Raw genomic sequence first — 132873 nt, 5'->3', positions numbered from 1 at the left:
CAAAGTAGATAGTCCCAAAGTACATCAACCGAAGATGTCAATATAAGACATATATACATCATGATCTATTTGGTCAACCTGCATACAATCGAAGAAAGATTGATGCAGGGAGTACCGAAAAAAAGAAAAGGCAGAAAAAACCGCATCACCAAAAAACTGCATGGTTGCGAACTTTCCATAGTGTCCATAAAGCCCAGTAGCGCACCCATGAGAAGAAAAGAGAGAACTCTGGTCTGGGCAAATGAAGACCAAATAGCCAGAAAAACTTCCCAAATATCATATTTGGAAATCTATCCCGCAGAAGCTGAATGAGAGGAAGAAAAAGCTGACGAGAAGAAGGACAGCTCCAAAAAATATGAATGACTGTCTCCCTGGAAGCAGAGCATCTACGGCAAGTGGATGAGGATATATGTTTGCGTGCCAGAAACTGTCCTGAGGGAATAACAGCCAAAAGAACGCGCCACAAAAAGAGCTGTTGTCGAAGAGGAAGCTTCGACTACCAAAGAGATCGCAATCGTCTTTTCCACCACCAAGATGACCAATGCATATGCCAGAAGAGATTTGCCCGTTCAGAAACCCAAGGCAATGGCAATATATGTTTATACAGACCAACAACTGTAATATCGGATAACCTCAAGGGATGGCATGAAGAATGAAAAGAGGAGATAGTCCAATCCTGCAAGCGATCTCGAATTTCCAACAGTGGAATCGGCCAAAAAGGCTGAAGCATCTGAATTATATCACGCCAAAGACGACGATAATGAGGTCCCAAGCCATAATGTGCAGCAGCCTGTGGAAAAGAAAGAGGGGAGCCATCAGGATGGATGACATCTGCCATAGAGGTAACACCCTTTGAGTGGAGAAAATATGAACGCCGGGGTTCTTGCACCGCTAGGGAAACTGAAAATGCTTTGGACCAGTGGATGCTCTCAGCGCGGAGAGAGTTGCCTTGTAAGGAGCCGCGACCATTCCATTTTAAATTTGAAAGGACAAGCTTCCAATCAGCAAGTAAGCCAGAAATGAGAGGACAGCCCTTAATTTTGCCAGTAATGCAACCAAGAATAAAATCCCACAATGACTAGGTTGCCAATGGCCAAAAGCCGAAGTCGTCAGATGAAGTAACAAATGACGGATCATCACTGTCCAAGGCTGAGTGCCTTCCAGAAATTGAAGCATCAGTTTACCTCTGTGGGCAAGAATATGCACCTGTAAATTAAGGATATTTAAGCCTCCATGCATTTTAGGGGTGCACAAACGATTTGCCGAAAGCAAACGTACACTCTTTTTCCCCTGCTTCGACCTCCAGAATATCTCAAAGATGGTGGACATAAATAATTTCAGCTCCCCTTTAGAAAACCTGATGAGAGGAAGGTAGAACTGAATATAGGCAACCAAGATGGATTGGAGAATCCGTAAACGAACATGCAATGGCCATGTTGCAAGTTTCCAGTATTCCAACTTTTTCTTGAGCTTTGCCAAGACCCAATGTGTTTGTTGACGGCGAGTGACTGACCATCCCAAAGGATATCCCAAATGCCGAATCAAATGAGTGGAGTGAACTATTTCTCCTGGCCATAGCAAATTATGCCACTGTTTTGAATGCAGAGGCAACAATTTAGATTTCTGAAAATTGATTTCTAGGCCAGTCGCAAGGGCAAACAAAGAAAGAGCCTGCATCAAAGTAGAGAGATCCTGATGTGAGGAAGAAAAAAAGAATCGTCAGCATATGTCTGAGCAACCAACTGACGTCTATTCTGAATGTCCAATCCATGAAGACTGCCAGTATCAACCAAATGATCTATATAAAGAAGCATGGGATGCGTCGCTATAGCATACAAAAGAGCACTTAAAGGGCATCCCTGCCTAACTGAACGATGCAAAGTCCATGATTCTGAGAGATCTCCTGACAATATACAAGCCGCCTGGCTATCAGCATAAAGCCAGTAAATGATATTCTGCATTTTTTCTCCAAATCCCAGAGCACGCATGGTTTCTTGAATGAAACCCCATTTAATAGTATCAAAAGCCTTAGCAATATCCACTTGCAATAATAAGACATCCTGCTGCGTGTATTTGGCATATTCAATGCCAATATAAGCATTTGCAATGTTATCTGTAATGTGCCTGCGAGGAATAAATCCATACTGTGCAGAATGGAGTCCATCATTCAAGCAACCCTTAATGCGATTGACAACCATTTACTGATAATCTTGTATATCACCGGCATAAGGGTAATTGGTCTCCAATCTGCCAAAGACTGACATAAGTGTTTTTTAGGCAACAACTTCACTAATCCTTTTTTCCAGGAAGCTGGCATTTGCCTTGTCTCCCAGGCAATGTTTACCATTGCAGCAAAGGTAATTTGAGGGTGTCCCAATAATGAAGAAAAAATTCAACTGTAAGGCCATCCCATCCTGGAGCTTTCCATCGGCCACAAGACCTGATTGCATCAGACAGTTCTTGTTCAGAGAATTTTGTTTCTAGTTGTTGCGTCTGAGTAGCAGAAAGGATGGGGGATACATGCTGTAATAACCAATGACGTGCATCACACACTTCCATGGCATGAGAATCATCTTCACCAAATTGAGAACACAAGTCGCAGCAGCCAATTGTGCTCGGGTGGAGGTCCACGTGTCATTTGAAATTAAAGTGCGACATATAGATGCAGCTTGTTTTCTGGAATGTAAACTCTTGAAAATTTTTTTGGAAGAGCAGCCTTTGTCCAAAAGCGCTTGTTGTCGTGCCCGTATCTCCCATTTGACAAGCTTTCGGTGATCACTTACCTGAATACAGTGACGAGCTTGACATAAAGAAGTGGCTTCAGTCAAAGTTAGGGAGCGAAGATGACTAAGCTCGATTAACGATTGGCATGTTTGCTTAGCATAAGCAACAGTCTGTCTCCAACCTTCCAGATACTGTTTACCATAATCACAGATGACTGATTGCATGCGAGCAATAAAAGCTGTCCATGCATAATCCAAATCAATGAAAGATTGAGGAAAGAGTGGCTGACAGGCCTCAAGTATCAGTGCTTTGAATGCATCATGCTCCAAGTAACTATTATTGATGATAAGCAACCTTCGAAGTGGCAATCTGTCATCAGGCATGTCGTGCAGATGAACTCTGAGCCATAAGGGTACATGATCTGAATATGTAAATGTATAATCCACCCACAATTTGGTCGTGAGAGTATCATAATGAAACGGATGAAGCTGATACCATCGATCCAAGCGAGCTTTGTAAGTGGATCGTGCATTATGTTGGAAGGTATACCCAGCCATCAAGGGCTGAGATTCTTTCCAAAGATCAATCAGATTAAGCGTTGCTACAAAATCTGCCCACGAAGACGTCTCAGTAGCAAGCATATGTGTACGACCGGAGGGGCATTATTGAAATCTCCACATATGAACGCTTTCTGTCTCCAAGGGTACAATTTCATTTGTTGCCATATCTGTCCTCTAGCCTGAGAGGATTGAGGTGCATATATTGATGCAAATTCAAAGATTTCACCCTGAATAAAGCACTGCATAACCATCCATCTGCCTTGGAGGTCATTAAATGCCATGACTGGCTGTAAATGATGTTTCACAAGAAAAAGTACACCAAAAAAGGCATGGTGGCCTGCATAAAAAATATCATAACCAGCATAATGGCCTTGCTGTCCAACGTAGTGATGTTGATTGTGTTCCAGAAGAGCAACGATATCTGGCTGCATACGCTTCAAATATGCCCAAACCATCTTCCACTTTTTAGGGTCACACAAACCCTGTACATTTGAGAGTCAAAACTGTGATATATGACATCATATTTATAGTGTATGTACAGTATGAACAAAAAAGTAGCTCAAGCTTGCATTTCCTCCACAGGGTCTGCACCCCGATCAGGAGGAGGAATATCTATGAGACGGGTGGCTAGCAAGCTAGCAGCCTCTTCTTCGGGAAACAGAGTACGACCTGTAGTTACAGTAGCCCAGGTGATGCCAATTCCAGAATTTTCTTCTGGGGTATGCCCACTAGAGGAGGCTCCATTCCAAGTTCTAGAAGGCAAAGGACGCCTGCGTGGTGGCTGAGATGTTTCTTGAAGTGTCTTTTCTTTTCCTTTTGGCGAAGAAGTAGAGGGATTAGCCACAGCTACATTCATATTAGAAGAGACTGGCATTTTGCCTTTTTCTTGAGGCATAATCGGAGTCTTTAGACTTTTGTTTTTAACCCCTGAAGGACCAGGAGTGTCCTTATTCTTTATTGGGATGGGTAAGGCATCAGGCGGCATCTTATGGAGGACCAGAGGACATTGAGATGCCATATGTCCAAACTTTTTGCACTCAAAGCATGCGCCTACAAAAAGACCCCATTTAAGTCTGAAAAAAGCACTCCCCATGGAGACGTTATTTATGGTAACAGCATAAGATTCCGGAGTGGGCTGATCCGTGTCCCATAAAATACAGAATCGATTTGAGTTGCCATTTGGTCTAGGAGGGCATACAACCTTTCCAAGAGATGCTGCGATTTTAGGTAACAAGGAGGCCAAACATTGGGGGAAGTCCACCACTTCTACCCAAATAGGATAGCGATGCTTAATCAAAGCCTGATAGTCTCTGGTGGGGGACCATGTCAATACATTAACCATCTGTTGTCCATAGAAGAGAGGGGAGTGCTCCAAAAGCGTTTGCTTATGGTGCTCATCCACCATAATGACCTCAAAGAAACCTCTTGCCACATAGTGGACTTTGCGAACAAAACAACCACCCAATGTCCGTGTCAACCAATTCCCGGCATCAGCAGCAACATGCATCTTGCCTGGAAAAAAAAATAATCACAGCATGCTTCGCATATTCTCGAATGGGATCTATGATTTCATCCACATCCACTGCAAGTCCCACCATAGGAACAAGATCTTTCCAATTCTTGTGTGTATCCTGAAATCCTTCATGCATTACCTCATAGATCAGCCCAGCCTCGGGCGTTTCATGCACAGGGTCATCCTGACCTACAGCCTGCTTTTGTTTTTTATGAGCATAATATTTTATAGGAGAAGGCATGATGAGATAATAGGCACTAGGTAAAGTCGGTGCAGAAAGGCGATATCAGGACAGCTGGACAGAGAATCGAGGGCGCTGCAGAGGCACCAGCGAACAGTCTCAGTGGACCCATGAGCAGGGACGGGCACTCCAGAAGCAGAATCCGGCGACCAAAATGCAGAACTGGGCGATTGGGATAATGGCGAGGCAGTCTGCTGAGCAATTTCGGCGACGAATTGAAGCTGCAAGGGAACCAGGTGCTCACGGAAGCAGCAAACGAAGGAGTCGAGTCGAGGCTGATGGACCACGCAGGGTCTCTCTCTCACACACACACACACACACACACACACACGCCTAGCCTGCACACACACTCTCTCTCTCACACACACACAGAGAGGGTTGTACAGAGAAGAGGAGCGATAAACAGTAGCTAAGCAAAGGGTATAACAGCGAGCAAAAAGTGAGTCAAAACCTCACACACACACCAAAACTCTCTCTCTCTCTCTCTCTCACACACACACACACAAACACACACACATTCTCTCTCTCTCTCTCACACACACACACACACACTTTTTTTTTTGGTAATATCCAGTGCAGTATATTTATATGCTCATAAATTTACAAGACGGGAAGTCTCCGAAGCGGAGAGTATCCCAAATGTCAGAAACATAAAGAGAAAAGCTCTAAACAAGAAGCATCCATATCACCCTCATGGCAGGCATCATATAAGGATTGCCGCAATGAGGCTCTGAAGGATTCATATGACTGGTGATTCTGCCGACCCAAGTATGCCAAATTATGCTCACTCCAAATTGTCCAAAGAGCCCAATATCTCACGCAAGAGAGAAATAGTGAGTATTGGGACAAGGACCGCATATATCTGCCAAAAAGCAAGAAATGTTTCCCAAATCTGTGACTCGGGAAACGGAGCAAGAAAATCTGAAATTCTCCTAAGGAGGATCCTGGAACAAGGGCAGTGCCAAAGCAGATGAAGAACAGTCTCTGAGGGAGCCTGACATCTTAGACATGTGGAAGGTGCAATGTGACGTTTAGCAAGTCTGACCCCCACTGACAATGTGCCTGTCAAACATCTCCAAAGAAAAAGTCTTTGTTTCAATGGCATTTTACACTTCCACAACATCCGGAGATTCTTCCGCCACCATGAGAGGGGCTTCCTTATATGCCACAGAGAATTAGCATGTTGATGAATCCATGGGGCAGGCTGAAGAAGCCTGTAGGCTTTGATGGAGGTTAAGGCAGGAAGGGGAATAGGATGAATGCATGTAGTAGATGGCTGCAATTTCCAATCCATAAGCCTGTCTGTGTCAGCCACGGGTGGAATAGGTAAAAAGGGATGCAATAAATTAGTAATTTTCTTCCATATCAACCTATGATGCATTCCCAATGTATAGGAAGCAGTGGCCTGGGGAAAGGATAAGACATCCCCGATCATCTACCACATCACGTATGTACCTAATTCCCAATTTCATAAGATTGTATGCCCGAACAGGTTCCTGTAAAGCAAGTGGAGTGTCAAAGATGGAACTCCAATGAATACTTTCTTTCCTCATCGAGTTTGTCTCCAAGCAATTATCAGGAGCCCATTTGACCTTAGAGAGAACTTGTTTCCAGTCAAGTATGAGGGCAGTAGAGAAAGGACAACCAGGTATCCTCCCTACAAATCTCCCGATAACAACCTCCCAATGATCCGTAATCCAATGACCATAAGCACAAGTCCTCATGTTGACACACATGGATGCTAACATACAAGTCCATGGCTGCTGCTGTTGACGGAAGAAAGTTTGCAACATTGTAGCCTTCCTTGCAAGTACATGATATTTTATATTGAGGACATTAAGTCCACCATGCATCCTTGGGGAGCACACCATTTCCATCTTCATCAGTCTCAATGCTTTCACATCAGTTTTTGTCTTCCATAACATCTCCATAGCTTGAGACATAAAAGCTGAAATATCCCTGGAGGACCAATGCAGCAAGGGCAAATAGAACTAGACATAGGACATCACAATGGATTGTACTATTCTGAGCCTGACATGAAGAGGCCAAGTAGAAATCTTCTAGTATTCCAGTTTATGTTGAAGTCTTTGGAAAATCCATTTTAACTGCTGCTTTCTAGTGATATGCAATCCTATGGGATATCCCAAATGCCTGACAATATCTCTGGAATGCACCACCTGACCCGACCAAAGAATAGAATGCCAGTCACATTGTTTCAGGGGAGTAATTTAGATTTGTCAAAATTGACATGCAATCTCGCTGCCAACCCATATAAAGAAAGAGGGACCATAAGCATGCGAAGTTCCCGAGGAGAATTCTATGGCATGAAGAAGGAATCATCAGCATATGCTTGTGCCAAAAAAGATGTAGCCCCTGGGATTTTAAGACTAGTCATCTATCCTGTGTTTGTAAGATGATCAAGATACATCAAAAGAGGATGGGTCCCAATGGCATAGAAGAGAGCACTAAGAGGGCAGCCCTGGCTAACTGATCGACCCAATATCCACATGACCGAGACAGATGGCCCCCAAGAATGCACTGAGCAGTAGAGCCAAAATAAAGCGAGTAAACAGCATTTGCCATCTTGGGACCAAAGCCCAACTTTGTCATGATTTGAGAGATGAAATCCCATTGAACATTGTCAAATGCCTTAGCAATATCTACCTGCAATATAAGCACATCTTGATGCGAATACTTAGCATATTCAATTGCAGTCAAGGCATTGGATATATTGTCATGGATTTGTCTTTGCGGTACAAAACCATACTGATGAGGATGAATTCCTGCATGCAGTATCCTGTGAAGCCTATGTACAATCATTTTGGCAATAAGTTTGTAAAGTACAGGCATCAAAGTAATAGGCCTCCAATCTGATATATGATCACACAGATGTTTTTTGGGGACAAGCTTGACTATACCATGCTTCCAAGAGTGCGGCAACTGATTTTCTTGCCATGCCACATTGATCATTCGCAAAAGGACCTCTTTCAAATCATCCCAAAAAGACATATAAAATTCCACTGTAAGGCCATCCCAGCCAGGGGACTTGTATTTGCTGAGGTGGAACAACGCATTATCAAGTTCTGTGTCAGTAAAAGGCCTCTCCAAGGTAAGAGCATCATCCATTTCAACTATTCCAGAAACATATTGAAGAAATTCAGTCCTGGCATCAGTCACTTGATTTGAAGGGGAACCAGGAGCAGAAAACAATTTCTGGAAATAATTATGGCATTCGTCTTGGAGATCAGAGAAAGAGTGAGTCCAAGAGCCATCCAGTTTCCTAACCCTCAGACATGAATTTTTATTTCGAGTAGCATGCAAGCCCTGGAAAAAGGATTTTGAAGAGCAACCCTTATCCATGAGGGGCTTCATTCTTGCCCTAGTCTGCCATTTGTGCAATTTCCTCTGATCATTAATAGTAAGTTAAAATTGTGCATGTGAAAGGGAATCCTTTTCTGAATCAGAGAGTGGCCTCGACCGAGAAAATTTAGTCAAATGTTGTGCTGTCCTTTTTGCCCATTTAACCTCATTCCTCCATTTTGTCATATGCCATTTGCCATACTCCCTAATGACATTCTGAATACGAGAGACGAAGCTGTCCCAAGCATAATTCATGTCCTCCTGGGCATGAACTGGCAAAGGATGAATGGCAAATCTGATCATTTACTGAAAGTTGTGATGTTGGAAATAAGCCCGATTAACATGCAATAATCTACTGGAGAGAAATGGCAAATCATCCAGAGGCATGTCAAGCTGCAAATTCATCCACAATGGAGCATGATCTGACAAGCCCAATGAGAAATCTATAAGGAGATGAGGGCTAAAATCTGCAAATTGTTGTGGATAAAACAAATACCATCTGTCAAGCCTTGCCCAATACGTAGTAAGTGCATTATGATGAAAAGTATATCCAGGGACTGACCCTTGGAGAAGTATCCATAAATCTTCAGCCTGCACAGAAAGAAGCATGTCATCCCATTTGTGCCTTTCCAATGATAGCATATGAGATCGTGAAGTGGTATTATCTCTAGGCAGAGGGGAATTATTAAAATCCCCACAGATGAATGCATTGGATCTCCATGGATATCTGCATAAAGAATCCCACAAAGAATCCCTCATGGCAGAGGTCTGGGAGGCATAGACTGATGCAAACTCAAAAATATCACCATTAACATTGCATTGTATTACTATCCATCTGCCACTATTGTCATTGAAGGCCAACTGAGGCTGCAACTCATGTCTAACCAGTATGCATACACCTGAATAGGTAGCAGTACCAGCATAATATATATCATAGCCATGCAAAAAACCATGTTGTCCAGCCATGGAGTGTTGATTATGCTCTTGCAAACAAACAATATCTGGCTGCATTTTATGTACATAAATCCATAATAGCCTCCACTTTGAGACATTGCAGAGGCTCTGTACATTGTATGTAAAGCACTTAAGTGTTTGAAGCATGAAAAGGAATGTACAGCAGAGTGTGAGGATAAGAACCAGACATCAGAGAGGCTAGGCCTCTGCCTGCATAGGCTGCATGCCTTCATTGCCCATGAAAGACATAGCATTTTCGTCTTCTTCTGAATTACATATGGGGATGCCCTTCTTCAGTACGCCCACCCAATTTTGAAGGATAGGAGCAGAGGCTGAAGTAGAAGTTTGTCCTAGTGAGGAAGAAGAAGCATCCCATTGACGAGATTGAAGGGGGCGTTGCTTCAATACAACCACCTTCTTGGGTTGTTTAAAACCGTCCTGATCAATCCCCATAGTTTCCTTCATCTTCTCTTTCCCTTTATCTTTTCCTTTTCTTGCAAGTGCGGGCACCTGATTGACTGATTTTGCATTCTTTGCTCCATTTATATTTGCTGTCTTGACTTGCAAATTCTCATTCTTTTCCCGTGTCTGGGGTGGCAAGGCATTTGGGGGGGTTGATGCAGAACCATTGGGCATTCAGAGGCTAGATGCCCAAACTTGTGTCAGGCAAAACAAGCACCTACAAACATACCCCACTTCAATTCAAAATACTTTTTGCCCAATTGCACTCCCTCAACTTCCACTGCAATAGAAGGAGGGGTAGGTATGTCAGTGTCCCAGAGAATGCAGAACCTGTTATGGTTTCCCATGGGGCGTGGTGGACCAATGACCTGTCCCAAGGAAGCAGCCAGGCCAGGCAACTCTTCACGCATATAGTCCGGGAAGTTTGCAACCTCAACCCATATAGGGCAGTGATGCCGTATAAGACTTTGATAGTCCTTGTTTGGGGACCAGGGCATAGCATGTACCATTTGCCTCCCATAAAACAGGGGAGAGAACTCAAGAAGCCTCTGCTTGCATGAAGCATCTGATAAATGCACCTCATAAAAGCCTCTGGAAGCAAAATACACTCCCTCTACAAAGCATCCTCCAAGGATGGACTTAATCCACTGCGCGACATCACTGGCCGCAGGGATTCTTCCTGGAAAGAATATTATAACCACAGTTTGAGACAACTTTCTGAGAGGGTTTACTAGGGATGGCAACTTCAATTTGTAGGTGACCTCTGGAATCGGTTTGCCCCATTCTTGTCGTGACTGCTGAAAGTCATCCTTAAGGGTATCAAACACATACTGAGCTTCCAACGTAAATGCATCATCTTGTAAAGCCGGCTCTGATAGGCGGCGCTTAGCATCTGCAGATCTTTCTTTTCGGGCATATGTACAAACATCTAAAGCTGAAGCCATTGATAGAAACACGGAAAGGGAAAGGCTATGAAAAATAACAGGCCGATATTGACAGAAGGAGGCTGTGAGGTTACGAAGGCAAGAAGGAAAGTGGAATAGAAACAATAAGGCAGAAAAGGTGCAGGAAGGCGGCAGAAAAAACTGCAAAAGGACACTATAGAGTTTCTCTCTCTTACACACACACACACACACACACACACACACACACACACCAGGTCGCGGAAGAGAAGAGGAGTAGGAGTAGGAGGGGTAGATCGACAATGAGAAGAGGAGAAAAAACAGGGAACCTGCACGCACAAAGGGGACCCCCAAAAGGTCACGAAGAGGGCTGCAGGGTCGACACGCAGTCCAGGAGGTAGACGATGGAGGAAGTCGTAGGCCTGAGGCAAGGGCAACGCAAGGCTAGAAGCCCTAAAAGGCAGTCGCAGCGGCAGTAGTTCCTTGGCTCTCTCGTTTCTCTCTCTCTCCACACACACACACACACACACACACACACACACACACATTCTCACACACACACACACACGTACGTGCTGGCTGTCAATACTTGTACACATTTTTTTGTTCATGCATAATTTTGTTGTACGCTTACTACAAATTCTCTCTCTCCCTCTCTCTCTCTCTCTCTCTCTCTCTCACACACACACACACACACACACTTTTTTTTTTGTAAATCCATGAACAGTATATTATCAAAAAAATTTACATGAGAGTCTCCAAAACGGAGAGCCTCAACAGGAAATCAGAAGCAAAGAGAAACTATTTCCAGGCATGACTGATGAAGATCTCCTTGGTGGCAAGCATCATAAACAGATTGCCTTAAGGAGCTTCTAAAATACTGATAAGGTTGCAAAAACGTATTCCCAAAATATCTCATGTTGTGATCCTGCCATATGGTCCAGAAAGCCCAATATCTGACCCAGTACAAAAGTAAAGAGTAATGGACCGTGGTTGTAGGGAGTATGCCAAAAAGCCAAAAGTGTTTCCCCAAAAAAGAGTTGGGGAAACGAAGGCGAAGTAACATGGAAATTTTGCGGATGAAGGCCTTAGTGCTGGAGCACGTCCACATTTTTTCGTTCATGCATAATTTTGTTGTACGCTTACTACAAATTCTCTCTCTCTCTCTCTCTCTCTCTCTCTCTCTCTCTCTCTCTCTCACACACACACACACACACACACATACACTTTTTTTTTGTAAATCCATGAACAGTATATTATCAAAAAAATTTACATGAGAGTCTCCAAAACGGAGAGCCTCAACGGGAAATCAGAAGCAAAGAGAAACTATTTCCAGGCATGATTGATGAAGATCTCCTTGGTGGCAAGCATCATAAACAGATTGCCTTAAGGAGCTTCTAAAATACTGATAAGGTTGCAAAAACGGTTTCCCAAAATATCTCATGTTGTGATCCAGAAAGCCCAATATCTGACCCAGTACAAAAGTAAAGAGTAATGGACCTTGGTTGTAGGGAGTATGCCAAAAAGCCAAAAGTGTTTCCCCAAAAAAGAGTTGGGGAAACGAAGGCGAAGTAACATGGAAATTTTGCGGATGAAGGCCTTAGTGCTGGAGCACGTCCAAAACAAATGAGGCACCGTTTCAGAAGGGGCCATGCATCAAAGACAAGAAGCAGATGCAATCCTTCGTTTAGCAAGGGTGACCCCCACAGATAAGGAACCTGTAAGACAACGCCATAGGAAAAGCTTTTGCTTGAGAGGCAATTTACTCCTCCTTAAATTGCAAAGATTCTTTCGCCCACCAAGCAAGTGATTTTGTCATATGCCAAAGAGAATTAGCATGTGCATGAATCCATGGTGATGGCTAGAGGAGAGAGTATGTCGTCCTAACAGTTAGGTCAGAAAGAATAACAGGACGAGAATTTGAGCCCACCTGGCAGTTACTCTCTCTCACACACACACACTCACTCTCACTCTCACTCTCTCTCTCTCTCTCTCTCTCTCTCTCTCACACACACACACACACACACACACTTTTTTGGTAATATCCAGTGCAGTATATTTATATGCTCATAAATTTACAAGATGGGAAGTCTCCGAAATGGAGAGTATCCCAAATGTCAGAAACATAAAGAGAAAAGCTCTAAGCAAGAAGCATCCATATCACCCTCATGGCAGGCATCATATATAAGGATTGCTGCAATGAGGCTCGAAAGGATTCATATGACTGGTGATTTTGCCGACCCAAGTATGCCAAATTATGCTCACTCCAAATTGTCCAAAGAGCCCAATATCTCACCCAAGAGAGAAATAGTGAGTATTGGGACAAGGACCGCATAAATCTGCCAAAAAGCTAGAAATGTTTCCCAAATCTGTGACTCGGGAAACGGAGCCGAATAAAATCTGAAATTCTCCTGAGGAGGATCCTGGAACAAGGGCAGTGCCAAAGCAGATGAAGAACAGTCTCTGAGGGAGCCTGACATCTTAGACATGTGGAAGGTGCAATGTGACATTTAGCAAGTGTGACCCCCACTGACAATGTGCCTATCAAACATCTCCAAAGAAAAAGTCTTTGTTTCAATGGCATTTTACACTTCCACAACATCCGGAGATTCTTCCGCCACCATGAGAGGGGCTTCCTTATATGCCACAGAGAATTAGCATGTTGGTGAATCCATGGGACAGGCTAAAGAAGCCTGTAGGCTTTGATGGAGGTTAAGGCAGGAAGGGGAATAGGATGAATGCATGTAGTAGATGGCTGCAATTGCCAATCCATAAGCCTGTCTGCGTCAGCCACAGGTGGAATAGGTAAAAAGGGATGCAATAAATTAGTAATTTTCTTCCATATCGACCTATGATGCATTCCCAATGCATAGGAAGCAGTGGCCCGAGGAAAGGATAAGACATATCCCCGATCATCTACCACATCATGTATGTACCTAATTCCCAATTTCATAAGATTGTATGCCCGAATAGGTTCCTGTAAAGCAAGTGGAGTGTCAAAGATGGCACTCCAATGAATACTTTCTTTCCTCATCGAGTTTGTCCCCAAGCAATTATCAGGAGCCCATTTGACCTTAGAGAGAACTTGTTTCTAGTCAAGTATGAGGGCAGTAGAGAAAGGACAACCAGGTATCCTCCCTACAAATCTCCCGATAACAACCTCCCAATGATCCGTAATCCAATGACCATAAGCACAAGTCCTCATGTTGACACACATGGATGCTAACATACAAGTCCATGGCTGCTGCTGTTGACGGAAGAAAGTTTGCAACATTGTAGCCTTCCTTGCAAGTACATGATATTTTATATTGAGGACATTAAGTCCACCATGCATCCTTGGGGAGCACACCATTTCCATCTTCATCAGTCTCAATGCTTTCACATCAGTTTTTGTCTTCCATAACATCTCCATAGCTTGAGACATAAAAGCTGAAATATCCCTGGAGGACCAATGCAGCAAGGGCAAATAGAACTAGACATAGGACATCACAATGGATTGTACTATTCTGAGCCTGACATGAAGAGGCCAAGTAGAAATCTTCTAGTATTCCAGTTTATGTTGAAGTCTTTGGAAAATCCATTTTAACTGCTGCTTTCTAGTGATATGCAATCCTATGGGATATCCCAAATGCCTGACAATATCTCTGGAATGCACCACCTGACCCGGCCAAAGAATAGAATGCCAGTCACATTGTTTCAGGGGAGTAATTTAGATTTGTCAAAATTGACATGCAATCCCGCTACCAACCCATATAAAGAAAGAGTGACCATAAGTATGCGAAGTTCCTGAGGAGAATTCTATGGCATGAAGAAGGAATCATCAGCATATGCTTGTGCCAAAAAAGATGTAGCCCCTGGGATTTTAAGACTAGTCATCTGTCCTGTGTTTGTAAGATGATCAAGATACATCAAAAGAGGATGGGTCCCAATGGCATAGAAGAGAGCACTAAGAGGGCAACCCTGTCTAACTGATCGACCCAATATCCACATGATCGAGACAGATGGCCCCCAAGAATGCACCGAGCAGTAGAGCCAAAATAAAGCGAGTAAACAGCATTTGCCATCTTGGGACCAAAGCCCAACTTTGTCATGATCTGAGAGATGAAATCCCATTGAACATTGTCAAATGCCTTAGCAATATCCACCTACAATATAAGCACATCTTGATGCGAATACTTAGCATATTCAATTGCAGTCAAGGCATTGGATATATTGTCATGGATTTGTCCACGGCACAAACCCATACTGATGAGGATGAAGTCCTGCATGCAGTATCCTGTGAAGCCTATGTACAATCATTTTGGCAATAAGTTTGTAAAGTACACGCATCAAAGTAATAGGCCTCCAATCTGATATATGATCACACATGTACAAGCTTGACTATGCCATGCTTCCAAGAGTGCGGCAACTGATTTTCTTGCCAGGCCACATTGATCATTCGCAAAAGGACCTCTTTCAAATCATCCCAAAAAGAAACATAAAATTCCACCGTAAGGCCATCCCAGCCAGGGGACTTGTATTTGCTGAGGTGGAACAATGCATTATCAAGTTCCGTGTCAGTAAAAGGCCTCTCCAAGGTAAGAGCATCATCCATTTCAACTATTCCAGAAACATATTGAAGAAATTCAGTCCTGGCATCAGTCACTTGATTTGATGGGGAACCAGGAGCAGAAAATAATTTTTGGAAATAATTGTGGCATTCGTCTTGGAGATCAGAGAAAGAGTGAGTCCAAGAGCCATCCAGTTTCCTAACCCTTAGACATGAATTTTTATTTCGAGTAGCATGCAAGCCCTGGAAAAAGGATTTTGAAGAGTAGCCCTTATCCATGAGGGGCTTCATTCTTTCCCTAATCTGCCATTTGTGCAATTTCCTCTGATCATTAATAGTAAGTTTAAATTGTGCATGTGAAAGGGAATCCTTTTCTGAATCAGAGAATGGCCTTGACTGAGAAAATTCAGTCAACTGTTGTGCTGTCCTTTTTGCCCATTTAACCTCATTCCTCCATTCTGTCATATGCCATTTGCCATACTCCCTAATGACATTCTGCATACGAGAGACGAAGCTGTCCCAAGCATAATTCATGTCCTCCTGGGCATAAACTGGCAAAGGATGAATGGCAAATCTCATCATTTGCTGAAAGTTGTGATGTTGGAAATAAGCCCGATTAACATGCAATAATCTACTGGAGAGAAATGGCAAATCATCCAGAGGCATGCCAAGCTGCAAAATCATCCACAATGGAGCATGATCTGAAAGCCCAATGAGAAATCTATAAAGGAGATGAGGGCTAAAATATGCAAATTGTTGTGGATAAAACAAATACCATCTGTCAAGCCTTGCCCAATACGTAGTAAGTGCATTATGATGAAAAGTATATCGAGGGATTGACCCTTGGAGAAGTACCCATAAATCTTCAGCCTGCACAGAAAGAAGCATGTCATCCCATTTCTACCTTTCCAATGATAGCATATGAGATCGTGAGGTGGTATTATCTCTAGGCAGAGGAGAATTATTAAAATCCCCATAGATGAATGCATTGGATCTCCATGGATATCTGCATAAAGAATCCCACAACGAAGCCCTCATGGCAGAGGTCTGGGAGGCATAGACTGATGCAAACTCAAAAATATCACCATTGACATTGCATTGTATGACTATCCATCTGCCACTACTGTCATTGAAGGCCAACTGAGGCTCCAACTCATGTCTAACCAGTATGCATACACTTGAATAGGTAGCAGTACCAACATAATATATATCATAGCCGCACAAAAAACCATGATGTCCAGCCATGGAGTGTTGATTATGCTCTTGCAAACAAACAATATCTGGCTGCATTTTATGTACATAAATCCATAATAGCCTCCACTTTGAGACATTGCAGAGGCTCTGTACATTGTATGTAAAGCACTTAAGTGTTTGAAGCATGAAAAGGTATGTACAGTAGAGTGTGAGGATAAGAACCAGACATCAGAGAGGCTAGGCCTCTGCCTGCATACTTCTCTTTCCCTTTATCTTTTCCTTTTTCTGCAAGTGCGTGCACCTGATTGACTGATTTTGCATTCTTTGCTCCATTTGTATTTGCTGTCTTGACTTGCAAATTCTCATTCTTTTCCCGTGTCTGGGGTGGCAAGGCATTTGGGGGGGGGGGCTGATGCAGAACCATTGGGCATTCAGAGGCTAGATGCCCAAACTTGTGACAGGCAAAACAAGCACCTCCAAACACACCCCACTTCAATTCAAAATACTTTTTGCCCAATTGCACTCCAACTTCCACCGCAATAGAAGGAGGGGTAGGTATGTCAGTGTCCCAGAGAATGTAAAACCTGTTAACGGTTTCCCATGGGGCGTTGAGGACAAATGACCTGTCCCAAGGAAGCAGCAGCCACCAGGCCAGGCAACTCTTCATGCATATAGTCCGAGAAGTTAGCAACCTCAACCCATATAGGGCAGTGATGCCGTATAAGACTTTGATAGTCCTTGTTTGGGGACCAGGGCATAGCATGTACCATTTGCCTCCCATAAAACAGGGGAGAGAACTCAAGAAGCCTCTGCTTGCATGAAGCATCTGATAAATGCACCTCATAAAAGCCTCTGGAAGCAAAATACACTCCCTCTACAAAGCATCCTCCAAGGATGGACTTAATCCACTGCACGACATCGCTGGCCGCGGGGATTCTTCCTGGAAAGAACATTATAACCGCAGATTGAGACAACTTTCTGAGAGGGTTTACTAGGGACAGCAACTTCAATTTGTAGGTGACCTCTGGAATCGGTTTGCCCCATTCCTATCGTGACTGCTGAAAGTCATCCTTAAGGGTATCAAACACATACTGAGCTTCCAACGTCGTAAATGCATCATCTTGTAAAGCCGGCTCTGATAGGCGGCGCTTAGCATCTGCAGATCTTTCTTTTCGGGCATATGTACAAACATCTAAAAAGCTGAAGCCATTGATAGAACCACAGAAAGGGAAAGGTCAGAAGGGCTGTGAAAAGGAACAGGCCGATATTGACAGAAGGAGGCTGTGAGGTTACGAGGGCAAGAAGGAAAGTGGAATAGAATAGTATGGCAGAAAAGGTGCAGGAAGGCGGCAGAAAAGACTACGAAAGGTCACTACAGAGTTGAGGGAAAAGTAGGGCAGAGAAAGGCTGAATCGCGCAACAGGGGGCACGAGGCAAGACAGTCCCGATACACACACACACACACACACACACACACACACACCCCACACACACTCTCTCTCTCTCTCTCTCAAACACACACTTTTTTTATAGTAATTCTTTTATTACCAGTGGGAAACCTCATTGCGAGGTGAAAACCCACAAAAATCGCAAACAAAGCATCATGATACAACTTAGGTCTCTATATAGGTCCGATGGAAATGGTTGCCTAGAAACAATCAAAGAAGGCCATATATTGTTGATCATCTATTTGGTGCAAGTTTCGGCAATCACATAGAGATTGTCTCAACAAGCGTCGGAAGCAGGTGTATTGATCCAGAGGAGCATAATGTATTGGATTTCTATTTTCCCATATTGTCCATAATGCCTGAAAAGTAGTCCATGCAAAGAATACCCTGAAGTTGATATATCATTGTGGAATCCAAGTAAAAAGCCAGAACGTCTTTCCAAAATGAGTTCTTGGGAATCACGTACGAAGACGCCTTGAGAGTTTGTTCCAGGAGAGCATGAGAGAAATCACAATACCATAGTGAGGCATTGTCTCATCGTGCAACATGCAATGGTGACATCTTGCTGTAACGATGTGCCTTTTTTCCAAAAACACACCAACAAGCAGAACACCCACAATGCATCTCCAAAGGAACAATCTTTCTTTCAGTGGCAAACCATTTTTCCATATGCTCAAACACCACACCACCATCTATCTGTTTTGTGCATTATCCAAAGCGCATTAGCATGATCTGCAATCCAAGGGGGAGCAAACGTTTTCGATATAGACCCTTGTAGTTGTTTGTTCATGTAACCTTGTAGCATGAGGTGGAGCAACCCGACTGTCCTTCAAACGCTCCTCACGATTTAATGGAGGCACTGGTTGAAGAGGTTGCAAGAGGTTGCGTATGATATGCCTTAGAGGCCTGTAGTGCATGCCCAGCCCATGCCTTTGGCTTGCTTCTAGAAAGGAGACAATATAACCTTCATCATTGACCACATCCGCCGCAAAACATACATTCTTTTGTGAGGAAGAAAGCTTTCTGTGGTTCAAGAAGGCCCAACAGAGGACGAAACAGCCTACTCCAGTGTATGCTTTCCAGATGCATGGTGTTCCCAACCTCCGGTGATCTTTCATGCCATCCCAATTTCTCCGTTCGCAATTTTCAGTCCATGATTAATCTAGAAGTGAAAGCAAAAACCACCTCCCAGTAATCAGGGTTCCATGCACCAAATGTGACAGACTTCAAAGTGGTGCACATGGCTGCTAGCATCTGTGCCTAAGGCTATTTTTGAGCTATAAAATCAACAAGCAAAGTGGCTTTCCTGGCAATGACATGTGTATGAATGTCGAGAATGTTAACGCCCCCATGATTTCTTGGCATACACAGCTTGTCTTTTTGCAGCAATTTGAGGCCTTTAGTATTGTGTTTGGTTTTCCAAAGTATCTCTAGTATAGCAGACATGTACTCATCCAAGTGCTTCTTTGGCCAAGCAAGCAGAGGTAAGAAAAACTGTATGTATGCAATGAGAATGGACTGCACTATACAGAGTCTAGCATGTAAAGGCCATGTGGCCAACTTCTAGTATTGTAATTTAGCATTTATTCTTTGCAAAATCCAATCAGTTTGGAGTTTGAATAACGTATGTTATGCAAGTGGGTAACCAAAATGTCTAATCAGTTGATTGAAGGGAACGAGAGTCCCTGGCCACTAGACATTGTGCCAAGCTTGTGGTTTGAGAGGGATAAGCTTGGATTTGCAAAAATTAATTCGGAGACCTGTATCTGTACCAAACACATCCAAGGTATCCATCACAATGCGGAGATTACAAGGATCATCTCATCTGCATATTAAGCCAGTGCCAAAAAATACTTGCCATATGGCAATTGAAGACCATGAAGGGCACCTTGCCGATTTTCTTATAATAAGGCACTCAAAGGGAATCCTTGACGCATGGACTTACCCAAAGACCACGAGTCAGAGAGTTCACCATCACGAATACATGATGCCTCACTACCTTGATACAACCAATATGCAAGATTGGACATCTTAATTCCAAAGCCCATTTTGCACATGGTCGCCGCACTAAAATCCTATTGCACTGTGTCAAAGGCCTTCTCTATGTCCACTTGCAAAATAAGTACATCTTGTTTTGTATATTTTGCATATTCAACCCCAATGAAGGCATTTGCAATGTTATCCGTTATATATCTGTGTGGGACAAATGTATACTATGGGCATGAAGGTAATTGGATGCCAATCAACAAAGGTCTCACACATGCTTTTTTTTGGAAGAAGTTTTACAAGCCCTTCTTTCTATGATTTGGGTGTTCTCCAAGTTTACCAAGCATCATTTATCATGAAAATCAACGCATGTTTTAGATCATCCCAGAAATGCAAGAAGATATTCATAGATAAACCATCCCAACTTGGAGATTTTCAAGTGTCCAATTGTTTTATTGCCTCTTGCAATTCTTCCTCCATGAAGCATTGTTCCATAGAGAGTGCCTCTTCTTGGGATAATATGCATGAAACATGAGTAAGCAACTCATCCTTGGTAGCCTGAACTTGGGCATTAACAAGACCTATAGTCGCACAGACATGCACATAGTGGGACACACATTCATCGGCCAATTGTTGTTTGGAACATGTCGTCCAAGTTTGCGTCAAGGTCTTGAGGTGTTTAATGGTGTCTATTTGGCGTTCAAAATGTAAGCTTTTGAAGAAACCCTTTGAAGAGCATCCCTTATCCTTGACTGGCCGTTGCCTGGCTTTGACTTGCCATTTTTCTACCTTACGTCTATCAATTTCAGCAAGAACACATTTTGCATTGCAAAATCCTCTTCTTCAGACACCAAAAGATTCCTGATGTAATCAAGCTCTACTTATGGACTTTATGTTTTTCTTGATGCATATACTAGTGACCATAGTCTCTAATGATGAGTTGGATCCTCTGAACAAAATGATACCAGGCCACATCTGTACTTTCCAGCATTTGCAACTTAAGCGCTGTAATGATCTTTGTAATGAAGCAACACCTTTAGTTTAAGTCTAGGACCTTGGTCATGGGCTCAAGTATAAAAGGGGACTCATGGACTACTCTTTTACCTTTTTACCTTTCTACCTTTTGATATCTTGGCTCCTTTCTTGGAGATGGCCACTCATGGTCTAGGGCTCATGACAAGCTTGATAGCCATCCTCTTGGTGGAGGTTAACTCACTTAGGCATCATGGCCATTGTATGAGATTATCTTTAATATTGTATTTATCTATGATTTGTTCCTAATCTGAGCTTTATAATCACTCCATTTCAATTGGTATCAGAATGCTTAGCTTAGATCCTTGTTTAGGGAGTGATTAGTGATAATTATTTTTAGATTATGTTTAATCTAGTTTTTAAAATACATTTTTTTTGATCTTGATTAGTGATAATAATTTTTGGATTACTGTTAACTCAGTTTTTCAAAATGCATATCTTGATCATGATTAGTGTTAATCATTTTCGAAATTGATTTTTACACAGTTTTCAGATTTGTTAATTCCTTGTTTTGACAAGATTAGTAATGAAATTTGTGTTGATAATTTTTAAAATTATATTAACCACTATTTTTAGAATCCTAATCCACTTTATTGTTTGATTTCTTGATCTTGATTTTTTAAAATTTTCTTCATTTTAGAAATTAGGGTTTGCAGAGATTTCAGCAACCAATTTTGAATGATTTTCTTATATTATTTTGATTAGAGAGTCTACAGTTTCAAATATAAATCCTTAAAGCTCTTATTTCTTCAAGATCAAACCCTAGATTGCCAAATCTTTGAGTTCTTGAAAAAAGATTGCAAGAAGAGGATTGTGGTGTAGAAAATCAAGATTGTTGTGCAAAAATTTGTTGCATTTTCAAGAAAGTGTGCATATACAGTTTCAAGAAAGTGTGCAGAATCTTGGTACAAATTTCAAGATTTTATGTGCAGTTGTTGATAATGCAAATTTTCAAGGATTGGTGTAGATTTTCAAGAACAATGCAGAGTACAATTGTGTTTGCAGATCTATAATGCAGAACATAGCAATTTACAGATTCTACAAAGTTTATTGTGCTGAAATCAAATTTTGATGTAGAAACAGAACAGTAAGTGATTCTTGGTCAAATCTTTTTAATCTTGTCACCTTCTTGTAAAAAATTTGGACAAAGATTACAAATCTGTTTGGAGTAGTGCAAATCTACACAGATTAGTATAAATCTTTATGTATTGCAAGTAAAGGCAACAAGAAAAGTGTTGAGAAAACACTGTTTACAAGCACATACCCTGGATTACTGCATTTTAGTATATTTTTACCAAGAAGATGTATAATATGTTGTTCTATTACAGATCTAGACATCAATATTATGCAAAGAGCATGTTGATATCTAGTTGATACAAAAGTGTACAAGCTTTACAATTTTGAGTACATGAATTTGACAAAAAGTTTGTTGATTAATATTGTGTTTGTAAGTATGGCCCTGTTGGGAATTGAACCGAGTCCACTAGTGTGAGCCAGTGTGCCCCATACATCATAGGGTTCTTGTATGTAAGGTTTCTTGAGTGTGAAAATCTCCAAGCAATAGTGCAGAGTTTGGTTGAGAAAGCAAACAATCTGCACCTTGGATTTTGGCATCATTAAGCCTAGAGTTTCCAAGAAATTATAGCAAGCTGGGTAGCATAGGGGTCTTCTAGCCTAGCTGGCCAAGGGAGCATCAAAGGGTCATGAAAACAGTAGGTAAAGACTAACATCATCACAAATAACCAAGCATCTCTTGATATCAACAAACGGGTTCACAGAGTCTCTTCATTGAGCTATAGCAGCCCTCAGACAGTGGTTTGCAGCACCATTGGAATGTAAAAGGACAAAGCATCATAGCCTTATGGGGCTCAGCAAACAAAAATGCACAATGTTTATGCATTAAACTGATGAAATGGAGAAGAGATGTGTTACACTAGATGAGATGGCCTGAGCTGTTCGTGGGCAACATAGCCTTCGATAAGGAATAGAAGCTACCTGTGGCGGGTGACAAAGATGGCAACTCCCAAGCTTTAAGATAAATCTCTAGCGCAGCGCAGTGGTGCCAGAGCAATGCATCTGTTCTTCTGGTTGTGGAAGCTACGTCGTCATAGTGCCTACAAAGCACTGCAACTGTGAGGAGTGAAAGCTACATTGCTGCAATCTCTACAATTATAACGGAAGCTTACAATACTCCTTGTCTTCTATGTGCATTTTTAGGCGGTTATACGTTTTCTCCTGCTTCGACAGCAGCATAAGAGGAAGCTTGCAATCACGACAGCAACGTAAGGCTTGCTCATCCATGCAGAAATTGCTATAGCGATGGACATATATACCAGTACATGAAGTGCCTCAGTATGGTTGGCTATGGAATCTTGCTACACACACAGAAAATGAATAGGAGAAGAAGTGCTTCACAGAAAGACGGTACAACAACAGCTTCATCGCCTTTAACAAGGTTAATACGCAGATGATGTTATCGTTTGACAAGAAGCATTTGCAGCATTAGTACGTTGTTTGCTCGGCATTCCCAGCAGCGCACCATAGCAGTGTTTGAGTGAGCGGAGCAGCCTTCATATAATAAGCGTGGATATAGCTTTGCTATGCACATCATCGAATTTCTATTCACTCACGGTTTGAGAAGTATAACACAAGTAAGTAGACATCATAGGCATAGGCATCAGTGTGAATACATCGCGGATGGCTTGCGTGAAGGAGTCCTATGATTGTAATTGTAGACAGAAAAATATAAAGCACGGATCTACTGCAATAATGTAGGCACACCAACACAGCCAACCAATCACAGTGGGCCTTTGTGTGCAGCGTGGAGAGGCTCAACACCAAACAATTAAAAAAAGAGAGCAATATTTAAGGCAATTCGACCCAACATTTTACAACAAGGACCAGACAATTTAAAAAAAAAAAAGGGGAGTCATTTTTTCGTGGAGCCTCAGAAGCAACAACTTTATTGCCTCACTCTGAGAGGCTCATTTACTTTCAGGCTCACAGGCAATCAACCAGCAAGCACAGAGTGCAGCCAACTCCCATACAACAAGAGCAACGCTTCGTTTTGGCTACTTTCTTAAGCTCGTGTCATTTTTGTTGCTTTTTTAACCGTTTTTTTTTCTAGGCAACATAGGGTTCATCGCCTAACAAGCTCATCCACAATACATGCATAGGCAATAAAACATTCAACAAGTGATTTTTTTTAAAAGAGGGAAAAATTAAAAAAAACTCACAGCATCATAGAGCTCTTGTAGCTCTTAGCAGGAGAAAGAAAATTTAGAAGGAGAGCCAACATGTGGGGAAGGGAGGCATAAATAAAAAATGATGAACAACTATTTCTTTTGGAGAGTCTAGGGTTTTATGTTGTTCACATTGTGTGACCTTCCACAATAGCTTCTCTCACATTCTTTGTCCTCTATACCTTTTGGCCCACCCCTTGTCCAAACCATTTCCTTTGGTCCCTTCACATTTTCGGCAATTTATCTTTCGCTTGCCCATAGTTCCTTGCTTATTTTTCTTTGTCCACATCTTCACTTCATTTATGGGCATCTTTACCTTGGATACTCTCTCACGAAGGCTAGTGTTTACACGCAGAGTTTCAGAGAGGTTTGGTCACACATGTCCTGGGGTGTATTCACATGTGATGTGGTCCGGGATGTCTTGATGGAGTTGTTATCATTGTGGTAGACACATTGAGTATGTTGGTAATCGTTTGGGCATGTTCACGTGTATTTAGGACTTGTTCACATGCTTTGAGCTTCGTGGAGGTGGTTCGTGTGCCGTGTGGCCGATTTGTTGCATTTTGGACACGTGCACTCTTTCAGTCGTTTGCTGTATTTTGGGCGTTTTGGTGCATTTTGTTAAATTTTAAGCAATGTGATGAGCTATGGTGGATCAAATGCAAGAATCAACATAATTAACAAGTGATTAGATGATGATTAAGATGAGATTAGTGAGCAATTAATCTAATAGCTTAATGTAAGCATGGATACTCAAAAACCAACAAATTCTCATTAGGCCAATGCTTCAATCTGGGGGCACCTTTTACTAGAATCTTTCCACACCCCTATATTTACTCATGCTACCCTTGATTCTCTCATCAGTAGATTCCTCTCACCTTTTCACTGCTACCCACTTAATTACAAACTCCCTTTTACATGGTGGGAGTTAATAAGAAAGGAGATTTCAAACTGACAAGAAAGATTCAATTTGTAGAGAGTGAAGATAAAAAATTCAAAAAGTAAGAGAGAAAGTATGAGAAAAGTCAAAAAGTAAGAGAGAATATGAAAATATTCTCTTTAAAAAGTGAAACTAGGGGGATATGGCTGATGTGGCAAGGTAAAAAATAGGGGTCATCATAGCCTTTGTCTCCCTTAAGCCCAGCTTTAAGCTCTAATCCCTTAAAATTAAGAATCTTTAAGAGGTCCTTTTTGGGTCCAAAAAATTCCTAATGGATGTATGTGTGAGCACTTTAATCAAGGTCACGGGCACTTGTAGTAGCCTTGGACACATAGAGAGAGAGTGTCAAGGACTATGAGTTAGGGACTCGAGGCGCTGGTTGCGGGCTACCAAGTAAGAGGGAAACTTAGTATAGGATCCATGTGTGCTAGAATTATTCACTTGAGGGGAGGTGTTGAAATATGCAAGTGAATGGGTGTGTGCGGGAACAAGCCCTTAGAGAGAGGGAGATTGAGAGGGAGCTTGAGAGAGAGAGAGAGAGAGAGGGAGGGAGGGAGATTGAGAGGGAGGGAGCTTGAGAAGGAGGGAGAGCTTGAGAGGGATGGAGTTTCTGCAGCAATGGAGAGCTTAAAAAAGGAAGAAAGAGGGAGAGGGAGCTTGAGACTGAGGGAGCTTGACAAGGAGGGAGAGCTTGAGAGGTATAGAGTTTCTGCAGCAATGGAGAGCTTAGAAGAGGAAGAAAGAGGTTCAAAATGAGCTTTCCAAACCTAGAGTATGTTGGGGGGAAGTTTGAGAGGGAAAACACACTTTTGGGAAAAAATTAAAAATTTTTAATTTTTAGGGTTTTTAATCTATGCGATTCTAGGTGGGGGGACCTCTAAGTTTCGGCCCAAGAGGTAGGGGGACAAGAGTAGTAATTAGGCTCCATTAGCAAACCAAAGCCTAGGTCCCCTAGGGTGGTCAAAGAAGTAAAAAATGTGCACCCAACCCTCTTCCTATTGGTCCATTCCTAATCAAAAGTTAATCCAAGAGGCCCTCTTTGGATCCAAAAAATTCCTAATGCTACCACATGGCCTACATCATCGGTGGCTCAGACGTGGTTTTACTCTGGGTTGTGGGATTTCTCTCTCTTTCTCTTTCAGAAAAGATGTCCTGACTCCTCTTCCTTAGAAGTCTCTATGAAGTTTGCCTATGTCGATCCTTCTTTGCTGTAACAGTCTCTAGCCATATGTTTTAGCTTTCCACAGTTGTGCAAGTGAAGGTCCTTCCTCCTCCCTTGTCTCGTCCTCGTCCTCGTGAGGGTCTTCAGGTGTAGAATGCTCTCTCCTCTCCAGTTGTTGGGTCCAACCCTTTCTTCTCTTTGACCTTGTTCTCTTGCTCTAGTAGAGCTCCTTCTATCTCATGCAGCTTCAATTCTGGTACATTCTTTAAGGTTGCCACAATGTTCTCATATTCTCCTTTGTCCACACTCTTCTCAGAAGCAGTGCTAGTGCCTCATCATCCTCTACCTTCTTCCCAATGGCTGTTAGTTGTTGCTTAATGCTTTTGTATTTGTTCAAGTGTGTGGTTAAAGGTTCACTTTCCTTCATGTCAAGTTTGTAGAATTGCATTAGCAGAGTTATCTTTGAATTTTTTGTTTGAGTGCCAAATAATTTGTTAAGTTCATCCCATGCATCTTTAGCCCGTTGTATCCTTGCAATGTGGTGAATGATTTCATCATTTAAGCTAAGTGCAATGAGTCCTAATACTTTCTCATTTTTGCTCTTCCACTCATCCTTCCCATGCTCCTTTGGACATTCATCTCTTCCCTCAACTAACCCTCACAGATTTTTTCTCATGAGAAAATACATGGTCTTTGTTTGCCATGTATGGAACTGCTTCTTGTTAAACTTAGCTGTCTTGTGCAGTTCTCATGATGATGTAAAGGGGGTCTTACCTCATGATCCAATTCAAGATTCAAGGGCAGTGTCTACCCTTTTACAACTCCAATCTCATGTTTAATGATTACAATAAGTTTATCAGCATGAATTCACCAAAAATTACATAAAGCCAAGGATAACTGATCTGTACTGAATGGTTGGGATATCAAACCATCTCCAAATTGCAATCTGAAGTGATCCCAAAAATTACATAAAGCCAAGGATAACTGATCTGTACTGAATGGTTGGGATATCAAACCATCTCCGAATTGCAATCTGAAGTGATAGGGATCTGTATCAGATACCCAATGGTAAATTTAAACCATCAATTGTACCAAAATATAGTGATTAGTGCTAAATTAATCATTGATTAGTAAAATAATCTTATGTTTTATGTGCAAAAAATAGAGTGTAGGGGGAGGCCAAATCTGTGCCTTAGAGTTAAAATGAGCTCAATCCTTTCAAAGGCATCAATAGTAGTTAGTCTAGTAGAGGATCAAGCCAAGAAATAAGATATTTGACCAAACATTGAATGCTTAATCTCTGTTTTACCAAAGTCACTTGCAGATTTGATGCAAAGCTTGATGCCACTTCTCCTTGAGGAATTTCTCAAATATGAGATCACCAGCATGTAGAGCACCCTTGAAAACCCTTGGGGCTAAGGGGAATCAGACCAATTCACCTTGTGTAAGTGTGGATCTCCAAATAGCTTCAGAAAAGTGGTGCTTGAAAAATCACGAATTTCGGAAGCTTTGCGCGGCGGTTTAATGACTTGAAGTGATGGGCTGGAGCGTGGGGGTTATGGCTAGGTGTGGCTAAAGGCTTTTGGCCTATTGTTAAGGCTGGAGTGAGAGGGAGCTCCTCCACCAGAGCTGGGGGTGTAGAGAATGATTGAAAAGAGACTAAAAATAGGTTTAAGTCCTAATCATGATTAGTAAAGTAATTAGGGGACACCTTTTCCTAGAATCTTTTCACACCCCTATATTCACTCATGCTACCCTTGATTCTCTCATCAGTAGATTCCTCTCACCTTTTCACTGCTACCCACTTAATTACAAACTCCCTTTTATAGTCTCTTGCTAAGGGCTTGTTCCCACACACACCCATTCACTTGCATATTTCAACACATTTGAGGGTGTTCACTCATGAGCCCTACCTTATGGATTGATTTTTGCACTATTTTAGACATTTGGTGGTGATTTGCATTTAGTTTTGGCCCTTGTTCACGTGTAGACGGTCATTTTGAACATTTTGGTCATTGTTTTGGCCTTTGCTCATGTGCGGGTGACCATTTGAGTATATTGGTGCTTTTTTTCACACGCGGTGTGGCATTCTTGAGCATATTTTGGGGGGGGGGGTTCCTAACTCTCCGGAATTTACGGATGACATGGGGATCCATTACTACCTCTACCCTGCCTACAATCACCGTGCTACCCACCATCATCGTCTCGACATCACTATGACTCCATTCTAGGCACTGGTCGTGCGGCATTCACTCGTATCCTATCACTCTAGCTCCATGCCCATCATCTTGATCTATCATTTTAGGTGTGGAGATGAATATCATTTGCCCAATTCATACATACAGTTATCACATTGCGGCTTCAACCTCTAGATCCTTCTTCACCGACATCATGCTATGATGACACATCATATTCATGTCACATATGGATGTTTGAGCTTGATAAGGAGGATGTCCGTGCCAGATGGTCCATACATTCTACACATGGTGATTTTGTTGAGGATCTATGTAATTATCTTTACATGGATGGTTTGGCTTTGCTTGTATGGGACGATGTATGTGGTGACTTGATTGAGTTTCCTACACTCGTGAGCAGAGATGACTATATACCTGAGGATGGGTATCATGAGATGACATGCATTCAGTGGGTGATGATGGGATAGTGATGAATGATCATCATGTTGATGATGATGATGATATTGATGTTGACACATGTACACATGGTGATGATCATACACACATGTGATGACATTGATGTATCGCACCCACATACCCATGATGATGTATCGTGCACACATACACATGATGATATTGATGTATCGCACACACATACACATGATGATAGTGATACACATGCACATGTTGCCACTGACACATATACACATGATGATGATGTATGTGATAGTGATAGTGAGAGTGATGAATGTGAGTTAGATCATGTGGGCCTTGATGGGAGGGATGGCAGCGAGCATTTCGAGCATTGTGATTGATGATATGCCTATGTTTACCTACCTTCTAGCGAATTATAGTGGTGCATTAGGAGATGGTGATACATTAGACTATCATGGGGATCAACTCTTGACTAGTGAATCATCCATTTGCAGTGTGTGAAATTTGGGATGATGATACTTCACATGTTGATGAGCATATGATAGTGCATGAGCATAGACTCGAGTTTCTAGTGCTAGATGAGTTAGGGTACTCTTTTAGATCTTCTATTTAGGGTGATATCTATGATTCTATCTCTACTCCTAATTCTCATAGCTCTCATAGCATACTTGACAACATTTACTTGGGTTTAGTACATATACTTGGGTAGTCAAGCATTGCTCTCATGAGCATAGCGATGATTTTATTTAGGTGAGGCTTCTTAGGAGAGAGAGGATTATGCATATGGATCTAGAGAGCTTTGCATTTGATTTGGGTATTTTCCTAGATCCATTGATGATTAGAGAGATTGACCTATCTTTGGATATAGGTTATATATGGATTCCATTTATGGTGGATACAGACCATGATCATGATGATGATTTTAGAGATTGTGAGGATGACATGGTCAGTGATTTGATGGATGATGATCATATCCATAGTAGATCATTTGGTATAGATCTTGAGAGATTTGCATTTGCTCTAGACATCTCCTTAGATTCTATATTGTTGGAGATAGATTTATCATGGGATATAGGTCACATAGGGGCATCATTGATGGAGGTAGACCATGTTTATGAGGATGAATTTGGAGGCCTTGGAGATGTCATAGATGATGATTTAGGGGATGTACCATTTATCTTTCATGTGAGGATACCTCTTCATTTTTCAGTGATGATTATGATGATGCTGATAATTATATTGATATCTTAGATCATCATACACACATAGAGGGTTTTGCACATGAGGAGGCAATGCTTGGTTTGACTTATGCCCATATACCTATTGATGTAGTGGATCATGTCTTTGACATTTTGAGTGATACTAGATGGGATGACAGCATTAGTTCACTCTTACCCTTGCATGATGCCGTCTTAAGATATGTTCTTTTGGCTCCTACGGATGTCGACATGAGCCTATGTTCATTGGAGCTAGGACATTTTCCTTTGGATGCATTCTTTGCACTTGAGGAGCATAGTTTTTGGATATATGGCTTGACATTCAGATGCACCTATGACACATGTCAATCTTGGCCTACACGATGGTTCTTTTTCGCCACACCAGGACCATTTGAATGGTTGTTGATGAGAAGCGGACGACGACAGTATAAAGAATGATAATCTAATTGTAGTCCAAAGTATAGCCCATCCACAAAGGTACATGATCAGATAACACTTGTGAGTGATCCACCAAAATTTTGCATATAAAATCATCATATTGATCCACATGTAATAAATACCATCTATCCAGGCGGGCTCGACATTGAGAGGAAGAAGTGAAGCCAGACATCCCATGGGACATTTGAGTCCACAAAATCAACAGCCTGTAAAGTATTGCATTCCAACAAAAACTCTCAGAAGCTAGCATATGTGAATGGCTAGACGAGTTATCCCCATGTTGAGGAGCACTGTTAAAATTCTTGCACAAGAAAGCATTATGTACCAAGCATAGTCACAAATCTTTGTCCATAATGTTGCTCTCTTGGCTGAAGAGTAGTTGGTGCATAAAGAGTTGCAAACTCATACATCTTAGCATTTATCACATTGAACCACCAATCAACAACCATCCGGGTCATTATGCGCTAAAACCGGTTGTAACTCATGTCTAACCAACAAGGCAACTCTTGAAAATGCACCCAAGCTTATATAAAAGATTCCATAACCAGCAAAGTGACCTACTTGCCCTACGAACTCATTCTGATTATGTTCTTGCAAGAAAACTCATATTTACATAGCACCAAAAACACCTCCATTTATTTATATCACATAGGTCATTGACATTGTACTAGTAAAGAATTTAAGGAGGACTACCATGAGAAATATATACAAGAAAGAAGATGACACAACCTACTCACGCATCGGCCATTGGCCTGTGTTCCCCATCACAATGCAACATATTTTCTTGCATTTTAGCTTCATGTACCTGCATTTGCAATTCCATCTCTTGCACTTCCATAAGAGTCTGCGCTCTATGCATCTCCACCATTTGTTCCCACTTCTTGCCCACAATATTATGTTGCAGTTTTGACGTAGTCATGTGCGAGGAGGAAGCATCCAAGGACCAATTTTGTGTTGGCAACAGTTGTCTGCGCTATAACACTAGTTTTTTAGGTGTTTGCCAACCATCATTTGCCAAAAAAAAATCCCTTTTCTTTGCCTTTTTGCACAGCTTGTGAATACGATACATGTGCATTTGTAAAAGATGAGGTTTATTTTTTTTGACTTATCAGTTTGCCCAATTGTGATGACAGGAGATGCCTGAACTTTCACATTGACATTTGATGTCGGTTGTGAGACCGCAACAGGCGGTGGAGGATGCAACACTATGGGACATTAAGTGGCCATATGACCAAATTTACCACGAGTGAAAAAGCACCAGCAAATACACCCCATTTCAATTCATAATAAGCTTCACCCATATGAATCTCATCTACTTCCATTGCAATGGACAAGGGCGTGGATTGAGTCGTATCCCAAAGTATACAAAACCTGTTCCTACTACCCGAAGGATGAGATGGGCATATGAGTGTACCAAGAGAAGCAACAAGCCCACGGAAATCCTCTCACATGTAATTAGGAAAGTTGACTACTTCCACCCATACTGGGCATCTATGTTTGATGAGTCCTTGATAATCTTTTGTGGGCGTGATATGCACCATTTGAAGTCCAAAGTACAATGGTGATTTTTCCAGCATCTGTAGCTTATACTGATTTTCAATGAGAAGCACTTCATAAAATTCTTTATCTGTGTAATACACTCCCTCCACGTAATTTCCACCTAGTAAAGACTGAAGCCATTGTGCAACATCACTTGCCATGGGCATTCTACCTAGAAAGAACACTATGATTGCATTTTGCGAACATTTCTTGATTGGCGATACCACACAAGGCAACTTGAGTTTGTATTTGAGAGTAGGTACAAGCTTATTCTAGGTTCTTTGAATATGTTCAAACTCATCATATGCAGCACATCATAGATAAACTGAGCATCTTCATTTTGATGGAGAACCCCCGAGTTGTTGATTTCGAAATGTATTTTGTTAGTTTCTTGATTCCTTTTCCTTTCATAAAAGGTTGCCATAATTGCAGAGATCATGTACAGAGACCCTCTCACACACACACACTCAGAAAGGGATGCACAGAGAATGGACGGGAGAAGCTACAGATTACAGGGGACATAGGTGCACATATCAAATGCATAGGTCGTAGGTCGCACAGGCCAGCAGGTTGCAGCTTAGCATGACACAGGCGCACAGGTCAAAGGACGCTAACGAGAAGGTCGCACAGTCGTGCAAATCGCAGAGGCGCACCTGGTCGCAGGTCGCACATGTGTATCGGGTGCAGGTGCAGAGTCACACAGGACACATAGGCGAAGAAACAAAGATGGGCGCACACAAGCAGATGGGTCGCACAGGCGTGCAGGTCGCATACGGGTCGCACCTCTCTCTCTCTCTCTCTCTCTCTCTCTCACACACACACACACACGTTCTATGTCAATACTTGTACACTTTTTTTTCGTTCATGCATAAATTTGTAACATTCTTACTACAAATTATCATAATTTTTCAAACACGTCATATACTTTATACCTATAAGGTGAGAAGCCTTTAAAATACACATAAGAAGGTGTCTCCTAAAGCTAATGAGGAGCTAGCTGAAGTGGTTAAGGTAAGGTGTTTGTCTAGGACTAGGAGGTCTTAGGTCCAAAACCTCACTAGCTGCTTCCTCGATGGCCTATGGAGGATTGGGTGGATTAAAAAAAAGCATGGCACCTTATGCTAACTTTATTAGTAATCAAACCTTAATATGGAAATTCTGAGCATACAAAAAAGAAGTAGCGTGTGAAGATGGTATTATTATTTGCCTCAAATGGGCTAATTGGTTTTCACATCACCCTTCTAGCAATTGAGCTCCGTAGTGGTGTTCATATGTTTTTTTCACCTTGCGCTATTAAGTATTTGCATTAATCTATCATATAATTAAGTCATTCTAAATTATGTTGCTATCCTTTGTATAAGGTATTTTGCTTGCCTTGTAGAGCTTATTACTACATGTGGACGTAATTAATGTATACTGACTTAATTAATCTACTACATATTATCCATGGACAACTTTGGGACAAGGAGAGGAGAGAAAAAAGAAATCCTGGATTTCTAAAAAATAAGAGAAAATGTGGCAATAGGGGATTTTTTGCTCAAAATCCCATACAAGTAAATAAGCATTTTTTTTGTTTAAAAGAGGTAAGCCATTTGAATTTTAGGCATGCGCATGGTGTCGTGAAGAAGGTGAGGTGGCTCACGAAAGAGGAAGTAGCAATGGAAGAGAGCATAAAGGTGGTGAATGCGAGAGGTTTGGGGTGAGGAGGGGTGGGAAAATGAGAGGAAGATGCTGACCAGTTGGTGGTCTAAGAGGTGGGGACTAAGGCATAAGGTGGATCATTCGTCAGCAAAGCCGAAGTCAGAGGCAGAAGTGGAGGAGGACATAGGGGAGCTAGGCCTAGATGAAGCAGGGCTGATCGAGGAAATTGTTCAGCGTGAGGCCACCAACGGTGGTGCGGTTGTTGATGTTGGTAGCACCCAGGGAGATAGGGGAGGATAGGCTATCGAGAGAAGCCGATGATGAAGAGATGGAAAAAGCCATGTTGCTGAGTGGGATGGTGAGGTGAAGTAGCCCTAGGAGTGTGGCTGTCAGCGATGATGAGGAGGCCCACAAAAGGGGAGGTGTAGGTAAGTGCTGATGAGGTTAGTGTGGGGGACAGCCTGATGGAGTGTAGCACCCCTGATGGAGAATGGTCGCGGCATGGCAGGTCGAAGAGAGAGAAACGTGAACACTTTTGACGAAGGGACGTTTTGTGAAAGAGAGACAGTGAAGCACATGTGTCGTCGATTTGAGAGATTGAAGTATGCTGGGAACACATTTGTTGTAGAGAGAGAAGGGACGCTTGTGCGAGAAGAAGCTAGGGGGGAAGAAACACGACTTCGCGGGGTCCATTAGGGGTGGGTCTTAATGCTCAGGACTATTATTTACATCGAGGGTCATGTCCATGGGTCCATTAGGGGTGGGTCTTAATGCTCAGGACTATTATTTACATCGAGGGTCATGTCCATGGGGAAGCTAGCCCCACCTTGCCTTAGCATGTCAGCGGGCGGTCACGAGACTCTTGGCAGCAAAGGGTCCTCCACTGCTATGTGTTAGTAGGCTAGGCAGGGAGGGGGCGGACACTAATAAGGCTAGCGTGGGCCTCACTAAAGCTCTTGGTGCAAGCATGCCTGCATAAGGTGGAGCATATGAAATACTGTCCGGGTAGACCAAAAAACACTACCCGCTACTACAAGAAGGTAGAGAGATCCAGACAAGGAATCGCCACCTGTCACTTGGTGAGGAAGTTTCTCTGGGGAGAGGAGTCTTTTTGCCCTCGCGACTACTGTTGGTGGTAGGGGTAGACCTAAGAAACTGACCCAACAAAGAGGTAGCTAGAAGCTGGAGGTCCGCAGCATTGAAAAACTGATAGGGGTGAAGGCAGCCTCGGACGGGGACGGTGGAGCAGACGCCATGGTGTCCTCCAAAAAAGGGGGGAAGGCCAAAGGAAACCACCTGCAAACAAAAGTGACCGGCCAGGAGCGCGAAACCAGGAGGAAAAAAGCAAAAACTTTTTTGTCGCAGCAATGCGTGGGTCACATACTAGTACATTTTATCTACCGTGTATAAAAACTTTGGATGTTCATTGCTAACTGATGGGTATCAACCTACCCTATGTGTTACTCCTTGTCCCGTTTTCACGATTGCAGGGCCAACAAATTAGCTGTATTTGCTGTGCAAAGTAGCTTAGCTTACGATTTCTTACACTCTCTTCCTATCTAATCCTAACTCTATATATTACTAAAAGAAATGATTGAGCAGACTAATCAACTCCTAGATGTAAGATTCCTCCCTCCAGCTTTTGAGGTGTAAAGGTGTAAGAACCTCCCCTTTTGTTCTTGTAATTATTTCCCTCTCTGAAATAAAAGAAAGATCTTGTTTTATCCTGTTTTGGCCTAGAGAGAGAAAATATCTAGAGAGAGATAATCCAAAATTGAGATATTTTTTGATATAAAAATCCTCCTAGTGTCTAAAATGGTTTTCCCTGAACAAAAATTCAAAAAGAACTTTCCAATGTGCATTTGGAATTAATTAAAAATGATTTAAAAGACCTTAGCCTAAGGGTCAAGATTTTTTAAAAATTTTAGATTATGGTCCAATTAAGCTTCCTGTGGGATCAATTGGATTAATCCAAGTGTGGGGATGAGATAAATCCAAAGAATAAAAGAAATACCCAAAAATGAGTAAATGCTCGCATAAGATGAAGAGTTGACTAAGTACAAGGTTTATTAGTTAAAAACTATGAGATATTACTAAAAAAATGAGATATTTTGGTATAATGATATATTTTTGACACCTTGGTAAGGGGTGGAGACTTTAAGGAGGCACCTATTTCACACATGTAAATGAGTTTTTAAATAAAAATATTAAGATATTTTTATCTCTCCTCTCTCCTGGATCAAACCAAATCAAAAAGGGAGCCAAACTGATCCAAATCTTGTCCAAATTCAGCCAAGCTAAAAAATTCTAGAACTTAGTTGGACTCAGATAGTGGCCTCCCTCACCTATAATTAGACCCTCATTCTTTTGTATTCTCATCTGTGAACTATACCGTGCCAGTATTACATTAAAAGAATAATATTCTCTATTATCCCTTAAAAATCCTCTACATTTTGAAGAGATTGGAGCTTCTCTCTCTCTTCAACCATCCTTGGAGCTTTCCTCTCAACACACTAACCAATTGATTGGTTGGGGGCTTCTTCAATGATAGAGAAGCAAACAAAATCAAGAGGTAAGGTGTAATTTCATGGTTTTTCTCTACTATTCTTAATGTTTTCACTTCTTAACTCCTCTCAAGCTTGAGAAGTTTCTAAATTAAGTGTTTATAATGCAAATCAAGCTTTTTTTAAGAGTTGTAATAATGAATAATTAAGAAAAGTTTACATTTATGCTTAATTAAGATGCTTTTTATGTTTATTTCTCTCCTCCCAAAAGAATGGTCATTCCTATTACCAATTCTCTATTCAAATGATGCTTCTCATTGATAAATTCTCAATTCACAAATCAAACTCTAGGCTTGTAAAGAAAGTGGCTTTTTATACCTTTATGCTTCTAAAATTATGATAATCTTATGATTTAAATCCATAAATTGGATTTAAGTTTAGAAGATAGTTATACTATCTTCTAAACTTAAATTGTATTACTAATTGTATTACTAAGTTTATTCTTTTCAAAAATATTATACTATCATAATTGTATTACTAAGTTTATTCTTTTCAAAAATATTAAAAATTATCAGTAATAGTAGGCAGCGGAGCTATGGCAAAATTTTTAAAAAATTGATACATAATTCATTCTTATGCATAACGTGAAAAGAGGACTTCCTACCATATTCTAGGATTGGACATCCTATGCTAAAAGAATGATTTTCATCACATTCAATGAAAAACTAATTTTTAAGATTTATGTATAATTAAATAATTAAGAAAAGAAAAAATTATGATAATTTTATTTAAATGATAAAAGAGGAATTCCCATGACATTTGAAATTCAATCATTTAAGTGAAAAAAGTAGAATTATTAGCATATTGAAATTAATGGATATTTTATTTTAGTTAAATTTATTTAAATGATAAAAGAGAAATTTTCATGATAATTGAAATTCAATTATTTAAATGGAAAAAGTGAAATTCTTAGAATATTAGAATTAATGGTTTATGAATATTTATCAAAAGTAGAATTTTGAGCATTATTGAGAAATATGGGTAGAATTGATTTTTGTAAATCCCATGAATTCTTTTATTCAAAAGAAGAATATTGAACATATTTCACTGGAGAAATTCGACAAAGAATATGAAAATAGCCGTCTCGAGAAAAAGAACCTTTACCTAGGGCCAAGCAATTAGAATAAATTTAGAAAAAGTCCCATCGTCAGTATCAAAGTAGAAAAAGCTAATCAATGGGAATGAGATGTGATAGGATGTGAATGGGATGTGATAGGATGTGGTGTGATGTAAATGAATGTGGATGAGATGGAATGAGATGTGAGGTTATGTGAAAGGATGAGATGTAAAGTAAATGGATGTGGATGTGTATGTGTATGTGAAAGAATGTGATGTAAATGAATGTGGATGTGAATGATGAGATGAGAATGGGATGTTAATAGATGTGCATGTGAATGTCTGGATGCATGTGGATGAATGAGATGAAATGTGTATGGATGTGAGGAGATATGGATGGATGGATGTTGATGTGATGTAATGTTGATGGAATGAATGAGATATGATGTGGATAGATGTGGATGTGATGTGGGATGAGAATGCAATGAATGTGATGGATGTGAATAGATGCGATGAGATGTGAGTGGATGTGAACGTGAGGTAAATAGATGTGAATGGATGTGATGTGAATCGGCATAGATGTGAACGGATGTGATGTGATGTGAAATGGATATGATGTGATGTGATGTAAATGGATGAGATGTGATGTGAGTGAATGAGATGTGATGTGAATCGGGATAGATGTGTTGTGAGTGGATGTGATGTGATGTGAATCGGGATAGATGTGAATGGATGAGATGTGATGTGAGTGGATGTGATGTGATGTGAATTGGGATAGATGTGAATGGATTAGATGTGATGTGAGTGGATGTGATGTGAATCGGGATAGATGTGAATGGATGAGATGTGATGTGAATGGATGTGATGTGATGTGAATGGATGGGATGTTATGTGATGTGGATCCGGGTAAATGTGAACGGATGAGATGAGATATGAATGGATGTAATGTGATGTGATGTGGATATGGGTAGATGAGAATGGATAAGATGTGATGTGGATAGATATGATCAGATGTAATATGATAGGATTGGATGAGAATGGATGAAGGACGATGAGAATACATATGATTGGATGTGGATTGAGTAAAGTAAATTGATTTAGAAGAATGTGGAAAAAAGAGAAATGATGTGGATCGATGTGAAAAGATGTGCGTTTATTAGAAACTGTATTTGTTTTTAAATGACTGTTTTATGTCAAGAATGCTAGGGAAGCATTTTGACCATCTTGTGAATGAGGTTGTGGAGACCTAAGTGATAAAGTTACAACAGCTGATGGAGAGTCAATGGAGGACGTCTCGCGAAGCAAGGTCGGCCAAGGTCTTGACCAGCCTCGGTTCAATTTAAATGGTGAGCTTCCGGTACGGTGGATGAGGAACCAAGGAAGCGGTCTATGAATGAAGCGCTAGGTGACCTGCGAAGGATCCTAGAGAGGGTGCTGACCATATGGTGCTCAGGCTCTGGGTCGCCGAAGATACCCACACGTGCGTCGAGGAAGAAAATGAAACAACGTATTAGAGTTGTTTTCTGAACTCGGGTATGGATCTGGTTGATTGACCTTGCTGGTCCTCAACAACGGATGAGTCCATGGCTCTTTTATATGGATCTGTTAGTTGATCTTGCTAATCTTCAACGGAGAGTCTATCTGGATTTTATAAGTGAATATATTTCCGGGTACTAAGAGCTAGGAACTATTGAAAAGGCCCCTGAGTGGACAGGTGGTGAGCGTTCTGGTTACCAATGATGCCATAGGTACACCGATGAGGGAATGATTGGAAATTAGAATTCAATCGCATATTTTGGAGAATTATGATCAGTGATACTATGGTTTCATTAAAAGATTGTTTTAAAGACAGCTGAATCTGTGAAAAAGTCAATTTCATATTGGGTGTGTAAGTGGTGTGACTATCTTGAAGTTTGCATGAAGCGCCGGCTAGGGGGCCTGGAAACTCTTTTCCCTGCTGTACTTGGGACAAAATATAACCAAATTCCTAAATGGATCCTATCACTACAGTGGTTGGACGGTTGGCTAACCCATGGGACTGGATGGGGTTAGGCTGGAGAGATGGATCCTTAAAATGAGACTCAATTCTGTTATGTTACGATAGATGAAGTAAATCCCGGATAGTTTTGTTCTATGGAAAAGAATCAACGGCTGTGCCTCTCGATGAGGAAAAAAGCGTTGGTCTCTATGATCCAAGTGCAAGTTTCTTTCTTGATCTGACCATGAGACTTATGGGTTCGGTCAGATCAATTCGGTTAGTTAAGGCACTTGACTACGTTAGAATAAAAATATCCTGGAGGAATCGCCCGTGCTTTCTGGGCAAGGGAAGTTTTTTCGGGTTCGGTTTTGGAAGAACCGAGGGATTAGTCTCTTGTCCGTATATCCGTGGGCGTGGCCCCGAGTGAGAGGCTCTTCCCTGCGCAAGAAGTGTTACTTTCGCCGCCAACACCCCCGAATTCGTTGCACGGAGCGGGCAGGGATCTTTCAGCTGCGAATTGGCTAAAGTGGATCAACCGACAGAAGCCAAAAAATGTTAAAATATTATGAAGTAGCAGCAAAAGGTTGTAATTGTGTGATGAAATTCATACAAATTGATATTCAGAATAAAGATTCATAAATAGGTAATTGGGTCTTCGGATAGAAGTACTGCAATTGTATGAAATCCCTAACTTGCTTGAGGCCTAGACATGATGGTATTTACCTTATAATTCCAAGGACCGTGACTACCCGTATGTACCGAGGGTATAACTGCAGCTCTTTACTGACAGTATATAATATGAGTAAATCTAAGACCTTAAAATTATAAGCAAAAATGCTATCCAGATGATGAATTCGAATGCTGGTTGATATGATTTTAGAATTCTGATTAAGAATTGATGAGCTGATTTGGATTCTGATTGAAATATAATGATTCCTGAATTCTAGTTGAAAGAAGATAAGATGAACAAAGCCACAATGAGGATGAATGGGACGAATCCCAGCAATGATGATAGTAACTGGAATGACGATTGTGGCTTCAACAAATATTCTCATTGATAAATTCTCAATTCACAAATCAAACTCTAGGCTTGTGAAGCTAGAGGTTAAGAAAGTGGCTTTTTATACTTTTATGCTTCTAAAATTATGATAATCTTATGATTTAAATCCATAAATTGGATTTAAGTTTAGAAGATAGTTATACTATCATAATTGTATTACTAAGTTTATTCTTTTCAAAAATATTAGAAATTATCAGTAATAGCAGTGGAACTATGGCAAAATTTTTAAGAAATTGATACATAATTCATTCTTATGCATAACATGAAAAGAGGACTTTCTACCATATTCTAGGATTGGTCATCCTATGCTAAAAGAATGATTTTCATCACATTCAATGGAAAACTGATTTTTAAGGTTTATGCATAATTAAATAACTAAAAAAAAGAGAAAATTATGGTAATTTTATTTAAATGATAAAATAGAAATTCTGATGAGATTTGGAATTCAATCATTTAATTGAGAAAAGTGAAATTCTTAGCATATTGGAATTAATGGATATTTTATTTTAGATAAATTTATTTAAATGATAAAAGAGAAATTTCCATGATAATTAGAATTCAATCATTTAAATGGAAAAATTAAAATTCTTAGCATATTGGAATCAATGGATATTTTATTTAAATTTAAAGAGGATTTTTAGATTTTAAAAAAAATCATGCATGAGAAAATTTAAATGATAAAAGAGGAATTCCCATGACATTTGGAATTCAATCATTTAAATGGTAAAAGTGGAATTCTTGTCATATTTGGATAATGGATATTTTTATCAAAGAAAAGAGAAATTTTAGATAAATTTATTTTAAGATAAAAGAGAAATTCTCATGTTATTTGAATGTAATCATTTAAATACAAAAAGAGAAATTCCTATGATAATTGAGATCCAAGAAATTAATTGAAAAAAGAAGAATTTTTAGTATAATTCAATTTATGAATATTTATCAAAAGTAAAATTTTGAGCATTATTGAGAAATATGGGTAGAATTGATTTTTGTAAATCTCATGAATTCTTTTATTCAAAAGAAGAATATTGAACATATTTCACTGGAAAAATTTGAGAATATTAAAATAGCCGTCTTGAGAAAAAGAACCTTTACCTAGGCCAAGCAATTGGCATAAATTTAGAAAAAGTCCCATCGTCGGTATCAAAGTAGAAAAAGCTACTAAATGGGAATGAGATGTCGACTCCCATGTCTGTTTTGTAACTTTTCGATCTTCATGCCAGCAACGTTTCGAGACATACGGGAGAAAAGGAAACAAATTCTTACTTGGATACAAGCATGGCACCGTATACCCGACCTAGCGATCGTGGCAAGTATTAGATTTTTGAAATTACTGATGGTCCTGATTGATCAACCTAAAGAGCCCTATGATGGCCATGATGCTGAGCACTTGCAGTTCGAGACATGAATCAAGGCCCATCTAACCAGGACATGATGCTGTATTACCATCGTCTAAGGTGTCTTCCGGCTTACATGCATGTCACGTTCGAGGACATGGTGGACACAGGGTTCTGGCGCTCCCACTTTGCTTTCAGACGCACACTCAAGAAGTTCCAATCATCACGAAGGAATTTCTACTAACATGAGTTCGGTGACCAAGTCTTTAGACCTTGGTAACAAGTTGTGAGGACAGAACCTACATCAGGGAAGGGGGGGATGTTAATCCCATTTTGGATTAACAAGCATGCTCCTCCAATTGAAGACATTAATAAGTGTTATGAAACGGCACTATAAACGTTATACATTATGAGATATTGGCCACCCAAGGCCTAGTTAAGCAAGTTTTGGGCGCCCAAGGTCTTGAAAGATTGAGAGAGAGAGAGACAAAGAGAGAGCATTCTACCATTTTGCCTCTTCTATGCTTGTATGATTCATGCTTGTGTGGAAGAGTGAGTGAGAGAGAGAGAGAGAGAGAGAGAGAGAGAGAGAGTGATTGCCTTATGCGCGACGGTGTGAGCAACTCTACGATGATAGTGTGGAGGTCGAGCTTGGAGGTTTGGAGCTTAAACAAGTGAGCTTGGAGGCCTCAACGGACTCAATTTCAAAGCATTGGTAAGTTCCCTACTACGACGGTTGTGATCTGTTGCTCATCTTTTAAGTGAATGCATTGAGTTTCCTCTTGGAGGTGTGGTAGTCCATAACAGTACAACATCACTTACAGTGTAGGTGACACTCTTAGGGGTTACTGTGATTTAGATTGGGAAGAAGATTGTGATTCCAAGAAATTAGTTTGTGGATATTGTTTTTCACTTGGTTCCAGTGCTTTCTCTTGGACCAACAAGAAGCAATCTATAGTGGCACTTGCTTCTACAGAAGAAGATGAGTACAAGGTAGCTTATTTTACTACTTGTGAAGAAGTGTGGCTGAGGATGATTTTCGTGGACGTGGGAGTTCAGATTAGTGGGGCTATAACCTTACAATGTGACAACCAAAGTTACATGGCTATTGCCACCAAGAACCACGTGTTTTATGCTCAAATGAAGCACATTTTGATTCAATATCAATATGTGCAAGAGTTAATTGAGGATGAGATAGTGGAGCTAGAATACTATTCTACCGACCAAAACTATGCCGATATCTTCACCAAGGCTCTTAGGAAGGATCAACCCACTTGGCATCTTTATCAACTTGGTGTTGGGCCATGAACATAATAGGTAGACTTTAAGAGGGGGGAGGAGAGGGGGAGGGTTGTTAGTATACCACTCAATGCCAGCCTCTTAGCATGTATCTCATATCTATATTTAGTGCACATTTGTAAAGGCCCCCATTATAAGGAGAAGTCATTGGTGAACATGTCTTTGGTGGAAAATATGGCTTAGACACCATGATGGGGTCGTTATAATGACCATTAATGGTTAAGAGATAGTTAGGGGTTCGAGCATTAGCTAGGGCTCGGGATAACGTATTATATACCTTGGGAACTATCATTATGCACATATGGGTGGTTTAAAGATTATATGCAACCGAATAACTAATGTCAAAATAAGAAGAACAAAAAAAGATTCACTAGGTGGCTGAGGAGAATTATCATGAGATGAAACCTTAGAAACTTTCAAGTGATTGGTGGATTTCCTCTAACTAAGGAAGTAGAAAATACAACAAAAGGAAAAGCTCCACAAGTATCACAAATGTAAAATGTTTGAGGTATTTTAGTTTCATTTAATATGTTTTCTCAATATAGTGGTAAATAAATTTTAATGCATTTTTACTTTTCTACACACAAAAGTAATATTACATAAAGTCATGCATTTGTGGATATATATATTTAGAACTGTTTTTAATACATTACATACAAAAACTTCGTTCTTATCTTGTTGCCAATAACTTGGTTCTTACCGTCTTCATATTCTTTTGTTTATGTACGTGAGTAAAATCTTCTTGTAAATTAAGCATGTTAAAATAGAAAACATCAACAGGTTTTGAATGAGGTAAATTATGGTGTTCTTCTCTTGATAAAAATGATAAAAACATATATTATACACATTTATTTCTTTTGTGTGGCTAGATGTCTTGGGATAATATTATACATAGTTTGTATAATAATAATAACTAGCACTGCATTTTAAGTTTGAGTATTCATATCTTATCTTATGACTTATTGTCAACTTACATGGATAACGATGCTTTGGAGCATAATTGTGATATGAGATCCTATCAACACAAGGTAAAGAACAAGAGCTTCTTGCATCTCAATTTTCGGTGTTCAACAAATGTGCCTCTTATTCTCTTATCCATTCTCTTGTTTTATCTTGTTTGAGATAGGATAATTGTGATGAAAACTCTTCTCCAAATGAGGTGATATGATTATTATTGTAGATAACTCTTTATACCCTAGCTTTGTACTTTAGATAACTCCTTATACCCTAACTTTGTACTTTAGATGAGTGTGATTATGTTATGTCTTTAAAATTTTATGAATGAGAATCTTACATCTCTTTCAAAATCTTTCACTTATTTCAAATTGGGATAACTTGGAAATATCTTCTTCTAGACTTGAGGTACCCAAATAACTACTTAAATCGTGTCATTTTTGCTTAAAGTATAGTATGATTTAATTGTAATGAAACATATTTCTTTTACTTAGATTGATAAGCTTTTATTTGGAAACCAAGCTAGCCAAAAAGATGCAATACTTCAACTACGATGAAGTATTTCTCTTTGTGTTTAATGATAATAATATGTGTAGTCTCTTCTTTTTTTCTTTTTGAATATTGGAACTCTTGTGATCTCACTTTCCTGATAGTATGCTTTGGTTATCACAAAAGATCTTTCCTTTGCTTATATGCAAAAAAAATTATTGAAAACCAAGCAAGTTGAAATGATGCAACACTCAAACTTTAATGAGGTATTCTTATTTTCTTCCCATTTTATGATAATAGTATATATGTAATACTTTGCTCTTTCCTTCGATGTCTTTTAGAATGTCAAGGCTCTTGTGACATTCAATTCTTGATGTCTAAGTTTTCTTTGACTTTACTTTGATCGTAAACAAAAGATTGTGAGAATTGTTTTCTATATAGAAAACAAGATTTCCTAATAAAGCTATGTAGAGAATGTTCTATTTCTCTAGTTTACACACTGTCTAGATATGTTTATTTGGTTCTAGGAAGTAATATATATATAGAAAACAAGCAAAAGTTTCGTGTGATGTTGACTATACAATCAAGTAAAGGTACCATAACAATATATGATTAGCAACATGTATGAGAACCTACAACAACAGCATACGTTGATCACCTAGCCCTTGCAAAAGGGCAACAAGACGTGCATGACAACGAGCGTAATGGAGAAGAAGGTGATAGAAAGCAAAGTGTGCATGCAAAACCACCACACATCAATATGTATGGCATTAGGCTAACCCAACGGGTTTAAGCATTCTCATATATTCTTGTGCCTTCATGTTGTTGTCATGTGTCCAAATGAAACTTTCTTCTTTAGTATTATTTCCATGTTTTTATTCTCGTGACATCTAAATCATGCACCTTGGTAGAAAATTAAGCATTTTTTACATGCATTTCATGCACCACATCTTGAAAATTATTGCACTTCTTTTCTTTGGTTATTAGTGAGTTACAGGAGATGCACAATCCTTGCTTACTTGCTCAGTAGATCCATTAGCAAGATGTGTGAATACTATGGGCTTGGATCGCAAGCCTCCAAGTATACCCTAATAACCATGCATTCCCCTCACAAAGTGCATGATGTGTGTGTTTTGAGGAACACTTGTCCCTAATGGTACAATAGGAGACACGTCCCGATTAGCATTAACTCTCATTGTCGGACGAAAAACTATGCAGCAATATCTCTTCTTTGAAATATGGTACTTTAAAGACAGCAAAACTATGCAGCATTGTCTCTTCTTTGAATTATGTATTAGAAATTATCTCTTCTTTGAATGATGTATTAGAAAGATGCAAGCAAATTAGTCAGAAAGAGTCATAGAAATCGGAAGGTATGTAGCTTGATTTTATTCCAAATCACATGCATTAATTTTATTTCTAAAAGCTTTATTTTTAAAAGTTTATAATCATTCCATGTTTATTGAGTAGATTATTGGGAGATGCAAGAGAGTCTTGATGGAAAGGTGAAAAGCACATAAGTTTGCACTTTATTTAGTACTTTTGACGTATGTTTTCTTTTTGGGAAAAGAGACTTCTATTAAGTATGAGAAATTTTTACGAAAAGGGAGATTTCAGATCAAGCAAGGGGGAAATCTCAACCAATCGGGTGCCTTGTGCTGCCAACAAGGCCTCATATGAGATCGAGTGAAAAAAATGCCATGATCCCATTCTCTCATAAATTCGCCATGTTTTCTCTATGCGGCCCTCGAAAATCCCTAAATCGTGGCCCAAGTGGCCATGAGCGTGGGGATAATATCATACCAGATCCTACAAGTATCATAAACCAAAGTGCCCTCCATGGCCTCAATGCATCTAGCCTTTCCATATGTGCCACACTCTGATGCTAGCAATAATCTCCCATGCAGTGTCCAACCTCTATGCTGGAGGTACGTAGGCTGACTCTGGCATGTGCGTAAGAAGACATCATTGGCCCACTCCCTGGGTAACCCACATGATCAGATCTCTTTCGTTCCCTTCAAACCTAATTTGTGGGGTTGACTATGTCAACCAAACAATGGCACCAAAACAAATGTAGGCGTCTCTCTTAAAAAGGTGTGCTATTGCAGTCCAAATCCTCTATGCCTCCCTGCACTCCCAATAGCAATGATAAACTATCTCTAAAGCTCCTGCACATCTAGGACAGTCTGGGCTAGCGCCAATGACTGATCTCCACTGGTTGGTGGCAAGTCCACCATGTAGAAAAGCCAAATAAAAGAACAAATCGTCGTTTCCCTCTACAAGTGCCACTACCTCTGCCAAAAAGCTCCATGAATGTCAAGGGTGATTCCCTAAGCTTCCCAATGGGGTTCAGAAGTAGGGACTCTTTGGATTTGTCCCAAAACCAAGTGTTTGGTGTTCCACACAGTGTAATTGAAGAAGGGCATGCTTTTCATGGGGTTAAAAGCATCCCTCCACTCCCACTCCAAGGGTCCCAGTGCTTTCCTGCCTTGCCTACCACTCTCACCGGCCAGACCACCAAACCCTCAATGATATCCTGCTCAACACTTCTAACAAAGAGCCATCTATCTTGAATGGAGTAGAAGACCGGTACATCATCCTCACCCAAAGTGGGGAGGCACATGACCTAAATTGATACCCCTATTCCTGAGAATATCCCAAACCATAAGTGATGAGGCCCTTCCACGAAGTTCCTTGTGATCCAATGGTTAGGTATGGCTGTTTCACCTGCATAATCCTCTGACAAGTGCCTCTCGAGTGCTAGGTGCAAAGCATTCTTTTATCCTCCATGAGACTCATAAGCCTTTTCCAATCAAACAGAGGGGACAAGAGTCACCTAGGAAGCCCACTAAATATGCGTGGGTACTTCAACAGGTGTACCAAATTCATTCAAGATCAAGTCATTCCACACAATGGGCTGTTTATTAGCCTCCTCAATTGATCATGGAGGAATATGAACCAAGAAGCTCCTCATGCAATCCCAAGCTCACAAAAGAGATCTCACAAGGGCGAAGAAGGTGGTCGGTGCTCTGCATCCGAGAAGATAAAACGTGTGCTATAAATCCAATCACCTTCCCTAATCGAGATCCACCTCGTAATATGCTACATAGGAAAGTACTTCCAAGGCTCAGTGCCGATAATAAATCCTCTGAGTACCAGCTTACAAAGTAAAGCCTTATATTGCATCTCCGGGTCAATGATGTTCAATCCTCCCTCTTGCATAGGCATAATAATGGTATCCCAAGCCACTCTTGCCCTAGTGTGTACAATGCCATCTAATCTTGACCAAAGAAAGTTTTGAATAAGCCGACGAAGCTAACCAATGCATCCTTAACATGACAAACCAAGCAATCGCAAGCAACACTTAGTTAGCTACCAAGGCTCTAGAGGTCAAATCAAGCTTCCTGCTACTCCAATGCTAAAGTTTTCTTTTAATGCTCATGAGCACATGGGCAAACTATTGTGCAAGTGAGATGTCAATGCCAACTTAACATCCAAGGTATCTGGCAGTGCATCCTCTCTCAATACAAGTAAACCCCACATCCAAACCCCAATCTGCCTATGGAGTCACTAATCCAAAATCTTGTTGATTTGTGCCAATTTAATGGAGGCACGTGGTGCCAGACAAAACATCTCCAAAGCAATGCGGAAGGCACAGAGACAAGCCTCCAAAAACATAGCAGTATCATCTGCTAACTTCGAGTCCAGTAATTTCTCTTGTGCGAAGAGGCAGCCTGAGGTTTGAGACCCTTGGGTTAGCTCTAAGAAACTTGCTCATAACCTCCACTACAAAAAGGTAGTGTAGTGGAGCTAAGGGGCATCCCTACCTCGCGGAGCAGGAGATCTAAAAGTGCTTACCATGCCCCCGCAAGCTAAAACTGTGCTGTGGGCCTCCCTATACGTACATGATACCCCTCTGATCCACTCTTGGGAGAAACCCATCCATGCCATAGTGCCTTCCAAGAAGTCCAAATCCACTCTGTCATAAGCTTTTTCAAAGTCTAGCAAAAAAATGGCATGGGACTTTTGGCTATATTAAGCCCACTCCACAGCTTCCCACAATGAAAAGATGTTATAAAAAATACTCCTTCCTTGGAGGAAACCGTTGTGTATCATGAATAACTCTCTGAAGAACAAACTCAAGCCTCATGCTAACTGCCTTCGCTAAAATTTTGTAAGCAGAACCAAGCAAAGTAGTAGGCCTCCAGTGTCTAATATTGGTCTTATCCCCACCTTTCGGAACAAGGTGGATAAGACCCTTCACGATAAAAGGGTGCATCATACGAGAACACCACAACAATATTAACATCATCACCGCTGTAATCCCAAAACTGCAAGGAAGGAAGGAAAGGCCATCATCACCTCGACATTTGCCTTTCGAGAGGGCGTGCAAAGTATGTCTGAGTTCATCCTTCAAAAAGGAGGCACCCAAAGAGGCACACTAACAAGCTTGGGCATGCTCTCCCAAACTAGTTGTGCAACATCTTTATCAAAAGAGTGGGCCTCTACAAAGAGCAAGGTTTAATGCAGAGGCCAGGTCTGATAAAAATCTAAGGCAATACACTTCACCTTATTTGGATCAATATGAAATTCTCTTTGAGAATCTTGCAAGCATCTCAAACTGTCCTTATTGTGCATAGGTCCATGTGGTGAGAAAAACGATTTGTTGCATATGCCACCTATTTGTGACCCAAATGCCTGCTTAGCATGAAATGCAAACTTAGCCTACCTTTCCATGGCCACCTAAAACTCAACTCTAATAGTGGACAAAAGCTCTGGGATCCAAGAGGACACAGGATGTTTCTCATGTTCCAAATGAAGTGCCGGCCTCCAACAACAAAGGCCAATAAGCATTAGGAAGACTTGCGTCATTTGCGTCATAGGGTAACGGTTTCGCGACAGGGCCCAAAGGGAAGGGACTAACCTTGAGCACTTCTAAAGACTGCCTTCTTTGCATCAAAGTTTACTTGGAAGAATCCTTTCCCAAGTAGCCTCACATCTCTAAATTGGGGTGTTGAGTCACATCTTTAAATTGGGGTGTTGACAACACGGCTAGTACCCAATCGAGAGCTTGGATACAAAGGCAACACTGCTAGTACCCAATCACGGGCTTGAATACAGGAGGGGTGAGAGCCGAAGATTTTTCCAATGAGTATCGTCGTGGAGTTTTTCAATTTCGGCGAAGAGGAACTCAAGCTCATCTAGAGAAAAATGGATGGTATGCCCAGCCAGAGGAGGTTCATTAGCCATAATACTAATCAGCATGAAAGGCGGACTTGAAACCTGTTAAAGAAGTTCCATACTTGAGCGCAGCGGAGGAAGGGCAGTGAAGAAAAGGGGGGGCAGAGGGTACGGCAAAAAGGGCAAGAGATGGCAGCGATAGAAGCAATGGCGGACAAGAGAGGCAGACTGGAGCAATGGCAGGCAGAAGGGCAAGAAGGAGGATGGGGGGAAAGATGAGGTGAAGGAAAGACTGGATGGGGGGGAAGATGAGGTGAAGGCAAGGAGGATGGGTGCGCAGCAAGAAAGGGATGGTGGGCAGATTGCAGGCTGGAGGTGAGGATAGGAAAGATGCGTGCGAAGAACGAAGGGAAGAGGGGAGCGAGGTGAATGGCAGCTAGAGAGGAGGGGAGGCGGCGCACGGCCGGGGGGGCGGGGGGGGGGAAGCTTCTGGGACTGTTCTTTTCGCTCTCAGTATCACCCGTGATGTTGGGGTATGATTTTTACATGATTAACTACTTACTGTTTTATTTTTACATCTATTTTGAAAATAGGAATACAAATGATTTGCATGAATCAAGCGTTGAAAATAGGAATACAAATGATTCGCATGGCTCAAATGATTTGCATGACCAAAAACACAATGTACACAGTAAGTCCCACATCAAAGTTCTCTAAGTTCATTTACAATTGGTTGATTCTTAATGTTTCACTGGTATATATTGCTTCTCCATCAACCAAGCAATGAATACCTGTACTTGATCGTGCACTCATCTTTCGTTTTCTTAAAAGCTGCTTAAGCTTCCATTACATCTAACACAAATTAGTATAGCATTTCATCTAACAGAAATTAGTATGACATCTAACAAATCTTGCAATGGCACAAATTAGTATGGCATTGAGCAGCAAGCGCAAACTGGCTCTAGTTGTCTTGCATGTGCTATTCCTTATCTTGAGTGTGCTATTGCTTAACCCCGTGTTGCTTCTGCGCAATCTCCTCTGTGACTTGACTCCTTTCCATAAGGAACCCTCTCAGCTGAGCTGTGGCCATTCTCTCCAAGCTCAGGTCTCTGAGATCGTGAAAATGAAAATATGAATGTAATCTGATACTGGCCATGTTACCTGACGAAAGGCATGCATGCACACAGAATATCCTCAGTCAAGACTAACAAAGCACAACTGATTTCAAAGCCATAACTGGCCAGAGTCTCTTTTAGGACCAGGTGACGTCATAACTGGCGATAATTGCTTTTCATCACATGAGGTTAAACACAACAAAGAAACTTGAACGTACTTCCATCTGAAAATAGACTATCAAAAAATGCTATGCAGAAAGAAAGTAGTTCCAAGTGTACATTTGAGATTTTTACATGGCTTGTGTATACCCAAGTTCGAATCGATCAGGGTGTTACATGCACAAGAACCCGAGTCTCACGAAATGCTGTTCCATAAGTAGCAGTTTCAAATTATTGCTACACTGAAGCTCCACAAATTAGCTTTTCTAGGAGCTTGAGAACATGCTTTACCCACTTGAGTTGCTTCAAGTCTATTGCTGACACCCACAATGCTGGACAGACTACCTACACTCGTCCCTTTGAGTTGCATCCTGCACCTCCTAAAGCCAGACAAAAGGGGGATAGAAGCAGTAGAATAACAAGGACGCCAGCCAAAGAATGCACTCTGTTCTCATGAAGCCGAGGCGTGTTTATTACTCTGAGATGTCAGACCAGCTATACTACCATCAAAGAATTGCAATGAATGAAGTTAATGACGTGAACTTTACTGCAGGTCAGTTATAGAGAGAGGATGAACCAAAAAGAGTCAGCTCTTCCAAAAAACCTTCTGGCATACAAGTAGATGAAGGTCACTGTCACCCTCAACTTCAATAACCCGTGCCTCCCACCTCATTTGAGATGCTGCCATTCTTGCTTCTTCAATCAGCTCAACACTATCTCGCAGAAATACCCAGCCCTGTTTATCAAAACAATGGATATTGAACCAAGAGCTTGCACCAAACCACACCCATGTTTATCAGGAGAGGACCACCATACCTCAGGCCGTAGAATCCGGTCCATTTCCAAAAACAAGTCAGAGAGGCCACATCCAGTTTTGTGCTTTACTTGTTGAGAAAGGAGTCCAACGGCATGCAAAAGATCATAGGTTCTAGGGTAAGTTGGAAATGCCTCACACCTACAAAGCATCCCCTGATTTCTCAGAATGCATCCAATTTTCAAAAATGAAAGCAAAAACGAACTAAATTTTTTAACATTACTGCAGACTACCTAGCGATAAACGTCTCAACTACATGCACCTCTATGAAAGCTTTAAGTATTTGCTTCTTCCCAAGTGATCAGTACAGAGGGTTAACTACATGTATGCCTGTGAGCAGTTGTTTAAAATGCAAGGGCAACATGCAGAAAGCCAGCCCGAGCATTGTCTTGTGCGTCTTGTCCGTTACACTGGTCAGGGTAACTATATCCCTTTGTTGTTATGTAGAGCAGTTCAATCTAAACAAAGATACCTAACCCTTAAGACAGCAATGTGCATTCAGGAAACATACACCCAGATAACAGCATCTTATACCAGTTGTGTAACGCTCCAATGAATCCACGTTTGTAGATAATTGGTAGGGTGTTCGGCCCACTTGTCGGGATGACATTCATTACCCATACAGATTTGCTCGCTTGAAGAAGAGCAGCATTGAAGCCTCCATACAAAGCATTCATATCCATGATATTGCGCAAGATATTGGGGGGTGGCAAAGGATCATCCTCAGCGGGCCGTTTAGGGTGATCAGAAAATAACAAAGGTGTAATCAAAGACCAATAACTTTTAACTGTCCCCAACCATGGAGCAGAATCATCTGATAGCTCCTCTGATGAAAACCCTGAAAGCACCAAAGACATTACAAACAGAAAAATAAAAAGTTTTCTTTGTGGAGTACAACCTAAATGACATACTCCAAGCACCTTTTTTACCAACTGAAAATTTACAGGTCATAAAAAGAGCTAAAAGTTAATAGCATTTGCAACAAAGAGATCACAACAGTTCAACGAAAAAGGACACTTAAGAACTACGTAATTATTCATGTCCAGGGTCATGCTAAACACAAGATTCGTTATAGGAAAACTCCACTTTAAAGTTGACTCTACAAGCTGGAAATATTTTGAGCTGTCAAAACCAGCCCGTAAAGCCAACATCATTAAGGCCTTCCCAGACAGCATGTGGCTTCTTCAGACAATTCAAGAAACTCCCATGTCTCAATGACAAAGTTCCTACTGTAGCTTCCATTCAAAATCTTGTTTGTGGCCCACCTGCAGGACAGCAATGTGGACAAAAAGCCAAGCACCCAGGAGCCAGCACCAGGAACGGATACTTCTGGTCGGGTATTTCCGGGCAGTTTGGCAGGTCAGACAGCTCATGTACAGCAGGGCAGATATCAGCCAGCCATGGGTGCCCAATGTGTGGACAAGGATGACCTATATTATAAGGTTATAATGGGCTAAATTAAACAGCCGACCAACCAAACCCAGCCAACTGGCCCTATAATTAGGTACCTCATGCCCCACAGTAAATCATCAATAGATATGCACTAAAGGTCTCACAACCCATTAGTCTACAGGCAGTAGGAGAGCATAGAGAAGGATCCGGTAGCCAGCATTTGCATCCAGACTGTGAAGTTCTTTTGCAACTTGGGCTGGCATCAGCAGGATTGATCGCATTTTGTACACTGAACAATCAGCTGTACATATTTTCTGTATAAAATACAGAAATTAGGGCTAGGATTATTAGAGTGTTTTGTGTTTGCTTGTCTTCCATTGCGCATCTATCTCTGTGAAGGTAATAAAAGCACTAGTAGTCTGACAATTGGTATCAGAGTCTAGGATATGTGCAAATTTTTCTTTCGAGCATCCGATGTGTGCTGCCTACCTGATTAAGCTAGATCAAGGGAAGCTTAGGGTTTGAAAAGAGTTAGTTTTAGGTATCCTCCTTATCGAAAGTTCCTATAAGGAGAAGCAATGATGGCTGCTTTACCCATTTTCTGGATGAGCGGATAGAGTATTACCTTACCCCCCCCAAAGCAGGAGTATTTGCTTATATTTCTTTGGAGAACTTTGTACAATGAGTATGATAGATGAATGAGGTCTGCCAAACGCAAGAACGAAGTAGACCGAACGCAAGCTGAACCATATGCTGTCCAAGCTCCTTTGAATAGCTCTTCGATGACCATTATGCAAACCCAAAACTGAGGGATGCACATATGCTGGCTGAATGCTGAAGAATGCTCTTCACGGAGGCCTTGGGGCTGTAGCACACTGAAGTGCTGAATGTATGCCCATGAAGTGCTGAATGTATGCCCAAGAAGCTGGAAGCTCTAGGCACACATGACTGTTCCTGTACTGCTGAAGATGACTTTATGAATGATGGGTTTTGGTTGATAACTGAGCGCTTGTATTTATAGGGACTTTAGGCTGCTGTTCGGTTCACTACATGCTAACGGCCTGTTTTATTTGGACAAATAATGCTTTTCGTTAGCATTTAATGCTGCGCAAGATATCAGATTTTCCCATTAAGCTTGGTCGCCTGTAGGAACACACAGGACTGAAACCTGTAAGCATTTTATGCTGGCTGACTGAAGCATGCTTCCTTCTTATGCTGTCGGCCAGTTGCTACTAAGGGCAGCTGACTGGACACAAACCCTTTCCAAGGGCTGGTCGTGTTGCCTACCATGCCTCATGGGAATGGAATGGCCAAATGGCCTTTGCCTAGCCCATAGGCATGCTTAATCTGCATCTAGCCTCGACATGCTTACTAATGCACTTTCAAAAGCTAAGGTTGACTTTTACATGCATCTAATTGATGAATTCTCCAAGTGGGTAAGACGCCTGACTATGTAACTACTTGGCCCTCCAAGCTCTTTTCACATGATGGAACTCATGCCCAAACACAAGGACAGGTTGATGGATACATAGGAACAAGGTTCCTAAAGCTGACATTGGACAAAGCATGAAGTCTTTTGGTCAAAAAGCAAGAAAAGTCAAACTATGTTGACCAAAAGCTAAGGGCACCATTGGAAAGAGGACATCGAACTAGATCAAAAAGCTAAAACTGCTTTTCCAAAAAGCAGCTCCAAGGCCAAAAAGCAAGGCCCTAAAGCTATAAAAGCAAAATTCAAGAACTTTGGCTATTATTAACAATATTCGGTTTGCGCCGCCTCTATGTTGCGCCGCGGCTTCCATCAAGCCGCCGCCTAAGCTGAGTTGAGAAGGCTGCCGCCATCTTGAGAACGCCGACGCCGCTTCATTGTACTTGTGCCACCCTTGAGGAGGAAAACCTCGAGCTACTATTGCATCATTTCCCCCTGTCCTGCCAGCATCTCTACCACGGTGTTTTGTTTATCAAGGCTCCTTTTAGATTGGGGTAGATAGTTTCTTGTGGGATTTTGTGAGCATCAAGTATTTGAATTATACCTTGGTACTAGCCCGGAGTGAGACTCTTGTGGGTCATCCGCGTGGTGAGCTCGGCATCAGAGATCTTGTGCCTCGACCTCGACTTCAGCCCAACCTCGACATTGGCACACTTGTTTCATATTGTATTCATTTGTTGTATTGGTCTTGGCTTGGAAGAGCCCATGGATTGTTCCTAAAATAAATTCCTAAAAAGGGAGTGGGGCCTAATCCCCACTCAGTGTGGTGTACTATGCAAGATCCCTATTCCCTTCTATCTCTCCCCACTCTCTCTATATCTTTCTCTCTTGGACACATGATTGAGTCTCTCACTGCACGCACCACTAAGCTTACAGTGGTATCAGAGTAGGATTTCTCTTGAAGAAACTTTCTTGGGGTCACAGAGCCATGTCAAGAGCAAAGGGAGACAGGAAGACCGAGGGCCTAATGAAGGAAACAACTGAGGCTAGTATAGGACTTCAAGATGGGAACCAGGCTCGTCGATCCATTACTCATGTGACCACAGCCATGGCATTAGAAGAGTACCATGACTTTCAACAATTCAAACTGTTTCTCCAAGATGAAGAATTCCTAACTTGGAGAGCCAGAAGGGCTCGAGTGTTTGAAGATTTCATCAAGGACCGAGCCACCGAAGCTGGAGGAGTTGACGCTGCTAAAGCCTATCTTTAGACCAAAGGAGTCACCATTGCAAAAGGATCTAGAGTTACCCGCTCTATTTCTCATGGAGGAGACAAGGAAGCTACTGCTCTCTCACATGCAGTTTCCTCAAGACAGGTAAGGGAAAGGAAGGCAAAGAAGCGAGATAGATCAGAAGATCATCAGATTGACATCATGCTAGGAAGTTCGACGAATGGTTTGCAATGGTACTTAGCCCATTGCATGTTTCGACAAATAAAGCCGTGGAATCTTTGTGGATTAAAGTTGTAAAAGAATTCTTTGAAGCCTTGAGATCTTATGCTACCAAAGAATCAATGTTGGTTATTCTAGAGTAGTCTTGAACCATGAGGGCCATGCTATGGCCTACGAAAGTTGAAGACAACAAGATAGCGGATACATTATCTCCCAAACCCATGAGTCATGCGGTTTCTATGGGATATCATATGGAATTTACTTTGATAAAGGATTTCTAAGGGTTATCGTATGGATTTCACTTTGATGAAAGATCTTCATGCTACCAAAGAGGATTTCAAAGATGTTTCGGCGGAACAGATTACAGAATGAAGATTTGGTGACTTCTTATGTCATCAAGAAGAGTTTTTCTTACGATGAGAACTCGTTTATGGGACACACATGATTTTGAGGCCAAAACTGACTACAACTTAAGCTTTGGAAACCTACTTTTATTGGCCTTGTATGAGAAAGAACATTTAGTTATATGTTTGAGAATGTTTGGTTTGTCAAAACGACAAGTTTGACTGACAAAAGTTAGCAAGATTATTGCACCCATCGAATGTTCTATGGGAGAGTATTGCTATGGATTTTATCTTTGGATTGCCAAAGTCAGGGAGTGATGGTATATGGACCTTTCTCAGAATACCAAGAAGATCACCCATGTTTGTTATTGGCTGGACCGTTTAGATCACTGAAGGATATATAATGCCTTCCATGATAGTTGATGAAAACCATGTACAGGGTTACCCCAAAGGAGCTTGTATTGAAGGATCCACCAAGAGTGGAAGAGCTAGAACAGATTGAGTTTCATTTTGTGAGAAAAAAATGAGGAAAGACAAAGGTCAGAAAGTTCCTCTTGGACTTCGAGAATTGGATGCGAAAGGGATGCCAGAGAAGTACTTCAAGGACTATCCAAATATACTACAATCTTATGAGGAAATGGTTAGACATGATGTATTTAAAGTATGGATATGGATGTCTTGCGATCAAGCAAGAGGGAGGGACGATGCCTCTAGCCCTCTTCATTGTATGTATATTGGACTGGAATTGATCATTATTCTGCTTATAATGATTATTTGAACATGCTCTAGTTTGAGTGGCAACAATGCCCAACAGTCCAAGGAGCATGATTTGTATTTGGGTGGCAACGATGCAAGATGACCCATTGGATGCCAACGATGCCAGAATGAGATTTGTATATGGATAATGGGAGACCGATGCCAAATGACCCATTGGACGGCAATGATGCCAGATATCGTGGACTTCACAATCAGGCGGTCGATGGCCCAGATGACTGTATTGGACTTCAAAGTTAGGCGGTCATTACAACCAGATGGCCGCGATGATTGTATTGGATTTTGCAATCAGGCGATCATTGCGACCAAATGGCCCAGATGACTACATTGGATTTCACAATCGGACGGTCAATGCGACCAGATGGCCGAGACGACTATGGAAGAAGGCTCAGGCAGTCCTAGTGACCAGAAGGCCTTGAGGATAGTCTGAGCGGCGGTCCTAGTGGCCAGATGGCTCAGCATCGTTTTGATGAAACTAGACACGACAATCCATGATCAGGAGGATGATTACTTGTGCACTACATACTGATATATGCTTGAATTTCTTTGACTTTGTGTGCTATTTTTGATGTGTAGACAATGCTTGGATTTATGGCATGTGATAGTCCACTAGGCTCTAGACTACCTGGCCAGTACCTGGAATACCTAGTAGATGCGAATGATGCATACTTGTTTGTTGACTAGCTTGTGTCTAGTTTTTGCAAAAGGTGAGTATGCATTCATTATATCTAACACATGTGGCAAGTTATGAAGAACATGTACCATCAAGAACAAGGACATCGGTCAAAGGAAAGGCATAAAGTCTTAAAGATCATATATGAGAAAAGACCAAATACACAAGAGCACCACATGGGACTAGTACCACGATCGTATGGAATATTTGTATCCCAAAGTTGAGGACAACTATGATATAAGAGAGAGGGAATGCAACTATTTGGCTCTCCAAGCTCTTTTCACATGATGGAACTCATGCCTAGACACATGGACGGATTGATGGATACATAGGAACAGGGTTCCTAAAGCTGACATTGGACAAAGCACCAAGTCTTGGTCAAAAAGCAACAAAAAGCAAAAGGTTAAACTATGTTGACCAAAAGCTAAGGGCACCATTGGAAAGAGCACATCGAACTAGATTAAAAAGCTAAAAGCCGCTTCTCCAAAAAGCACCTCTAGGGCCAAAAAGCAAGGCCCTGAGGCTGTAAAAGCACAAATCAAGAACTTTGGCTATTATTAATAATATTTAAAAGAGAAAAAGCAAAAGCAAGAAGATAAAGCAAAAGCAAAGCATGGCAAAAGTAAACAACCCCATCAAGTATATAAGAAGCTTGCACCCTCTTGGAGATTCATAGAAGACTTTGTGGAGAATCACCTGGGAGAATCATCTTGTGTGAGCAAGGAGCTTCATCAACATCATCTACCTCTCCGCCTACTTGCACCACCCTCCTATGCCCTTGCAAAGCCATCTTTCGTCATGCGCCACCTCTGTAGCGCCCATCTCCATCGGCTGAGCCGCCTCCGCCAGTGCTGAACCTCCACCTCTACGAGCTGAACCACCGCCTCCGCCGGTTGAACCACCAGTGGCGCCTCCCCAGAGCCGCCTACCGCCGCCGCCGCCCAGAGCCCAGCTTTGCCACCACCCAGAGTCAACTACGACGGTGTTTTGCTTATCAAGACTCCTTACAGATTGCGGTACACAGTTTCTTGTGGGATTTTGTGAGCATCAAGTACTTCATTTATACCTTGGTATTAGCCCAGAGTAAGACTTTTATGGGTCATCCTCGTGGTGAGATCGGCATCAGAGTTCTTGTGTCTCGACCTCAACTTCAACCCGACCTCGACATCAGCACTCTTGTTTGATATTGTATTCATTTGTTGTATTGGTCCTGGCTTGGAAGAGCCCTTGGATTGTTCTTGAAATAAAGTCTTAAAAAGGGGGTGAGGCATCTTCCCCGCTCAATGTGGTGTACTCTGCAAGATCTCTATTCCCTTCTCTCTCCACTCTCTCTCTATATCTTTATCTCTTGGACATTGGGCTCACAATGGGGTCACAACATACGGCAAATATTCCAACAAGGTAATCCTACTGTATGAATGTTGCATTGATGTAGAGCCAGTGTGTCACATAGCACTCTAGTGCAGGATGCATGTGACACTCCCTTCTTAGAAAGCTCACCACCATTTCTATGTTGGGTTCTAGGAAAACCTAATGATCGACAAAAATACACAAAAAAAACAACAGTAGGAGGCAATAAAGAGCTCGGAAGAGTGGATATACTACAATGAAGTGATTAAGATGTGTACAACCACAAGTACCCTTAGTACAATCCCAAAATGTAAAACTATAGGTGGCCGAACACAAAATCTCCAAGGCAAAAAACCTCTATGATGTGTACAAGGAAAAAGAGCCCCTGGTAAGTGTTAGAAGTCATCTCCTATCTTTATGTAGACACCAGGGCCTTTGTTGTGGGTGTGCCCGCCCTTGTAGGTGTTGTTCTTATTTTTCCTCACTCCCCGTATTTTTCCCCCATTTTTTCTGTGGCAAGGGTGGCAGCTCTGCGATGGCAGAATGTCCTTTTTTTGGTAGCCGACTGCATCAGTCTTGTTAGTGGTGCTAGCAGACCGTATGTGGACAGGTCGTGGACCTTCTTGGTGCTGGTGGACACCCCTATGAGCTGGCCGACTGGTGTATACAGTCGTGGGCACTTCTGGACTCTTATCGGCTGTCCTACAGCAGGCCGACTGCTGTTTGGGGGCCATATAAAATGGCCCCACACCCCCTTGCCACAGTGTATCATATTCGGGATCTTCTTAGTGTATATAGAGTAGAGTTACACGCCTCTCTCTCCATTACTGTTTTTTCTGCACTTGCTCTTGTGTTTCAAGATTTGGTCATCATCTCCGCTGCCTATTCTGACATGGTATCAGAGCCCTAGGCTCTTGATAGTTCTTGAGGGGAACCAAGGGCCTAATGAAGGGAACAACTATGAGGCCAATCCAAGACTCCAGGATGGTAACCAAGGCCGTCGATCCATTACTCATCATGAGACTGCGGCCTTGTCATCAACAGAGTACCAAGACTTTCAGCAATTCAGACGATTCCTTAGAGATGAAGAATTCCTTGCTTGGAGAGCCAAGAAGAAACGAGACCATAGAATGGCTCAAGTGTTTGAACTTTGAAGGATTCATCAAGGATCGAGCCACCGAAGCCAAAGTAGTTGAAGCTGTTAAAGCGTATCTTCAAGCTAAAGGAGTCTGCAGAAGGATCAAGAGCTACCCGTTCCATTTCTCGTGGAGGAAACAGGGACGCTATTCCTATGTCCACTCTCTCGGATGCAGCATCTTCGGGTCAAGTAAGGGAAAGGAAGGCAAACAAGTGTTCAAGATGGACTTCAAGCCAAGAGAGAAAAGCATCAAGTTTGATGCTTTTCATGGAAAGCGGGATACACAAAAAGCATTATCTTTTGTTAAGCAGTTTGATGCCACTTTTGCATGCATTTGAAGGATGACGCCTTGAATTGGTGGCTAAAAGAGTACAAGAAGGGACCGAGCCAAAGACATGGACCGATTTCAAGACTCTGTTTAACAAGAAGTTTCTACCGCAAACTTTGAAGCAAACGTGCAAAAGGAATGGGATAATTTAAAGCAAAAAGTCCTTACCTTGACAACTTTTTAGTAGTATCATTAAAGTTTACTTCCTATACTCCCATTCAACCACAGATGGAAATGCGTAAGTTTGTGAATGGTTTACAACCTAAGCTTATGCAAGCAGTGTATATGGCTTGTCCGAAAAATTTGGAAGAATCCTTGATGAACTCTCGGCCGGTCCTAGTGGCCAAATGGCTTCGAGGATAGTCTGAGCAGTTTCCCTCAGGAGCCAAATAGCTCAGCACGGTTCCAATGAAACCAGACAAGACAATCCATGAACAGGAAGATCTTTACTTGTGCACTGCATGCTGATGTATGTTTGAATTTCTTTGACTTTGTGTGCTATTTTTGATGTGTGAACAATGCTTGGATTTATGGCATGTGATAGTCCATTGGGCTCCGGACTACCTGCCTAATACTTGGAATATCCAGTAGACGCGAATGATGCATACCTGTTTGTTAACTTGCTTCTTTCTAGTTTTTGCAGGAGGTAAGTATGCATTTCTTTTAACTAATACATGTGAAAGGTAATGAAGAAGTATCATCAAGAACAAAGGTATTGGTCAAAGAAAAGGCATAGATATGTTGCCAGATGAGCAGATATATGGGAAAGACTAGATACACAGGCTCACCAAACAGGTCTAGTACTTGAAAGATATGGATATACTTCAAAAGATATGGATATGCTTGGAACCCTTGCATTTCCGCAGTTGAGGACAACTGCGATATGAGAGAGAGAGAGAGAGAGAGAGAGAGAGAGAGAACTATTTCGGCCTCCTAGCTCTTTTTACATGACGGAACCCTTGCCCAAACACCAGACAGCTGGAAGCAGGCATGGAGACAGGGACCATAAGGTTTACTCTAGAAAAAGCACCAATCTTGGTCAAAAAGCAGAGAAAAGAAAAAACTCAAACTAGGTTGACCACAAGCCAAGAGCACCATCGGCAAGAGGAGACTGAGCTGGACCAAAAAGCAAAAAACCGCTTTTTCAAAAAGCAGCTCCAGGGCCAAAAAGCAAGGCCCGAAAAGCAAAGTAACAAGAAATTTGGAAAAGCTGGTCAAAAGTTGAGCAATATTTTATTATTAAAAGAATAAAGTGGAAAGCAAAGTAAGGGAAAAGCAAAGGGAGAAAGGCAAAAGCAAAAGCATGGTTAAGCTTTTGGCAAAAAGCAGGGTCCTCAAGTATAAAAAGGCTTGAACCTCTCTTGTAGCCCCAGGAGCAAGACCATTGAAAGAGCTTGGAGATCATCGACATCATCATCATCAAGTTCATGGGAGAGTGCGAGAAGATCACCAACATCATCACCTTCATCGCCATCTCCAAGCTATTGTGGCTGTGCACAACCATCTACGTCGCTTCTACCAGCCAGCTGCCGCTTTTAGCACTACTGCAGGTTTGCCACTTTTGTTGCTTGCACCACCCTTGCTTTAAGCTGTGCCACCTGACAAGGCAGCCTGCGCCGCCCACACAACTCCAACCCGATTGCTGCAACCAACATTGCCGCCTTCAAAACCAGAGTTGCCGCCACTGTGCCAACCAATCTCCACTTGCTTATTACTGCCAGCCACCACCTAGTCTTTACTGCTATACATCGCATGCACAGCCAAAGCTGCCGCCATCAGTTATCTATACCGTACAACCACATGGACCGGCTATGGTTCAAACAACTTTGTGTGTTTCTTGTGGACTGCTTCCTTTCCAGTTCGAGGCAACAAATTCTCAGTTGATCCCCATAAGCTTCTTTGTCCACACTTATCTCCGGTATACTTTGCTTGCAGGCTTTTTGGACTTGGATTTGGGTGTGGTACTAGCCTGGTGAGAGGCTCTTGTGGGTCATCCCTGTGGTGTGCTTGCATTAGAGATCTCGTGCCTCGACATCGACTTCGACTTGGGATTCTACATCGGCATATTTGTTTGCTTTTGTATTCATTGTTGTATTGATCCTGGTCAATGTGCCCGTGTATTGTTCCTGAATAAATTCTTGAAAGGGGGCGGGGCTTGTTCCCCACTCAGTGTGGTGTATTGTGCAAAGTTTTCTATCCGTAACTATTTGGTCCTCCTAGCTCTGTTTCACATGATGAAACCCATGCCCGAACACCAGAAAGGTGGAAGAAGGCATGGAGTCAAGGTCCATGCGGTTTGATAAGAAAAAACCACCATTCTTGGTCAAAAAGCAAGAAAAAGCAAAAAGTCAAGCAAGGTTGACCGCGAGCCAAGGGCACCATTAGAAAGAGGAGACTGAGCCGGACCAAAAAGCTAAAAGGTGCTTTCTCAAAAAGCAACTCTAAGGCCAAAAAGCAAGGAATTAAAGCTAGAAAAGCAAAGCAACAAAAGTTGAGTAATATTTTATTAATAAAAGTAAAAAGAGCAAATTGAAAGGCAAAAAAAGAAAAGCAAAGCATAAAAAGGCAAAGCAAAAGCATAAAGGCTTTTTGGCAAAAAGTAGGGTCTCTTACAAGTATAAAAAGGATTGGACTTCTCTATGAACAAGATCATTGAAGATTGAAGGAGATTGTGGAGTGTGTGTGGGCATCATTATGATCATGGAGAGCTTTTTCTTCGCCATCAACACCTTCTCCAACTTGCTTTTCAGATGTACGGTTAGCCCTAGACTTGTATGGGAATATGCATGGGCGATATGGACTCATGTAAGGGCATGTAGGACAGAAATTTCAGAAATCCTAAAAATTTAAAAAACCCTAAAATTGCTCCAAAAACACTAAAAACTGCTTTTTGGATGTTTTTATCGCCCAAAAAACCATTAAAACAGGTTTTATATCAGTTTTCTTGCGAGAAATAGCTTTTCCATGGTTTTCTTCATTGACATGGCTATAGGGTGTTGGGGTAAAGACACTATGCCCACCCTTGTAGTGTGTACAAGCCCATAAGTTATAGTACATAGTACACTTAGTACTTTTAATGTAGTAAGTGCACTATGTGTACTAGTGCAATATACATGTGTGATAGGGGAGTCACACACTCACATCATGAGTTGACTTATCCCCACAACTCTCTCTCTCTCTCTCTCTCCCTTGCTTCTCTGTGTGTATGTCTCCCACACATGAACTCTAACCCTAATTAACTCTCCCATTCAACTGGTATCACAGCCCTAGTTTTAGGGTTTCTACATCGAAGGTCAGCTAGGGTTTGTGCAGTGTGCAGTGACTGTGTGTCCCTGCTGTTGAACCAATCGTATGCAGTGTGCAGTGACTGTGTGTCCCTGCTGTTGAACCAGTCGCATGCAGTGAGCGAGGCAGGAAGTCACCTAGGTTCTGCTTTGTGCGAATTCTAGTCGCCTGTGCGCCTACAAGCAAACAGCTCGAAGCCAGGCTGGGCGAGCACGTGGCAAAAGGCATGTGGGCGGAAAAAGCAGAATGTCGACGGCAGCCTTAGCGCATGCAGGCAGGCTTGCTCGTAGGCGTGGTGGTGGTCCGCGTGAATAAGCGAGGCGTTCCTGGCCACTAGGCGAAGGCAGCAAGGCGTTGGTCGCTAATCGGCTGGCTACAAGGCGAGCTCGAGTGATTGGATGTGCGTATGCAGGCAGACGGGTAGCTCAGCGCATCGTAGCGAACCAATAGGCGAAGGCAAACTGCGGAGCTGCCACATAGTGCAGTACACACGCTGCACGCATAGAGCTTCCGTTGAACGTTCCCGTCGCAGGAGCTCGCGCATCGTTCCCGTCGTCGCAGGAGCTCGCAGGTGCGGTGAACGTGTAGCGATTGGTGGCAACAAGGCGTCGGACTCCTGGCCCCAAGGCGTAGCAAAGTACACCTGCACGAACCCCAGCCAGCAGCGTAGGCTGCTCAGCTGCTGCTGCCCAGCAGCAGCCAGCCATCCGTGAAAACCAGCCCTTGAATGGTGCTGAAAATGGTCCAAATGGACAGCCAGAGATGGCAGAAAATATCCCTATGGATATGCCACAGTTAGAGGAGATACCGGGCATGATTTTTCAGCCTTATGGCATGGAACAGGAGCCACCAATAGGTGATATGCAGGCTGGACAGCAACCTGCAAATGATGGTCATTGGGTACGGAGGTCCACAAGACCCTCTAGAGCCCCTGACAGGTTTGTTCCAGGGGTTGACTACTTGATGCTCACTGACTGTGGGGAGTCCTCATGTTATAAGGAGGCTTTACAGAGGACAGACAAGGCTCTTTGGGAGCGTGCCATGAAGTCAGAGATGGATTCTCTGCACCAAAATGGAACATGGAAGTTGGTGCATTTGCCTGCAGGCAAGAAGGTTTTGCCTTGCAAGTGGGTTTACAGGCTCAAAGTTGCTCCTGATGCAAAGCCAAGATACAAAGCCAGGTTAGTGGCTAAGGGCTTCAAGCAAGAATATGGTGTGGACTTTGATGAGATCTTCTCTCCAGTGGTCAAAATGACCACACTTAGAGCTGTGTTGGCTTTGGTTGCTCATGATGATCTGGATTTGATTCAGATGGATGTGAAGACTGCTTTTCTTCACGGTGATCTCCATGAGGAGATATATATGCAACAGCCAGAGGGTTATGCAGTGAGTGGAAAGGAGAAGCTTGTATGCAAGCTGAAAAAGAGTCTTTATGGGCTCAAACAGGCACCAAGGGAATGGTATCATAAATTTGATACATTCATGAAATCCCAAAATTTAAGGAGAAGTGACATAGATCACTGCTTGTACACCAAGAAAGCTTTGGATGGCAGTCTATTGATCCTCATCTTGTATGTTGATGATATGTTGATTGCCGGGAAATCTCGTAAAGAGATGGATGCCTTAGAGAAGAGGCTGCATCAAACCTTTGATATGAAGGATTTGGGTGATGCAAATCACATTTTGGGTATGCGGATACTTCGGGACAGAAATCAGCATGTGTTGTATTTGTCTCAGAAGAAATACATTGGCAAAGTTTTGCAGAGGTTCAATATGGACGGGGGGAAGAAGACTAGTACTCCTTTGCCTCCATATGTGAAACTCAGTGCTATGGACAGCCCACAGTCAGATAGTGGCAGGGCTGATATGGCCAAGATTCCGTATGCTTCAGCTTGTGGCAGTCTCATGTATGCCATGGTTGCTACTAGGCCGGACATTGCATTTGCAGTGGGAGTGGTTTCTAGATACATGGCCAACCCTGGCAAGAAGCATTGGGAAGCAGTGAAAGGTGTCATGAGATACCTGAAGGGCACACAGGATATGTGCATTTGTTTTGGCAAACAGGATGCATTAGTGCATGGTTACACGGATTCGGATTATGCCAGTCATCCAGATAACCGGAAGTCTACTACCGGTTATGTGTTTACATTCACAGGAGGTGCTGTGTCATGGATATCCAGGATGCAGAAATGCACTGCCTTATCTACTACAGAGGCCGAGTATATTGCAGCCACAGAGGCTTGCAAGGAGGCATTATGGCTATCTCAGTTAGTGGTTGATTTGGGTTATACAGGGGATATTCCATTGTTGCATTGTGACAATCAGAGTGCCATCCAGTTGGCAAAGAATCCTGTCTTTCATGCAAAGACGAAGCATGTGGATGTGAAGTATCACTTCATCAGAGAGGTGATAGAGAACAAGCAAATTCAGCTTGTTAAGATTCATACGGATGACAACCCGGCTGATCTGTTGACAAAGAGTTTGCCTCCGGAGCGGTTTGCTCATTGCAGACACTTGATGGGCATTGGATGAGGCCAGTTTCAGCCTTGATATGGCCTTGTATATTATCATGTACATGCTGATTTTTCTTTTCCTTCATTTAAGGGCACTTTGCCTTTAAGTGGGAGGTTGTTGCTTTTATGTACTAAGTGCACTATGTGTACTAGTGCAATATACATGTGTGATAGGGGAGTCACACACTCACATCATGAGTTGACTTATCCCCACAACTCTCTCTCTCTCTCTCTCTCTCCCTTGCTTCTCTGTGTGTATGTCTCCCACACATGAACTCTAACCCTAATTAACTCTCCCATTCATAGGGAGTTGTGGAGATTACTCATGGAATGAGCGAGTGTTTCTTGGACTTGGACATATAGCTTGGACATGGAGAACTTGGGCATAGAGCTTGGACATGGAACATGAAGCTTGGACATAAACATGGAACTTGGACGTATAGGTTGGACATGAAGCTTGGACATGAACATGGAACTTGGTTATGGAACTTGGACTTGGATCTGGACTTGGACTTGGACTTCGACTTGGATTTGGATTTGGATTCATTGGACTTGGATTCATTGGATTTGGATTTGGATATTAGATTTGGTACTAGCCCGGTGAAAGATACTTGTGGGTCATCCCCGTGGTATGCACAGCATCAGAGATCTCGTGCCTCGACATCGACATCGACATCGACTTGGATATCCTACATCGGCATATTTGTTTGTTTTGTATTCAAGTATTTTATTGATAGTTCTCAAATCTACTTACCAAAGGTTACACTTCATGAAAATCAACTTGTCAGCATTCTTCTCTTGCTTCTCCTTACAAATTCCACGCAATGTCCCAAAACGATGGGAAGAATTGCCTTTTATACTTCTCCATCTTCTAACACTAGGGTGGGTCTTGGCATTGGTTGTCCACTCCATTTACAAAAAGACTAGCCTCTCTAAGGTGCCTAGTTACATGCTATATATATAGATGTAGCACTGCTGCGCCATCTTGACCTCAATGCCGCATTGACCTCATCTGTTGTAACTTTCTTGAGTCTGAGAGAGTTTTTTGTGACCTCATTCATCACATTCGCATCCTTTCAATTGTTCCTATGGGCTCAATTTCGAAGGCGAAATTATGGTCTAGTGTCCACAAGGGAGAGGTCATCATGACCATCGAATCCCATGACTTTGGTTGGATGGTGGCAATCCACCGTGCTCCGTGGTCACTTCCACATTTGATCTCACTGTCCATATGCCTTGGTGCGGTGGTTGACCCTCACACATGACACAACTCATATCATGCAAACTTTCATCCTTAGCTTATATGAAGGGACATTTTTTTAGCACATTGACCATGGACTAGGCAAAACTTTCATTCTCACCTTGTATGAAGAGACATTTTCTGAGCACATTGACTATGGACTAGGCCACTCAAAGGCCTCATTTTTGGCTTGGGCCAAGCATGACCTGCATCTTCATCCTTCTTACACAGCACGGACGGGGCTGACTTCTTCCATGAATGCCCATCAACGGTACCACCTCACATCCAATTTCAAATCATTACTGCATTAACCTTTTCAATGCAGAATCAGCATCGTCCTCCTGCAAAGTGTGAGTGCCATCGATGCTTGACCAAGCCAGCATCACTAGCCATTTACTATCTTGCACAACTGGTTTATAAGGATGGGCAAAACAACACCTAGCAACCCTTATTAGGTTTGTCTTCAAACTTCCTGTGAAAACTTCTTTCTTACATCATCAATTTCAAAAGATATTCTTTGGCAGCACTTTATTTTCTTCCTCATCATTACTCCATGGTACCTCGTGCAGCCACCCAATTGTTTGCATTGCATTCTAATCAGCTCGCATTTCATCCTCTTTGTGTGCCTCCATTTGCATCTCTAATTCAGTAGTATAGGCATCCATCTGATCTGTTATCCATGCCAACATCTCCCTTTGAGTGAATTTAGCCAATCTCGTCACCTGCTCCACTGCATCATCTTGCATGAGTTGACTTTCAAGCACTCTCTCTTCATAGTATTCATCATCAGCAGCAATAATAGGGTGCTTCAACACACATTCGGTGATGTCCAATGATTGATTCAACGGGCTTTATATTTACATTTGCTCCATAATCATCCTTAGCTTCTAGAAAGCTATCAGAACAATCAAAACAAGTAATTTAATCTTCACTTGATAATCCTCTTCAATTTGATACATCCTGCAACTACTTCTCCTAGTGTGTAGACCAACTTTGGCAGGCTATTCCCTTTGATCATGTAGACATTCTCGTCTCTTTGAAAGGCCACCAGCTCTTCTTGCACGTATTCGCTTCCAATATCATTGTCTCAGTCCTCCACTTCCCCATGAATCCTTAACTCAACACATTTTCATTGAGGAGTCCCGTACTCAACACATTTAATTTTGGTAAGCTCGCACATCCTTTAGGGCTTCATGTGAAACAGGTATGTTCCCTAAGTCTTTATCGCTAGGGTTTGATGCATACCCAGATTTGAAGGTATGATGTACCCGCTTTTGCTTTTTGAAGTCACCTAGTGGAGGTAGCGGGTTCATGAGTATAGAGGAAGGAAAAAGAGAATATTGGCAAAGTATGTGTGTCTATGCATGCTAGATATGTGTATGCTTGCCCATAGGACAGGCCGTACAGGTGGGCAGCCTGTTAAAAGCAGCACACAACACAACTGGCCATACAGCACCATGTGCCAGCTGCAGGCAAAGCAGGCTGCATATGCTATAGTTGTGGAGGTCGTTCAGAGGTTGTACGTGTATGTGGGATGACAGGGTTGTCCGTACAGGTCGTCATCCACATGGTAGTTGTCCGTGCAGCAAGAAGCGCATGGCAGACATGGGAGACTTGGTCGCAAGCTGAGGAAAAGTTTGGGAGCATATAGTTTCTGTCTTTTGGTAGCATACAAATTGACAATTATAAGTGTGTTTTTTTAACACTTATGAAAAACCTTGAAAAAAAAAAGGTATGGCATGGCAAAGGGTTAGTATTAGCACTCAGAAAAGTGTGCTTTGGAAAAGCATACGACGAGTGCACAATTAGTTTTTCTGGTAGACATGCAAGTGTTTTGGCCCAACGATATTTTAGGCACTTTTATTAAAAATAGAAAAAAGTCGACAAAAAGCAGACTTGCTTTTCGGCGCTTCCCTTTCTCCTGAGACCAGAGTCCTCCTCTTCCGACTTGACTATGAAGATATGATGCTTTGGTATGTGAACCAGTCCTGCAATTCTAGCCTTATAACACAAGTTTCCTTTTCACTTTCCAAGACCGAAACCCATGAGATTATTTTCTTGATTCCTCTCTTTTCTTTACGTGATGACTCCTTCTCTAGACGTTGATGATCACATGGAACTCTAGGACCATGAGGATAAAGAGCGCAAGACAATGAACGAGCTTAGAAAGCTAAATTTTACGAGCTTGCAATGCTTGCAAGGGCAGATTGAACTCCTCAATCTCTCGCAGCAAAACCTTGGATCTGGAGTTCAGAGATCCTGATATGTTTGCGGATAGCTGGAAGATCCACTAGGTAGAAGGTTTCCTTGACCTAGTGAAAGGAACCTTTGGAAGAAACCCGTTACTTGGACAGATTTTTGAGAGCCGCTTTTGGGTTGGAGTCATCCGAGCTACATATAAGTTTGATGTTTTCGACAAACTCTTTGACTTAGAGATGCAGAGTGTGCCTTTCGACATTTATGTGCCAAAACTTCGTGATGAAACTACATTCTTTGTTCGTAGGCTACCTAATGTTTACCAGATGAGGATATTAGAAAATGGTTGCACAGATGTGGATATATCACTTTGCTGAAATCTTCAAGGAGACTATTGTTGGCATGATTGTCTGAGAAAACCACAAATTGCTCAAGCGAGAGAATTTCACGACTCAATGATTGCTTCTATTAATGGAATAACCTCCACCAAGTACGATGCCTTATCTTTTGTCCCATAAAAATCACACACTATAGACAAATGACACATGGCACATTTATCCTATCCAACCTAAGGGTGGGTTCACAAGTTATGGAACCTAAGGGTGGGTTCACAAGTGCCATAACTTGACCTCATCTTTTGTGGCATTTTATAGGAAAGTTGCAAAGCATAGTCACTAGAAGGGTTTCGTTTGGATTCAAGGTTTCAACTGAGTAACAACAATTTATTCGGTAACTTGCTACTTTTTGACTGTAGCCAATCCTTGTATTTTAAAAGACAATAAAATGTAAAATGTATTCTTCATCCCGTATGGCATGAATGATGAAAACAAGAGCTTTCCTTCAAGGATTGAGGCCGCGCTCATTCAAGCACACAACAAAGAACCATTTCTGAAAGCCATTCAAAATATACATCCGGGCGGGCTGCACAGCCAGTCACAGACAGCTTGAGACTGATGAAGATCAAGGCCAATGACCTTTTACGTGGGAGAGATCCATTCTGGTTAGACAGAAGTTTTAATTCTGATCTTCTGTGATATTCTATAAGAAAATTACACAGCATAGTCACAAGAAGCATTTCATTTGGATTCAGGTTTTCAACGGAGTAATGTCAAATTTATGGCTACTTCTTTGACCGTAACCAATCCTATGATTAAAAGCAAAAATGTAAAATGTATTCTTCATCCCATATGGCATAAATCGAGCATTCCGGATTCAAGCTGCACTCAACAAAGAACAATTCTGAAAGCCATTCCTTGTATGAATAAAAAATAATTACCAGAAACGGAGGAAGGAAGATAGAGCGGTTGCGCTGATAGCAAAGCCCCATCCTTGGCTGCAGCAAGACAGTGACGGAGACTATCATAAGCAACAACATCAGAGTTTTCATCATCATCACAGACACTCAAAGTTGTATTTGATAGCCTGCAATGCCAACAGAATAAAATGAGTTTGCTGCTTTTTCTTCATTTGACAAGACTTTACATAGCTTACAGCCAATGAAAAGGAAAATCTTATTTGGACACGAGTAGGCCTTGAACATGAATAAGGTATCACATCAATCCAAGAAAAATATAAAAAACATTAGAATATCGACCTGCAGTGAATAAGGAGATGAATTAAGAGATAATACTGCAAAGGAAGTGTCACCAGCTGTAGCTGTGAGCTCTCTGATTATTGGGTCACATGGATACCAGGAACATAATGCACAAGCTTTTGAGAATGGAGGATTATCCAATAAAATGAGCTAGGCACCATTGGTATTGTTTATGGATGTAAGTGGACATATATGTAGAACTTCGAACGCGAGGGAACCACCCCTGTCCTAGCGCATTGGTTTTGTTTCTGGATCTAAGCGGACATATATGTAGAACTTGGGACGCGAGGGAACCACCCCCGTGGACCCATGTTCCATGTTGCCAGGACAATGTTCACCCCTATGGACCCTGGGACAATGGTAGTGTGAACATAGAGTAAAATGAAGGGCATTATGGTGTGTTTTATGGTGGCAGATTTTTATAAATGGGAGACACGTCTTATATAGGCTGGACAACTTATCATTTGCAGGCACCTTGTTTTAACAGCCCTTCAGCATGCTGTGTGGCCACTTGTGTGGTGTGCCGTGTGGGTGGTGTGGTGCCTGCATGGGCATCCCCCGTATTCAAATGGAGCCAAAAGGTAAAAAAAGTGGTGTTTTAACTCTTCGCCACCTTCTACAACCCTCCGTACATGGTTTGCACACTTGCTCAACAATCATCCGTGCACGATCTCCGTCTGCTGTACCGTTGGCCGTGCCCCTATAGTATACCCGCCCATGTTCCTTTGATGTCATCTGTGTGTGGACTGTTTGCGTTTCTTCTGGGTTGGTGACCGTGCATCATGTTGGGTTTTATGCTGTGTATGCACCCACAGGAGTGCTAGTGATCATCAGTAGGTTACTGGGGCACTTTTTACTTCAGTTAGTGGAGGTTTTTTCCCCCAGTTTAGTTCATTTTCACTTATATGCAGTTTATAAGTGTTTTGGTCCACCCGGCACATTTATGGCCGGTCATGTGAACACTTATCCTTTAGGGGTCACTATCATGTGGCTTGTACTTCACATTTTTTCTATCATTGAGAAAACTACATCAGTCGTGTTCACTCCCTGCTGGTTTTCTATGCTTGTTTTCTTTCTGTAAACCCTAACCCTAACCCTGTTTAGGTCTTCAATTGGTATCAGAGCTTTGAAGCTCTACACTACCTGCCCGTACACATCAAGCGCCGCCTTTAGCAGAGCATTGAAGCTCTGTGTTGCTGCAGCCCGTACAGCTGTACCAGCCCGTACAATCAATCGAAGTCACCACCTGTGCGCCATCAGCTAACATCTACACCTGCTGCCCATAATCAGCCGCCTTCAGTCGGGTACTACAGTACGCCGCCTATAACGACTATAAGTGTCCTTCAGTCGGGTACAGTGCGCCGCCTTCAGCGCACGTGTACCAGCCACCGGACGTCTACAAATTAAGCGCACGTGTACAGCGCAAGTGTACAAGCCACCGTACGCTTAAGTCTTCAGCGCTAACAATACCACAAGTCGCCGCCTGCAGACACGACAGTGCCTACTGTCACATGAGTACTTGCGCAGCCATACACTTGAAGCGCTGACTGAACCTGCAGAACTGTGGTCGCCTCAGAATCCGTACAGTACCTGCTCGCTTACAGAGGACTGGTCGCCTCAGAATCCGTACAGTACCTGCTCGCTTACAGAGGACTGGTTTCGTGAAAGAACCTGCACAGTACAACAGTCTACGAGTACATTCATCATCTCTCATCTCAGCTGGTAAGCATAACAGGTTTTGAGTTTTGGGCATTTTTATTTTTCTCTGTGAAAAATATACAGGCACAACAGGCAGTTTTTCTAGCAAGAAAAATATACAGGTTTTTAGCACAGTTTGGGTGCAGCCAATTTGGGCATTTTTGGGGCATTTTGGCATTGTGTACGCCATTTGCTGCTCTACTCAGTCATTGGTGCATTAAGCTGCACATTCAGAGGATTCAGAGTGCAGGCAGATTTGGGTGAACTGTATTCAGTGGAGTACAGTTGTTATCAGGGTTTTTGCTTTTGGGTTTTTTGGTAAACAGGTACAACATTGTGCGTAAAGCATAATGGCAAATCAACAGCAAAGTGATGTATTCACATATTTGTCTAAGGAAGACAAATTGGATGGCACGAACTACTCCTTGTGGAGTTTTATGCTGAAAAATGTGCTTGTGGCAAAAGGTCTTTGGGATTTTGTTAGTGGTGATGAACCACGTCCAGGTCCATTGGCTCCAGAGACCCCTCCCCAAGGGGGTGCTCGTGGACGAGGACAACAGGTACAGGCTCCAGGACAGCCATTGCCTGTTCAGAGAACAAATGCTCAAAAGACATGGGATGCCAGGGATGCACAAGCATTGTCACTCATTGCATTGTCAGTTCAGAGGTCCATTATACCTCATATTCGTTCAGCTGGCACTTCACAGAATGCATGGGTGACTTTGGAGCAAATGTATGCTGCTCGTAATGAGGCTAGGATCTCATTTTTGAAAAGAGAGCTGGAAAATCAGAAAATGAATGAAGGAGATGATATGTCTAGCCACTTAAACAAGCTGCAGGATTTGAGAGAGCAACTCATCAATGTGGATGAGATTATTCCTGAGACACAGCTTGTGTCCACCATTTTGCACTCTTTGCCAAGATCTTACTTGGCTTTCCATACCTCTTTGAACCTCAGCATGAGGAATGCTGTTGAACCCCTCAAGTATCAGGAACTTGTTGCTCTCTTACTACAAGAGGAGCAAATGAGGAAGAATATGAATATGAACACAAATGCTGAACAAGCATTTACTACAGGTCAAAAGGGGAAAGGGAAATCTCAGCCAAAGAGTGCAAATCAAAATTCAGGTGATGGTGGTTCTTCACAAGATACCAAGAAAGGTGATGGACAGCCCAAGAAGAAGGGAAAATGTCATTACTGTAAGAAGCCAGGACACTACATCACGGAATGTAGGAAGAGGATTGCCAAAGAGAAGGCAAAGGAAGCTGGGATGTCTGTTAATGATGCTCCTAAAGCTCCTCCAGAGACTGCTTCTTTTGTTGAGGACAGGGATTACTGTTTCTATACATGCAGCTATGATGCCTCTTGGTCTTCACAGGCACTCAGTATGACAGAGCATGCATGTACTTGGTATTTTGATAGTGGTGCCTCAAAGCATATCACATCTCGCAGGGATTTGTTTAGTCATGTTGGCCCTGCCCCTGTTGGCAAAACTGTTCAGTGTGCCAACAATGCTTCATATCCAGTGTGTGGCATTGGGGAGATTCAGCTTACAGCCATTGATGGCTCCATTCTCCGCCTTACAGATGCCTTATATGTACCAGGGATAAAGAAGAATTTGTTGTCCATTTCTTCTTTAGCACATTGTGGAATGCAAGTCCACTTTGATGATGATAAATGCATGGTCAGAGACAAAGCAAATGCCTTGACCTTGATGCTTACTGGTACATTATGTCATGGACTTTATGAGTTGGATGCATTTCAGCCAGTGGATCAGTCTGCTTATCATGCATTCACTCTTACTCCAGCTATGGTTGATGCGGAGTTATGGCATGCTCGCATGGGGCATGTAAATTTTGGTAGTCTTATGCTTATGCAGCGACATAATATGTTTACAGATCTACCTCTCATGGAGAAGCCTCCAGATCACATTTGTGAAGGATGTATTTTGGGAAAAATGCACAGGTTTTCCTTCCCACGTGATCAGGCTCTAAGAGCAACTGCAAAGTTGCAACTTATACACAGTGATCTTTGTGGTCCCATGCAGACGAAGTCATTAGGTGGTTGCTTTTATTTTGCAACATTTATTGATGACTTCTCACGTATATGCTGGGTCTATCCTTTGACACAGAAATCACAGGTATATGATGCATTTTTGGCCTTTGTAGCACTTGCTGAGACAGAGTCTGGATGCAAGGTGAAGACTCTCCGTTCTGACCGAGGGGGGGAATATATGTCACATGTGCTGAATTCTTTTCTTGGGAGTAGAGGTATAAAACATCAGTATACTACTCCTTACACTCCACAGCAGAATGGAGTTGCAGAAAGGAAAAATCGGTCACTCATGGAGATGGCCAGATGTATGCTAAAGGCAAAAAGACTACCACATATCTTTTGGGTGGAAGCAGTAATGTGTGCTTGTCATATTTTGAATCGATGTCCCACAAAGGCATTGGTTTCTATTACTCCTTTTGAGGCTTGGCATGGCCGCAAGCCTTCTGTATCGCATTTTCGTATCTTTGGGTGCCTTGCATATGCACACATACCCAAAGAGTTGAGGAGGAAGCTTGATGATAAAGCCACAAAATGCCTTTTTGTTGGGTATAGCCGTGAGAGCAAGGGCTACAGGTTATATGACCCACTCTCCAGGAAGATATTTATCAGCCGGGATGTGATTTTTGATGAAAAATCAGAATTATCCATGGCTGGTTATGAGGCAAATCAGGCTGAAAATGATGTATTTGAAGGTCTTCTACCCATGGAGTTTCATTCCACAGTTGGTGATCCAACTCATGAGGGTAATGGACAGCCAGCAAATGATGTAGGTGGTGCAGAAATTCAGCAGCCAAATGAGCCAGAAGCTGAACCAAATATGGGACAGCAGGCACCACAGGTCAGACATATACCTAGATGGTATTTGAGGACACTACAGGACAGCCATTTAGAGGGTCCTCTTGCTGGTCGTACTCGCAGGGAGACAAGGACCAATGAGCATGCACACATCATAGATTTGAATCTGGTTATGGCAGCCAGTTTACAGGATGATGATGAGCCTGATTCATTTGTGGATGCACGAGATAATGTGCACTGGAACAAAGCCATGCAGGATGAGATTGATTCTATTAAAAAGAATCAAACATGGGATTTGGTTGATCTGCCCAAAGGCAAGAAAGCCATTGGTACTAAATGGGTCTACAAGTTGAAAAGACATGCAGATGGATCCATTGACAGGTACAAAGCCCGTCTAGTTGCAAAGGGCTATGCACAGAAGAAGGGCATTGATTATGAGGAGACATTTGCTCCTACATCCCGTATGTCGACACTTAGGTGTGTCATTGCATTGGCTGCACATCGTGGTTGGGTTGTTCACCAGTTGGACATAAAGACTGCATTCCTACATGGGGACCTCGAGGAGGAAGTTTATGTATTTCAGCCCATGGGATTTGCAGAACATGGTCATGAGGGGAAAGTATGCAGGCTGAAAAAGGCCTTGTATGGTTTGAAACAAGCTCCACGAGCTTGGTATGCAAAAATAGATGCTTTTCTACTCACTCAGGGATTTGTGAACAGTCCATCAGAGACCACTTTGTATGTGAAGAAAGAAGAGACAGATCTGCTGGTCATCAGTCTTTATGTGGATGATCTCTTGCTCATGGGATCAAATGATGACAAAATTGCAGCATTTAAAGAGATACTGCAACAGACATTTGACATGTCTGACTTGGGCCTTGTACATTACTATTTGGGCATACAGTTTGTGCAGGATAACAGAGGCATTGGGTTGTTGCAATCACGTTATGTTGCTAAACTTCTGGAGAAGTTTAAATTTCAGGATTGCAAGCCTATTAGTACTCCTATGGAGCCTGGGATGAAACTGTCACTACAAGATGACAGTGTTTCCTTTGATGCCACTACATATGCTCAGGCTGTTGGGTGCCTCATATACTTGTGTAATACAAGGCCAGATATTCAGTATGCAGTCTCTCAGTTGAGCAGATTCATGCACAGCCCACGGTTGTCACATTGGCAAGCTGTGAAGCGTGTATTCCGTTATTTGCAGGGTACCTTGTCTCTTGGGTTGCTTTATCCTGAGGGGGGTGACATGCAGTTACATGCTTACAGTGATTCAGATTGGGCTGGTGATTTTGATACCAGACATTCCACTAGTGGGAATTGTTTCTTCCTTGGCGCTTCATGCATTTCTTGGCTAAGCAAGAAACAGACCACAGTGGCCACTTCATCTTGTGAGGCAGAGTACAGAGCAGCCTACACTACTACTGTTGAGTGTGTTTGGCTGCGTCGTCTTATGACTGATATGGATATTTCAGTGGAGGAGCCTACACCTATCTATACTGATAGTCAGAGTGCCATTGCTGTGGCCAGGAATCCTGTGTTTCATGCTCGCACGAAACACATTGAGATTCACTATCATTTTGTTCGGGAGAGACTCCAGGCAGGAGATATCAGTCTGATCTACTGTCCTACAGATCAGAATGTGGCAGACATCTTCACCAAAGCATTACCACGTCCGAAATTTGAAGCATTCCGCAATGCTTTGAATTTGTTTCCTTTTGGTGGATGATGTACAGTGATCACATATCACTCCAGGGGGGTTTGTTGGGTTTTATGCTGTGTATGCACCCACAGGAGTGCTAGTGATCATCAGTAGGTTACTGGGGCACTTTTTACTTCAGTTAGTGGAGGTTTTTTCCCCCAGTTTAGTTCATTTTCACTTATATGCAGTTTATAAGTGTTTTGGTCCACCCGGCACATTTATGGCCGGTCATGTGAACACTTATCCTTTAGGGGTCACTATCATGTGGCTTGTACTTCACATTTTTTCTATCATTGAGAAAACTACATCAGTCGTGTTCACTCCCTGCTGGTTTTCTATGCTTGTTTTCTTTCTGTAAACCCTAACCCTAACCCTGTTTAGGTCTTCACATCATATGTAGCGGAGGGTCTACTTCAATTGTACCTGCTGTTCTTGCTTTGTTTTGGGTCATACACCATATGTACTGGCTAAGGTACACGCGTATCTCTTAAGTGTTGCTTGAATGCTTGTGTGTATAGGGAAGATCAATACCCATGGTATTTTAAACATCTTTGAAGATCGATGTGTTTTGGAAATATTGGAATTTGTACTTGGATAATTTGGCCAATCTCCAGATTGGGAGAAGAGAAGACCCTTCGTGGGTAATACAATATACCAAGGAGGGATGAACCCATTCCGGCCCAGTGTGGTGTCAAATATTTCATATTTCGTTTAGTATTCTTAATTGGTGTGCATGGCTGATCAATTAAGTGTTTAAGCACATTAATAGCGTAAGTGCCAAAATCCCCGACCTTGGTTACATTTGTATCAATGCAAGGCTTCCTTCCTGCTGTGCTGGAAGATGGTGCTAGCTAGGGCGAACACTAGCTTGGCCAAAGAAGGCCAAACTGCCAACCAATCTGTCAGAATATGCAGCGGAAATGATAACCAAACTTGGGTAGACAAGAGCAAGTAGAATGCAGAAAATAGACAGCATAGGTGTGTAAACTCTTCTCTATACACAAGATCCCGTAGAAAACTGAATGAGGAAGTGGTGGGGGCATGGGGCCTATTTATATGCCCCATGTGAGCAGTCGGCCAGCACTGGTGGCCCTCCACGACTGCATGAGCAGTTGGCCAGCAATAAATGAAGCCCACGACTGCATACAGCAAGTCGGCCAGCAATAAAACACTTCACGCTTGCTGATGGGCAGTCGGCCAGTCACACGTCTGCTGATGGGACAGTCGGCCAGCCACTAGGTGCTCCTGCCAACCTCTGGCATCCCCCCACACCACTGGAAAATGGGAAAAAATAGGGAAAAAATACGAGTGAGGAAAAATGATAAAACACCTCATAAGGGCGGGCACACCCACAACAAAGGCCCTGGTGTATAAAAGTAGACAGGAGATGACTTCTAACACCCCCTCTCAGCTCTTGGCTGTGAAACCAACCCAAGGGAGCTGGAGTGCCGCTTGAGCGTAGCCTAAGGTAGAGACTTCGTGAAGAGGTCTGTCGCATTGACCTCCGTCGAACAATAAAGTAGCAAGATGTCACCAGCCAAGATCTTCTCACGTACAAAGTGATACTGTATCTCTATATGCTTGGTCCGGGCATGGAAGACCGGGTTCTGAGCAATAGCTATACAACTCTGGTTATCGCACTGGATGACTGTGGGCTCCTTCTGGGGAAACCCAATCTCGCCTAGCAGCCTCCGCAGCCACACAACCTCACAAGCACCACAAGCAGCCCGGTACTCTGCCTCTGTCGAAGAAAGGGCAATAGTTGGCTGCCTCTTGCTGCTCCAAGAAACTGCTCCTCAGCCGAGGGTGAAACTGCATCCTGAAGTAGATCTCCTCGTGTCTGGATCTCCTCCCCAATCTGAGTCACTCCGGTACCCTGCCTCTGTCGAAGAAAGGGCAATAGTTGGCTGCCTCTTGCTGCTCCAAGAAACTGCTCCTGAGCCGAGGGTGAAACTGTATCCTGAAGTAGATCTCCTCGTGTCTAGATCTCCTCCCCAATCTGAGTCACTCCAACCTTGGAGCCTGACTCCATCCCCTCCTGTGTAAAAGAGTCCTAGATCCTTCGTACTTTGTAGATACCGCAAGATCCGCAATCCTGCGTCCCAATGAGACTTCAATGGCGTCTGCATAAAAGAGCTCAACAGCCCCACGGAGAAGCTCAAGTCCAATCTGGTGTTCAGCAACCAGATCAATGAACCAACCAACTTCCGGTACTGTGAGGCATCAACTGGCTCACAAGAATCAGTAAACGGTTAACTTTGTGTTCAGGTCCATCGGCGAAGTAATAGGCTTGCAGTTCTCCATCCCAAAGGCCTCAAGCAACTCATGAACATACCGCTACTGAGAGACGAAAAACCCCCTCTGGTCTGCCAGATCTCCAATCCCAAAAAGAAGTGGAGTAAGCCTAAGTCGGTCATCTCAAACTCCTTTGACAAGGCAGCCTTCGTCACTCGAATGTGCTCCACATGACCGCCAGTGAGAATGAGATCATCCACATAAAGGATGATTAGCGTGACCATGCCGCGTTCCCGAAAGAGATACAGGTTTGGATCTGCAACCGATCTCTGAAATCTAGTCCGAATAAAGAAGGAATCAATCTTCTGATTCCAAGCCCTGGGAGCCTGCTTAAGACCATACAAGGCCTTACGTAACCTGTAAACCATCCCTTCAGATCCTGGAACAATAAAGCCTGGGGGCTGCTCAACATACACCTCCTCCTGTAGGTCACCATTAAGGAACGCAGATTTTACATCCATTGGATACACGGGCCACCTCTGAGAAGAAGCAAGGGCAAGAACGGTCCGAATCGTGGACATCCGTGCTGTCGGTGCAAAGGTATCCTCGTAGTCGATGCCTGGCTGCTGAGCATAACCTTTAGCCACAAGTCTGGCTTTGTGTTTGTCCACCGACCCATCAGATGCATATCTGGTCTTAAAGACCCATTTGACACCAATGACTGACCGCTTCGACGGCCTCGGTACCAACTCCCAAGTGTTGTTCTTCTCGATGGCATCAAGTTCCACCTGCATGGCTTTCCTCCAGGTATCCTGTGAAAGGGCTTCCTTTACGGAAGTGGGCTCTTTGTCCCGCATGATACGAGACATCAAAGCATAGTTCACCTGAAGAAGCTCCGTTGTGTTGCTTTTTTTTTTTTCCGAGAAAAGATCCTTTCATTAGTTATATAAAAAACGCCCGTAGGGCTACAAAAGATCTCTCCTGCTCATAAGAGAGACAGAGTAGTGAATACAGCATGGCAGCCCGGGAGACTCTCCCTAGGTGCTGCAAAATACAGGCATCAGTACAAAGAACTGAGAGGCTAAATCATACAATAGGGGGGGGAAGAGCCAAACAGGTGGCCTGTAGTGCCAACGGGGGGATCCCGTGTGTAAGGTGTAGAAAGGGCCACAGCGCCAAGTGGTGTGAAAGGCCTGGCGCCGTAAGATCGCCTCATCCGAGTCTCCCCGGATGCGGTCGTACTGTCCTCGCAGGGTGTGGATCAACTCCTGCCAAATCCCCCGTACAGTCTCTGCTGGTGGCTTTAATCTCCCCTCAAAGGCCGTAAAGCACCGGGCCCTCCAGGTGAACCAGATGGTGAGGCTGCTGAGGAGCTCCCATCGTAAATCCCTCTCTTGTGTCCAGCTGGGGCGGACGAGAAATCCGGTGCCGAAACCAGGCGAGGCTGGCCCCTAATAAATCTGATGGCTTGACTGCCCTACTCCATCTCATAGCCCATAGCACGCCCTGACGAAGTCGACCAAGCAGCGGCACCCCACGTAAACATACCCTCTGGAGAGAGGGGGGCCAGAATACGCAGCATCCGCAGCCAAATCTGCTGTGCCTGAGGGCAATCCCAAAGGCAATGTCTCTGTGTCTCCATAGGGTGGCCGCATTGGACGCAGGCCGCCGGAAGACCGCTGTAAACAAGCCAAGTGCCAACTGCTGAGCCCCTGTGGGGGCGACCAGCCCACTGAAAAGTCGAGATCCTGCGGGCCTGTCGACTAGCCCAGAGCCGAGCCCAAAAATCCTCCAGGAACTCCTGTGAGAGTCCCTGTAGTCACCAATGCCCCGCTGCCCGCTGGAGAGACCGTCCTCCTCGCCGTCAAAATATGCCGCCCCAGCCGAACGGTATACTGGAAAAAGGTGATCTCTGTGGCCTCAAGGGATGCATAAGGATCATGCCACTCGTACTCCCCGGGGTCCCACTGTAGCCGGGCCAAGGGGCGCACTGCATATGCCCATATGCGCCAATCCGGGAGCACATCAGCAGGGTCGGGGTCAATATGCCACTTCCGAGAAGCGGCGGCCACTACCCGAATCCTCTGAAAGGTGCACTCTGCAACCAAAGGCGACTCCACCTCCACTCTCTGGAGTCTGCCCTCATCCTGAATCTCATAGTAGAGGCAACTGCCATCCTCAGTGCAAGCTCTGACAGCAATCAGGATCTCCAACTGTGTAAAGGCTCCCATCCACCGTGGGGCCACTGGCTCGAGAGGCGTGAACCACTCCTCTGTGAGTGCCTCCTGAATATCATCCCTCATAATCAACCCCCCTCTGAAGTGACTCAGCCTCTCCACCTGGATCTCCTCTGGTAGACTGCAGAAGGCCTGCCAGTCTCCAAAACTACGTGCTGGGCCTGCCGCTAAAGGTCCCCAGGCTAGACAAGGCCGAGAACCCAGCATATGACCCTGCTCCGTGCGAACCGCTGGGCTCTAGATGAGCGGCTGTCTGGCCCGCTCCTCAACACAAGAAGGAGGTCGCTGAGAGAGCCCCGGTCTCAGCAGCTCCCAAGCTCTCAGGATACTCAAAGCAAATCTGTCCTCCCATCCTCTACTGAGGCCTGTCCTCCTCATCTCTATGAAGATCCAGCGAATCTCTGGTGCCCAAGTACCCCCTGCTGGGGGCGCCCGAGCCTGCAGCCGCTGCAAGAGGAGCTCTTTCCAAGGCTCAGCGCCTGGAAGCAACCCCCGAACAATAAGCTTCCCCAATAAGGCTCTACTCTGATCGACTGGATCTATAATGCCCAAACCTCCCTGAGCCGGCGGAAGTGTAATAACTGCCCATGCAACCTTTGCCCAAGCTGGCTGACCGTCCCGCCCAGACCACAGAAAGTTCCTGATCAGCCTCTGTACCTGGCTGATGCAAGAGCTCGAGAAAATCCAGCAAGACGTAATGTACCACATGGTCGCTAACAGCACCTGATTTGCCACCACCACCCTCCCAGCCAAGGATAGTCGAGCTGTACTCCAATACAATAGCTTCTTCCGAATGCTCAGAAGAAGCGGGGCAATCTGCTGCTCAGGTGACAAATCTAGGCCAATCTGGCATCCCAAATACCGCACTGCTGTGCCTGGAGGAATCCATCTAAAACCGGGGTCCGGGCTCCATGCCGGAGTGGGAGCACTACTGATCCAAAAGGCCACTGTCTTGCGCCAATTGATCAATGCTCCCGAAGCTGCACTAAAAACCTGGAGCGACTGCTCAGCCCGAAGAAGATTGGCCTCTTGGCCATGCAAAAATAAGCCCATGTCGTCTGCAAACTCAGCATCAAGCAGGTCCTCCCCCCGGACTGGGAGCTGAAGTCCTCTCAAACCAACCTCCTCTGCCGTCAAATACATACTCATAGCCTCCGCAAAGAAGAGAAAAAGAAAAGGGGCGAGAGGACACCCCTGACGGACTGATCTGGTCAGCTCAAAACTCGGCCCCCGTCCTCCTGCAATCAACACCTGGCTGCGAGCTGTGGAATACAGAGCTGCCACCCCTCTGATCCATCCTGGCTCAAAGCCCAGGCGAAGCATAGTGCCCTCTAAGAAACCCCAATCAACTCTATCGTATGCCTTCTCAAAATCGAGAAGCATCACGACCAAGTCCTCGCCAAGAAATCTAGCTCGGGCCGTCGCCTCCCAGAAAGTAAAGATGTTGTCAAGGATACTGCGCTCCTTGACAAATCCTGTCTGAGTAGCATGAATCAACTCCCCCAGGAAGGGCTGGATCCTCAAACTCAAGGCCTTTGCTAAGACCTTGTAGACAGTATTGAGGATCGTAATAGGCCTCCAATGCCGAATATCATCTGATACTCCCTCCCCCTTGGGGATAAGATAGATCAAGCCCTCTGAAAAGCTCTGCGGCATCACCCCAGTGTCCAAAACATGCTGAAAGGCCATGCGGAGGCCTGGCCCCAAAAGGTCCCAATAGCGCATAAAAAAGGCCGGCGTCAGTCCGTCCTCCCCTGGGCAACTATGTCGCGGCACCCTCAAGGCCTCGGCAAGCTCAATCTCTGACAGAGGCGCACCTAGAACTGTACGCATACGGTCTGTGACCCTCCTCTGCACATGGGCCCACACAGTCTGTCTGCAAACATCTCGATCCTCAGTGGTGGCTGGCTCCGCTGAAAGCAGGTCACTATAAAATGCAGTGGCAATGGCTCTGATCTCCCCGAGCTCAGTAGCTACCGATCCATCTGGTCTACCAAGCTGGCGGACTCCTGCTCGCGCATGACGGGGTCCAGTGATCTCAAAAAACTCTCCAGTCACTCTATCACCAAGCTGCGTCCACTGAGAGGCCTGACAACGATAGTAAAACTCATGTCTCTGCTCCTCTACCTCTCTAACCTCCTGGCGTGCCTGGCTCAGCTGGGACGCCACCCACTCACATGCAGGCTGCTGCTCCTGAAGGCGCTGTAGCGAAGCAAGGCTGCGTCTCAGCCGATGCTCCCACTCGCGAATCTCTCCCAGCCGTGTCAAAGCTGCAGCGTGTAGAAAAGAGCTAAGATCGATGAGTCCCTGGGCACACTGGCCCGCTGCATCCTGGTCAGAGCACTGACTATCATGCCAGATCCTCTCAATGTCCTCAGCGAGACTGGGATCTGTAAGTACCCTCTCTGGGATCCTCAACTGCAAGCTGGGCTCCCGTGTCCCCTCCTCCAATGTCAATATAACTGGCGCATGATCTGAAAATGAGGTGCCAGCGAGAATGCCGACGGAGCCCCCTCGCTCCCCTAACCAGTCGCCCACATAAAAGCGATCAATCCGTGATAGATTAGTCCCTCCCTGCCGGCGATCCGACCGAGAGAAACTAAGACTGTCCTGAGACCGGGAAAAGCCCCATGCTGGCATGCATCGGTGATCCTCAGTGACATGCAAAACCGGTCCCAAGCTGAAGCTCCGTGCCGTGCACTGTAACATGACTGCCTGCCACCCTATCTGCCGGGTCCTCAAGCATGTTGAAGTCTCCCCCGACACACCAATGTGCGGCCTCTGGCAATGCATCTGTAACCTGAGTCCAGAACTCTGCTCTGGCACTAGCATGATTGGGCGCATAGACGTTGAGCACACCCAATAGCTCATCATGCATCCTCAGAATGACATACTGTGCTCTACCAGGCAAAATGATCCCTCGATCCACAATGGCCTGCCGCCATACATCTGCAATGACCATGCATACTCCTCCCTGTCCACCCAACGGACCAAACCCTGCAGACCAAAAAGTGTCCCATCTACCAGGCATCACCAAACCATATCTCCGGATCCTGCTCTCACCCAAGTGGTGCTCCTGCATCATCAAAATATCAATGCTGCCACCAACCAGGCATCTCTGAAGCTCCTGCCTCAAGCAACCACGATAGCGTATAATGTGTGCTCCGCCAAGGCCCTGTACATTCCATGAGATGATCCTCATGGATGCCCTGCTGAGGTGGATGCTGTCTCAGCCGTACGGCGGGCCTTCGCAAGCGGCTTGGATGGAGAGTAGTCCCCATCCGAGCGGCTGCGAATCTGCCCACCCGGTGTACTGCAAGAATCCCGGATCAGGCGCCAGTGGTGGCTGTGGCCCATGGCGACTGCCTCCCGCTCTGACAGAGCAACCTCGTGTACACACACATATCCAGGGTCGCGTGCTAAGTCTACCACTATGCGCACGACCAAATGCCAAATCCCTGAGGTATCCACACTCCCGGGATCCAAGAAAAAATGAGCCAACTCCCAAAGTCGGCCTATCACATCTATCACCTCCAGATCGCTCATGTGATGAGAAAACTCAACTGCCTGAGTCTTCAAAGTGCTGAGAGCGAGCTCTAGAGTCCACTCCCGGTCGCAAGGGCCACATAGAGGGAACGAGAAGGCCACCGCTGAGTCTAGTGCCTCCTCCCCGCGGGCCGGAGGTATCACTACATGAACTCGGATGGGTGCTGGCTCATGGGGGCCCTGTGCTCCAAAAAGCCGTGTGAAGGTATAATCAAAAGCCTCCGAGCGCTGTCTAATGCCAAGGCGACTCAGCCGACAGCGGATAGATGAAATCCGTGAAGCCCTAATCGGCATAGGTCTCCTCTGTGATGCTCGAGCGAGGTCCCTCTTAATCGAGGTGTTCTCACTCACCCATCATCCATCACCCATATCAATGTAGCATTGCACAAATGTAATCATTACCTCTCAACACTGCTGCTGTGGCTGTCTCCCTCAGCGGCGCCCCTGTCCAGGCTGCCACTCCAAGGTCTCTGTGGCCTGAGCAGGTGTCCCAGAGGCAGCCTGCTGAGCCGAATCTGTGGGCGGGCCATCAGCAGCCTGCTGCTGTGGTGAGGGTCGGGGTCTCCTGCGAGGGCAGGCCTTGGCCAAATGACCGACCTGCCTGCAAATGAAGCACTGGTTCGGGAGCCCCGAGAACTCCACTCTCTGATCTATCCACCCCCCCCCCCTTATCCTAGGTAGCTGAATGACCTTAGGAAGGGAGGAGATGTCAGACACCAACACTCTAACCGAAGGTAGCCCAGCTGCTCTGGCCACCACTGAAGCTGCTGAGGGGCCCGTCTCTAGTACCGAGCCCACCAATGCTCCGAGCCTGGAGAGGAGCGGAAGATACTCCCGACGGAGACCAGGGAAGCAAACTGTAACATGGAAGAGGCGCTCTCCCTGCTCCGCCGCTGCTGGGTCAAATCCATGCTGCCAAGGTCTGAAGAAAGCCCGAGCACCCCTGATGTCAAGGGGACTCATGGCAAGGACCTTGGCAACGCTCTGGGCGGCCTCGAACTCAATCTGATAATGTCCCCGGCCCAGAAGCTGTACATCCAGGATCTTGCCCACATCTGCAAGAAGGCGGGCCTGAAGAAGATCCCTGATCTCCCCTCTGCTGGGGCGAGTGCCGACTCTACGGCAGATGGTGGAATGAGCCTGGAGGCGTTCCACCTCTGTGGTGAGGCTCGCTTCCTCTTCTGGCGAAAGAGAAAGCCTGATGGGGGTGACCTCAGGGGCGAGCGAGGGGGCTGCGGATGAGTCCCTCTGAGGCGGGGCGGGAGGAGCCTCCATCAGAATCTGAAGCTGCGGCGAAGGCGAGGCGAAGGCGGGATCCTGCTGGAACCAAGATGCACACAAAGAGGCGGGATACGGAGCGAAAAAGGAAAAACAAAACCCCAAGGGGGGGGCGGAAGCAAGAAAAAGGAAGGAGGGGGGGTGGGAGCAGGTGAAGGAGAAAAAAAAAAGGAAAACCCAAAAAAGGGGGGGAGGGCGGGGGCTGCGCGCAAGAGGGATGGGAGGAAGCGAGCTGGCGGAGGGGGGGGGATGAGGCGCTGTAGAGGGGAGGGGGGCGCAAAGACAAGGGGGGGAGGCGCGAGGAGAGGAAGGCGAGCAGAGCAAGGTGGCGGCAGCAGGCGGAAAAAAGGGGGGGGGCAGCAACGGAAGCAGGCGGGGGGGGGGGGGGGGGGGGGGGGGGGGGCTAAAAGACAGGCGGCGGGCAATGCAGGGAAGGCGGGGGGGCAAGGAGCGAGGGGAAGACGGGGGGCGAGCAGGCAGGGGGGGCGACAGGCGCTGTGCAGCAACGTGAGCAAGGAGAGGGGAGGCGGGAGCTTCAGCGAGCACCGTGGGTGTCCAAGTTGTCTTCCCGCTGTGTTGCTTTTATCTCGGACTCTATGTGATCTTCGAGGGCCGTCCTCTGTGGTCCACTCGGAGGGTAGCTCCGTGACACCTGACTCCCGAAGGGTGTCTAACAACCACCTAGGTACTCGAACAGATCGTGGAGCCTCCTGTGGTCGCGGGGGGCTCCACTCCAGCTGTGGGCTCAACCTCCTGTACTGACTGAGGTTGATCAACTGGAATAATGGTTTGGGAATCATCATCAGACTCCTCTGGATCTCCAAGAAGTGGCAGCTCCTCGACAGTGGATACTGGAACATGCTCGTCAAAGACCACATCCCGGCTGACAACAATCTCGTTCCTGTTTGGATCAAACAACCTGTATCCCTTGGAAAGAGAGTTATACCCCACAAATACAAGCTTGCGGGACTTGGAGTCAAGCTTCCCCCTCTGCTTCTTCGGAATATGTACATACGCGTCACTCCCAAAGACACGGAAGTGCGAGACATTAGGTTTCCTGCCAAAGTATGCCTCAAATGGAGTCATATGGGGTACTGAAGTCGTCGGAGATCGGTTGAGGGTATGGACAGCCGTTGCCACAGCCTCTCCCCAAAGTGGACGAGGAAGATCACGATGCTCCAGCATGGTCCTCGCCATCTCCACCACAGTCCTTTTCTTGCGTTCAACAACTCCATTCTCCGAAGGCAATCCTGTATTGGCCAGTTCCCTTTTGATGCAATGATCTGCACAAAATCTGAGAAATACAGTCGAGGAGAATTCACCTCCTTTATCAGCCCTGACAGTCTTGACCTGAAATGCAGACTCTTTCTCCACCATCACGTGCCAATCCTTGAACCGAGCAAAAGCTTGGTCCTTCTGGGAAAGAAAGTATACCCACGTGAATCTGGTACAATCATCAACAAGCAGCATAAAGTAGAGAGATCCTCCCAAAGATGGTGTCTGCTGAGGTCCACACAAGTCAGTGTGAATCAACTCCAATGGTTTCGAAGCCCGCCTAGAAGCCTGCTTCGGAAAGGATTCCCTGTGCTGCTTACCACGTATGCAAGAACTGCAGCGCCCTTGCCTACTACCAATATCTGGCAAGCCAACCACCATCTACTCTCGGAAAGCTCGCCTCAATGCATCCACATTTAAGTGGCCAAAACAAAAGTGCCACAAATCTCCGACCTGAGAACCTGTCAATGAGAAGAGTGCAGAGAGCTTGTAGATACCATTCTCCACACCGCCTTCCCAAACAACCTGGCCAGTCTCACGGTCCCTTAGAGCAACTGAATGCTCCTCAAATTCCACCCGAAAGCCAGTCTTGCAAACTTCATGCACTGACAGAAGATGAAAATCCAGAGCAGGGACATAAAGAACACGGGAAGTATGCTTGCCCCCCTTGCCGTCGGGAATAATCTCCATCCAGCCCTCACTATGTATCGGAATAGTGGAGTTGTCGCCGATAAAGATGCGACCTGACTGCCGTTTCAGATCCAGAAAGAAGTCACGGGATGGAGTCATGTGCCTGGAAGCACCACTCTCAAGAATCCATTCCCGGGTATCCTTCGCGGTGAAGCCAACTGCCTCCTCGCTCGAAGATGATGAAGCATCGGAGTCCACCATCTCTAAGTGCACAAATGCCGGAGTCTTTGCAGCTGAGGCTGAGGAATCAGCACTCTTCCATGTTCGCTTAGGACACTTCCTCCAATAGTGGCCTTTCTCGCCACAATCATTACAGGATCTTTCGGCCTTCAGCTTCTCTCGTTTTGAATCAGACTTCTTCTCAGAAGACTTCTCCGGTGAAGCCTTCCCTTTGCCCTTGTTGTTATTCCGGCCTTTCGACCGTTGGCCAGTTAAGGCCTCCGAACCTCTGCTGTGAGGAGGGTTCGTGAAACGTTCCTCCTGGTCCAAGACCATTGGCACAAGCTCCTCCCAGGTTATGGTGCTGAGCCTGCCACTCGTAATCAACGAGGAATAGAAAGCAGAATACTGAGCAGGCAAGTGGGACAGCAAAGTGATGGCCATGTCTTCAGATGATATCTCTTTCCCAGCTTGTAGGACTTCCTGCTGAAGGGCTTGCAGCTTGTTAATGTGTTCCTGCCTCGTCGAGGGCTTTGCAGGGTTCATAACCCGCATCTGCACTTCCACGGAGATCCGTTTCATGGGTGATACCCTGTTATACAAAGAAGCCAAGTGCTCCCATATGCCTCTCGCCAGCGTCATGTGCTTTACATAATTGATCACTTGAGGTGTGCAGTTGAGGAAAATAAACAACCGGACCCTCGCGTTGACACGATCCCACATGTGTGCCTGTGCCTCTCGGTCCTTCCTCGTCGACAGTAACTCCCCTTTCTCTGCTTCCGGCCGTGGAACCCCGATGATGATAAAATCAGCAAGGTCATATGACTCCAGCACAGACTCCATCATGACCTTCCAGATGCCGTAATTGGACCCATCCAACTGACGATCCACTGGGGACGTGGGGAGAGTCGGAATCTTCACGTGCTTCTCAACCATCTCTAGTTAATCTGCCATCGCAGGGAGTAAACTGAAAGGGTGGGTGGGTGGGAAAAAAAATGTAAAACCTGCAAGTGGCTGTCCAGCACCTTTAGCCCGCCTTTCTCTTGCACCTTCTCTTCCCAAACAGTCCAAAACAATCCACCAATCAGCAACCTAACGCTCCCCCTCTTGCTCAGAAAAAACTCCCATGATCTATCACGAGCCTAGGGCTCTGATACCATGTCAAAATATGCACCGGAAATGATAACCAAACTTGGGTAGACAAGAGCAAGTAGAATGCAGAAAATAGACAGCACAAGAAACACAGAGAGATAGGTGTGTAAACTCTTCTCTATACACAAGATCCCGTAGAAAACTGAATGAGGAAGTGGTGGGGGCATGGGGCCTATTTATATGCCCCATGTGAGCAATCGGCAAGCACTGGTGGCCCTCCACGACTGCATGAGCACTCGGCCAGCAATAAATGAAGCCCACGACTGCATAAGCAAGTCGGCCAGTAATAAAACACTCCACGCTTGCTGATGGGCAGTCGGCCAGTCACACGTCTGCTGATGGGACAGTCGGCCAGCCACTAGGTGCTCCTGCCAACCTCTGGCATCCCTCCACACCACTGGAAAATGGGGAAAAATAGGGAAAAAATACGAGTGAGGAAAAATGATAAAACACCTCATAAGGGCGGGCACACCCACAACAAAGGCCCTGGTGTATAAAAGTAGACACGAGATGACTTCTAACACAATCCACCAATCTAGAGCCAAATATTTTTCAAAAACAAGAGAACACGACGACAATTCTAGGACACAATATTGATGAGCTGGCTTAAAGACATTGCATTAGTCAAATGAATGCCAACCAAATTTTTGGAGTACCTCAATTCGCGAAAAAGTACAAGAATATCTATGATGTTGTTTTCTCTAGAAAAATATATGGACGTTGGGATACGAAGGATCGGAGATATGCCTTCTAACTATACGATGATTTTAGCCAGGAGAGCTAAGTATTTAAATACTTGTGTTATTGAGTAAGTACTTTTACTTTTGAAAGTTTAGTGTAGTCACTTAACCTTGCATGTTGAGGTAGAATTTGTAGCCAAGAAGATTACGAATAATCATGAGCCTCACAAATGACTATCTACTAAACTTTGTATTGATATATGAAATTCGTTGTTTTGAACTATCACCATATTGTTTATGTTAGTATTGTTTTGAGCTAGTTTAGACATAACGAGGTTAGTCATTAGTGACCAACCGAACACAATTTATATAGCAGTGTGAACTGGTTGGTCATTGGGCTATATAGTTGGGATTGTGGCTCATTTGTGTAGTTCGTGTGTGAAACTCTCTACCTTGGGAGAGGGTCCTCCCAAGGGACCCAACTTGTGGTAAGCCCACTAGTTAACCGTGCTAGTCATGCTAGTGATAGTCATGAGGATTGGGATGGGACGTGCAGGCCTTGTGGGTGCGGGCTTGCCAGGGATGTGTTGCTCGGTGGTGGCTTACCACTACGGGTGGTTTAGAGTCTATGGTTGGGTTGCAAGTGCTAGCCAAACCCATTTGTTCCCTTGTTCAAATGTTCGTGTGTTGATAGATGTACGTGATTCTAATGGCATGATATTTGTAACATAATAACAAGCCTAACTAAGCCACCTCTTAACCATCTAGCCATGTGTGGCCTCACCCTATCGACGTGCTTCTTGGGCGTACAATCCTAAGTAATCGGTCCTATGCGGCACACGTGTAAGTGGACTCTTACTTGGGGTGTTTCATTTGCTATCAGAGCGTGAATCATATTTGATTAATGCTTTGAATTATACATTAGAGTTAGTTTAATTTATTGGTGCATAGAAAGCACTTTATATATACCTAGATGAATCCAGGACCATGTCCAAATTCACCTTATAAAGAAAGTGCAATTCATAACCTCATGGTAGTCATCCACAAGACAATAAACCATCAACTCCATCATGCATAGTATGGACTAGATACTACAACATCCCCACTAACGTCATAAGTACCCCATAGTGGGTGTAGAACTTGGTATCAATATATGCTCCCACACACACACACACCACGCACACACACACACACACACATAAGAGCATACATTCATACAAAGGTTAGAACTCCGGAGATACAGGGCAGACTCAGCCATAATGAAGCCTAGCACGAAGGATTTTTACGAATAGAAAGAATTATTACAACAAAAAGGTAGTTGATAGGACATATGCACCAGTAAAGATAGAAAGAATTAACACAATATCAACTGGCTGCAACTAATGGCTCTAGGCACATGTATGAAACCTTCATGGTGCCAATTGAGTCAGCATATCAAGAATCTTGGCACTCACAATGTCGATATATCAAGAATCTTGGCACAGTATGAAACATCCCTCATAGCACCACGACTTGAGCTAGCCAATCATAGGGGTTGCTGCAGATCAGACTCAACGGGTAGTATATCCAAAACTAGAGAGATTCGCTCTCACAAGATACCTCGATAATCCCCATACATGCATATCCCGAATTGGAGGAAGCAACTCTTCCTTAGAGGATAACTCTTGTCAACATATCCACACTGGAGGGGGCAACTCTTCCTCACAAGATACTGGTGTGCCTCTCGTAGGCATATCCAACACTTTTGAGGAAATCTCCCTTGAGCTCTACCGGAAACACTCCCTATTGGCCCAATCTACAGAAGGCATGATGTCTCCATTGGTGCCAAGCCTTATGCACGTGAACTGAGCTCTAGCCAGTAGAAACTACTAGTTGCAGCCCTAGCCAGATTGCCTGTAAAGACTAAACAATAACCATTTGGTTCTAACACCCCATCAAGTACAAGATCTGTGAACGGTAGAATTCCAAACTACATACGCATCTGCATATGTTTCCATGTGCTGTTTGTGTTGTTGTAGTTCAGTCTCATAGCGTCGGGATGCCCAGAACTAGTGGCTACAAGACCATGTGAATGCCCTTGTCTATCAACTAGTGGCTGACATTTTGCAGGAGTTTTAAGTGGTGCCTGAATTCAAAGAAGCCATATTTGGACCTAGACAAATTTTAACTCTTGTGTGTTCACACTCATTAATAAGTGAGTGTGAAAAGCATAAGTGTGGACAGCAGCGGGCATTGGAGCACTTTGGGCACCCGCTACACTCAAATGAGTGAGGCGCCCTTTTTTGGTCAAATGCTCCCGATGCTCCTTCTTTGAGTGAGAAAACACAATCATATCATCAAAGAAAGTGCCCACAAAAGCACAGTGGGATCAAAAAATCCGATCCATCATCCTATTAAAAGTCGAAGGAGCATTTGTAAGACTAAAAGGCATGACCAAAAACTCATAAGAGTCCAAAAGTTATCCTAAAAGCTGTCAAAGTCCAAAAGTTGTCCTGAAAGCTATCTTGTGCACATCTTCTGGCCTGATGTGAATTTGATGATATCCACTCTTCAGATCAATGCGACTATAGTAAGCTGCTCCCTGTAACCGATCTAAAATATCATCGATTCGAGGTATACGAAATCTGTTCTTGATGGTAATCTTATTCAGTGCCCTATAATCAATGCACATCCGCCAAGAACCATCTTTCTTTTGTACCAAAAGCACTAGTGAACAATAGGGCGAAGAGCTCGGCTGAATCAACCCTTTGTCCAACAGAGCACGCACTTGGCTCATAATCTCTTCTTGTTGGGCTGCACTCACCCTATAGGGTGGCTTGTTCGGTGGTGAACTTCCAGGAATCAAATCAATCCCATGATCCTCAGGCCTAGCAAGCGGCAATTCTCCTGGCAAAGCCTCTGAAAAACAATCTTGAAAACTTTTGAGAAAGTCCAATCTTTCCTTATCCAACTCAGATACGTTAGAATCTATGGTATCCTGATTCTCTTTAACAAACAGTAAGTAAACAGAAAGATGCTTCTTTATTAAACGAGAAATGGCTGAGGCCGATACAACAGGAATAGATTCCCCTTTAAGCTTTACATCAAGAGTGTGTTCCTTATTCTTATTAGTGAGAGATATTTTCCTGTTGAAAGTATCTACTACTGCTTTAACCTTATGGCACCAAGGCATACCCAACAAAACATCACAACCCTCCAAAGGCATTATGAAGAAATTATCCTCTCTGTCCGTGTAAGTCTGCACACTGAGACGCAGTTTCGCAATGATCGGTGTAACCTCAACCAAATGTCCAAGACAAGCCAAAGTAAGCCTCATGTAACACACCCATCTCCTCTGGTTTGATGCCCAACTTTGCTACAAGCTTGGGGGTGATAAAGTTTGCACGAGCCCCAAGATCGAAAAAGATCAAAACCTCTTGATCTCGAAGTCTTTCCCATGCTCTGCATAACTCTGAAGATACATCCCCTTGCTTTTGTTACGACCCTGTGTTTTTCCCTTTGGACAACAAGCAGGTGGGCACAGGCACGGGCACAGGATGAACTAGTGTGAACATGCATCAAGTTTGGGTATGAAAAGGAAACTCATAGATGGTGGCCAGCCCAAGTGTGAAAGGGGACAAAAGAGAATTTTTTTGTTCATAAGGTTTTTTAACCTTTGATGATTTAAAATATTATTTTTATGGAGGCTTGCATTTTTAAATCCTTGCTTTTGGCATTTTTGAGAGAAAGCGCATCACCTCCTTATAACTCAAAGGGTGGCGGATTCGAAAGCAGGGAAGGTCGCCGTATGGATCATCAACGTGGTGGTCGCCGGATGGTCTTCACGAGCGCATCCCGTGGAGTACTGCTGCGCATGGGGCTGTTGTTGCGCATGGGCTGGTGTCGCTGCTGCTGCTGCTGCTGCCGCCGCCAGATGCTGTTGCCACCGGATACTACTGCCGCTGCTGCTGTCGGGTGTGCTGCTACTGCGTATGGACTACAACCGGGCAGCAATGGGCAGCATAGGGTAGCCAAACAGGCAACCAGACAGGCAACCAGCAATGGGCAGCTAGGCTTGGGGGTGATAAAGTTTGCACGAGCCCCAAGATCGAAAAAGATCAAAACCTCCTGATCTTGAAGTCTTCCCCATGCTCTGCATAACTCTGAAGATGCATCCCCTTGCTTTTGTTACGACCCTGTGTTTTTCCCTCTGGACAACAAGCAGGTGGGCACAAGCACGGGCACAAGATGGACAAGTGTGAACATGCATCAAGTTTGGGTATGAAAAGGAAACTCATAGATGGTGGCCAGCCCAAGTGTGAAAGGGGACAAAAGAGAATTTTTTTGTTCATAAGGTTTTTTAACCTTTGATGATTTAAAATATTATTTTTATGGAGGCTTGCATTTTTAAATCCTTGCTTTTGGCATTTTTGAGAGAAAGCGCATCACCTTCTTATAACTCAAAGGGTGGCGGATTCGAAAGCAGGGAAGGTTGCCGTATGGATCATCAATGTGGTGGTCGCCGGATGGTCTTCACGGGCGCATCCCGTGGAGTATTGCTGCGCATGGGGCTGTTGTTGCACATGGGCAGGTGTTGCTGCTGCTGCTGCCGCCGCCGCCGGATGCTGCTGCTGCTGCTGCTGCTGCCACCGAATACTGCTGCCGCTGCTGCTGCCGGGTGTGCTGCTACTGCGTATGGACTACAGCCGGGCAGCAATGGGCAGCATAGGGTAGCCAAACAGGCAACCAGACGGGCAACCAGCAATGGGCAGCTAGGCAGGCGGAGGCAGGAGTTTCTCTACAGCCGGTCGGGTGTCAGATGGGAGGCCCTCTACGCCAGGTGGCAGCATGTGTGGAAGCAGTCAGCGCGGGTCTCTCTCTATCTCTTTTGGAAGAAGGCAAGCTGAAGGAGGCACCAAGGGGCTAGCAGCCAACGGGTCTCTCTCTCTCTCTTTGCAAGCAGGTTATTACAAGATTTGGATATAGAGGATCAAGTTAAGAAACACACGATGGTGTTCTTGGAAGAGATGTGTGTTCCTCTTCGTCTTGGACTTATGTGTATTCAAGGATGGCTTGACACATCCTCTATCTTTCTCTCTCTTGGTTTTTGGCACTGTGATTGGATGGTGCATATGTGGGTTTATCTGTCATGGAAACAAGACATTGGTTTTCGAGAGGAAACAGGACTTTGGTATCGAGGAAACAATCCTATGGTTTATGGATACAGGTCTATGGTTTATCAGATACAGGTCTTTGGTTTCATCTGGAAAACATGTCTTTGGAATTCATGTGAATAGGTTATAGTTTTCTCGAGGTTGCATGCAGTCTGTGACTATAGAAAGGACATGGTTTGGTACAGCCCTACTGTTGTTTGGGAAAGGGTTCGTGGGATCCATGGTTGAGATGGGGAAGACCCTTTTCAAGCAGGGAGGTGTCGTACAGATGTGCCTTCTTTATGGAATGATGTGTTGTAATAACGAGAGTTCTTATTTGGAAAGTCCTGGGTGAAAAGCTTCGAGGGATCCTATTGGTAAAGGATTCGACAAGTTGTACTTTGTACTCATATTTGATCCAAGTAAAGAAATACCGCAAGGGGCGCCACTGCGTTTGGGGGCCAATCGGTGTCCTTGTACTATTTGCAGGAGCACTCTAGCTCCCCTGTTTGTTTTCCTTTTCCAGGTTCCCATGGGTGATGAAGTGTCTTGTGTGCAAGTGTTTGTTCCACCGCCCGTCAGATTTCTGAAGGCCGGTTTCATGGTTCCATTGTTGGGATATCGTCGACTTTCGCAAGGAGGCGAGCCCATGGTTCCAGGTTGTCACATCAAAAGCTTCAGCATGTGGAAATTGAAAAGGAAGTGCAGGAGGCAGTATAGGATTGTATGTCTTTGCCTATATGAGGTGAAGAGCAAAAGCTAAAGATGCAGCTCAGGAGAAAAGACACCAAGGACAAGAAGTAGTCAACCAGGAACAAAAAGCAGTTGAACTTTGAAGTGTTATGGTGCAAGAGATGGGTTGAAGGTTATGGCTTTCGACACTGTCACCAGTGGTATCTTCACGGAAGCTTCATGGGGTTCGGAAGGCAGTGGTGATCTACTATGCTTCATTGGGACTTGTGCTTACCACTTGGGTGGAGTGCAAGCAAGTTTTGGGTGCCTGTGGATGTATCAGATGAGGCTCAGTCAGAAGTGGAGGAACTTCATGAGGTTCTTATTCCCGAGCAGATACTGGCACATAAGGAAAGAAAGGTACAAGGTAAAGTTTCCCGTCGCTAGCTTGTGAAGTTTAAAGAACTATTCACTAATGGATGCGAAGTGGATGGGGGAGGGTGACTTAGCAGATTCACCTAAGGTATTGCAGCTTTATCTTGATGCCTTTGAGTTGGAGCCGTCTCTTGCGACGGCTCATTCAGGTTCAGCAGAGCATGGGTCTGGAGCATTACCTGATGCTCAAGAGGGGGGTAGCACCTCCACTCCCTTGTTATAGACAGGCTCAGTTTTTCATCTAGGAGTCACTTGGTGACATCTTTGTATTCACCCGAGGTACTGAGGCTAACACTACATCTGCTTATGGGACTTCTATGATATTGTGTACTAGTCACATGAGATGGTAAATTGGGATTTGGTTGAGCTCAAAGTCTGCAGCAACCTGAGCTAACACTCAACCTGAGTTAACACTTCGAGACTCTATGAAGGGCATAAGTCTTGCGAGCAGTCCTAGAGTTGGTTTGGTTCATATATGGATTGAACTCTATTTGTGCATGTATTTATACACTTTTTGAGGTATTATTGTATTCTGGTGCCATTGGATCTTGGTACCCTTGAGAATACATTGGGTAGTACTCTGGATGTGTTAGGATGAGATGCATGTATGTTGGTATGATACATCAAGTACTTTATTATGTTTATGGATGCAACACTGAGTGTGGCTCAAGTGGGATGGCCATAAGTAGAATGCGTAAAGCATCAAGAGGGACATATGTGGGAAGTACTTCATAGATGTATAGTTTAGATGCATTGAGTGCTTTCATATGCTCATGTTGTACCATCAGTCGTGGGTCCTGCGGGATATACAACATGGGTGTAAGGCTTGCGAGCAACCCTGAGACTGTTATTTTGGAGTAGGTAGAGCATCTTGAGGAGCATATTGTTTGCGAATGCATATATGTGTCATGCATATGTTTGTCATATGTAGTATGATGCATCGTTTTGTTTTTGGTTAACACAGGTTACGTGTTTCTCACTTGATTTTAGACTTTTGCTGCAAGTTCTGAAGGAACAAGCAAGAGTTGTTTGTCACTTTGATGTGACGGTATGGCCTTATTGTTTAGGATGATTGTTTCATCACCCAGATGCACTAGAGGGGCATTGCTTTGGTCATATGAGGACTCTTTCTTCCTTGGATGCTTACTGTGTTATTAAGTGTGTCACCAATTGGCCGACCATTTGGTCCATCTCCAGTTTTTGCGTCTCGTTCACTTGAGACCAGGCCGGTGTCTTGTGTGAAGAGGCCAGTATTTTGCTGACATGGACGGGAGCCAGACTGGTGCCACCCGTGTGTTAGCAGGATGGTGTCGTATGGACGGGAGCCAGACCAGTGCCACCCGTGTATGACCTGGACTGTGTTCGACCCATGGGATTGTCACGCCATGGAAGAGCCAGTATTCGTGCCGTGTTTTGCCTATGGGACTGTCACACCATAGGGAGACTCGTGCCTGGAACTATGTCTCACCTATGGGACTGTCACTCCATAGGAAGACCAGGTTTTTATGTTTTTACGTCGTGCCAGTTTTGTGCCGACAGATATTTTGTACTTGTTCCATGAACGGGAGATATGTCCATGTTACTATTTGCACATGCACACATATTTTGCATGTTTGAAACTGTTTTCGCATGACATGTATTTGTGTGTTTGCCTGCTTGACGTGTTACTTACTGAGCGGGGACGCCTGCCAGTGAGTCGTGAAGTCTGCTCTGTATTCTGACGAGTTTTGGTGCATGTGAACAGGTGGTAAGTATGTCGCACATATTGTTTTAATGTTTCATATTCTAACCTTTTATTTTACAAGGTTAGGTGTTCACATTCACTTAAATGTGGGCACCCACTTAGGGGCCAAGGTGGGGAGCCCCACTTAAGTGAGTGTGGGGGTGGGCATGGTCACCTACCCAAACTCCCCACCCACATGCAAGCGTGGAGTAAACTCCACTTTAATTTTATTAAAAAAAGGGGCTCCCTCCTTCAAGCGGGCATCATCAATCGCTTCCACCCTTTTACGTGAGATCACCCGGCGATCAACTTTCTTGTGTGGAGGAACCGGCGACCATCTCTTCGCTGCTGCCACCTCAATACAGGCTGCGCATGCTGCTGTACGGCTGCTTCTCCCTCCCCTACCAGGCGGCTGATGTACTGCTGCGCCTAACCCTTCCAGGCGACTCTTAAGTGCTGCAGCTGCTCCCACAGGCGGCTAAATTCCAGCAGGCTGCGCTGCCCTAACCTCTGCGCCAGCTTTACCTGCAGGCTGCCCACCTTCTACAGTTATACAGGCTGCGCATACTATCTTCTCCACCATTGTTGGCAACTCCACAGGCTACAGGCAGTTTGATTGATTGCTGCGCAGGTATCCTCCTACCTATACAGGCTGTGTATCACCACCTGTAGGCGTTTGTGCACAGCATCACCACCTGCAGGCGGCTGTACTCTCCATTTCCAGTAAAGGCGGGTGGCTGTGCGATCCATATCCAGCGAGCTGCTCATTCTCCTCCACACTGCAGCCAAGCATCTCCTCCCTTGCAAGTGGATGCTTCTTCTCTCACAGCAAGCGGCTGTGCCTTTTGCGGTGATACTTGTCTTGGTGGTTCACCACGAGGCGAGAGTCTTCATCAAGGGGACTTCGCATCTCCTGGGTGGCTTCATCATACCACGAGTATTGGTTTTTCTATCAACCATCTACAAGTAAGTGAATTTCAGATTTAAGTAAAGTATTTTATGTTTAGATCTGATAAGGGATTCATCCCGCTCGGCCAACACCCGTTCGGTGCCGGGTTGTCCAAGCTCTATTGGAGAACCTCGGTCCAAAGGTGCTGAGATCGGGAGAGCCAGGCGTTAGTACGAGAGCGCCTGTTTGTGCGTGGTCTCGGAACACCAGTGAGGCGCTCTCCGCGGAGTCCAGTGAAAGCACAGGACCGTAGAGATTGGACCACACTAGTGGTCGTACTGCTTCAAGCTTCTACATCGAAATTCGACTTCGAGCCTATTTGTTTGGTACTGTTTTCATATGCACATGGACATTATCTGGTTCTTGGAACCCATGGAACATTGTATTCTTTAAATACTCCCAATAAATATATCATATATTGAGGGGGGGGTCGGCCCGTTCCGGCCCCAGTGCTGGTGTCCATCTTTCCATTTCATTTCATTTCAATTTCAAGTTGTATTAAGTTGTCCATTTCAAATTTGTGGTTTTAAAGTTGTGCTATTAAGCGTGTGGGTGTCCAACGGAGTCTTTCCCACTTGACGGGATCGGTTTCATTGGTATCAGAGCACGGTTGTTTCCCTCTTCCTAGTGGGGAAACGAACCTGTGTACTGGACATCCCGCTTTTAGCAAACTTAAAACACAATGGACAGCCAGGGCAACCCTTTGGAAGTGCCAAATTCGAGGGGTCCATCTAGTGCCTCTCGTGGGTCTGATGCCCTGCGTGGTAGGCACAAGCCTCTTGAAAGGGTTATTGATAGTGAATCAAAGGGTCAACTGTCTCCAGGAAAGACAGTTATGCTTGAACAAGAGCCTGATGCTATGAGGGCTGAAATGGAACATATGAGAAAACTTTTGCAGGCTCAAGAGCAAGAGTTAAAGTTTTTGCATGAAGATCCCCATCTGCAAAGTGCTATTGAAGCCAGGAAGGCTGATGCAATGGTGGATGTAACTTTTGAATCAATGGCTCGTGAAGTGGGCAAGAAACCAAGGGAGTTGGCACTTGCCTACCTCCTACGCAAAGGTGATATCAAAGAGGGGGATGACGGAGAGCTGAAATTCAGAAATCCACCTCGTTTGAAGCATGGAGATCCCGCATCCCAAAGGCTGAAATCTTTTATGCAAAAGGAAGAGGTGACAGTCACCTCTCGACATGCATCCTCTCCCCAAGGCACTAAGCCTGACAGATATATGTATGCCAGTGCTCATGGAGGGCATGAAAGTCACATGCATGCAAGACATGTATCTCATGGTGACAGGTCTATTTCTAGAAAAATTTTGCCTTCTAAGTTGTCTCATGGAGAGACAATGCCATATGCAGGTAAGTCACATGCATCTGAGTTTCGAGTTCATGGAGCACATGCCACCGTGCCCCATGAAACTTCTATGACGGCCCATGGAGCCCATGCAGATAGGGCTGCCCCGTTGGATAAGGGGAAAAGAAAAAGAGAAGACCATGAGCCTCATGCCAGGAAGCTCAAGGAATTCAAAGCAGGTGACAAATCTGTCAAATTTGATGCTTTTCATGGTGAACATGATGCTTCTAAGGTGTTAGCATTTGTGGCACAGTTCGACATTGCTTTTAGCGATGAGGATTTCACAGAAAAGTCAAAGGTGCGCCATGCTAGCATGTTTTTGAAAGGGACTGCTGCTCATTGGTGGATCACTGAAAAGATCACCAAGGATCCCATCTCTACTTGGAAGGAATTCAAGGATAGATTTTATGCTCAGTTCTTGCCACCAAATGCAGAGCAAACTCTCACTCAAAAGTGGGACAGGCTGGAACAAAGAGATAATGAAAGTGTGCAATAGTATGTTAACAAATTCTGGAAAGTGTTGCTGGAAGTGACTCCCTTTATGCAAATCACTAAGGATGAAAGAAAGAGGAAGTTTCGTTCTGGACTGCAACCAGCATATCGATTGGACATTGAATTGCACCCGAAACATACGTTGCAACAACTCACAGCTTCTGTTCTTGCTACGGAGCAATTGGTGCTCAAGATTAAGCAGGATCAAGGAGGTTTCAAGGGAAAGGACAAGGCTGTCCCAAATCAACAAAAGGGTGGACAGCCACCTAAAAAGAACTTCCGGGAGCCTTACAAGGGTGGTAAAGCTGAAAATAACACATCTAAAGAACAGGGCCCAAGAAAGAACAAATTCGGATTAACCCCGGAGCAAAGAGAGCAATATGCCAAGGATGGAAAATGCTTTTCTTGTGGTAGCAAAGACCACATGTTTCGACAATGCCCAGATCGCAAACCAAAGCACGAGGACAAGCACACCAAAGCTAATGTACATGCAGTTCCTGATGTGCAAGGAAATACAGGTCATGATGCAAAAGAGCGTATGGTTTGCAAGGCTTGGGGGCACAGGAGTCTTCTTTGATGATATCTTGGTTTTCTCCAAGAATGAGCAGGAACACAGAACTCATTTGGTCACAGTGTTCGAAGAGTTGCGGAAGCATAAACTTTTCGTCAATGCCAAGAAAAGTGAGTTTTTCCTTTCAGAGATTCATTATTTGGGACATATTGTATCCAAGGATGGAGTTACAATGGATCCTGCAAAGATAGAGACCATTCGGAATTGGCCCGAATTGCAAAACGTACATCAAGTACGTAGTTTTCTGGGATTATGTTCGTACTACAGGCGTTTGATAAGGCATTTTGCTATGATTGCCACTCCTCTACATGATCTCACGAAGAAGAAAACTGCTTTCAAATGGACTTCAAAGGAACAGGATGCTTTCTTGCAGCTCAAGCATGCGATCATATGTGGTCCAGTATTGATTGTTCCTGACTTGCACAAGTCATTCGTGGTTGAATGTGATGCTTGTGGTGATTGCATAGGAGCTGTTCTAAATCAAGAAGGGCATGCAGTTGCATACGAGAGCCGTCGTTTGCATGATGCAGAGCTTCATATGGATATCTATGAGAAAGAGCTCTTGGCTGTAATTCACGCCTTAAAGATTTGGAAACATTACCTTCTTGGAGCTGAATTTGTAGTCAAGACAGATCATCAAAGCTTGAGATACTTTCTATCTCAAACCAAGCTTTCAGAGAAGCAGATGAGAATGGCAAACTTTCTTTCCATGTTTCATTTTCAGATTGTGCATACCCCAGGAAAGAAAAATGTGGTGGCCGATGCACTATCCAGGAGGCCTTATGTTGCTGCAGTCTCAGTGGCCTCTCATGGAGATTTATCTGCTATGAGAGATTTGTATCATTTGGATGCTGATTTTTGCCATATATGGACTGATTTGATGGCTGGTCATTCACATGCCTCTTATGTTATCAACGAGGGCTATCTCATGAAGGATAATTGCCTATGTGTGGTGAAGGATTTGCGTCCAAAGGTTATGGACGAATGTCACGCTCCACCTTATGCTGGTCATAGAGGTATTATGCCTACTACTCGTATGATCCAGAGGTATTTCTTTTGGCCGAGCATGCGTAAAGACATTGAGGCTTATGTGCGTGCATGTATTACTTGCCAAAAGGTGAAATTTGACAGGCAAAAGCCTCCAGGTTTGCTTCAGCCATTGCCTATTCCCTCGCAACCTTGGGAAAGTATCACGATGGATTTTATTATGGATTTGCCTAGATCCCAGCATGGGAATGATGCTATTTGGACTATTGTGGACAGGTTTAGCAAGCAAGCTCATTTCTTGCCCGTCAAGAAAACCATCAAAGCTGATCATATGGTAAAGCTTTTTCTTGCTAATATTTTCAAGCATCATGGTATGCCTAAATCCATTGTTGGGGATAGAGATCCCAGGACTACAAGCCTATTTTGGAGGACTTTGTTTGATAATATGGGTACTAAGCTTGAGTTTTCATCAGCTTATCATCCCCAAACGGATGGCCAAAGTGAAGCTGCAAATTCAGCCCTGTTGGATTTGTTGAAGTGTTATGTGGCAGATCAAAAGACTGCATGGGAGAAGTATCTTCCACTTGTTGAGTTTGCCTACAACAATACGATCCATGCTTCCACAGGAAAGGCTCCGTTTGAGATTATTTATGGCAGAGTGGTCTTGCCACCCATCCTTCGTACTAAGGATGAGATTTTTGCAGCTGATGAATATGTTCGTGACTTGGATGTTGCCTTTGGTCAGGTGCGGACAGCCATTGCAAGATCTCAGGATAAGCATAAAATGGCTGCTGACAAGCATAGAAGGGACATGGAAGTCAAAGAAGGTGATTGGGTATTGCTGAAATTTGAGAAGGCTAGGCTTCGGAAGAGGCCAGGACGAGAAGGATCATATCCTAAGCTTTCTCCTCGCTATTATGGACCCTTCAAGGTGATTCACAAGATCAATGAAGTGTCCTACAGGCTTGCTTTACCTAGTCATTGGAAGATTCACAATGCTTTTCATGTGAGTCTATTTCGGAAATATGTGGGGCCAGATCCTGATGAGCCTCTCACAGAAGATCCGCCAGAAATTGAAGAGCTTGAGGAGATCCTTCAGCCAGAACAGATTGTTTTTCACAAGGAGAGAAAGCTACCTGCAGGAAAGCTTTCCAGGAGATACCTTGTGAAGTTTAAGAATTATTTGCCTATTGATGCCAAATGGGTAAATGAGGATTATTTTGCAGATTATCCGCAATTGTTGCAGGCATATCTTGAGGCTTTTCAGTTGAGGTCAACTCTTTAGAAGCCCGGGGGATGTCACCAATTGGCCGACCATTTGGTCCATCTCCAGTTTTTGCGTCTCGTTCACTTGAGGCCAGGCCGGTGTCTCATGTGAAGAGGCCAGTATTTTGCTGACATGGACGGGAGCCTGACTGGGCCCACCCGTGTGTTAGCAAGATGGTGTCGTATGGACGGGAGCCAGACCAGTGCCACCCGTGTATGACCTGGACTGTGTTCGACCCATGGGATTGTCACACCATGGAAGAGCCAGTATTCGTGCCGTGTTTTGCTTATGGGACTGTCACACCATAGGGAGACTCGTGCCTGGAACTGTGTCTTACCTATGGGACTGTCACTCCATAGGAAGACCAGGTTTTTATGTTTTTATGTCGTGCCAGTTTTGTGCCGACAGATATTTTGTACTTGTTCCATGAACGGGAGATATGTCCATATTACTATTTGCACATGCACACATATTTTGCATGTTTGAAACTGTTTTCGCATGACATGTATTTGTGTGTTTGCCTGCTTGACGTGTTACTTACTGAGCGGGGACGCCTGCCAGTGAGTCGTGAAGTCTGCTCTGTATTCTGACGAGTTTTGGTGCATGTGAACAAGTGGTAAGTATGTCGCACATATTGTTTTAATGTTTCATATTCTAACCTTTTATTTTACAAGGTTAGGTGTTCACATTCACTTAAATGTGGGCACCCACTTAGGGGCCAAGGTGGGGAGCCCCACTTAAGTGAGTGTGGGGGTGGGCATGGTCACCTACCCAAACTCCCCACCCACATGCAAGCGTGGAGTAAACTCCACTTTAATTTTATTAAAAAAAGGGGCTCCCTCCTTCAAGCGGGCATCATCAATCGCTTCCACCCTTTTACGTGAGATCACCCGGCGATCAACTTTCTTGTGTGGAGGAACCGGCGACCATCTCTTCGCTGCTGCCACCTCCATACAGGCTGCGCATGCTGCTGTACGGCTGCTTCTCCCTCCCCTACCAGGCGGCTGATGTACTGCTGCGCCTAACCCTTCCAGGCGACTCTTAAGTGCTGCAGCTGCTCCCACAGGCGGCTAAATTCCAGCAGGCTGCGCTGCCCTAACCTCTGCGCCAGCTTTACCTGCAGGCTGCCCACCTTCTACAGTTATACAGGCTGCGCATACTATCTTCTCCACCATTGTTGGCAACTCCACAGGCTACAGGCAGTTTGATTGATTGCTGCGCAGGTATCCTCCTACCTATACAGGCTGCGTATCACCACCTGTAGGCGTTTGTGCACAGCATCACCACCTGCAAGCGGCTGTACTCTCCATTTCCAGTAAAGGCGGGTGGCTGTGCGATCCATATCCAGCGAGCTGCTCATTCTCCTCCACACTGCAGCCAAGCATCTCCTCCCTTGCAAGTGGATGCTTCTTCTCTCACAGCACGCGGCTGTGCCTTTTGCCGTGATACTTGTCTTGGTGGTTCACCACGAGGCGACTGAGTCTTCATCAAGGGGACTTCGCATCTCCTGGGTGGCTTCATCATACCACGAGTATTGGTTTTTCTATCAACCATCTACAAGTAAGTGAATTTCAGATTTAAGTAAAGTATTTTATGTTTAGATCTGATAAGGGATTCATCCCGCTCGGCCAACACCCGTTCGGTGCCGGGTTGTCCAAGCTCTATTGGAGAACCTCGGTCCAAAGGTGCTGAGATCGGGAGAGCCAGGCGTTAGTACGAGAGCGCCTGTTTGTGCGTGGTCTTGGAACACCAGTGAGGCGCTCTCCGTGGAGTCCAGTGAAAGCACAGGACCGTAGAGATTGGACCACACTAGTGGTCGTACTGCTTCAAGCTTCTACATCGAAATTCGACTTCGAGCCTATTTGTTTGGTACTGTTTTCATATGTACACGGACATTATCTGGTTCTTGGAACCCATGGAGCATTGTATTCTTTAAATACTCCCAATAAATATATCATATATTGAGGGGGGGGGTCGGCCCGTTCCGGCCCCAGTGCTGGTGTCCATCTTTCCATTTCATTTCATTTCAATTTCAAGTTGTATTAAGTTGTCCATTTCAAATTTGTGGTTTTAAAGTTGTGCTATTAAGCGTGTGGGTGTCCAACGGAGTCTTTCCCACTTGACGGGATCGGTTTCAAAGTGCAATCGAGGACGCTTGCTATTTTTCAAGAGGGGGGTATGTTACGACCCTGTGTTTTTCCCTCTGGACAACAAGCAGGTGGGCACGGGCACGGACACGGGATGGACAAGTGTGAACATGCATCAAGTTTGGGTATGAAAAGGAAACTCACACATGGTGGCCAGCCCAAGTGTGAAAGGGGACAAAAGAGAATTTTATTGTTCATAAGGTTTTTTAACCTTTGATGATTTAAAATATTATTTTTATGAAGGCTCGCGTTTTTAAATCCTTGCTTTTGGCGTTTTTGAGAGAAAGCGCATCACCTCCTTATAACTCGAAGGGTGGCGGATTCGAAAGCAGGGAAGGTCGCCATATGGATCATCAACGTGGTGGTCGCCGGATGGTCTTCACGGGCACATCCCCTAGAGTACTGTTGCGCATGGGGCTGCTGCTGCACATGGGCAGGTGCTACTGCTGCTACTGCCGCCAGGTGCTGCTGCTGCCGCCGCCGCCAAGTGCTGCTGCTACTGCGTATGAACTACCAAACGGGCAGCAATGGGCAGCAATGGGCAGCCAAACAAGCAACCAGACGGGCAACCAGCAATGGGCAACCAGGCACGCGTCAGGCACGCGTTTCTCTGCAGCCAGTAGGGCAGCCAGACGGGTGTCAGATGGGAGGTCCTCTACGCCAAGTGGCAACATGTGTGGAAGCAATCAGCGCGGGTCTCTCTCTCTGTCTCTCTCTCTTGGAAGAAGGCAAGGGGTCTCTCTCTCTCTCTCTCTTCGCAAACAGGTTTTTATTTTACGAGATTTGGATATAGAGGATCAAGTTAAGAAACACAGGATGATGTTCTTGGAAGAGATGTGTGTTCCTCTTCGTCTTGGACTTATGTGTATTCAGGGATGGCTTGACACATCCTCTATCTTTCTCTCTCTTGGTTTTTGGCACCGTGATTGGATGGTGCATATGTGGGTTTATCTGTCATGGAAACAAGACATTGGTTTTCGAGAGGAAACACGACTTTGGTATTGAGGAAACAGGCCTGTGGTTTATGGATACAGGTCTATGGTTTATCAGATACAGGTCTTTGGTTTCATCTGGAAAACATGTCTTTGGAATTCATGTGAACAGGTTATAGTTTTCTCGAGGTTACATGCACGCTGTGACTATAGGAAGGACATATGGTTTGGTACAGCCCTACTGATGTTTGGGAAAGGGTTCGTAGGATCCATGGTTGAGATGGAGAAGACCTTTTCAAGCAGGGAGGTGTCGTACAGATGTGCCTTCTCTATGGAATGCTGTGCTATAATAACGAGAGTTCTTATTTGGAAAGTCCAGGGTGAAAAGCTTCAAGGGATCCTATTGGTAAAGGATTCGACAAGTTGTACTTTGTACTCATATTTGATCAAGTAAAGAAAAACCGCAAGAGGCGCCACTGCGTTTTGGGGCCAATCGGTGTCCTTGTACTATTTGCAGGAGCATTCTAGCTCCCCTGTTTGTTTTCCTTTTCCAGGTTCCCATGGGTGATGAAGTGTTTTGTGTGCGAGTGTTTGTTCCACCGCCTGTGAGATTTCTGAAGGCCGGTTTCAGCTTTAATCCTATCAAGTCAGGTACTAGTCCAGCAGACGGTTTCTGTTTCTTTGCTTTAGGCTCTTCCTGTGAATCATCTGCGTTTTTAGGTGCTCTCTTCGGAGACCTATAGTACCGATGCCCCGCTTCTCCACAAGAGAAACATTTGTTGCCAGCTATAAGCTCTTTCCTTTCTTCATCTGTCCTTTGAGGTAAGGGCTGAAATTCTCTCTTCTTGAAATGCCCCTTCTCTCGTGGTTCAGTGTTTTTGGTCTCTTTCGACTCCTTCGATGCTTTCTTGGAGAAGAGACGTTGATCCTTGAATCCTGACATCTAACCAGTAAGCATGGCATATCCAGTCTGAGCATTTTCTATCATCTGAGTCATATTAATGACCTTTGTTTTGATGCAATAATCTCGAAGCTCCTTGGGTAACCCACAACAATAAGTCTCTATTTGCTCAACTAGTGACACGGGCCTAAAGGATGTGACCGGTAGCAGAGCATCCCAAAATTTCTTGTTATATTCTTCCAAATTGTTACAATCTCTCGAATCTAATCTATGCCAAGCTGTCATAACATCCACCTCAATTGTCGGTGTCAACCATAAGGAAGAGAAGATTTGCTTGAACTCCACCCAAGTGCTAGGTGCTATTCCCTGATGAAGAAGTGTCGACCACCATTGAAGAGCATTACTCTTTAGGAAAGAAGCTGCCTTTCGTACCTTAGATGCCTCTGTGAAGTTACCACCAGAAAATGCCGCATCAAACTATTGAATGAAGGTGAGAGCCTTCAAACGATCCTTTGCTCCACTAAAAGTATCAAACTTTACTGCAGCACCACCCTCTTTATAATCTTTTGGCTTCTCGCCCTAAACAAGATTATCATAGGGATGTGGTTTAAGAAAAGAATTGCCCGCAGCATTAGATCCCATGCCCATCATACCACCTCCCATACCAGGCATACCAAAAGCACTTCCACCACCACCACCAAAAGTTCCATACATACCTCCTGGCATACCTCCATACATACCTCCATGCATACCTGGTTGCATACCATAGCTCCCAGTCATGCCCACGTTGGGTACACCCGTCATGGAATGAAAGACAAAGCCTTCGCCAAAGTAACCAGGATGAGAAGTATTGAAAGGGTTTCCATGGATAGGTGGGGAAAAAGAAGAAGAAGAATCGGGGTATGGCTGAAAATTTGGGTAGATGGGAGCCGAATGTTGAGACTTAGCTTTCTTCTCAGACCCCTGCCTCCGTGGTTTAGAATCAACTTTGAAGTTTTGTGGCAAACGTGAGTCCTTCGCGAGTTCCATTAATCCCTCCATCAAACTCTGCATCTTTGCTTCATAGGTGGCATCATCATCTTCAAGTTCTGGCATATCAGAAGGTATATTTTGCTCTTTTTCCTCGTCTTCATCGAAGTAGTCGTCCTCTTCCGAAGATAAATCCTTCATCTCCGCACTAGTTCCAGCCATAGAATTAAATGTGTCCACCACAGGCTCGCCCTCTTGAAAAAGTTGACGATGAATCCCGGCAATGGAACCTTGAAACCAGCCTTCAGCAACTTGACAGGCGGTGAACACACTTAATCACACTTTAATTCTTTACAGACTGGAATAATAAATTTGGAAGAAGAAGAAGATAATTAAGTGGAGCTAGAGTGCTCCTGTACAAAAGACCAATTGGCCCCAAAGCGTGGCGCCCCCGCAAGTATTTATTTATAACTCAAGGTCGGCGTAGCCCTTTTACAATTCCCGAGAAGATTCCTCCTTGATCCACGGGGAGGAGATCTCCTTCTAGCTTTCACCCAAGATGTGTTGTGGGATACAAGGGCCTTGGCCCCTTATTTATACAAGTTTGGGGGAAAAAGCTATGCTTTTCTCCCTTGGAAAAATCTATAACAAAGGCTTTTTCAAAAAGACTATCGAATAGCTCTTTTTTCTCTTTTTTTTTTATTAGAAGAAAGTAAACATGGCGAATAGCTTCTTTTTTTTTAAGATTTCCACGTTGCCCGGCGCTTTTCTCATGCGCTTTTTCCCTGCGTGTTTTGCCGCCCGGCACCCACGCTTCGCTGCTGTCCACCTACGTGGTAGCCAGCCGCCATCGCTTCTGCTGCCCACCTTGCGCTTTGTTGCACTGCTTCGCTTCTCTTGCGCTGAGTCCTACTAGACTGCTAGCCAGGCCTGCCTCTGACACGTGGCATTGCCTGTGCCATGTCATCACCTGCTGCAGCTAGCCGTGTCAATGCTTGTATCAACCACATGACAACGCCACGTGTCAACTGCATGTGCCACGTGTCCCACATCAGCTCCACCTGTACATGTGCCACGTGGCAGTGCCACGTGTCAACTGTTGACTGGGCTGTCCCACAAGTGCCTCAGCTGCTGCTTCCTGCAACAAGGTAAGAGAAAGACCAAAAACATGCACATGTACATACAAATGGGCATGCACAAACATGTACTCACACACACACTATCCTCACACGTGTACAAACTTACATATGCATATACAGATCAAAACATGATTAGTGAATGTTAAACATGCTTAAAACATGATTACAATGCTTAAGAAAAAGAGGTAAAATACTCAGTCCTGTAACATCTTATCTAAAGCAACGCACAGAGGTGTTTTTTCCTCAAACCGGTGGTTCTAGCAGCAAAGGCAGCCAACAGAATTGCTCAGCTTTAGCACAAGGTGGCTACAAGCAAACTCCAGTAGCAGAAGCAGACTCAGGACATAGGGGGAGACAACTCCGAAGCTCTTCAGCGGCTGCCAGTCTCTACAGCAAGCCAAAACAACAATTCATCTGTAGCCAGCACCCACCACAAGGAAGGCCCGATTTATCATCAACAACAAGATCTACATCAGATTAGTTGGAGGTTAAAGACATGCTCTACCCATAGCTCACTATCTTATGACAAGCGTAGGAGCACACAACAGCTAGCTCGACACACACAAAATGGTTCACATATTTCAGTCGTTTACAAAGGTTATAACAATCATAGGCAAAATCCGGTGAAGAATCCTTAGATGAAGTCACCACCATGCTTGATCCTATTTTGAGTGTAAAAATGTCTTTGCCATGAAGGTAAACAAGGTTTCCGGAAAGACCAAAGCCACAGTCGACTTACCCGGTCTAGTCAACCCGAGATGTGACTCAAACTATAGACTTGGATTATAGGGGCAGGCATGAACAGGCATCGGAGAATATCATCACCAAGGTGGAATGTGGTGATCGAAGGGGAGCATAGTTCTCTCTTTGGAGTATGGTTCCAGTTCAAAGGTTCATTTGTGAGTTAAATGTAAAAGGAAAGTGGATAGAAGAAGAGTCTAGTTGGATGGATAGGGACAGCATTTATTGCAGTCAACATGTGGATGAGTCTTAGTGATGTGGACAGCTTATGGGCCGCTTGGTTGGCAGGTTGTGAGCCACTTGTGTGGAGATTGATAGCTCCTTGTAGTTATATTATGGTGTGGTCTTGATTAATGCAATGAGTGCTTGTTATGAAGATTTGTGTGTTCTTGAGCTTATTGACTCATTGATCTTACTTCTTAATTAAGTGTGAATTGTGCACGTTTATCAACCATGATTAGGCTTCACTTAGAATGTGTACAGAATTCCGTCAATGCTTGTACTTGAAAAGTATTTCTTGAATCTCCACTTGGGTAACACAAGTGGTGGTGGAGTGAGCCCCTAGCGGCCTCACAAAGGGGAGTTAACCCTCATTGCATATTGGGAAGAAATTGGCACAAGGTTTGAGAAAGGGAGCCTGTGTAACTATTTGGTCCTCCTAGCTCTATTTCACATGTTGAAACCCATGTCCAGACACCAGAAAGATGGAAGAAGACATGGGAACAAGGTCCATAAGGTTTGATTGAGAAAAAGCACCATTCTTGGTCAAAAAAACAAGAAGCAGCAAAAAGTCAAATAGGGTTGACCGCGAGCCAAGGGCACCATTGGAAAGAGGAGACTGAGCCGGACCAAAAAGCTAAAAGGCGCTTTCTCAAAAAGCAGCTAAGGCCAAAAAGCAAGGCCTTAAAGCCAAAAAAGCAAAGCACCAAAAGTAGAGTAATATTTTATTAATAAAAGTAAAAAGAGAAAAAGCTAAGGCAAAAAGGGAAAAGCAAAGCATAAAAAGGCAAAGCAAAAGCATGATGGCTTTTTGGCAAAACACCAAGGCCCTCCCCAAGTATAAAAGAAGCTAGAGCCCTGTTGTTTTGGGCATCAAGCTTGTGGAGAGCAAGGAGACCCTCATCTTCATCCACCCGCTGCCGCTCCGCTCAGCTCAGCTCAGCTTGGCTCGGCCGCCTCCCAGCTTAGCCACCCCAAAGCCGTTGCCGCTCAGCTCAGCTCGGCCGCCGCCCACCTCAGCCTGGCCACCACCCAGTTCCACCCAGCTCTACTGCCCAGCCGCCGCCCAGTTCCGCCCATTTTTGGAAGCTTGAACTTGGACTTGAAGCTTGCACATAGAGCTTGGACATGGAACATAAAACTTACACATGGAGCTTGGATTTTGGACTTGGACCTAGACCTGGACCTGGATTCATAGTCACAAGGAACGGGGGACGGTAACGGGGGACGGTAACGGGAGACGAGGACGGGACGGGGGACGGCCATAAGTAGGGAACGGGGACAGGGGAGGGAACGGCACTCAAAAAATACTTTTTTTTAAAGTTTTTCTACTCTACACTTATTCTACTTTGGAAGTACATCAAAATGAGCACAAATTTACATAAAATGGTAAGCTTTTGAGTCATATTAACAAAATATGCCAATCAAAGAGTGAAGGTGTTGTATTAATAATTAAGAAGATACAACATGAGAGAGAAAGAAAGAAAGAACGAAAGCTGTATTAACGTCTACTAGAGAGAGAGAGAGAGAGAGAGAGAGAGCCTAGAGGCCTAGAGGCTTGGAAGTTGGAAGACTCAAGAGGCTTGAGGGAGAGGTGAGAGAGAGAGAGAGAGAGTCTAGATAGTAGAGAGTAGGGCCTTGTGTGAGAGGCTTGGAAGTTGGAAGTTACTAAGTTAGAAGAAGCTTGAGGGAGAGAGACTAGAGAGAGAGAGTTGCTTGAACTTTGAAAACTTGAAGGGGTGTGTGTGTGCTTGTAGCCTTGTAGCCTTGTTCTTATATAGATATTAGATAGGCAAGAGAGAGGCAAGGGCAAGTGAGAGAGAGAGAGGCAAGGGCCAAGCCTCAAGGGCCAAGGCCCAAGGCCCCAAGGCTCAAGCCTAAAGGCCAAACCTCAAGGCAAGAGAGAGGCAAGGGCCAAGGCCCAAGGCGCAAGGCCCAAGCCTCAAAGGCCTTGAGGCAAAAGAGAGGCAAGGGCCAAGGCCCAAGCCTCAAGGCCCAAGCCTCAAAGGCTCAAGGCCTCCCCAAACGGCCAAGCCAAACGACTAGAAACGGCCCCGCAAACGGCTAGAAACGGCAAAAGAAACCAGTCTGACTGCGCAGAGTGGCTCCCTGCCGTCCCCCCACAGTGCCATCCCCCACAGCCGTCCCCTTCACCGTCCCTTGTGAGGGACGCCTCCAGGGGGACGTCCGACCGTCCCCTGCCGTCCCCGTTCCTGAACCGTCCCGACTCGGCGTCCCTCCGTTCCAACAGTCCATCCCTTCCGTCCCCTGTGACTATGCCTGGATTCATTGGACTTGGATTCATTGGATTTGGTACTAGAACGGTGAGAGATACTTGTGGGTCATCCCCGTGGTGTGATCGGCATCAAAGATCTCGTGCCTTGACATCGACATCGACTTGGATATCCTACATCGGCATATCTGTTTGTCTTGTATTGATCCTTGCCACTGTGCCCGTGGATTGTTCCTCAATAACTTCCTGAAAGGGGGCGGAGCTTGTTCCCCGCTCAGTGTGGTGTATTGTCCAAGAACCCCATTCCCTTCTCTCTCTCTCTCTCCTCTCTCTCCATATCTTTATCTCTTGGACACATGGATGAGTCTGTCACTGCACGCCCCACTGGGTGTATAGTGGTATCAGAGCACGATTTCTCTTGAAACTTTCTTGGGGTGACAGCCATTTCGAGAGCAGAGGGAGACCAAGGGTGTCATGAAGGGAACAACCATGAGGTTGATACAAAAATTCTTGATGGGAACCAAGGTCATCAGAAGAGTACTATGACTTTCAGCAGTTCATATGATTTTTCTAATAATTCCTTAATTGGAGAACCAAGAGGGAACACAACCAAAGAAGGGCTCAGATATTTGAAAACTTTATCAATGAACAAGCCACTGAGGCCGAAGGAGTGGAATCCGCCAAAGCTTATCTATGAGCTAAAGGAATTAGCATTGCAAAAGGATCTAGAGCTACCCAATCTATTTCTCGTGGAGAAAACAGGGAGGCTATTCCCAGGTCAACTTTTTTTTTTAGATGCAGCTTCTTCGGGAGAGGTAAGGGAATGGAAAGCAAAGGAAATTACATCAACTGGCAAGATGGACTTCAAGCCGGAAGAGAAGAGCGTCAAGTTTGATACTTTTCATGGAAAGCAAGATACCCAAAAAGCTTTATCCTTTGTCAAGCAATGTGATGCTGCCTTTGGAGGTGACGACTACTCCGAAAAACTAAAGCTTCGCATGGTTCATATGCATTTGAAGGATGCTGCCTTGAATTGGTGGCTAAAAGTAATACAAGAAGGGTCCAAGCCAAAGACGTGGAGCAAGTTCAAGAATTTGTTCAACAAGAATTTTTCACCCGCAAACTTTGAAGCTAATGTAAAAAGGACTGGGATGAGGTAAAGCAAAAAGTTGGTGAGAATGTGGCATCATACCTTAACAACTTTTTAGCAGACTTCTACTTCTTATAACCCCATTCCATCACTAATGGAAATGCATAAGTCTGTCAATGGATTGCAACCTAAGCTTATGCAAGCAATTTACATGGCGGGACCAAAGACATTGGAAGAAGCTCAAGACAAGGCTTTGCAAAGCCGAGGCCTTGTACATGCCTTGGATGGACGTCAAGACAAAGAACGACAATCAGAATCCATCTCAAAAAAAAAAAGTTTAAAGACCGATCCCCATCAAGAAGCCGATTCTCTCGAGAAGAAGGATGGGAGTGGAGACAAACCCCCACTCTTTCGAAGAAGATTGTCCCTCGAGCAACATGAAGAATATGCCAAAGAAGTTAAGTGTTTTCAATGTGGAAAAAGTAAGAAACCAGAGAGATTGGAAGATCATCAAATTGACATCATACCAAGAAACTCAACAAGAGGAGATTATGAAGCAAATGACCGAGCTTTTGGAAAAGGGTTTGTTTAGACCTACCTCATTATCTTTTTGCTCCCCGGTCTTATTGGTTCAGAAAAAGGATGGTTCTTGGTGTATGTGTATCAATTACAAGGCTCTTAACAAGATCACGTGAAGAACAGGTTTCCTATTCCTAGGATTGATGATATCCTAGATAGATTGGATGGAGCCACTATCTTTAGCAAGATCGACTTGAAGAGTGGTTACCATCAAGTCACGATTGTTTAAGAGGACATTCACAAGACCGCATTCAGGACTACCTTTGGACTCTATAAGTATTTGGTTGTCATGTGCATCCGTTCATCCCAATGCTCATAGACATGTATATTCTCATTAGCAAATATATGGGTAGATTTAGGGGCAGATTTAGAGCAGATTTTGCAGCCCTACAAGCTCCCGGAAGTGCCCAAAACATAGCCCAATGGTTGGGACACCTTTTGGGCATAGTTTGGACACAAAATATGACTGTTTGGACAATGTTTTGTGGGAAAAATAGGCAAAACCGACTTGATTACGAATTCATTCCTTTTTCCTATAAATAGGATCATTAGGCATTCATTAGAATCATCATTCAAAGATCAAGAGGATCCATTTGTCAAAGTCTGCAAGGCAGCAAGGACACAGTGGTGGATCAACAGGAGCTTCTCTTGTTCGATTGCAAGTAGAGGATTGCAAGGATCTTTGGTATGCATCATGAAGCTGTGAATCAGCAAGATCATTGTATATATAGCATGTTTTGGCAATATACAGTAGATTAGGTCTCTCTCTCCCTCTCTTTTGTGTCATTGCTAAACATAGGATTAGCATTATCTTCTTTGCTTAGCGTTAATCATGAACACGCTTCCGCAACGCATGTTACATTGGTATTAGAGCTTAGGTCATCCTAGGACAGTTCTTAGCTTATATTTGGTGCATGCTGAATTAGGGTTTGCATTTTAGGGTTTATGAGCAAGATTAGGGTGTGCGTTTTTGCGTTAAATCTGCGTTTTTGCATCAACTTTTTGCTCATTTTCAGCATAGTATAGTGCTAGAAAGTCTAGTTTTCAGCCTAGCATGATCCTAGGGAGTTTAGAAAGCATGTAGAACTCTAGAGTTAGGGTTTTTGGGCTAATTACAACAGAAAAATAATATCATGAGTTCAGAGACAATGGACGATGACTTTCTCGCGACTTTGCAGAGTCGTCGGAGACAGGAAGATGAACGATACAAAAGGGAACAAGAACGCTATGCTCAGTATGAACAAATCATCGTTGGGGCCAGGTTTAGGCAACAACTCATAGAAGAGCTTCAAGAAGAGATGCGTCAAGACCCACTTCTATACGAGCAAAGATGGACACAACTCAAGGAGACATGGGCACAATTCATGGCAGCATCAACAAAGGCCAAGAAGGAATCACCTAGGGTTGTAAAGCAGCCCATGACCGAGAGCGTTTACCCAACGAAAAGAGAGCTTCTAAGACAAGAGTTCTCGGGAGATGTGATCAAAGAAAGAGGTGTTTCCGAGGAGGTGCCATTACCCGAGATGCATATGCGAGAACCAGAACCAAAGCCAAAACTAGAGCTAGAAGCCAAACCAAAACCAGAACCACAGCTCGCGCAAGTGGATCTTTCCAAATCCTATTTGGAGGAGGATGAGGTCAACCCGATAGTTCCCAAGGAGGTGGATCTCTCCAAATCCTATTTGGAGAAGGATGAGGTCATCTCGACAATTTCAGAGGAGTTTTCAGAAGATCTAAAGACCAAGCCAGAGAACTTAAAGACCAAGTTAGAGAGCTTGGGGATTGAGCCGATGGATGTGAAGTGCAATCTTCAATTGGACCAGAAGGAAAACGGAGCAAAGGTGTATGGATTACCCCAATGCTCCAAGCTTAGCAAAAGGGGATGTCATGTGCATCCGTTCATCCCAATGCTCATAGACATGTATATTCTCATTAGCAAATATATGGGTAGATTTAGGGGCAGATTTAGAGCAGATTTTGCAGCCCTACAAGCTCCCGGAAGTGCCCAAAACATAGCCCAATGGTTGGGACACCTTTTGGGCATAGTTTGGACACAAAATATGACTGTTTGGACAATGTTTTGTGGGAAAAATAGGCAAAACCGACTTGATTACGAATTCATTCCTTTTTCCTATAAATAGGATCATTAGGCATTCATTAGAATCATCATTCAAAGATCAAGAGGATCCATTTGTCAGAGTCTGCAAGGCAGCAAGGACACAGTGGTGGATCAACAGGAGCTTCTCTTGTTCGATTGCAAGTAGAGGATTGCAAGGATCTTTAGTAAGCATCATGAAGCTGTGAATCAGCAAGATCATTGTATATATAGCATGTTTTGGCAATATACAGTAGATTAGGTCTCTCTCTCCCTCTCTTTTGTGTCATTGCTAAACATAGGATTAGCGTTATCTTCTTTGCTTAGCGTTAATCATGAACACGCTTCCGCAACGCATGTTACATTGGTGATGCCTTTTAGTCTTACCAATGCCCCGGCTACTTCGACCAAATGATGGAAAGAATATTTCGAGCACATAGAAAGTTTGCAACTACTTTCTTTGATAACATTATTGTGCATTCAAAGAATGAAGAAGAGCATCGAAGGCACTTGGATATGGTATTTCAGGAATTGCGGAAGCACAAGTTGTATGTGAATGGCAGTTCTTTAGTCAAAGATTCACTACTTGGGCCATATAGTGTCCAAAGAAGGAGTCAGGATGGACCCAGATACTGTCAAGGCTATTATGGAACAGTCAGAGTTGACTAGTGTGCATGCAATTCGAAGTTTCCTTGGCTTATGCTCTTATTACAGAAAGTTCATCAAGTGATTTGCCATGGTAGCAAGTCCACTACATGATTTGACAAAGAAAGAGGTGGGATTTCGGTGGACCGAAGCTGAAAAAGAATCCAAATTCACCTTTTAGGAATATGCATGTTATATACTCATGGTAGTCAACCCACAAGACTATAACTATCAAATTCATTATGCATAGTATGGACTAGATACGACATCCCCACTAACGTCATCAGTGGCCCAATTTCATTTTCAGATTATGCATACCCATGGAAAAGACAACAAAGTAGCAGATGCTCTATCTCGAAGACCCATGACCCATGCAGTTTCTATGGGTTACCATATGGATTTCACTTTGATGAAGGATCCTTATGCTACCAAAGAGGATTTCAAAGATGTTTTGGAACAGATTGCAGAATAGAAATTTAGTGACTTTATGTGTCATCAAGTAGGGTTTTCTTATCATGGAAACCCAAGTTATGTGTGACACAAGGAATTGAGGCCAAGGTAATGCAAGAGTGCCATGCTCCTTTCTACATGGAACATAGAGACACCTTGACTACACTTCAAGCTTTGGAGAGCTACTTCTATTGGCCTACTATGAAATAGGACATTGAACTTTATGATTCCAGAATGTTTGGTTTGTCAGAAGGTCAAGTTTGATCGAGAAACACCAGCAAGATTATTGCACTCATTGAATGATCTTGGGAGAATATTGCTATGGATTTTATCTTTGGATTACCAAAGTCAGGGAACGATGGTATATGGACCTTCAAAATACCAAGAAGATCAACCATGTATGTCATCGGTTGAACCTTTCAAATCATTGGAGGATATATAATGCTTTCCATTACAGTTTATGGAAACCATGTACAAGAGGAGCCTGTATTGAAGGATCCATCAGGGGTGGAAGAACCAAAACAGATTGATTTTCATTCTGTGAGAAAAAGAGGAAAGCCAGTGGTCAAAAAGTTCCTCTTGGAATTCGAGAGTTATTCACTATTGGGCACGAAATGGATGCCAGAAGAGTACTCCTAGGACTATCCAAATATACTTCGAGCTTATGAGCATTGAGGAAGTGGTTGGTCCAGATGTATTTGAAGTAAAGATATGAACGTCTTGCAATCAAGACAGATCCAAGAGGAATGGATTGTACCTCTAGCCCTCTTCATTGTATTTGACTAGAATTGATCATTATTCTGCTTATAATGGTTACTTGGACATGCTCTAGTTGGGTGGCAACGATGCCGGATAGCCCAAGAAGCAAGATTTGTATATGGGAGGCAACGATGCCAGATGAGCCATTGGACGGCAACGATGCCAAATATCTTGGATTTCGCAGTCGGGCGGTCATTGCGACCAAATGGCCCAGATGACTGTATTGCATTTCGCACTCGGGCAGTCATTGCGACCAAATGGCACAAATGACTATTGGATTTCGCAGTCGGGCAGTCATTGTGACCAGATTGGGCAAGATGACTGTATTGGATTTCGCAGTCAGGCGGTCATTGTGACCAATTTGTCTTGTATTCATTGATTGTATTGATCCTGGCCAGTGTGCCTGTGGATTGTTCCTGAATAAATTCTTGAAAGGGGGCGAGGCTTGTTCCCCGCTCAATGTGGTGTACTGTGCAAGATCCCCATTCCCTTTTCTCTCTCCCCTCTCTCTCCATATCTTTATCTCGTGGACACATGATTGAGTCTATCACTGGTGACTGCACGCCCCTCTGGGCTTACAGCCTGTAGCAATTTGTTTGGGGCCATCACATGGAAAGAAGAGACACAGGAATAGAAGTGATGCCAAATCCAACTTCAACAGCATAAAATTAATCAAAAAAGCCAAATTCTTGTGTTAGGAGCTTGGCCCAGCAGATATGTCCCCTTGATCTCTGCACGTCACCTGCTGGACTGTGTTCTTCCAAGGAGATCCTTCAGAATATGAGGATGATGATGAATGTGGGTGGGGGTGCTTCATAGAGGCCCTTGATGTTGGTCAATTGATTTAAAGAGGTCATGACCCACCTAATAAAAAAGGTCTTGTCCACATGTAGGCACTAGCCAAATAGCCAGCCTAAATTTTCTGTGCCAACTCAACGGCAGCTCGACCTTCCCGTATGCTACTTTGCCTGCCTGTCCATCCTTGCTGCCCACACCTGGGCCCTTGTCCTGGTCACCTGGCTGCCCACGCTGCTGCCACATGGGAAAACCCAGCCCATAAAATTGGCCCTACACTTTATCCTACGTTTCTCTAGCATTAATAATTCCTTTTACCCATAATTTTCGGCCCTCTATTTTGCAACAGTACTCTTGCACAGAGCACATCGAAAAAGGATTTACAGCCATCTTGTGGACATTTTTGCTCTACTCCCTCTGGCTATCCCTCTGGCTACACCCTCTGCCTGTCTCTGTCTCTGCCAAAATCTAGGAATACAACAGTACTCTCGCACAGAGCACATTGCAAAAGGAATACAACAGTACTCTCGCACAGAGCACATTGCAAAAGGATTTACAGAATCTTTTGCTGTACTCCCCCCCTGGATCCCCCGCCCCCCCTCTTCAATCTAGGATTACAACCAAATTGTCAATTAATCAAGCATGCACCATATTTACATTCGTGGGTAGAAAACCAAAACATCAGAATATTAGGCTACCCTGATTAATTAAAATTTTATTAAAGCTATAAGAGCAGGATGACGGTAAGCTTGAAAGGGCACAAACACAATAACAATAAAATAGTAAAGGCTAAAACGTCACATTGGACTATGTGTCAGGTCAGCTCCTAATTGTAAAAATGAGCAGGCTGATATTATTGTGACTGGCATTGTCAACATCTAAACTTCATAGAAGTAGAGCCAAAAGCGAACCAAAATAAAATTGACGAACTCTTTTCCAGAATCCCTACAAAAAAAAAAATCAGGATAAAATACTAACCGTGCAGAGCAAACACGATCAGCAGTCTTCCTCCACACAGAAGCACGATCTTGCTGATGAAATGAAGCCCAGCACATGCTCTTTGCTGCTTCATCTATACTCTTCAACTTCTGTTCAGAGGCAACATTCATAGAGGATTTGCCATGGCTTGTTATTGGAGGCCTCCAAACAAAGTAGCCATCTGGGGTAAGTAACCTATCTACTTCGAGAAGAAGCAGGCCATCTGCATTCATGGAGCACAGAGAAAAAGAACTAGCACTTTAATTCTGACTATGCAAGGTTGCAAACTTTCAGACATATGGATACAAGAGAAACGAAGCAAACAAAGTAGCCATCTGGTAAGTAACCTATCTACTTCGAGAAGAAGGAGGCCATTTGTATTCATGGAGCACGGAGAAAAAGAGCCACCACTTTAATTCTGCTATGCAAGGTTGTAAACTTTCAGATGTATGGATACGAGAAATCAGAGAACAAAAGTGACGAAGTAGACTATACCTTGCAAACAAAATATTCACTGCAACTACATCCCACATTTTAATTTACCCGTTTATCAGCAGGAACAAAGCCTGCCAAAGGTCATTTTTCCGCTAACATGCTAGGGGCACATAACTTCTCTAGAGCATTACTGGTACACAAAGAAAGACTTCTAGACAAAAAAAATAAACTTCAGTATGAGTTGGAAGAATTACCTTTTTGACTCCAATCAATTCCACAATCAGCACAGTGAATCATGTTGAATGATGATGCTGGGTATGGCAACTGCCTTGTGACAAGAGATCCAATCATGGCAGGCAGGCCCCTGTCAAGAGCTAATTGAACTTGACTGTTTTGACGTTCATAAGGGGCCATACACAATGTCACAAAATTCCTTGAAAGGAGATGAGCCACAAAGCTACCATAGTTGCAACCGATGTCCAGCACTGTTCGGATCTGTAAGAACAGTACAAAACATGAATATGTCAAATCACATACATTTTAAGAGAACTTACCAACAGGTAGTCAAATCACATATATTTTAAGAGAACTTAGACAACAACAGGTAGCAAACAAGCTTTCCTTTTTCCAAATTAAAGATCATAACTTTACCTGGAGCTAAAACTGATCAAAATAGTAGTATGTTTATCAACTTAAATAAATACAACTCACAAAAAGAAATGTTTCCAGGTAGAGTAAGTGACGAGACACTACAAAGAATTTATCAACATAATCGTATAAACCGGTACTTCGAGCTGAGACACGTTTTCAAAGCTCCAAACATCTTCAAGATGATCACATTGAGCGAGTCAAAGAAAGCACTTTTGCCTAAAAGCACCAAATGAAAAGACAACTTTTCTTAAAAGAAGCAGCAGGCTCATGAAAGAACTTTTTCTAACTAAGGCTCATGAAAGAACTTTTTCTAACTAAGGATTTCTTGAGTTATAAAATTAAAATTGGACCATATGCTTAATTCGAGCTCTTTCAAAACTGCAGCACAGAGACAACCCTTTTTTTCCCCCAAAAAAAAAAAACTATTAGGCAGTAGCACATAGGATATCAAACCATGTTACAATGCATGTGCAACTCACAAAAAACTATTAGGCAGTAGCACATAGGATATCAAACCATGTTACAATGCATGTGCAACTCACATCACAAAGAATGATGGTCTCTCACAAAAAAGTACAACTAATGCAAGTTACATCGTTTTGAGTCATGTTGTACTTCTTCTCTCTCTAGTTTGTGTTTCTCTCTCTTCTCTCATTGTCTATTGCAACAGCCATAGCCATGTTTGACTTTCTCTCCTCTCATTGTCTATTGCAACAGCCATAGCCATGTTTGACTTTCAACCATCATACCTTGGAGCTTCGATTATGCACAGGACCTAGAATTTCACACGTGGGTACTTGACTACGTGATATGCTGCCTATTTTGAGACTCTGAATTATGTATTTCCATGTGTACATTATGAAAATGCTTTGAGCATCGAATGATTAATAACGAACCAAGGTCAAGAAAACTACATGGTGTCACTCTTCTTTCAAGAACATGAAAACCTCCATATTTTGCTAGCCGTTCTTCTTTTTCCCTGTTGTTCCGTAACCTTTCTTTTATATATCATGATGACTCTGAATCAGGTAACCCTTAGTTTGCATGGTGCTATCAAAGGTACTACTCACAAAAGGTTGCCAAAGTGAGTAGACTCAGTGCTATGACCACCACTTCCTCAAAGCTACCGGATGATACACCTTTTCATGGCATTCTCCCTGCTATGGCCCACCTCCCCCAACATCTCCCCTTGCTCAAAACAAGCTGAGAGTAAGAACCCAGGCAGGGTGGCACTAGCTGACAGTGGTACACTATGGTTGGTATCAGTGCCTAGCTCTGATACAATGTAAAAGTCTTCACATAGGCACACGTGCATGCGCGAGCAAGGCCCCGTGCAACCCCATCAAAGGGCTCCAGCGTTTTATACGGCTCAATTCTTTCATCACCAACCAATGTGGGATCTTTGTCTGCCACGTGTCTTTTTTTACTCAACACGCAAGACTTTTTCAACCACAAGTTTCCTCAACACTTTGCCAACAGGGGATTGCAAATTGCCAACCTGGTAGTTTTTTATCGGATGCAGGCGTCCAATTCTCCAGCCATTGTGCATCCTGTTGAGGCATAACTTCACATCATCCCTAACTTTCCCTCTATTGTGTCACCCTTCTCTCCTTATTTTTCTTTAGCCCTCTTCTAAATTGTAATCTCTGATGCATTCACAATCTTCATACTAGCAAAGGTGCTTCCGAAAAGTTCAGAAGTAAGGATTCAGCATTCTCAGAGCCAGATGCAATCTTGATGTAAACAAGTCAATCCTTGCAACTTACAAAACTCGATACATGCAGGTAAGTCCAAATTTTCATTCCACATTGACACTTGAAACACAGACAAAACAAGAGAACTCTTAAAAATCCAAAGGATGCCATTAACACAGTTTCTAGCACAGAGCAGTAGAAGCTTTCATTGGGTGCAAAACCAACTACAATGGACAAAAAAATTGCATGAGCAGATGCTCAACCACTCCTTAGCAAATCAAAATTTTACATCTACGTCGTCAAGCTTCCTCCAGACACCCCTTTCATAAAAACCTTCTGACAGTCTATACAAGCAATATACAATCAAGATCCAAACTGATCATGTGCTGATGCTGGCACCATCATTGAAAATAAAGCATGTCTTTGAATGCAAGAGGAGCAATTTGGCATCGCTTAGGTCAGCATAAATTGTGTCCTGATCTAAAACACGGCATACCTGGAAAGCAAGAAACGCTCCCCTGTGTTCGTGTCTACAACAAAGCACTTTGCACTTGAAAACGTAGAACACCAAAACATTGTGATAGGCAGGACACACTTGAGAAAAAGTGCTCCTCAAAAGTATACAATAAATAAACTCAATATGCGGCACATGATTAGTCATAAACTTCTGAACATACAACTGCGCATTCTACATTTAGAAGAGTGTTTCATAAGCTGAAAGAAGTTTCCCTAGACCACATATTCACTGGTTTCTATAAGCAGACTCTAAAAGCTCTGCAACTTTCACTAAGTTTTGCCCATTGTCATTAAGTACCTGGATGCATTAACGTAATGCCAAGGTAAACTTTGAATACAAAATGACAACAAAGAACGCTTTGAATTTCAGAGAGGAGAGACAACCGATCCTTGAAATCGGATGAAAACAAATTCTTGCCCTGTTGTAGAATTGCCACAGAGCAAGAGCATTTAGTTTTCCCCAATCAAGGTAGCTTGCATATAAGCTGCTATACAAAATTGCTGAGACAGAATCACATCAAAGAGACGCAACAGTACCTTAAGCTTCCCCCATTTCCCCCCTGAATACTCCCTGTGACCAAGTTTTACTTCCCTTTAAAACAGTAGGTCAAGCACCAAAAAATTCATTGGCCTTTCAGCAGAAACACAGACGATTTACTAACCCCAAGTTGACTGAATGAACTGTCATCTGGGAAGCCCAATACGGTTGCAATTTTTTGAAAATGCGTTTCTGCTCCATCAACACCTTGTGACTGAAAATTTAGCATATTGTCCTCACCCAGTATAATCCTACGAGATGAACACTTTTGTAAGAAAGACTTCAACCGTAAAGACTACTTCCCTTATCGAGGAAAATGAATCTAGCTACCTTCCCATTACCTTTCCGTCCTTGCTTCTTTGGAATCACGCGCTGTTTTTATATTCCCGCTCCAAACAGCACTCTTTGATTGAGGCCATCGAAGAGGCAGACTGTAATCTTTAGGAGGGCGAATCAAGCACTGTATCCTGCTTTCGGATAATTCACAGTGTCTATCGTACTCTTCACCATTTCTGAGTCCGGCCTCGATTGCCGATGCTACACTATAACATGGCACGTGATGCTCCATGTCTTTTGGACAAATCATCAATTGCTTGGGGTGAAGAGCGCCAAGGCCAAAAATACCCCCACCTGCCAGGTCTAGGGAGGAAAAGTCTTCTTGAAGCCTTCGATAAGAGCTGTAGATAAGCCTGGGAGCAGAGCTTGAAGAGTAACCCGCACTAATTGAGCCAAGCACAGCAACCAGCACAAAGATGCTAATGAAAGACAGCATGATGATCTTCGCTAGCGGTGATGACAACCCCCTCTTGTTTTGAACTGGAGTTGAGAGTCCGAAGGATGCGGTCGGATTGCTTGTGTTGAAGCATAAAGACGAGACTTCTGTCAGTTGCGTAAAGAAACTTTTGTCGCTGTGACAGCCCCCCAGTAAAGACTTCAAAGCGAAAACGTCCGCCGACATGCCAGTCTCCTGAATGCGGGAGCCGCTTTTGAGCCCGTCTTCACCTGCTTTCTGTAGAAATTTCTGAGAGCTGAGGCCTCGCTTCAGAGCTCCTGAAAGCAAAATCAGCAGAGAAGCCTTTCCATGGCAGTCTCCCTCTTCTTTCCCGTTTGCTTGTAGCACTACAGGAGTTTCATCGTGAGACCATCCGTTCTCTGCAAACCGGCTTGTCAATGAGCCCCGTTGTAAGGGTCGTGTCATGCTGCGGTGCAAACCTATGAGAACAAAACGACGCTCGGAACTTATCAGCACAAAGGAGCATTAAACACAACGAAGCAACAGAGAACAACGGCAATGCATCCCCTGGAAACTACCTTTGCATTCCCTAAAACGCTACCTTTGAAATCCTTTAACACTACATTTGAATTCCCTATATGCTACTTTACGGACAGGAGCAGGGAATCGAACGGACAGAACAGCAACGCAGGCAGGAAATCGAACGGCCAGCATTGTCTGTTAATGTTCAATGGCCTCATTTAGAGCCTTTAGTGCACACAACAGGAACCGCTCATAGCAGTTACTGATGATCGTTCAGACATTACGGAAGATAACGGCAAGAGAGCAACAGGGAAAGCGATGATCTCAGAGAGAGCAATCCGGGAGGGGCTGGCCTCGTTTATTGAAAAGATCGACTGGGATGTGCAGAATGCGAAGTTGCTAACACACAAGCGCGGAGCAACTGGGTAAGTCTGAGGCTACTCTGAGCATCCAGTGTGTGGCTGGTGAGAGAAAACCACAGGCTTAGCGATTGCACGGGAAGAGTGATTTATCCCTGAACTGCGCTGCCGGCCGTAGCTCTGTCCCTCCGTATGTGAAAACCGCCCTAGTGAAATTCTGGGTGCTATGTGCAGAATGCGAAGTTGCTAACACAAGCGCGGAGCAACTGGGTAAGTCTGAGGCTACTCTGAGCATGTGTAGCTGGTGAGAGAAAACCACAGGCTTAGAGCTTGCACGGGAAGAGTGTTTTATCCCTGAACTGCGCTGCCGGCCGTAGCTTTGTCCCTCCTTATGTGAAAACCTCCCTAGTGGCATTCTGGGAGCTGTCTTTAAAAAAAATGTGCATTCGGTCCATCCAAAGTTCTTCAAAAGATTCTTACAGAGAGACGGACAGATAAAAACCTATGCTCGACTGATGCTACAGCTCTGACACAGAGAGCAAGATGCACAACATTTCTTGCATGAAAGAGAAACTAGCTAGGTGTAGAGTGGCGACTAACCCGAGAATGCTGTTTGGTACTCTACATGCTGGCCTGCTCTACGCAAACCGATGTGAGGTTCACGGGCAGGGTGGAGACGTCATTTCGCAGTCTCAAATCTAGAGCTGACAACCACCGTCACAGATAACTAGGATTGACACTGTTTTGCAGCGACGTAGAGAGCCCGTGCCAAAGTTTCGCGTCCGGTGAAGAAGAACAAGAAGAAGAAGAGAGCTTCGTCTGCTGCGTTGATGAGGAAGAAAGCTTCGGGACAGAAGAATGAAAAAGCGTCGTGAAACGAAAAAGAAACTACCGTCTGGTGCAGTAGGCTCGAGCTGTGGATCTGAGAGAGAGAGAAATGTGAGACGTGCACAGGCGAATGGGCCAGACAGAAAGAAGGCTACCTGTGAGCCTTAAGGTCGCTTGTGAAGCTCGCTGGCTATGGCGGATTGCACACAGCGTCTGCAAATCTCCTGCTTTTGACAGTAGGAAACACGAGGCGTTGTTGCTATGCCAGCTGGACTCTGGTGTGCAGAATTTCTGCAAATTCGTGTGGGTTAAATCCTCCGTCAGCATTGTCGTCAAATTTACCGAGGGAGGCTGGCCTCCGCTATCCGGTGACCGGTACTGGCGGCCTCTGACCGCCTCTCGTGGCATCTCAAATAAAACGGTATTCTGAAAAACGTATTTGATTAAGAAAAAACTGGCTCAGATTTTAAGTAGTCCTTATTTTAAGGAATACTTTTCATATAGTTTAGTAAACGGCCATAGTAGTAGAGATTTCTAAGCAAAAACCAAATAGATTTAAGAGTTGTTTTTTGACTGGTATAAATTTATGTTTTTTTAGCACTAAGATTCTGATTTGTCACACCCCTAAGCGTTTTTACGATGGGCAGAGACTTCCAAGTTCCTACATAATATCTTAGAGCCATGTCATCGCACTATAGTTACATAAAGATTGAGTTGAAACACGAGGAGCACCACACAGACCCGTCCCATGGAGTGTATAGAAGGAGAAAATGCAAATGATGCGTGTTAAATAAAACAACGTTGGTTGTAGTTGCTCTAGTGGGAGCACCACATATCCCATTGACTAATCCCCTTAACCCTCCACTATCACCCTTGTTTTGGAGTAGAGGCTCAAGAATTTCACAAACCCTGCTCTATCACCTTGATATCACTTGGTGGAACCTGTTGATATGGGGTTGGACCAACCCCCATAAGCCTCGCTCTCCATGGTGGGATGCGGCTCTTACAAGGTTTCCAGAGGTCCCCATCTCTAACTTGTCTATTCAGATTGCTAATTGTATGGATCTCAGCACAGTTAGGAACTTAGTCTTTTACATCATTCATCAAAGATGCATCATGCTCAAAGTGTGTGAAAATGGGAAAAATAGGCACCGTTAATGCATATTAAATGTTAATAGCATAGTTAATTGGGCATGAGAAAGGGCCCTTAGTAAGGTCTTTAGCTTAACAACACCTTTACAAGAACGCCTTTGAATGAACTTAGCCAGGCACTCCCAACTATGCCAAAAATAGCACCTCTAAAACTTGTGAATAGAACAAATGACATATTCACATGAGGCAATGGTGTCCTTGGGCACGCAACCAAATGCCTAAATTAAGGTTAATGGCATTAATAAAAAAACCTCAATACAAGATTTTTTATTGTCATTGTGATGACTTTATTTAAAAATATATATATTTATAGGGCCAATTCTAGAGCTTTTCAAATTTTGGCATAGCTCAAAATTTAAGGCTTCTATGACATTCTAACGAGGAGCTCACTAAAGACAATCCTTCAAATCTTTGTAGTCTACCGTGGCCATAGCTTAAGCTTGGAAAATATTATCCACCATAGCTTGCTCTTTTGAAGCTTGGAAGGAATGTTTTTACCAATCCTTCAAATCTTGCAAAGAAAAAACACCCTTCTTGAGGTCACCATAGTATAACTTTTTTAAAGCTTAAAATATTAAACTTTAGCCACATTTTCAAAGCTTTATTGTCAAGGGCCCTTTTCAAGCTTGAAATTTCTCCATAGGTTTCACTTTCCAATTTATACTTTGGTCTTTTTTCAAGATAAAGGCATTATTTTAATATTATCTAGATTGCTGCTTTTTTGTAAACACCCCCTCCATCCCCCTTTTCCTTTTGTGACCATGATAGCTCACCTTAAACTATCTAATCTTTCTCATGTCTTCCTACTTTATTTCATCCCATAGATATCATGCCAAAATTATTCCTACGTTTCCTCACACAAAAAGCTAACACTTTTTGCCAAGAAGTTTGTGATTAGTAAAACTTACTGTGGAAGAAATGGAAAGATCCATGTGCAAGTAAGCACAATAGAATCAATACTTTTATTAGTATACAAGATGATCCCTTAAACATGTTATAGACTTATATCCACGATAAAAAATGACCCCCAAACCTTGAAGAAGGCTAATTAACACATGATATCTTCATCCAAGTTGTCTGTTTGTATGTGCTTGAATGAACTTTGAGAAAAGCTATTTGTTGCCCCTAGGGTGCCTTATATACCAAAGCACCTAGTGAAGCCTTTGTGATGAAATCCCTACATAGGCCAGCCTTCACATCATGCGATGAAGAATATATTTAAAAAATACTAAGATGGAATCAAAAACTATAGGTAATGATTTATAGAGTATAAGAAGTTGTTTTCATCATATAAATCTTGAAGCCATAGGTTTCAAAATTAAAAAATCATTGTTTTTCTTCAACTAATGCATTAAAAACACCATATCCAAAGAGATTTACAACATATACGACCTCTTACAAAAGGTGGAAAATCTATCTACTAATGTTTGTATTACAATGGATGTTGTACATAGGTTTCCACAATCAAGCTTTTGTTGAAAAAACCAGTTTTGGCCATTGTTTCCCATAAGGATCCATGATCTATGATGGTAAATTAAACTTGAGCCATTCTTTTCATGTTTTTTTATTTTGTTATTTTTTTTGTTTCCTAGAATGTTGTAGGTGCATTGTGGTCAAATTTTTCCCATACACAACCATCAAAGAAAACTTAACCAAAAGAAAACACCAAAATAGTGGGTTTTTTTTAATGTTGCAAACTAAGTACTAAAATAATAAAGTTTTATGAAAAGAAGATATGCATACTTTGGGATGAAGGATACTCAAAGTTTGTGGAATGAAAATGATCGTGGTACTAGAAGTTGCTTGAATTTGCTCATAAAGTGAAACCTTTTGGCCATGGAATTTTGTGCTTAATTGAAAAAGATGACCTTTGCATGATGTTACCTAAGATGTCTCATCAACTTTATGCATGTGGAGGAGGTATTGTTGAATTGGTTCCATGCACACATGATTGAGTTGCAATATGTAGTCTTTTTTTGGGTGGAAATAGGTTCTTTGTTTTTCATGTAATGTACTTAAAATTGGAGCACCCAAAATTAGGGGAAGGGGAGTTAGCTCCAGATTCAGAAGCTAGGCGTGCAAGTTTAATACTTCATCCCACCCCCCCTCTCCGACGGGCCCCTTTATGGTGTGGGATATAAAGAAATGAACCTCGCAACACTAAAAATAAAATAAAAAATAGTTTTTTTGAGAATGGTTATTCTTTGTTTTTCATGTGATCTATTGAAAATCGTAGCACACCACCCCCTCTCATTTAAAGAGAACTTTACATAAAGGGTGCTTGAAACTAAACATGAGATGTCCTTTTTGTCACTTGCAAAGAAAAATAAAAAATTCTTAAAAGAAGCCATATGGTATATTGTGAGGCATGTTACCCATCATGAATATGGATGGTTTGGAAATATAAGAGCAAGAGCATACAATTTAGAGATGATGTTCCTCAAAAGGTGTGATACTAATTGTCTTCACATGCACCACTCTTGTATTAATAATATCTCGTAACTCTTGTATTAATAATGCACCACTCTTGTATTAATAATGTCTCATAACTCTCCTTTTGATGTTACAATAAGTACCTTTGCAAAAAGAAGGCATTTTTATAAATGGATAATGCTTTAGGAAGCCTTTTTTATCTTAAGGGAAAATTGGCATAATGGGGACATCCGTGTGACTAGTCTTGGTGCTTATGAATTACCCCTTTAAGTTGGCATGGGTCATAGAAGAGCAGGCTCAAAAATCTAAGACCATTTCAATTTCAAACTTTTTACTACTGTTTGTAATTTTCCATATGTAGGGGCATTTTGTGAGGAAGTTAAACCTTATAGTAATGAGATTGTTAATGGGATTTAAAGATTCTCATAGATAAGAAGTTGGTAGGTAATGCTAAACATTCCATATAAGGTTGAAAAATTAATCAATTCTCCGTTTACAAAAGTTTGAAAATTAAAAATTAAACAAGCTTTGTTACTATGGAAGTTCCTAAATGCTAGTTTCATATTTGTCCTTTCTGTACTTGGACTGAGAGTTGCTTTGTTAAGACCAATTCTTAAGTAGTGGCCTTATCTAGAAAATAGGTAGGAAATGGCCTTATCAAGACCAATGCTTTGTCCAAGGAAAGCAATGGCCTTATGTAGCAAAAAAAAGCCTAGTCTTACTTCTTACTTAGGGTGGGTGTAGATATCTACCTCATCCAAGAATATTACCAAATCAAATATCCTCAAGTTTGTGCCCTCCTTATAAATGAGCTCAGCCTTGGATATGTCAAAGATTGGACTTTTGTCAAGAGCAAGTTATGAATCTAGCCATTGTTTGTAGCACAAAGTACCAATGAAAAAACCATACTATCATTAAAAAAATGAAATGAACATGTTGTATTTTATGTATCTTTTTGTTTGAAGGAAAATTAGAAGGATTTCTTGAGTGAATGTTGATATGTTGCCCTTAACATATGTGTTCATGCACGCTTAGTAATGGCTAAGTTTTTAGATGGCCACTTGAGGTGATTTTGAAGTCCACATAAAGTTAATGCAATATAGAATGGTGATTGAGCCCCCAAAACCTTGCTACTACTAGTTTAAATTGTGCGCAATTTTAGAAAGAGGGTCTTTAATTAATGGTTTATGCAAATGTTATATTATGAAAAAACATAAATCTTGGGGAATCATGGTTGTAAGACTTTCACAAAATCTCAATGGCCACCCCAAACGCTTAGAGTACAAGGCTTACCTTGTTGGGGTTTTTGAAGACGCCAACCTCCTTGCAATACATGCAAAGAGGATTACCATTTCTGCCAAGGACATGCAACTAGCTCGGCGTATTCGAGGTGAGCTCGATACGATCTAGAGATCTTAGATGTTAACCTGCTTTTTGAAGCAACTCTTTTGTTTCAAACCCCCCTTTGTAACAAGCCTATCTGGCTTTCATTTGTAACCTTCCGATAATTTAAATTTTAAGTTTCGCTTACAATGTCTCGGTATCATCATGTTTGTTTAACGAAGGAAGATGAAAATTTTGAAAATAGAGAAAATAATACAAATAGAAGAAGCACACACCTATTTATAGTCATGGTGGATCACAAAGGCTAGGATTTTAATGCATGTGACACCATATCATTCGCCTTGAAATACGAGCTATGAGCACGCCAACTGTTAGGGCGTGATCATAATCGTGAATCAAAATGTAATGACGTTAGAGGAGAAGCATAAAAATCATGTATCTCCCACCTTCTCAGTCCCAAAACATCCGGAGGGCTCAACATAGATCA

At 43.6% G+C, this 132873-nt stretch overlaps 1 protein-coding gene across 1 annotated transcript; it reads right to left on the bottom strand.

The window, feature by feature from the left end:
• Positions 1-50951: 50951 nt before the first annotated feature.
• LOC147622420 (putative methyltransferase PMT5) lies at positions 50952-127814 on the bottom strand. Its single transcript, XM_086821973.1, has 9 exons — positions 127613-127814; positions 125357-126227; positions 125140-125266; positions 121871-122111; positions 121182-121404; positions 71105-71250; positions 52254-52557; positions 51722-51860; positions 50952-51641 (listed from the first exon to the last, which is right to left on the bottom strand). Exons 1-9 carry the CDS (start codon positions 127782-127784, stop codon positions 51492-51494), a joined length of 2373 nt encoding a protein of 790 aa, XP_086678099.1. The 5' UTR covers positions 127785-127814; the 3' UTR covers positions 50952-51491.
• Between the last annotated feature and the right edge of the window lie 5059 nt (positions 127815-132873).

The sequence above is a fragment of the Cibotium barometz genome, chromosome 28 (assembly GCF_041138505.1).
Source record: "Cibotium barometz isolate CiBa-2024 chromosome 28, ASM4113850v1, whole genome shotgun sequence".
Lineage (NCBI taxonomy): Eukaryota > Viridiplantae > Streptophyta > Polypodiopsida > Cyatheales > Cibotiaceae > Cibotium > Cibotium barometz.
Note: the sequence above shows the minus strand (reverse complement) of the source record. Positions and strands in the feature narration are given on the sequence as shown.

Excerpts from the sequence above, each read along its gene's own strand:
- LOC147622420 (XM_086821973.1), bottom strand. The coding sequence starts at position 127,784 with ATGCTGACGGAGGATTTAACCCACACGAATTTGCAGAAATTCTGCACA. Across the intron at positions 126,228-127,612 it reads AGCGACCTTAAGGCTCACAG|GTTTGCACCGCAGCATGACA; the intron begins GTAGCCTTCTTT and ends TTGTTCTCATAG. Across the intron at positions 122,112-125,139 it reads GTTCATTCAGTCAACTTGGG|ATCCGAACAGTGCTGGACAT; the intron begins GTTAGTAAATCG and ends CTGTTCTTACAG.